Source organism: Ammodytes marinus, assembly GCF_949987685.1.
Source record: "Ammodytes marinus genome assembly, chromosome: 20".
In the NCBI taxonomy this organism is placed as follows: Eukaryota; Metazoa; Chordata; class Actinopteri; order Uranoscopiformes; family Ammodytidae; genus Ammodytes; species Ammodytes marinus.
Window position 1 is genome coordinate 9,573,576 of NC_137224.1, and position 107,078 is coordinate 9,680,653.

General features: G+C 40.0%; 7 protein-coding genes across 9 annotated transcripts; 6 read left to right on the top strand and 1 right to left on the bottom strand.

Moving 5' to 3' along the window:
• Positions 1–13,542: 13,542 nt before the first annotated feature.
• On the top strand, positions 13,543–47,823 carry LOC307267422 (zinc finger protein 385C-like; the record flags this gene model as incomplete). Its single annotated transcript, XM_080049742.1, has 9 exons — positions 13,543–13,555; positions 15,093–15,359; positions 37,473–37,627; positions 39,039–39,146; positions 43,411–43,606; positions 46,108–46,488; positions 46,637–46,839; positions 46,964–47,062; positions 47,593–47,823. The coding sequence occupies 9 exons, from the start codon at positions 13,543–13,545 to the stop codon at positions 47,821–47,823; spliced, it is 1,653 nt and encodes a 550-aa protein (XP_079905868.1).
• A 2,422-nt stretch (positions 47,824–50,245) lies between these two features.
• LOC307266701 (dnaJ homolog subfamily C member 7-like) lies at positions 50,246–60,508 on the top strand. Its single transcript, XM_080048789.1, has 13 exons — positions 50,246–50,324; positions 52,481–52,569; positions 54,942–55,066; positions 55,162–55,350; positions 55,505–55,623; positions 55,794–55,947; positions 57,056–57,220; positions 57,394–57,485; positions 57,649–57,722; positions 57,824–57,970; positions 58,075–58,236; positions 58,826–58,927; positions 59,054–60,508. Exons 1-13 carry the CDS (start codon positions 50,254–50,256, stop codon positions 59,089–59,091), a joined length of 1,527 nt encoding a protein of 508 aa, XP_079904915.1. The 5' UTR covers positions 50,246–50,253; the 3' UTR covers positions 59,092–60,508.
• Positions 60,509–61,539: 1,031 nt separating this feature from the next.
• LOC307266649 (ATP-citrate synthase-like) lies at positions 61,540–82,418 on the top strand. 3 transcript variants are annotated; one of them, XM_080048718.1, is made up of 30 exons: positions 61,540–61,677; positions 64,154–64,335; positions 64,965–65,087; positions 65,752–65,814; positions 67,172–67,362; positions 67,763–67,842; positions 68,103–68,233; positions 68,479–68,597; positions 68,966–69,102; positions 69,464–69,525; positions 71,485–71,602; positions 71,833–71,990; positions 72,353–72,446; positions 72,701–72,757; positions 73,444–73,473; positions 75,023–75,164; positions 75,744–75,912; positions 76,025–76,129; positions 76,338–76,534; positions 76,657–76,738; positions 76,884–76,994; positions 77,090–77,217; positions 77,311–77,404; positions 77,729–77,883; positions 77,994–78,144; positions 78,242–78,385; positions 78,546–78,659; positions 80,104–80,186; positions 80,608–80,684; positions 80,788–82,418. In XM_080048718.1, exons 2-30 carry the CDS (start codon positions 64,177–64,179, stop codon positions 80,880–80,882), a joined length of 3,369 nt encoding a protein of 1,122 aa, XP_079904844.1. In that variant the 5' UTR covers positions 61,540–61,677; positions 64,154–64,176; the 3' UTR covers positions 80,883–82,418. The 3 variants fall into 3 exon arrangements, with proteins under 3 accessions (XP_079904844.1, XP_079904845.1, XP_079904846.1); XM_080048719.1 differs by lacking the exon at positions 72,701–72,757; XM_080048720.1 differs by lacking the exons at positions 72,701–72,757; positions 73,444–73,473 and having other exon boundaries at positions 80,788–82,417.
• Positions 82,419–82,998: 580 nt separating this feature from the next.
• Positions 82,999–89,219, top strand: klhl11 (kelch-like family member 11). The gene is made up of 2 exons (XM_080049486.1): positions 82,999–83,775; positions 85,623–89,219. The coding sequence occupies exons 1-2, from the start codon at positions 83,207–83,209 to the stop codon at positions 87,205–87,207; spliced, it is 2,154 nt and encodes a 717-aa protein (XP_079905612.1). The 5' UTR covers positions 82,999–83,206; the 3' UTR covers positions 87,208–89,219.
• A 648-nt stretch (positions 89,220–89,867) lies between these two features.
• LOC307266698 (7-methylguanosine phosphate-specific 5'-nucleotidase-like) lies at positions 89,868–95,678 on the top strand. The gene is made up of 10 exons (XM_080048785.1): positions 89,868–90,006; positions 90,523–90,597; positions 90,818–90,916; positions 91,229–91,298; positions 91,475–91,521; positions 91,846–91,931; positions 92,806–92,895; positions 93,249–93,411; positions 94,098–94,298; positions 94,388–95,678. The coding sequence occupies exons 1-10, from the start codon at positions 90,004–90,006 to the stop codon at positions 94,505–94,507; spliced, it is 954 nt and encodes a 317-aa protein (XP_079904911.1). The 5' UTR covers positions 89,868–90,003; the 3' UTR covers positions 94,508–95,678.
• Positions 95,679–95,850: 172 nt separating this feature from the next.
• On the bottom strand, positions 95,851–102,293 carry fkbp10b (FKBP prolyl isomerase 10b). Its single transcript, XM_080048784.1, has 10 exons — positions 101,912–102,293; positions 101,492–101,637; positions 99,745–99,934; positions 99,326–99,471; positions 98,575–98,764; positions 98,297–98,442; positions 97,467–97,656; positions 97,223–97,365; positions 96,856–97,019; positions 95,851–96,310 (listed from the first exon to the last, which is right to left on the bottom strand). Exons 1-10 carry the CDS (start codon positions 102,106–102,108, stop codon positions 96,116–96,118), a joined length of 1,707 nt encoding a protein of 568 aa, XP_079904910.1. The 5' UTR covers positions 102,109–102,293; the 3' UTR covers positions 95,851–96,115.
• A 1,258-nt stretch (positions 102,294–103,551) lies between these two features.
• On the top strand, positions 103,552–106,862 carry LOC307267423 (endoplasmic reticulum protein SC65-like; the record flags this gene model as incomplete). Its single annotated transcript, XM_080049743.1, has 7 exons — positions 103,552–104,013; positions 104,746–104,895; positions 105,312–105,489; positions 105,689–105,817; positions 105,919–106,064; positions 106,382–106,465; positions 106,716–106,862. The coding sequence occupies 7 exons, from the start codon at positions 103,552–103,554 to the stop codon at positions 106,860–106,862; spliced, it is 1,296 nt and encodes a 431-aa protein (XP_079905869.1).
• Between the last annotated feature and the right edge of the window lie 216 nt (positions 106,863–107,078).

A 107,078-nucleotide genomic window follows, 5' to 3' on the forward strand; every position in this document is an offset into this window, starting at 1 on the left:
GATATAATTTTTTGAAAAGGAACACCACATTTTTAGGCAAGCAAAAGTATTGGAACAGATAGACTTTAAATAAATTAATGTAAATAAACCATAATATTTTGTCGCAAATACTTTGCTTGCAATAACTGCATCAAGCCTGTGATCCATTGACATCACAAAACGTTTGCATTCTTCTTTTGTGATGCTTTTCCAGGCTTTCACCGCAGCCTCATTCAGTTGCTGCTTGTTTTGGGGGGTTACTCCCTTCGGTCTGCTCTTTAGCAGGTAAAATGCATGCTCTATAGCAGGGGTGTCAAACTCTGGCCCGCGGGCCAAATCTGGCCCGTTTCAATATTTAATCTGGCCCGCGAACAAATTCGGCAATTCCATTAAATTTGGCCCGCAAAAAAAAAAAAAAAAAATCATGATTTTTTATTTATTTTTTTTCTCATGTGGAGCCTGTGCCATATTGGCACGTCGCACACGCTCCCAACCGTTAGGACACTCGCATAGCTTACCACTAGGAATGTCTGCTGAAAGTTCCACAGCTCAGGATTTTAAGCCATGAATTGATGAATTTGCATTGAAGAAAAGATGTCAGTTTTCTAATGGCTGTAAATAGGCCAATCTATGGGGCTAAATAGCATGCTAATATGATGATTGATTGTGTCAACTGTCTAAGGATGAATGCTAACATTATCTGGTTTCTAACTTTTGCCTGAAGTTACAATATAGCTCACTAACTAACGTTAGATACCCGCTGATAGCCCACCCCTTTTGTTTCCAATGGTGGCTTTGCATTTCATTACCAATGTAAAGTGTCATAAATAGTTAACACTGGTGCTGGGTCATGATTCCTATAAAAAAATAAAATTTAAAAACGTGATATGTTTTGAATGTGCAGAAAGTTTTGAAAAATCCAAGAGAAAACATATTGTGGCTCAATCCAGGATGCCTGAGAGCCTTACTGCATTATAGTCCTTTATATTTGTTTCACCAGGAACCTGAATGTTGTCTTTTCCTTTACAAAAATAAAGACATTTCCACAATAAATTGACGCAGAAAAGTCACAGAAAACCAACACAGAAAAATCCACCAGAATACAGGAAATTAAGTGTTTGACGCACAAACATTTCTGTGGGAGCACTCCCATACCCCCCACATATAATTTGTCCCCCAAAATATGTAAACAAAATCTAGCCTATGCCTCGTATGTACGCAGGTTATATACCTAGATATGTTGTTTGAGTTTTGGATTAAAAAGAAGGCATGTCAGTAAGCGACATGTCTGGCCCTTCGTGTGATTATCATGTCGTAATTCGGCCCTTTGTGAAAATGAGTTTGACACCCCTGCTCTATAGCGTTTAAGTCTGGAGATTGACTTGGCTAGTCTAAAACCTTCCATTCCTTACCCCTGATTAACTCCTTTGTTGTTTTTGCAGTTTTTTTGGATCATTATCTTGCTGCATGATGGAGCATCTTCCAATCAGTTTGGTTGCATCTTTCTTTAAATTGGCAGACCGAATGTTTCTGTAGACTTCTAAGTTCATTTTGCTGTTGCCATCATGTGTTACTGTGTTGTTGTCAAGATGAACCTTTACCAAAGTGATGGAAAGGCTAAAGTTTGGAGAAAGAAAGGATCTACTCATGATACCAAGCATACAAGCTCATCTGTGAGAAACGGTGGAGGCAATGTCATGGCTTGGGCTTGCATGGCATCTTCTCGGATGGGCTCATTATTCTTCATTGATGATGTAATGGCAACAGCAAAATGAACTCAGAAGTTTACAGAAACATTTTGTCTGACAATTTAAGGAAAGATGCAACCAAACTGATTGGAAGATCCTCCATCATGCAGCAAGATAATGACCCAAAACACGACAAAGGAGTTAATCAGGGGCAAGAAGTGAAAGGTTTTAGACTGGCTAAGTCAATCTCCAGACTTAAATGCTATAGAGCACGCATTTTACCTGCTAAAGAGGAGACTTAAGAGAGTAACCCCCTAACACAAACAGCAACTGAATGAGGCTGCGGTGAAAGCCTGGAAAAGCATCACAAAAGAAGAATGCAAAAGTTTGGTGGTGTCAATGGGTCACAGGCTTGATGCGGTTATTGCAAGCAAAGGATTTGCGACAAAATAGTATGTTTTATTCACTTTAATTTATTTAAAGTCTATCTGTTCCAATACTTCTGCTCGCCTAAAAATGTGGTGTTCCTTTACAAATAATGCTATCTTCTCAGTTGTGTATCGGATCCAGATGTGAATACCTGGAAATGAAAGCTGAAATGTTGATCTATTGTCTCATATTCATCGTTTGGTGTCAAACCCAAATGTTTCCAGTCTACAGCAAAAATAAAGGAATTGGCCTCACTGTTCCGATACTTATGGAGGGGACTGTATATATATACAACGCAAATATTAAAGGGCTTGATCGGGACATCCCTCGTTATCAAATAAGTTGTCTATCAAATATGCATTGAATGCAAAAAGTTGAGTTGGTTTCAAGAAATAACATCTGCAAGGCACATTCAAAGCAATATAATCAATTGACTAATACAATGTCAATATTTTATAATTGCTTAGTCTGCAATTAGCTGGCAACCATTTTGATATTTTTTTTTTGTTTGATTAATCTCTGAATTTATAAAATTAGTTTTTTTCCTTTTTCCTATAAGATAGATGACTAAATATTATTTTGCCATTGGTGTTCAGTTATTGTTAATAACTGAGCTTTAGAGGTGCTGATTTCAAAACATTTGGAAAAAGCCAAAAGTTTTGCCTCGTTTCCGGTCTTTATTCTAAGCTAAAACAATCATCTGAGAGTGGTACTAAGCCTCATGTTTGAGCATCTTACATTGAACAAAGAAGATAATGAATTGTTTTACTCAGCTAGAATATGTATATATTCTATAAATAAACTTTCCTCTTTTCCTGTTTGTCACTGCTTGCATGTGGCTATAAGCGCTATTAGTGGTCCAGTACACTACTGTCATTCCTGCACAGGTCACATTTGCTTTGGTCCCCACAGCAGCCTTAGGGCTAACCCAGATGGCCGATGACAGATGCCCACAATTGTTGTTGCCCTTGGTTGGAGTGCATTCCCTCCCTCCAGAAAATAAATGTCTTTCCCAAGTTCTCCCCAACTTTCTACTTGTAAACACTTGTCCTAGCCTGCTTGTTTTATATCAAAAATTATTTTTCATCATCCACTGTCTCTCTTGTGTCTCTTGTCTCCCTTGCTTTTGTCTGTATACCAACTGTAATGCCTTAATAGTATACACAGTATATGCAGTATATATAAAAAGATCTCACTTTGTTTGAGCTCCTCTCTTTCACTTTAGTTTTCCAAACATCCTCTCCTCTCCTACTGCACCATTCTCCATCCTTGGCTTGACCTTCTGCACTTTTGTTTTCATCATGGAATTGGATGCTTTTGAAGGGTTTAAGCCACAATGTTAGTATCCCGCTCCTACATTCTTTATAAGCATACGATGTTAAATCATCTGTGTTATATTTGCAGTGAAAAAATAAGTTTTGTGAAAGGCAGACACCAAATTAGCACTTCAGTCAAGGTTCATAATCAGGGTTTTCATATAGTCAATTTTCTCTAAACTACATGACATAACTATTTCTATATATTTTGATTGGCGTACTGAGGCAGGGTTAAGCAGTGCAAAATGTACACATTAAACCTACAATACAACTAAATTACCAGACAATAATACGATTCTCTTTGGCAAAAAATGTTGTTCATCATAGTGAAACTGTCTCTGCAACATTATTTTCAAAGTATAATGTTTTCAAATAAATCAGGTACATTTACATTGACATGGTGTAGTCCTTAAAAAAAGTTAATACATCTCCATTATAAAATGAGGTAGTTTTCTGGTAAAACTAAATTTGTCCAGTGCTAATTGTGCTTCTCCTCTGTGGGGTTTATTTTTTCTGTCTGTATGACAGGAAATCGAGCAGCACACTGACACTTTTGGTTTAAGAGACTCCACCTGGGGGAAGGAGATTACATTTTGTCATTCTTGGCTGTGGCCTGCCTAAGCGGTGTTTATGTGGACCGCAGGAATACCTTTAAAAGACTGTGTCAAGGTTTGTACTGCAAGAAGATTAAATGCAAGAACAGGGATTTATTTATATAAAAAATAAAAGATATGGCCGCTGGGCTTCTTCTATTATGAAACTGTCTCTGCTAAAATGTGGCCTATATCTAGAATAAGTATGTGTTCCCTCCACTAAAGTAATGACATTTAAAAAGTGACAATAAGGACAACTGAAAATGTGCAATTTTTGTCATGCAGTAGATTTTCCTTGCAACTACTGATGCAATGGACTTTTATGCCCGTCTAAAATGTGGAAAAATATGACGGTGCTCAATTATTTTCCTCTTAAGCTTCCACCACTGACCCCTAGTTGCATCAGAATCAGCGCTTCCCACCCACCAGTGTGCGGATCAGTGCCAGGGGGGCATGGAACATTTCCCACTGGGTTAACAATGCACATGTTCCGACTGTCTCTCCTGGAGGGAGTTCAGTGTGTCACTGAAAAAAAAACAGGTTGTGAATGTTGGATTATCATTATCTAATGTATTCTTATATTGAGTAATGTTGCTGGATTGGTTGCGTTGCCTATTTTGGTGGATACTGTACAATACAAAGAGGTGGCATGCAGACAGGCCCTATGGAGTCTCCAAACACAATCATTGAGGGTGACTGCTGATTGTCTGCTCCACCTCCTACTCTGGCTGTCACATCAATTTACTGTGACAAACATCCTTTAGGTTAATGAGTATTATGAGTTTAGTTGCTTATTGTTCTTGAGATTTTCTTTAGCCATTTTAAATGTACAGTACGTGTGTATGTGTCCTCAGATACCACTGGTCTAATTGCAGAGGTGTCATGTCAGAAACCTGTTCTCTCCCTCTTTGTTTGACATTGGACCTAATCTCCTGCTACAGAGTGGTGCATGAGTGTCTGCCTGTGTTATCTGGTGATTGCTGTGAGGTGTATACAAGATGGATGCCAAACCAGTACAGACATTTGTTGGGAACTGGGCCAAGCTACCCCAGAGGTGTGTGTGTGTGTGTGTGTGTGTGTGTGTGTGTGTGTGCGTGCGTGCGTGTGTGCGTGCGTGCGTGTGTGTGTGTGTGCGTGCGTGCGTGCGTGTTTCTTGTGTTGTCATTACGTTCATTGATATTTATATATTTTTTTAATTAATCTGGCTTTAAAGCAGAGGGAGCATCACATATTGTGCACTACAAAATAGGAAAATATTAATGATAACCTCTTTTACTCTATTGAGGAAGAAGCGTGTTGGGTGCTAAAGCAATAATTGAATATGCTGCTGCTTAAGTTCAGATGAGGAAGACAGTCGGATACTTTTGAATGTTATTCAAAAATGCTAATAAATTGATTTGTCAATAACCTACATGGTATATTAATTCATGTTATGTGCATAAACAGCGTTGTTTCCCCATGTTCCTACTAGTACCAGTTGAGTCCGACGGAAATGTAGCAACTAAAAATATGCACCCTCTTAACAGCTCCCACTCACTTACCTAACCGAGTGAATCACTGCATTATGCATTATGAGTGGAACATTTGCAAATGACCTTGTCAAAAAGATCTGACATACACAAAATGCCACTCGTGTTGTGGGATTATACTATATATGCCAACACAGTTGTGCCTGGATGATATACATACAGTATATCCTACAGAGTGTATATAATGTGCCTTTGCGTGTGTGTTGTTCTGAGGGTTGTGTTGTGTGTGTGTGTACACCTGTGTGTCTTTGCGTGTGTGTCAGTTGTGCAGGTGAGTCACATTTCTCCTTGGGCTTGGGCTTTCTTAATAAAGAGCTATTTGTACCCCTTGTTTTAAATTCACCACAGACAGAAAGATCTTGACAGAATCACATGAATATTTTACTTTGCCACTTGCTTATTAGGCTTAGTTTAAAAGGGTTTATTAGCTGGCTATTAAAATTAGTTTACTCACCAATTTACAAATGTTTACACATGCAGTACCGCCCTCATTAAATGTATATACTGAAACTTCAGATTATTTAGATCATTATTATTACTTATTATTATAGGGGAGAACGGGGTAATCTGAGCCACTTTTTACATTTGCTCCCCTCTAAGCGAGCTAAAATGATTTATCACTCAAATTTACACATTTCCCATTAATTCAGGATGTTTCCTAGAAATGGGCATTAGCAGAATTTGTTCAAGACAAAGGGCAGTGAAAATATGATTGTTTTAAAAAAAGTTGTCATGTGGCTCACTTTACCCCAGCTGTGGGGTAAACTGATCCACTTATTTTTTCCACTCTGAAACTACCATAACAACACATATTGTAACAGTAAGAATCCTGAAAGCTAGCCACACATTCCGGAACTAATGTCGGACTAGTAAAATAATTATGGGGTTTGGTCAATTAAGCAAAGCAAATTTTCTAAACACTTGAAAGTAACTCTAAACAAAATCAAATACAACATATTATAATTCAAAAGGTTTTAATAAGATTCAAATGAAAGATAGAACCCGTTAGATTAGAACACAGTCTGGGGGTCAGAACACAGGACCCTTAGAGCCAGCTTGTGTCTGAGGGTCAAAGCATAGGAAAATCAGAACCAGCGAGAACAGCCTGGGACTCAGAACACAGGAGAAGACCCAACTGGATTATAACATCAGCCTGTCATACTCTACAACTAGGCCTACTCTACATTCCAGCCCTGAAGGTTACAGGGAAAGATGAGAATGTGCTCTTTCCGTGTGGTTGCCCCAGGTCGTCTTCCTGGTGTATTTCCTTGGCATGATGGCTTTTCTACAATGTGTATGACATTAAAATAAAACATATGTTATGTAATATTACATTAAAATATGTTTAAGACTAAACTTAACTTGTGCCACCACCACAATTTGAGAAAAAAACTACCTCTCTTAGCATTAAGGCTAATCTTTAGCTAATATCATCACATGGTTTTTATATGTTGGTAGTTCATCAACACGTATGATGGAAGTTTTTCTACGTGAATACATTTGCTTTGGCACAACAGTTGATTAAGTTGACAGCAAGAAAATTTACTTTTACATGCAAAATACCTATTTTGGTGAAAAAAAAACATGCTTACCACAGCACCATGAGGTCCTCTCTTTCAGGGCCATGGGGAAATGAGAGGGGCTTGAAAACATATATCTCACATGACCACAAATGTTTTCCGTTGCCTAGATACAGGGGGTGGCTCACATTACCCGATGCCTCAGATTCCCCCGTTCTCCCCTATATATTATATATTATCGCTCAATAATTGATTTTTGTTTTGTCCTACCAGCACTCAAGGGTTCTCAGCTTACTGTTATTGTTTGCAAAATGATAAAAAAAAAAACACTTTTAGCCCTGTTTGGATTATTATTATTTTGTCTCTAATGACTGGCCCTCACAGCAATTGGTGAAGGTCAAAAAAATATTGTGATATATTTGTTCAAATAAAAAAAAGTATGCAGTGGTAGACAAACAAACCCTAACCTTAAGCTTCAAACTGCTTTTTGATCTCAATGGGACATCCTGGTAAGATAAAGGAAAAATATACACAGTATATATCGGTGTTACAGTTGAAAGATGAAAGAAGAAAACTGGCTGAAAACGCTACCGCCATTTTGTCCATTTCTTTGCCTTCTCTGCACAAAATTACAGCATAATTGAGCTGCAGTTTGTGTGGAAAGAGGTTCAAATTCATGTTTTCATCCGGTTGCTTAGCAACACAACTGTAATTGCGGTCCACCTGTCGTTCAGTTGTTCAATATGCATTTTGGCTGTCAAGACTAAAAGAACAGTAGGTGCTGCTGGCGTTTGGTGTAGGGTTTCTTGTATTTGTCTTCATGAATTGAATGTGCTTACACACACTCATCACTCCGTAAATATATCCTATGTTATCATTACTTATATTCCTCCTTCGCCCAGTTCTACCGTGACATGCCGAGTGCTTTATCTGCTGCCGTCTGTTGTCGACGTAATGGAACTGTGATGACAGGTGCACTGGCCAGCGACTCATCTTGACCTTAATGTCAATGTCATTTTAAAAAGGCATATGCTGAATCATCCCATTAACAGCTGCTGTGAGTATAAATGCTATAAAGGCCTTTGTCCACCCCTTAACACATCTGCTTTCCAGGAAGTTCCCTCGATTGTAGACAAGCAAGAGTCGCAAAAGTTCACAGGTTTAGGTGGATTAAAGGTGGGAGGGGTGTTGGATCGGTTCTGTCTAGCTAAAAGGCCAGTCTAAACAGATGGCTTGGTTCTCTGAAATATATTCTTAGGCCACCTTCCTTGTAGTTGTGTGTGATTAATATGGATCCAACAGTCTGTATGGAGTGGACTAACAAGCGTACAGTTAAGGAACAAAAAACATTACGCTGCCAAGTAGCCTTTATAGTGTATCAGATATACAGTTGCAGGGAATTAAGTGAAGCTAGCCTATATATAGGGAAGTGCCAGGGTTTACGCTGTCCCCTTGAGATAATATAAGACAATGATTCACATGCTGACAAGTCATTTTATCATATCATGTATTTGATTTATAAAGAGGACAACGTTTTTACTAAATGTAAGTCAAAAACAAATCTGATTATGAATATTTATACAGCCCTTTTGATTTTGCAACAACTTTTTATGATCATGGAGGAAACTCTGATTATGTTCCAAAACTCTTACTGTATTATTTCAACTCTTTTAGTCTTCACAGTGCCATAGCCTTTCTTGCAGCAGACCCTCATTTGTCAAAGCTCAGTCACTTACAAGTTCCCCCCTAGTGTGAAGCCAGAGCAAGTCAAGGCAGGACACACATCATTCTTGGGAGAGCAGGATGCTGAAAACAGGCTGGACGGGTTGCCAGGTTCTTAGCTGCCTGTCAGCCCAGTGCCCACCTGGTTAGCCTCTATCCATCATCCCAAGTCTCCAACTTCATGGAATCACTGATAAAGACGCAATGGAATAGCTGATGAAAGCATTTTAATAGAGTTACACCTATCTTTAGGAAGTGGCTATTCTTGTTTTCTTTTCATTGCAGTTTTGCACCTATTGTAAAACACAGCATAAGACTAAAAGTTGATACTACAAGTGTAAATACATTCTCCATAAAAACAAGACAAAAGTGTTAACAGCCATGCTAGTCGCTCTGTGAAGCCCATGGAAATATAAAGAAATGGACACCGTATTGAAAAATGGCGCCCATTCATTCCTATGAAAGCTGCTCAGGCGCAGAGAAGCAACAAGGAAGCTGCCATATTGCTTTCATGTAAGCCCTGGCACCAGTAGCGGCCTTAGCTATGTTTCAACCCATTCAATTGAATGGGGCCCCGCCCTCTGGGGGGCCCCCAAGCCCCCCCTAAAAAAATTATAATAATTTTTTTTTTTTTTTTTTTTTGATAAATAATACTTGAGCAGACTACCGGGCCCTAGGCCTCATAGTAACTTTTCATGTTGCATTGTCAAAGAGCTCAGTCACTCAGGTCAATAACAGGGTCCAAAAAGGAATAAGCCTAAATATAAGGAAATAAATCATCATGGGCCCCTCAACTAGTAGGGGGAGAAATACAAAAGCATAAGAAAACAGCATTAGTAGCTCTGTCTAAGGGGCTTCATGATGAGCCTTTAGGGCCCCCACATACAGGAATACGATTTCTATGTGTAAATTCTATGCTGTTCATAAAAAGTAGCTATCCACCCTGTATCTGTTGAAATGAGTCTCTCCATCATAGAACATGAGTCTGCAGACCAATCTACTGTACTGTTTTTACAGTAGCAGAGTAAAGAGTGCTGCCTGATTAAGAAAAATCTGAAAAATAATGTTCCTGCTGCATCTCAGGATTTGATATAGCCTCTAAAGTTTCCCCTCAAAGTGCACCAGATTGATGCATTTTAATTCAAAAGGCACAAATGTTCTTCCGGGGGGGATGCCCCCGGACCCCCCAACAAGGACCAGGGTCCCTCCCACAGTATCCCTAAATCCTGTGAGAAAAACTGACTTCATTATTATGTTTTTACCATTAATTGTATATGTGCTGAAAAGTCAGTGTACCTGACTGGATAAGTAGGAGTGGGGGGGCCCTTTAAGAGTCTGCACCCAGTGGCCCATCATCTCATAAAACTCTACAATCTGTTTTCTTTTTGCGGGAAGCATGCACAAGCATGCATGCACAAGAAATATGTATTAAAAAAAATAAAATAAAAAAAAATTACGATTTTTTTTTCAAGAAAATACAAAAAAAGTGGGGGGCCCCACACTAGGTCTTGAATGGGGCCCCCAGATCGTTAAGGCCGCCTCTGCCTGGCACGCCCAAGTGTATGATGTGCCGCTCCCTCCTCCTCCCTCGAAAACAAACTGAAAGCCGTTAAAAGCCGTTGGGCTAATAAAACGCTTTATGTGGCGTTTTGAAATGAAAAAACTTCAGTTTTAATAGTATATGGTCTCAAGATAAGTTTGAGCCTATGATTGATATCCAGAAAAAATTTGCGGCGACACAATCTTGTTCGCCGCTTGTATTGGTGTGGACGGGGAAATCTGCCTTAGGGCTACCATGAAAATAAGCTCCCATTCACAGCATGCAGTACCAATGGGTTGGCCACTAGTCCATGCTGGCTGCTCGGAGAAGGCAGCATCCTGGGGGCCTGGTGAAGCCCAACTGAATGAAAATTACAGTATGCTAACATGCTCGCAATGATAATGCTAACATGCTGATGTTAAGCGAATGTAATGTCCTCAATGTTCACCATGTGGTTAAGCATGTTAGCTTGCTAACATTTTGTATATAGCACTTAACCCACAGTAAATCAGAGGCTGGTGTGAATGCCATTAGTTTCACAGGTATTATTTTATTAAAAGTATTTTGATAATAACTATTGGCAAGTTATTACATTAGGTATAGGCTATTATTACATTCAAAACTGAAAAATTATTAAGTTAAGTCAGGGACTGATCGAGGGCCAGACATTGAAGAGCAAAATGAATAATTTCTTATTTATGTAGGCACCCATGTGGAGAAGATTACATTGTAGTAGGAACTGTGTCCCTTGATAGAGCAGTTTATGAGGTTGTCATTTCCACGCAGCTGTCTATGACCATAAAGCAAAGATGTTGAGCACGCTGTTGGCAGGCAAAGTTCAGTAGTAGTAGAGTGTCACATATAGAGATGAGACTTATAGGCAGGTGAATTGTATTTTATATCTAGGCTACTATCTTGTTTGACTGGTGACACGAATCATTAGCTGGTATTTTTTTAACAAGATGCAGATGCAGGGTGTCAAAGTAGCCTACTGAATACTTTGGACAGCTTCTAATCGACAAATTGTGATAGTAGCACTAAATAACAATAGTGTGACAAGTGTGACGCTGATGTTTTCTGGTCGCTCAGGTGGGAGATGTAGGACCTGGTTATTGCTTGTAAATTACAAAGCACCATTTAAACTTTTATTGTGCCAATATCATAACTTACTTATCAATCTTAACCAAGGAGAGCAGAACGGTAGCTTCAAAGTTAAGGGATAAAAATGTATGCTTTGCAACAACCTGAAAAACTTGAATTTTCCCTACAGTCAGTGTTTAAAAAAAATGTCCAATCCTCTTTTATATTTGTGAACAAAAAGTGTTTTTATTTTGCCACACGCTAGTTTGGAGTCAATTCAAATAATTGTGCTTCATTCAATTAATGACAGCAGGATTTTTCAATACATTATAAACAAGAAGCTAAATAAACTTGTTTTTATCGTATCTGGCTAATCAGACACCCTGCTATTACCTTTTATCGTGCCGATTTAGTTTATGATGTCATCTTTATGAGGGGCATCAGGTCAGAGAGTGCATAAAGCAGCAATGATGACCTATGCTTTTGTTCTCGGCTTTGATCTTGTCTTTCCTCCTCCTGGACCAACAGTCAGACAGGCTGATGAGTGTTGGTATTTAAAGAGCTGCGGGGGCCAGATAGCTTTAGTGCTAAACGGACAGCGCGATAGATACTGCGTTTATGGAGAAATGTACTGAGTTTCTGATGCTAGCGTTCTCTCAGACTGCTTTTGTATCACGAATGTGTCCTGCGTGGATAATACGACCGGTAAGTAACTCATGCTGCTTGACTGTATGGCAAACATATCTGAACATGATGTTCCACAAACTGCAGACCATTATGGTTAACAAGTGCGACTGCAGTTGTGGAGTAGGAAACAAATTCACTGTTTGAGTGACATGTACACTGATATGCACATGTATTTTGTGTATCAAGTCATGCTGTTGGATTATTCGTTTCTTCGTTGTCTTTGAAAAAATGAAATGGTTTAATCCTTTTGAACTGACTGAACAGCTGTCCTTGGACACTTAGAAAAGATTTTTCACAGCCTGTTTCCAGTCATTAAGTCTAGTTTCAGCCTAATTTTATCGTATATCAACATTGACAGAAGTCAACAATTAAAAACTCACACATGCCTCGAACTATATGAGTTTGGTCCTCTGTTTTTTAATCATTAGGTTGACATATTATCAAACTGATCAATAGAGGACTCTTTATCTTTTTTACAGCGTCATCATGGAAATGCTGGTTCTATTATGCTCATAATTAAATTAACAGTATTTCTACAATGGGAATTCAGTAACATAACATAATAAATGTTATCTTTTTCAGTGTAATTAGAGTTGATGTGATGCACTATTCTGTTAGATTTATTTAATCGAACTCTGTACTCTTGTAGTGTGCAAGTAAGAAAAGAACAAAACTGCTCATGCTTATTAATGTTAAATAAGAATTATGAAATGGGTTGTTTTTTAAATAATTTCTATCACTTTAACAAGTGGATGTTATGGATTATAATTTTATTTCGATTGAAATTTAAATGATTGTGATCAGCGTCATTTTGGTTAGTTTTTCACATTAGTTGTTCTTTATGTGATGATTGGTTCAAATACAAGTTCAGAATACAACAAAAATGTAGTACTTGCACATCCCATTAAAATGCCTAGAATGCCGGTTATAATGATTGAAAGAACTAAAAAAGTAAACACTGTCAATTTCCTCAGTCATAAAAGGAGTATTAAGAACTCAAGAGTGCAAGAACTTTGTTGTAATTACACGCAAAAATACATACATTCCTGTGTGATACTCCAGTATACCATTCAGTACATCACAGATGTAAATACGCCATTTTCAAGTTTTGTAACGAAGGTGCCTAAGCATTATAGCCTTTAGGGATCACTAACGGCATCACTGATAAAAAAACAAAAACATTTAACTTAAAATATTCCAATAAAAAACAGCTGCAATAACTTTTTTGAGATCAGTTTTCACTCTAACTCACACCCACTAAATGCACCTTCAGCTGCAGGTGCCTAAGCTTGCACTATGGAGCAACAGTAGCTTTAGTTATTTGGTACGTAACGTAGTCGAGGACTGGGCTGTCCCCATGGGTGCCAGACAGAAAGAGAAGCCCTTGGCCGCGTTACAGAGCACCAGCAGAAAGCAGCAGCTGCTGGCCGGCTGGCAACCTGTTTAAAGTTGTTTTGTAATGGGGCTGCCAGGTACGCCAACACTAGTCCACATAAAGATGAGTGAGTGCAGAAGCTCAAATGACTCCAGAGTGATGGAGGGTTTACACCAAGACTAGTGTGTGCATGAGTGTACAGTTTTGGACATTGGCTAACACCAACATACATTGCCTGTACTTTAAAGCAGCAGCATGCAGACACAGCATGCCTCGTTAATAGTAGGGCCTTGTTAATCTTTCATTGAAACTAAATATTCTACTGTAGGAATAAATGAGGCTATCATAGCACCACAGCCGCGGCGTCTTCATGGTATTTGTGCTGTATGTGTTGGGCTGCTCTGCTTTAATGTGCCAGTCCGACCCTGGTTTATGTAAAAGGTGAGGGCATTTTATAATATTTTCTGACACTTTGTATGTTTTCAGCATGTGTTTGTTGAGGTTAAGGTTACGCTTATCACCTGGCTGTCCTTTTTTCCCCCCATCATCATCTTAACCAGCAGTCCCTATCCAGTGCCTGACTGTAGTAAAACATCATTCAAATAATCAAGGTGATGGGCTGTGGCTTTGAAGTCCATGTTGCCCGCCGGAAGGCTGATAAATTCCAGTGAACACATTTCCATTTAACTTTCATCTTCACAATAGTCAAATTGAATTTTTTAAAACAGCAAAGATTTTTTTTTATATATATACAAATGATGGTTTCTGTGTGACGTAGAGACGGTGCACTGCATGCAGCAAGGCGGAGGATAAAATGGTCAACACCACGAGCACTTAATTGATGCCATTATCATAGAAATGGCACAAAGAATTTGGTTACAGTTTGGGTGACATTTTCCACATTCACCGCAGAGTGAGGGGTTTAGCTGCCGCTTGATTTATGCTGTCAGTCTGCCACAATCGCTCAGCCATTACAGGTATTAACGCTCTCTCACAAAGAAACATGTCGCTGTGTGTACCCCGGGAATCATCTTTTATTATCTGATAAATAGAGAGAAGCTGGAACACGATGCTTATCTATGGTCTGTACACGTCTCTGCAGTAATGCTGTGATGATGTAGGCCTGAGATAGGCCATTCTTTTCAACTAATGGATGTGTAAAGGCCGGGTTATACTAGAAAAAAATACGTTTTGTCAGAAATCAAAAAAGTAATTATACCTCCATCTTCATACTACTGGCTCCTTTAATTCAACATTTTAATGATAAAGAATTTTTTAACCCGTGGTTTTTCACATCATTTAATTTGTATGTTTATACTATAGTGAACACTGGTCAAAGAATGTAGATAAATACAAGAGATGCACGCATATATTTTTCTCTACCTATGGATTCTTACATATATAGCACTTTAATAGCGGTGCGCAATGCGTTTAGAATTGCATTTTGAATCACATTAAAGAAAACACTGCTCTGCATTGAGTCATGCCGCTCTGTTGCCCCCCTGTGGAAGCTTTAACAACATGCATACCACACATTCTCATGTGTCTTTTATGGAAACGTTTTAATTTCACATTAACTTTCAACACTTTTGATAAATAACCTCCACAACTCTTTTTTTTCTCCCTTTCTCCAGATATGAAGCGCCCGAAAAGCCCTGAATGGCTGGACAAGAGTCAGGAGGGACAGGGGGAGGAAGAAGAGGACGAAGATGAAGAGGAGGAGAGGAGGGTGGCGGTAGGGCACAGGGCCAAACGAGAGCGACGTAGTCCAGGCAACGGCAGTGTAACTATATGCCAGGTGTGCAACTTACAGTTGAACTCCAGCGCACAGGCCCAGATCCACTACAAAGGCAAGACACACCAGAGGAGACTGCGCAGACTGGCTAAGGCTGTCAGCTCAGGTAAGGATATGCACTCATCTGATTTTCTTGTTTATGTTACGCGTGCAAAAGAGCATTAACCTGCTGATTTACTGTGGATTGTTAGAATTATTTTTAGGCTGGCCCTCACTAGGAACAAGAGAAGAGTTTCAAAGTATAATTTTTGTTTGTGTGTGTGTGTGTGTGTGTGTGTGTGTGTGTGTGTGTATCCTACAAAGTGTGCCACAGTTTATCACATATCTTCTTACGTTTCAATCTGCTGTTGTTCATCAAACCATATCCTGCCAGGACTGACAGTAAATACTGAACTTAGAAAGACTGATTTCCAAAACGTTACACCATATAAATGTAATTAAATGACACAAGGACTCTCATAAAAGTGTCATCCCAATGAATGAACATACACCTTTTAGTTTTAGACCTTTTAGACATTAATAATGGCTCTATTACATTACTATAGTATCTAGTACATTACTCATGTACAATACCAGGGCCCTAGAACTGGAGCAACCTGAAATGGAACAGAGTCAATACTTATGTTATTAGTCACACCTGTGCCATAAGGTCGATGGCAAGCTTAAATTAAATATTTAGTTTCATTGCAACATGATGTAAAAAAGCAGCTGAAAATTGTGACCCACACCAGTGTTGAGTAAAAATACTCATAACTTTATATAGTATACACTAAAAACTGCCTAAAAAAAAACAGAGCATTATTCAAATTGATATTTGCAGCAGCCCCCCCCCCACTCCCCCCCACACACTACATAAACAAAAGATTTTACAACTAAATACTATGTAAAAAATAATTGTAAAATGTAATGTTTCTTTGGAGCCACAACAGTGGAAGTTATTCTGAAGAAAAAGGGTGAGGCGTAAGCATTACCTATCACATCTTGTTAAGTCAGGTGTTTATTTATATTGAAATGTAGTACACTCACTCTGTCACGATCTTGCAAATGTTCACATCTGAAAAACATTAGGTGTAATGCATTTGTTATACAGTATATCCACTATTCCAGAGGAGCCCCTCGGCATTCCCGTGCATTTTCTGCCCACCTGTTTTGATGAGGAACCATTAATCACCTTCACTCACCACCACCTGTGTCACTCTGCCACGCTGACCAGCTTGATCAATCCGCACAGAGAAAAAAATAAAGCCCCCAATGAACAACTGGCCAATAAGATGGCACTTTTAAATGTTGATTAATGAGGCTGTCTCTCTCTGTGTTGGCTTACCACACACATTTAGTTGTTCCAATCAAACACGGTGCATGCAATCAAATTAATGCCATATCCATTGTTTAATTTCTCTGTCACTTCAACCTCATTCTGTTATCATCAGAAGGTTATTGACTTTTTCTGTGTGTCAGATAATAGCTTTTGCCGATCATCATTCATACTTAAAAGTGTTCGACTGATCCAGAGTGTGTTTGTCTGTGTGTGTGTGTGTGTGTGCGTGCGTGCGTGCGTGCGTGCGTGCGTGCATGCGTGCGTGTGTATGGTCTAACTATTGTCATTTGTAATTTGGACTTTCTTGCATCCAGCAACAAACTTCTGGTTCCTGACTCATTGATTAGAAGCTGTGGCGTTTGCTGCAGTGCCTTAAAGGATATCTGGGTCAGTGGCCAACTTTTGTCCAGCATTTTTTGGTGCGAAAACAGACACTTCTGTAAAAAACAACTGATGAGGAGAGAGGAGACTAAAGATGTGTCGGAAAAACCTTGTCCACTCATTCAGTGTTCCCTTAAAAATACTGTAGACGTTATGGTGATCAGGTAGTTAGTAACACTTCGTAAGTTAATGCTATCTGGTAGCCAACAGCAGTAAAAAATAAAAATAAACTGTTTACTCTCATTACACCTCTGCAACCGACTGCTATGGCGGTTTGTTTATTGTACACTTGATAAGCGATCTCAAGGGTGCTAATTGTTAGCATGCTAAACTATAATTACCCACAACATTAGTGGGTCTTGTGTCACAGAGAAGCGCACTTAGGCCGTACTCCAGTCCACAAGAATCTGGAACACTGGAATATACAAATGACATCACCATGCAGACTATGTGCAGTGTTCTGCAGGGGTCTCTGTGATGTAATGAGTGCCTGTTCATTACTTATGACTTGGTGATGATAAGGTTACTGTGTAGAGAGTCACTGTTTAAACGGATTGACAAACAGGACTCTTTGAATTTTTCTGTTGCAAACTTGCACTACTCTACTTTGACCCGACATATTAACCCTAACACACTAACTGTCACGTCTCTTTTTGAGAGATGGGGTGTTTTTGTTCCTCGGGTGTGTTTGTCCTTGTCGGAACATGTTTTAAACCTGCACGTATATAAATGCTTACCTAAAGAATAAAATATATGTTAAATTTTTTACTTAATTTAAGATATTTTTCACTGCTGATTTGCTGACTAATACATAGGTGAAGGGCAGCGTATCAGACTACAAATCAGCAGTGGAAATATCCTGCATTTACCGTACAATTGAATGTATATATAGCTGGAGTCCATCTTTAAGACATTGCTGGCATGTTTATTTGAATGGGATTCATTATTATTATATTCATATTGTCTCCCATTGTCACAAAAAAACTAAAAGTGTGTTTGGTCTATTGAATGTGACCTCCATTCTGCTCCATTTTGCTGGTGAGAAAGCAGGGAGCGATTTTTTTCTCTCAGAAGTGCTTCCCTTACTGACACATTTCTCTAAGACAAGGCGGGGAGTTATGTAGGAAATACTTTGGTCTACATCGACATATAGATAAATATATGACTTTGTTGTTCTACAAACAAAGGGATGTTATTGATATTTTTGACAATTCATTTTTCACCATGGCAACTGTTTTACAATGTTAAATGTATTTAAAATGGGCATGTTGAAACTAGAAGTGCACATCAACAGCATCCGGATTAACAGAGTTTAAAAACCTGACCTGCTGCGGGCCACAAGCCATTTGATCCACTAATTGATAGTTAAAGAGGAGACTAACTCGTTGGAAGGTTGGGCCAGTCCCTCAGGATGAAGGGCCTCTCGTTTCCCCCAGACAGGGCACAGAGTTATTTTATGCCTGCTGAGTTTGAAGCAGTTAAATTAACCCTACAGCGCCCATTTGTTTGGGTTGTTGTAAAATTGACAATACCTTTGACCATACCTTTTGACAAAAGCATGCAGTGCACCAAATAACTACATTAACTAGATCTGTGAAATGGTTTATTTGGAGAAAAATTTTAAATAAACCACAGACAGGAAAATAGCCTGTTCATTTTTTGTTTAAAGATGCAGACCTGTTCTCATTTGTAATATTTAGACCTTCAACTAATGTACGGTATTATCTATTATTGATTAATCCAACAATTTCTTTCTGGCCTTATTGATATTGTTTGGTCAATAGAATGTAAGAAAATAATGAAAACTGCGTCTTTAAATGTTTTGTTATGTCTGACCAAGATTCCAAAAATAAAGAGTTTCTGTTTTAAAATAAAATTAAATGGAAAAAAGCAACCAACAAAGCAAAACAATTTGAGAAGCTTTTGACTCTCTGTCATTTTCACTTCCAAAGTATTTTAAAATGAATGATCAATTATCAAAATAAATTTGTGAAAATTCTCTGTTGATCAAGTAATTGATTAATTCACTAATAATTTCAGCTTTTGTTATATCCAGAATTATTGCATTTTGCTTTTGTTTCATATAAAAGTATAATGCTTAATTAAAAGGTCATATTGTATAGAATACCGGAAATAAAGATTTAGAACAGTTGTGCAGATATAGTATACATTGTAAAATGTGGGTTTACTCACACATGTACACATTTTTGCATGTTGTTTATCTATGGCCAACAAACCAATAAAACCCCTACATGTCCCTAATGTGGTAGCTGATATGAACATACTGAACGTGACTCATTATGACAGGGTTCAACAACAGATAATGGCAGCCAAGCAGATCTTATGTTAAACTGTGTAAACAAACAGGAAGGGAAGATTCACACACACATTCACACATATGCCAAGTTTTTTTCTATTTTTTAAATGTCGTAATCATGTTGCCTGTTTGCCAATGGAGAGGAGCAAAGGAGGACGAGCCAAGTCAATTAAGGTGACTGTTAATATGATTCAGTCTGTGCTGCGATGGAAACTAGCCTAATAATATCCATTCCCTTCCCACAGCTGAACTAACTTTCTCTTTTAGGGTGTATTCACACATGCCGTGTTTAGTTCAGTTGAAACGAACTCAGATGCACTTCCGCCTTCGGTGCGCACCTTTCAGACAGGTGTGAATACAGCAATCGCACTAGGGGGCGGACCAAACAAACGCTCCGAGACCCAGTTGAAGAGGTGGTCTCGATGTGCTTCAAAACGTACTCTGCTGCAGTTCGTTTGTGGTGTGAATTTGGCCGGACTCGATCCGACCCAATTGCAGGAAGCACTGTGCCTTTTCTTTTTTAATAAATCGCTGTCAGCTTCACATTATAGGAAAGTGTTGTTGTCGCCATTGTTAGGAAGATTAGTTGTGGTTTGACCGGGAGCCCCGAGCGAATATATTACATTTGATAGACAGGACGCGTAAACATGCTGATGTGTTCAGCGATCAGATGAAGGAGAGGGGAGCGTCTCCCGCACAGTGACAACAGGTTCACGCTGCGCTTTGTATGAAGTGCGTGTTTTTACTTTGCATCCCATGTTACGGTACCGTCAATACTACCCCTGTGTCAGTTTGGAGCTGAGCCGCGCCGAACTCACACCCAGCTGACACACGGCTAATTCAGCTGTGTCAGCTTGAGCCTATTCCTCGCGAGCCGCGCGTCCAGCAGCAAAAATACAGTAAATATTATGTTTCACATCGTATAGGCTACAAGCCACACATTGACACAGGCCTACATATTATAACCATATGAAACAACACTAATTTGATGTTTTTTTAAATTTTATTTATAGGCTAGATGTTGGCCTATTTATTTATTTATTTATTATTTTTAACCCCATATCGTATCAGTTATATATTTCGCAGTTTTTACTTCGTTTTACCTGCTTCTCTCCACCCCAGAATGTCTGTCCAATGAATGAATGACCTCAGATCACGTGTGGTTTTGCTTCGTGATGCTGGTTCACTTGCAAAAGGGGCAATATGAAAGTGGACCACACCAAACAAAAAAAATCTAAACTCTATTTGGTCTGGACCAAAGCAAGTGAACTAGCGGACTTTCCCAGTGTGAATACACCCTTAGTCTCATGAAGCGACTGCTGTAATGAAAAGAGATTTCAATTGGGTGCTTCTCAATGGACTCCTTTTGTACTCCTGTACTCCGCACTGAGCTCCTGGACCACTGTGGAGCCGTTTCAGTTATGTGTCACAATGTGTATTATGTTTATATTAGATTTTAAGGTATGTTTGCACAATTCAGATTCAATTTAAGACAGATTCAGACATCCACCACTTTATGTTAAGCTGACTGCAACATGTCCGTCTCATGTCTGAACAGCCGCCTTGTTCACTTTTACTCAAAATATGTCAAATTCATTAGAATATTCTAAAAGATGAATATAAAAGTTTATAGCCAAACTTTGTTTTCTTCTTCTTTCCTCTTTTTTCCTCTTGACTCCTCAGATTTGAGTGAGTTACCCTTGGGAGGGACCACTGTGACTTAAGTATACCCACTCCAGGGGCTTCCAGATTGACTCCATCCAACACAAAAGACATTAGAGTTGAGAAGACAGTGTGGTTGCGTTCCGAATCGCATACTCTTTCTTTTTTCTATTCTACATACTACATCCGACGATAAAAAGAATCTAGGATGCAGTAGGCATACTATTGGGACATACTTTACTCTCTTATTTCATCATAACATTGCGCCTTGATCTTGCCTCTTGCTTTTATATCCGTCGCATCCCCGTTTGCTTTCATATGGAGGCTTTGTCGATGTGACGTCACTTAAAAAGATGCTAGCTTGCTGGGGCTCCACACTGGTTGTAGATTGAAGATTTGACCCAGAACCAATGTCAAGCTAGATCCAACATATGTTTCAATCTAACCTTCTGGAGATACTTCTCCCTCTAAGCTCGTCTCCAAAGTGTTGACAGTGTCATCGCTGCCAGACACTTTTCATATTTGTAGTGATGTGTGCCCGATATAGAGTGGCAGCATGTGAAAGGACATTTGTTGCCCGAGTTGGTCTTTAAGACACTGCTTATCTCTAGGCTTGGTGCTGTTGTATGGGGGTATTTATGTTAAGGAGGTGTTGCCTTAAAGGACGATGCTAGAGGAAAGTCTCTTGTGAGCATTTAACACCACACATTACATGAAAGACTGTAACAACATTGCCTGCAGGCTTGCTCTACAAGACGTGCACTGATTCGTATCTTTGGCTATTTTTAGGTTTGTAAAGCTGTGTGTACTAACCATTCTGGCTAAAAATCCAACTTTACAAAATGGCCTAAATCCTGAAATTGGATTCTTTGAATTGATTTAAGTCCTACATCACATGGTAAAAAATAATGTCAGTTGGAAGGTGACCTACAACATTTCCTGCGCCATTTATAACAATTTTCCCACTGAAAGGGGAAATTAAGTCTTTCTACTTTCTGGAATACAGCTCCTACTCACTACTCACAGCTCCACTGCAAATTGACTTGGCTTAAAGGTTGAATAGGTCCTCCTCTTGTACAAAAACAGCCATAAAATCGGTATGTATCAAGGCACATAGGCACACACTGAGACACACACGCATGCAGAAACATACTGTGTGAACTGTGAAATAGGACATTTATCAGCTTGAGTTTTGATCTGCTTGGCCTCATTTCGTACAGCCAAGGTTGCTTAGCAAAAGCAGCCTATGATGTCACTTGTACTGTTATGAACACACCTGCCGGAGATGTTAAGATTTTATTTTAATTTTTTTACCCCTGAGTGGCTAGAAGATATTCAGTACCAAAACCCTCTGGGACTGATGCCGCTAAAGCAGACACCGGTTTTACATTATTGCCTCTGTCTGCGTCATCTACAATCCATGTCTAATTTCTGAGATGTGCCTGAAATGTACCTGGATGTAAGATTCAATTCAACACGTAAACAGAGGTATGTGGAGCCGATGTTTAGTAGGTCCATCATGGCTAGATTAATGTGTTAATGTGTGTGGTGCGATGCTAACACACACACAACAGTTCTGCTCGAGGCCTTCTCATTTGAATGCAGCAGCCTGAAATCAAGTGTAAAACTGTCAGGATTTGTCAGTGTTGTGCTTCCCTAAAGCACTGATTCAAATGGACAAGGAGCACACAGGGGCAGACACCAAGCAGTGTGTGTGTGTGTGTGTGTGTGTGTGTGTGTGTGTGTGTGTGTGTGTGTGTGTGTGTGTGTGTGTGTGTGTGTGTGTGTGTGCTGACAACCTTGTAGTATATGACATTTGACTCTAGGGCTCCAGGGTAGAGAGACTGTGAGAATAATTGTGTTTATTTGATGTGATCATAATGGAATGAATAACAATGCATGGAAGACCTGCCCTCCCCAGCGGTGCATACAATAGTCTGTGTTGCCTCCAAAAAAACATGCTTTTTGGATGGAATATTCTCATCACATAATTTCCTTAAAAACAAAAGACAAAAACATTGCTGTGGTAAATACATTGCAACTCAGAGGCCAATCTAAGATAAATATCTAGCTGTAAAATGCTTTATCTAGCTGTAAAATGGCATAATCTTGTTGCAGCATGACGGGGCAACACAGGACCTAAAATCCAACTCTGCTCTGACTGCAGTGTGTCAATAGAGTAATCATCGAAAAGATTAGTCAGGAAAATGAGCTTGCTATTAGGTAAACAATAATCTCTCCCACCTGCTCATTAAAATAAGCACTCCGTTCGCGCTACATGCTGTAGGCAGGCTGCTTAATCTCAAATAGTTTAAATTAGCAGAGAGGGGGGAAAGTGTTGCTCTGTCGATCCACTAAGCTTCCACGATTAAGAATATTTAAACCCTCTACTGCATGAATGCTTTTTTCATTATTTAGAAGATTGTGGTCTTATGATATGACATCAAAAAATAGATACTGAAAATGTACATTGGAGCATTCTTGGTTAAAGGAATATCTAAATCTTTAAGAGCTATGAATGTGAGATTTCAGCGTGTTGGCTTTAGATTGGGCACAACCTACCTAACATGATTGTGGGATCTATCCTCTCTCACTGTCACTCAAAGTCACTGTCCTCACTATTTGCCCCTTCAGACCAAAAAATCTTCCTAACAAGTAAGAAGTGTATAATAACTGTTTAGGAATATGAAAATAAAATACAGCTTTAAACTATTAATAATGCTTATTTAGAGATGATTGCACACGCTTGCAGGAGAGGGTTAAGCTTCCGAACACAAACCGAGGATTCATGTTGGAAAACTGTAGAACAAACAGCTAATTTAAATACTGCTCAGGCGTACTCTGTCTGCACGCCAAACGACTGCTGTTTAATTATGATAGCGATTATATCAGTCACATCGAAAGGGTGCTAAGGAAAATAATGACTTTGCGCCGCATGAGTGACTCAGATATTTTGATGGAGAGCTCGGCACACTCAACCTATTGGAAATGTAAACAGAGGTGTCGAAATAATGGATTCTAATCAAACAGGACCTCGCAATCAATCATCACAAACACTGGACTACAGTTTGAATCACAACAATGAATATCTGACGCCGACATATAAGGTGTATCATTTGAAGGTGTGGATTGAAAGCTTTTTCAAAATAGTTTTAACCCTGTTCCCACAACGTTGGTAACTCAGGAGAACAATGTAGCACAGCTGTATTTCAGGCAAGACATGTACGCAGAATAGAAACGATGATTCGAAATGATGACTATTGTTGTTCAAGTAATGCCAGGAAGGGAATTGCATTTGGGTGTCCTTAAGGGAGCATGCAGGTGTCAACCATAAATAGAAAATGGTGCTGGGGAAAGAGAAGAAGAAGAAATGGGGAGGTGGGATGTTCATGTTGTTAATAGCCAGTTCTCTGCCAGCTCCCTCTCCCCCTCTTTATCACTCACTTGCTCTCTCTCTCTCTGTCTCTCGCTCTCTCTCTCTTACACACTCACACAGAGAAGAATACACACTTGCTCTTCAGACACTCACCATCAGCCTCTCTTGCTTCTCTGCTGCTTTCCGATCCGCCTCCTTCGCCTCTCGTAAAGGGCAGCGTGATCAGCAGAGCACAAAGCTTTTAATTGAAAGCGCACATTTATCGTTGTTTAGCTGCATGCGGCGGTTTGGATCACAACCGAGATGTGTCACTGACCGAGAGAGGGACTGACTATTTCACCTCACTGAAGAGAATCAAAGTGGAGGAAAGAGAGTCCATGAGAAGGCACTTCTTCTTCTTCTGTTGATTTTTGTTTTAACTTCTCTGATGGAAGATAAACTTGCAAGAGAAGACTAAGTCAAACACACAGAAGAGAGAGAGAGCAGGCAAGCAGAGGACGCACACAACACGTGGAGATGCTATTTGGTGAGGCTGTTTGTTTACTTACTTACTTTACACGTACAGTATGTGTCAGTGCCACTTGTATTAGGAAATGCAACAATAGCTTCACATGTAACTACAGTATTATCAAGTTTCGTTGAGATTTTTTGGATCTATTTGCCCTAAAAAAATGTGAGTTCTCCGCTGTTATGTTTTTTTTTAACAACAATGACTTTACATCATTGCTCAAGGGCAGGCGGCTCAGTCTCCTGCCTACCATCTGCCCTCTTTCAGTTCCTCTGTATCCAGACTGAGTCCCCGGCCTGTTTGTCTTTCTAATTGACCCCTTTTCATGGAGCCAAGTGTGGCGTATAGAACAATTCAACACACATCATTCCCAGATGTGTCAAGTCATTTTAATGCCACACAAGAACAGCGCTGATATCATTGGGCAGATTGCTGGCAATTATGTCTTTGCCTCCCCAGGGAAATATGCCCAGATTAGCTCCGTATAATTGGAGCCTGTTAAAGATAAAAGCAGTGTGGGGATTTTTCAATCATATGTGTTTTGTGTTTTGTTTGTTTTTTGTTCAACTGGGAACAAAATGCTGATTACATTTAGATGTTTTAAAGAAAAGGTCTACTCAGTAGTTTTGCCATCTTAACAGCACACGTTTGCAATACATGTAGACAATTTACTAGTCTCAAGTTCGTAGTTTAACCTCTAGATAAATGAAGGCTAAGTAAAGAGTTAACAATAGTTTAGTATGGTTATATGTAAGCTGAATCTATTAATAGGTCAACAGAAAATGTTTTTTTGCATCTATTTTGGTTATCTTTTGGTTGTCACTCCGACCTTTGGGAATTTGTGATGAGCTGATTTTTACTATTTCTTAGTCGTTTTGTTGAAGAAAACAATTGAATGATATACCCTGATTTTACAAGAAATCAGGATCATAATCTGATTGAAAAAGAGTATCTTTAGTTACAACCCTAGATAAATGTTTGTGTATGATGATATATTTAACCTTAAGCGTAGGTTTAAATGTGGTGTATACATAAACATATTGTTATATATATATATATTTAAGTAGCTTATACACACTGTGCTGTATGTGTATGTGCCCTGATAGAAATACTAAGAAGTGTCTACGTGGCAGCTCTGGATGCTTTCTTCTCTAAATGGCAGATTAGAGAGATCAAAGGGAAACAGTTTGAGAGGAGATAGCTGTAGAGTTTTGCCTGGTGGCCATGCTGCAGCTGTCCCCACCCCTCTTCAAGAGCTCCGTTTTGAGGCTGCAGTGAAGCCTATGTAATGTAATGTAATTCTCATTCTCTGTTCAGTATGACATGCGAGAGATGCAGTGATGTCTGAAAAAAACCTAGAATAAAGAACACATTCCTCAGCTTTGAGATTTATATTTCTCTCTGCGTCTTTTGCTTAAGTGTAGCAAACATAGAATTATATGTAGCACTGTGGAAATTGGAGGAGCATGTTGTAATTGTTAGCATTCTATTGCCAGTGTTTTGCCCGAATGCATTGAATAAAACCCTTATATTACAGCACACCAGGAGCACAATAGCATGTTTAAAAATGTTTTAGGATGGGACTTCCTGTTCCGGGCTCAAATTCACTATCCAGTAGCGTCAATGACTCATTAATCTAATTTTAGGGTAATGAGCATAACACAGTATGGTTTAAATTGCAATACTGATAATGCAGATTATCTTTGAGAACAAATTTAATTAGGCTTCTGAAGTTTGAATCAGTGCCTTGTGCTAGTGAAAGCATTTTAATTGATCAGTGTCTCAGCGGTATCTGAAACCACCATCATTAGCTTGGCGTTAAAGGCATACTGAGCGATTTTAATAAAAGTGTACACATATGCGAAATTCACCTTGGTATGTTGGTGCATAAAATAAACATAGAGAAGATAAGTAAAATAAACTCAAAAATATCGATAGAACGTTGAAAATCTGATAGATAACATGTGCATAGCCTATGTCTGTTATTTAAAATGAAGAGCTGTACAATTGTGCAGGAGTGAGCAGAGGTTCTTTCAAATGAGGCAGTTCAAACTGAGTTGTTGCTGTTTTGGTGGAAAATGTGTTTTAGACACGGAAAATGGACGTCTCAAAATGATGTCTGTTACTGGTACAATTTCACTCAGCTCGCAATTTAGTGATTGTTTCACTAAACTACATACCTGGAGCAAACACACATAAAACAGTATCTGTTTACATGAAACATATTAGAATTATGACTAGTACTTGTTCCGATCAGTACGATCAAATTAACCAAAGTGTTTTTGACTTTAGTAACGCATCCTCATTTAAAGGCCTACTTCACCGGTTTGAATATGAAGGTGTATTGAATTCGGAGATCCTATGTAGTATAAATGTGCAAAAAAAATGAAATTGGTTCATCCTAGCCTGAGAAAAGGCAGAAAGAGTGTTTTTTTAACCCTATATTAATCTTACTGTGACATCACAGTAAGATGAATATAGGGTTAAAAAAAAAACCTTACTTTGTAAATATTACTGTGATTTCTCCTACTGTGACATCACAGTAATATTTACAAAGTAATTTTTTTTTAACCCTATATTTATCTTACTGTGATGTCACAGTAAGATTAATATAGGGTTACAAAAAAACACTCTTTCTGCCTTTTCTCAGGCTAGGATGAACCGATTATTTTTTTTTTTGCACATTTATACTACATAGGATCTCAGAATTCAATACACCTTCATATTCAAACCGGTGAAGTAGGCCTTTAATTGCACAAAAAAATCCCGTTGTTTTTGCCTCTAGCTGCAGATATATAGTGTTGTGTGTTCACATTGTTTTGCTCTGCACCATCCAGACAACAATAGGATTTACTGGAGGAGCCAATTTCCAATTCTTCATTTGTTGAGCTGCTGTCGTCATGCTTCACTATGATTAGCTGAGCTGTTTCAGAGCTATGACACCTGTAATGCGACTGGCTGAGGGCATTTTTATTAATCACCACACCCTCCATTCTATGCACCTTCAACCAGACCTTTGCACACTTTTGCACTGCTGTACATGAACCAAAATAGAAGGTTCACTTGAACATCTTAGCATGAATTGGGGATTGAACCTTGATGGCAAATGTGTATTCCCAACAATAATATTTACATCCTCCATCATCCTTCTATTAAGCTAGATTCCTTAGCTATGTCTCTTTTGCAGCATCCTTTCAGGGTAATAAACATTTCTTGTACTTGTACTGTATATACAGTAGTACTCTGTATTTGCATTTGAACGTATATCAATACAGTATGCAAACAATCTGAATGGATAAATATAGCACCCTTTCTAATTTTGTATATGTTGTTCCACATTTTAGGCTGTTGCTGAAGACGTTTAAGTCAAAACCTGAACAGACGTGCTAACAGAGACTGACAGCACCAATCAGTCATTGTAAAGTGTTGACAGTGTTCATTCGATTAGTCTGATAGGTAATGACACAATTTCTGTCACTTAAGAGGACATTACATTACATTTCAGATGGTTCCTCTTCACAATTATATTAAACTTCTTGTTGTACATGTAACATTTAGAGTGACTCAGACCCGGCATCAAAATGAGGGCACATGTTTTTTTTCAAATGTGTCCTGCATGGGAATGGAGCTGCATGCCAAGGCAAACTACATTCAGTAGTTTTAATGGTTTAGACACATGACATTATGGATTTGCCAAGAGCCCATGCAGCTTCAAGATATCTGGTAACCAGATATCTGCTGCTGAATTTGAAAGCACATTGGATTTGTACCTTTAAGGACTAGGGGGACTTTGACAACACAGAGCACAGTATGATGTAGATGCAGAGTAGATACATAGAGACAGTTTTCTGTCGACTGGGCAAAACTAGGACAGGGTTTTAACTATGAGCTCCCAGGCCTTCTGCCCCTTTCACCCTGACCCCTCATATCCGACAGTCCATCACTACAGTCAGATGGCCGACACTGCCCTATAATGGATATCCATGAAACCATTAACGTGTCACCCTAAAGTGTAAATACAGGTAAAAAATAGTGTAGCCTTACACGTTGCTGCAGATGCAAATCAGAACTGATAAGTCTGCCAGTGATGAAGTAATGTAGAAGACATATGATTGTACTGTTCTTGAATAATCTAAGGGACCATTTTCACTGTACAACACTAGCTGATGTTACACAAATGACTGGTTAATACTTTATTCGCTCTCAATAGAGTCTAGACACATCAATGTGTTTATTTATTTATTATTTATTATTATTCTTCCGGACAATTACACACAATACATAATTTTCTCTTTGCATATTCACACATATTACTTGGCAGGAGAAGCCAAAGGCTTATCAGGTCCCGCCCCCACTGCCATAAGATTCAGATACACAGCTACTGATACAGCTAAAACATTTATTTTTATTTTTATTACACAGACTATTTTAGGTATTATGTCAGCCTGATTCAAGCTGTTCACATTTTTTTTTGCTGTTATTTCAGAATTACCAACATCCACCAAGTTCATGGCTATTTGGATAAGCTGTGCTAGCTATAGCAACGGACGCACCAACCTTGTGCTTGGTAGTGGTTGCGTTCCGAATCGCATACTCTTTCTTTTTTCTATTCTACATACTACATCCGACGATAAAAAGAATCTAGTTAGGATGCAGTAGGCATACTATTGGGACATACTTTACTCTCTTATTTCATCATAACATTGCGCCTTGATCTTGCCTCTTGCTTTTATATCCGTCGCATCCCCGTTTGTTTTCATATGGAGGCTTCGTCGATGTGACGTCACTTCACGTGCGCACTGGCTTGTGGGTCAGAATCGCCCAAATAGGATGCACTTTTCAATACTAACAATCTTGGCCGCATGAAGTAGGACATCCGGGTACTTCTAACCATCCTAAATCTGGCCACAAGAATCGGGACATCCTAAATTTTCTACATACTATATAGTAGAAAGTATGCGATTCGAAACGCAACCTGTGTGTCTTTTTGTGTGTTTGAGTTCTGCTTAGCCTCTGTCTGATCTCAGAGCTTGCCAGAGACTATTATTAGTTATTTCCCTCCAGTCTCTAACCTTTTTCCTCTATGTTCCTCTATTTGTTATGACGCAGATTCATAAAGCCCCAGGAATATTCTTCCATGTCTTGTCCAAGACATGTCTAACTGTGCCATCCAAAGGGAATTTATGTCAACTTGTGTCTTTCCATTTTCTTTGTCTTTCTCTAATTCTGCTCAGACAAACTAGAAGAGTAGAGAGCAGTGCTACCGGCACTATGAACACATTGACCGTGTATCACTTTAAGTCTAATTGTGTTATTTATTTACTTTGTTTTTTACCTTCATATGTTCGTTTGAGGATTTTTTTGGTGACCATTTTTGCCAGTGCCACAATCAGGCCCCCAAGTCTGTACATAATCACAATCAAAGGGCAATGATCCACCTTCCCTGTCCTTCAAACAGGAGTCGTTAGCTTGTGGCTCTGTGTGACCCCCGCTGTCTACTTAAACTGTGAGGAAAAGTACAATGGTTCCTTCAGAAACTGCTCCTTCCATGTGGAACAGCCAGGAGCCTTTCTAACTTTTGACATGCATGAAGCTGGCACTGCAGTATTTCCACCTCCTGCTAGAGACTGTGCATGATCTGCTGCTGTTTTCTTGAGAGTGAATCTCTCTTTGGAGTGGTGACAAACGATTGAGGTCAATTGTGACAGAAATTCTTAAATGGCTCAAATATTGCACATGCTTCAGTTTAAGATGCGCCCTTGACCACACACACACACACACACACACACACACACACACACACACAGTACACTTCCTGTCAGCAAAAAGCTTTTACATTTAAGTATTTGCTGAAATGCTGACTGACTTAAATGAAAATATTGTGCTCTCCAAATCCGGGGACGTGCCTCGAAATTCAAGCAGAAAATGCAAATCTGCCAAAGTATGCAGCGGCCAGGAGAAAACATGACATTGCCCAAAAATATTGACTGCAAATACAAGATGTATTCATGATTAAGGTTAGATTACACAACCTTTACACTTTAAGATGGGTTTTTCAAACCAATATGATTCAGGCTTACTATTGCCGCACAGATACATGTGTTTTTGGGGGAGAACACTTGATTAAATTGCTGAATTGTACTCTTAAACCGTCCCCATGCATACCACTTTACAATGCCGTGCCTAGCTGCTCTCAAAACAGTTGGTCACTTAACTTTCCGAATTTCAAATTTGGCAAACATTGTCTTTCAAAAAAACAGGCCAAAGCAGAGAGAACCTTCAGAACATATGAGTGAAATGAGTTTGCTGATACCAGATTGTTTTCTTTAATGTATCCCTGATAAACATCTCTTACGGTGCACCAGTAAGCAGATTTACTGTGATTCTCATCTCTGAAGTAATGTAGGATCCTTCAAACTCACTCCAACACATAGGCAGACAGCCAGAGAAGAGCGTTGAGACAGAAAAGCTGCTAATTACTAAGTTCACGGGGCGGTTAAAGCTGCGACAGACTTTAAATATCAATAAGTATGTGCTACACATCTGCTGACTGCTATTCAGAGGGTTTGATTGGACTCGGGCTTATCTCAACTCAAGCAGATGGTGGCAGTTTATTTTAAGTGTGCCTGATCCAGACGTGCGGAACGCTGTGGAAGGGCAGAGAGTCGGTAAAGGAAACAAAACACACCACAACACAGCAAACACTTCTCTATCTGAGCCGGGCTGATAGTACATTCATGCTTATTTCCCAGCAGATCACCGTTATCTCCCTGTGTTTGTTTATCCTTTATGGCCACGGTGCAAAAACTTATCAGAATCAAAAACGTTGACCGCCGAGTACATCATGTGCATTGAATTAGATTTTTATGTTTACCAGTTTTCAAAAGACAAAGTCTTCTCCATATAAACAAAATATGGAAATTGAAGATCATTGCGGGAATAACTCAAATAGTGCTTCCCCCAGAACATACCAAGAATATTACGTTCCTGAAATATCAGACAGGGCAGTCATTGAACTAAGTGCCAGCCAGTATTAACACTAAATATATAATCTCTTTGAAATACTGTAAATAAAAGGTCTCAGCAAGCACCCCCGTAGAGTTCTGGTTAAAGAAATGCATTATATTTTCTAGCTAAATTGCTATTGTGGATGAATGTGTCACTGTGTTGATTTGTTTTGTTGGAATTTTCATGTGTGGACATTAAAAAGCTGCTGTAGAAAGTGTTCTATCTTTGCAATGTAATCCCGTTGTCCCTTGACTTTGAACCAGAGGACACCCGTCCTGTATTTCACCTTGAGAAAATTCAATAGGAGTTTACGGACCCTGGGGTGAAAATGGGCGCACAGCACTCCAGTTGAAAGTAGGACGGATTACCACTGGGAGCCTGATCTGGCCTTGATGGTGCCCTGCAGGTAGAAATTCTCATGTACGCCGCTGGCTCTCCCAGCTGCGGCTGTGTGCATTGAAATAGACAGTGACAGTCAGCGGGAGAATCTGCCTGTTGGCCTCCAGTCGTGGCCTAAATGTACTTTGTCACAATAAAGATGATTTATTTAAAGACCACACAGTGCAATGCGGGGGTAGCATTTTAAGCCATCGTGAAAATTAAGCCTTCACTCTCCACCGTTGTGTTTCCAGTGGAGGGAGTTAAGCGGAGCTGTCAATGGTAGTTTTAATGGATGCTAATTCATCCTCCCGAGCTCATCATGAATGCCTAGTTTTCGGCCTGTTGTGTAAGCAATGAATGGCATCATCATTACTGCGAAAAGCGCAGTGCCACTAATCACTTCTGTTTTATGACTCAGAAAGCTGTGTGCCTCATGCTATTATGGAGTGGAAAACATACCATTCAATTTTCATTATTTGACTATGTGTTTTGCAGGCAGCAACAAAAAAAACAGCACTTTTTAGCATTACCCAGTGCTAAATCCTGCCTATTTTGTTAAAACATTTGTTATGACTGAGTGCTGTTCTGCAAATATAAATAAATCTGTTAGTGAAAGATTTTTATAGAATTAAGTGGGGCCTTCTGGTCTGCATCTACAGAATACACCTTGACTTGATGTTTGACAGCTCAATTATGCGAATGAGAAGTGTTGTATAGATGGCAGCCTTCATAAGAGTTTATTCAAGTAATTCTTACATGGCTGGGAGTTCTGTTAGTTTATTAGGTTTTCTAATGCTTTGATTTTAATACTCAATTTTGAAATATCAGCGGTAGTAGCACAATATTCCGAGTACCCAAAATACTCATTATACAGTGTTTTCTAATAATGGTAGTTTTGAATATTAAGCATTAACAAGAGTGAGTTATAAAATATAGTGTCTGGAAAGTATGAGCAGTAGTCAGTGCTAATATCTAGCAGATTAACACAAGTTAAAATGCAAAAATAACTCAGATTTATGGTGTGTAGATGCCCTGATGTCGACACCCAGATATTATATAAACACATTACCAGATTTGTGGTTTCAAAAAGAAGGACATACAGTAATTCCTAAAACACAGATTGTGTTTGACATGATGTGAATCCGGTTGGAACTCAGCACGGCCCTAAAGGAATGGAGCTGGAAACCTTACAAAATTCCACTATGACTGTGGCGTTTTATTGAAATCACAGTTAGTTCTGTTGAACTCTTTTCACTGATATTACAATCATCTGTTGACAGTAGCTTCCATATTAGCTTACAAGAAGAAGAAAAAATCTCCTAAAAAACCAAATACATTTTACATTCAGTGCTTTTTTTTTCATTGAAGACAATCTAAAGCCCAAACATGTTGGTCAAGCCAAATCGATTTTGAACTGAGAATATATGTCTAATGTATGTATATCACCTTCAACAGTTTGATTAATACACCATCACAAGCAAAATAATGTGAATTATCCTCCAGTTTTCCATCTGCATTACAGTATGTATTGCTATAGATACACCACAATGTCTGTTTGTCACACGGACTGAAAATTCTTAAACCAGTCTACAGTAATGCATCATTCATTTAACATATTTAGATTTTTGATTTGAATTGAAGCAATTCTCTTTTTTTGCTTTTTCACATTAACTTCAGTGAAATGTAGAAATGGCCTTAATTCTGTCGCTAATGTCTCAAAGTGTTAATAATACCAAAAGAAGGAAGCCCATGAGGATGTTGGAAGGTGTCAGAAACGACAGCGTGCCTCCAAACCGCCGCCATGTTGGTTTAGTCTGAAGACGGAATGAGAGCCTGAGAGATAGATGATCCCGGGAAATGCATTCACCATGAAAGGAGCAAACGCTGCCTTTTCCTCTGATGCTTTCGCTCTGATTCGCCGCTTTGAAAGCCGCTCATCCCCCTGTTTTCTTTTCATCCTCCATGAAAAGATGCCATTTTCTTCCCTCTGAGATTGCTATGATGTTGAGTCACCCCGAGACTAATCTGGGAAATAATAGAGATTAAGCTTTCCTCCCCAGTTTTCTTCAAGGTGCTTTAATTTCTGCAGCTCATAATCTTTTATCCCTTTCTCAGTAGGGGAAGGTTTGCTGCTGTGTGACCTACACTCCCAGCCTCCATGAAGAAGAAGCTATCTTCCTGAGCAGAAATAGAAAATGAAAACAGATTATCGAGCAGGAACAGTTTTTTTTTGTAGTTTCTCTGCTGTCTGCATCACAATGTAATATATTTGTTGTTTCACATCGCCAGCGCTGTCTGTTCCTCAAAGAGGCCAGCATCAACAAACTAAATACTGTACAAATACATTTTCAGATGTACTGTAAGTATCCAACCGTCTCTGCTTCAAACTGGAAAATCTGTTAAAAACCAAAACAAAGGTTAGGAGTCACTTCAGGGGGGTTCCACACATTCAACACTGCACGAACAGCAAAATAGATCAACTGTGTGGTTGTTTTCCTGTCAGTGCCCCCCCCTCCCCCCATCCACCCGGTTAAAGTATTTGAGTTCATTAGTTAGCTTATGAAGTTGTGATGAGTGACTGTTTATAAAAACGAATCAAGGCCTAGTGCTGGTTAACACATTCCCAGCATGATTGCTTTAAAAAGAATATAACCCCAACTCCAGAGCCCTTCTTCTGCGACTCTCTCTCTCTCTCTCTCTCTCTCTCTCTCTCTCTCTCTCTCTCTCTCTCTCTCTCTCTCTCTCTCTCTCTCTCTCTCTCTCTCTCTCTCTCTCTCTCGATGTAAACGAGACAGGCAAACTTGAAAGGGAAAGTCCCCTCACATGTTGTACAAACTCGCAGATGATGGCAGCATCTGGTTTGTTCGGCGCAAAACTCAGTTAATTAAACGTCTTGCCCCACTGTGTTCAGTGAATACATGCATAGTAGGAGATTAATAGGCTTAATTTCTCATTTGTGTAGGAGAGGGAATCAACGTCCCCAAAAGTCACATTGACAGGCAGATTAGGCACATTGGCCTAGAGCAGTCTCTCATCAGCCCATGGTTGTCTATCTGTGTCTGTCTTTCGTAATCGCTGATTTCTCGCTGCTCTTGTCATTCACTCTTGATTGGGTGTAATGTATTTAAACGCGCATTATAGGCATCAGTGGTAGCATTTAAATGAAATTGGAATTCCTCAAAAACAAAATCGAACTGCTAAACACATGTTACCACTGTGTGTTTTTTCCTGGGAGATGTGTTGAGCGCATTACACATGCAGGATCAAATAAACAGTAATAATCTGCTTTAATCCCTCCCTTTAATACGACATAGTATCCCTGAGTGCCCATCAAATCACAAAAACAGATTAAACATGTGTGAACATATATAAGACAATGATTAATATATGCACTGTATATTCAATAAAGATTAAATTGTAACACAGCTTGACATCATTGGGTTGATCAATAGTTACATTGAGCATTGTCTATGCCACTTTTGGATGTTTTTCAGTAATATTATTCCTTTATTTTATTCCAAAATTACAGCGTACTGAATTTTAGTTTCTTTCACATATCAATAATAAGACAGGACTGGTTTGCCCTCTCTCTATATTTTGCCTGTGATGATATTCGTGGCTGTAGAAAAGATACAACTGCCAATTTTCTATTCAAGCCATGCCTTTGAATCGGATGAAAAATTTACTTTTCTTTGTGTTTGCTATTATTCAGTGTTCCAGACAGACAGTTTAGTCTCTTTCTGGTTTGAGAATGCGATCCAGTGCTGGTCTGAGGTTAATCCCTCACTGTTGTTCTGGATTTGTCTGTTGATAAGCGGAGGGGAGGTAGTCTTTTGTTGGTTTCGTGTATTTGTGGATAGTTTTGTGGTGTGTTACTTCTCCTGCTGCTGCTCTATCAGTCGTTGCCTATAGTAAATGCCGGGGTCACCTGCATGGAACATTTTCAAAACTTAAAAAAAAAAAAAAAGTGTGGCTCCTAACATCATGGCGGTCTTAAGTATTCCCTCTACTTTACTCTTCAAAAGATTCCTTAGTGTGAGCATGTGTTGAATCTGCAAAGGTTGTACCCCCTCCCCCCCACCCCCACCATTTGTCTGCTACATCTGTCCATGTTTCGAATAAGGCTTCTTCTTTCTTTTATATGAAGTAACAACTTTAGGACTGACTTAACTCTCCGCAGCATTTAGAGAAAATGTCCAGGTGTTCATGAACAGTGCACTTGATGATACATTTTGTAATTCATGTAATACAAGTTTCTTGATTTTAATGGTTCTTATTTTTTTCTTATTCTTATAACCTTTACATTATGGGTTTCTAATTTATCTTTCCAAAATTGTTCAGTAATCTGCTCACCCTAATCTGGTATTTTAATACCACTGGCTTCAACAGTTCATTTAGGCTTTGAATGCAGAAGTTTCCTCCTAACAGCCAATGCTCTACCCTCATTAACCACACATTTAACAAACATACCATGTTGAGCTCTGGCTTTCAAATGGAGAACAAGACAGCTGTTTGCAACATGATTGGTTTTTTTTTGGAATCCATAAATGTATGTACAAGGCTGGAGTATATAGTATAGTATGTCTGTTATTTACAGATGACCTTTTAACTTCATAGACCTCAGAACTGTGAGCATACAAACTTCCTGTAATCAACATGCCAAGACACTGTGCATTTTAATGTGAGCGCACTAATGTTTTCTCTGGGTGTAGACAAAGGTCAGTGCCTGGGGTTGCTGTTTAAAGCAAGAGCCGTCTGAAAGCATATACTGTAGGGCCCGTCCAAAATCTAGCGTGTTGAGATGACAGGTCATGTGGAAGGAGATCTCGGAGCAAATTGTGATAGTGAAATTCCTGTGGGCTTCTTCAAAACAAACACTACAGAGCTAAAGTTATGTATGCAAGAAGACCGAAAAATAGCAAACAAAAAGACTACAGCGCACTAAAAAAGATTTTTTTTAAACCATCCAGTTACTCAAACTAGTGCTGTGTTTAAAGGCCAGGGACATTTGTCAAGATAAACCATGGACTTGTAAAGCAGGGAAAAGGCCACGTAACCCCTCTCATCATTTATCCCCTGCTATTACCCAAGTCATTAAAGCTTTACCGAGTGCATCTTTCACTTTGGTAATGGGTCTTGAGGTTTTGATCTACTGTGCCATTTTGCTGAACTCTGTCTTTATCCATGTGTGTGTGTCTGAGGATGTTGGCCCTCAAATGAAAGAGGGTGAAATTGCATACTCAAATGTAATCCTTTCTGGCTGTATAGGTGCCCTCTCCCAGAGCCATGGCCACCCTCTCCTGGGCTCCCTACCCCTGCCTGGTCGACCCCTCCAGCTGCAGACTCATGCCCAGCTGGAGCACTTCCTTCCGTTAAGGGTCAACAGCTCCTCTCCCCTCAGCCTCTTCCCCAACTTCAGCGCAGTAAGATGATGTCATTTCACATCTCATCTGAGATACACTCACACGAGAGGCTACAGTGTGCAATTGTGAACTGATTACAGCCGCAACATTTTAACATGCTTTTCTCCACATCTAAGGAAATGCTATTTTGTGATGGTGTTCCTGTTTTCTATCATCTGTTTACTGTCCAAAGCACTTCTTTAAAATGCAGACATGCCCACAAGATATACATTATACTATACACAAACGCACACACACAAACGCACACACACACACACACACACACACACACACACACACACACACACACACTTACATTTTTTGTCTGGCTCTAAATGAAGCAGCAGACTTTATTTAGTCTACATTTAGCTTTAACCCTTAATGAGACAAGTCAGAGGAATGTGTTACAGTAAATGTCTCTGGCATGTGGTACGCTGGGAAACAATTTCTGTCTGAGACCTAATGCTAAAAATATGACTAAAACAGCTGCACTGTACAAATGTTACAGTAACAGAGGAAGTCAACAAAAAGGGTTATTTAAAAAATGTAAATTCAGGACTGTTTTTCTTTTACACTTGCATTCTGTCCTTAAACTTTAAAGAGTACATGTCTATTTCAAGACAATCCTTTGACTTCAAAAGAATCTCCCTTCACTAATGAAATCTTTGTTTGAACATCAGAGAGGGAGTTACAGGAAGCATTCTGTATTTCTCTCAGCACAACAGGATTTTCTACATTAGTCCTTTTATTGACAGTAAAGGAAATATTTCAGTGAAGTTTTTTGGATCAGCAGTTCTATAGAAAAACTGCGAAAACTCAATAAATTGCTCCACTACTGTTACAGGGTGATTAGACGCGTATCACAATCACAGCGGTGAAGTGTGTGTGTGTGTGTGTGTGTGTGTGTGTGTGTGTGTGTGTGTGTGTGTGTGTGTGTGTGTGTGTGTGTGTGTGTGTGTGTGTGTACATACAGTATGTCTGTCTATCCTTTTAATATTTTGCCAAACGTTCATCCAATCACCTTCACACTTGGTGGGTGTATTGCTGAGGACCCAAGGGAAGTGCAGTGCAAGTGTGGAATTGTTTGGCTCAGCGGTTCTGTAGAAAGCTGCTGTAGAAAACCCTTACAGGCCAGCCAGACTTTGTTGCCACAGTGCGCTGCTACTGTAACAACGCTAATAGACGTGCATCAAAGTTCAAACGGTGGCACTGGCACACGAGCTGGCTCTGCACTAGTAATCATATAATAATGCAAAATATAATCAACATATTAAATGGGATGTATTTTTTTGTTATTGTTTTTGTACTTTAGGTATCAAAAAAATTTGAGTGAAAGTATTTGTTCACTGTGGTAGTTCATATAAGTGCTTCTCTCTGAGTATTATTAGATGGGACAACATGTTTGTGTTTGTGTGTGTTTTTCACCCGGTAGATGGATCCAGTGCAGAAAGCAGTGATCAACCACACCTTTGGCGTGGCTCCGCCCAGGAAGAAACCCATCATCTCCTGTAACATCTGTCATCTGCGCTTCAATTCCACTGTAAGTCAGAAGATGAAAAAAATGCAGGGCTTTCTTTGTGCTTTGTATTTGGTTAAATTGGATTTATATTATGAAGAAAAGATACACTCAAAAGAAGATTGTAGGATGGTGGAAAAATATCTGTTGACCTGGGTTGGATTAACATTTTCTTCCCGTTGAGATCTTCTGATTCTCTTCATGTTTTTCATAACAACATTTATTCTATAAAACACAAAGCAATTACTCATTCTTTCTTAATATGTCTTAATAAGCTCTGTATTTGCAAAACATTTCACATTTGGCATAAAAACAACCTTGGAGCAGGCTATTCTTCTTATCAGTCCAATCGGTTTATTCCTACAGCTTCCAGTGTTTGAATCTACCACTGGCTTCAGTTAGGTCTGGTCCTTATCACACCTCCACTATTCGTATCCATTTGCTTCCCGCTCCCCCTTGACTTTATTTATACATATTTGCATTTATATTGTTAGGAGGAACTTGGACGGACTGTCAATGTCTCTTCTCTGTGTGAATTGTGAATCTTGAAGGAAGCTGCTGGACATTTGGCGCAAGCTATAACTACACTACCCATACTTCCTCATCTGTCTCTTTCATGATCTATCTGTCTATTTCTCTCTCTCTCTCTCTCTCTCTCTCTCACTCTCTCTGCACTATTCTTTTGGACATACACTGATATTGTGAGGAGTCTGTTTTCTAGCTAACAGGCTTTCTCCTCCTCCCCTCTGTGTCACCTGCAGCTGAGCTGAGAGAGTGCTGGTTGACCCAGGAGTTGGATGCCAGGTTACAGGCAGGTACCAGGTCCTTAACAAGGGGCTTGACGTGAGCGTCGGGAATTTGAATAAAGGAATAGTTTCTAATATTGCAAGTCTTTTCATATTTTATAATCACCTCTGTACAATAGGTTCCATTTTTACAGTCCTTCCTAATTCTTTCTTTCGTACTCCAGCTTGCTATGCCAAGTTAAATTAATGGTTATCATGAATCTACAGCCATATTGTTTGATACAAAAAGGGATTTTCAAAGTACTCTGTTATTCAGAATTTTTTAATTAAAGCATCCTCCATGTTTTCATTGATATGATCAGATGAAGATATTTTATCACTTAGTTTGACCAATAGAGAAATTTCAAAAAATTGATATTGTAAAGAGGGGAATGCTATCCACATACAGTGTAAGTATATCCACATTGTTCAATGCTATGAATTCAGTAGTTTGGTATTTACTTGCTCATAGGAACAAAATCATTACAGCCATTCTTTTCTTCTACAGTAGCGCGTGTTGTTATTGCCCTGACTATAAAAAATAAAAAACTGGAGCTGTTTGTTAGGCAGGAAGACAAAGATGAATGACTGTGAAAATGAAATCTATATATTATGTGACATGGGTGTGCATAGAAGAGGAAAATACTTCTCATATTATTCCTTTAAAGGGCCTCGAAACTCACTGTAAAAAAAGCATGAGCGATTCAAGCCTGAAGGATCACACATGATACTTGTTTGTTGTTGCCCTTATTGTGCAGGATAGTTGTTGTTGCTCAGTGACAGTTTATGAAGAGTTTGGGGCATCAGTGGTGTGAGAGTGTGTAAAGCTGCTTGAATCAGGGTGAGCAGAGGCCAAGCAGTCATGACCGTCTCCTCCTTCATGCGTCTTTAACAGAGGCTCTTTGTTGTGCAGTCCTGGGACACTTATTCTACCTGTTATTCTCTCTTAGGGTGTATTCACACTGGGAAAGTCCGCTAGTGCACTTGCTTTGGTCCAGACCAAATAGAGTTTTGATTTTTTTTGTTTGGTGTGGTCCACTTTCATATTGCCCCTTTTGCAAGTGAACCAGCATTACGAAGCAAAACCACACGTGATCTGAGGTCATTCATTCATTGGACAGACATTCTGGGGTGGAGAGAAACAGGAAGCACGAAGTTTAAACTGCGAAATATATATCATTGATATAATATGGGGCTAAAAATAATAAAAGGGCCTACATCTAACCTATAAATAAAGAGGAAAAACATCAAATTATTGTTGTTTCATATGGTCATAATGTGTAGCCTTATGTCAATGCCACGTTATGTGGCTTGTAGCCTACGATGTGAAACATCATTTTTACTGTATTTTTGGTGCTGGATGCGCGTCACGCGAGAAGAATAGGCTCAAGCTGACACTCAGTTGATTAAGCTGTGTATCAGCTGGGTCGGCGCAGTTCAGCTCCAAACTGACACGGGGATAGTATTGACGGTCCCGTACATGGGAAGCAAAATAAAAACACACACTTCTTGCGCAGCGTGAACCTGTTGGCACTGTGCGAGAGACGCTCCCCTCTCCTTCATCTGATCGCTGAACACATTCAGCATTTATATTGTTCTGGGCTCCCGGTCAAACCACAACTAATCTTCCTAATAATGGTGACAACAACACTTTCCCATAATGTGAAGCTGACGGCTATTTATTAAAAAAGAAAAGAAAGAAAAGGCACAGTGCCTCCTGCATTTGGGTCGGATCGAGTCCGAACAAATTCACACCACAAACGAACTGCAGCAGAGTGCGTTTGGAAACGCATCGAGACTACCTCTTCAGCTGGGTCTCGGAGCGTTTGTTTGGTCCGCACCCGAGTGCGATTGCTGTATTCACACCTGCCTGAAAGATGCGCACCGAAGGCAGAAGTGCATCTGAGTTCGTTTCAACCGAACTAAACACGGCATGTGTGAATACACCCTTAAAGTTACTATGGTGAAACATAGTGAACTCATGCTATACACTCTGTAGTATGCAGATTGGAGCAAGTCCATCCCTGTGACTCGGTTGGAGAAATCACGCTGAATGCTAAAGTGTGCGCTGACATTCAACGTAGCCAAAGGGGTCGTACACCCTTTGCTCTGCCCTGTATTCCCTATACCACACACTTTGACCCATGGTAACCTTACTGTTTGAGTATTTCTAATCGTTTTTGGACAAATGACATATTATTATTAGACAATACTTCTTAATAAGATCAGATAATATATATTGTTTGTCTTTTCATAGGATTTGTTGACAATAAGAACTATCCAAAAATATCACAATACTTACCCTTTATGACTTCTGCTAGACTTGGCAGACATGAAGTCATTGATGGTTTACTGAGGCTGTTTGAGCTTCTCAGTAGGTTATAAGCCTTTATTTCGCAGAGGAAACTTCTGACATGACACAGTAGGAAAAGCTGACTTCTAAATGATACAATTAATAAGGCTGTGTTCCATCAAACTGGGACACTTGAATGGCGCCAGCCAGTGTCAATGTTGTCAGTAACACATGTGCTTTTCATACTAAGAAGATTCAAAATGTCTGCGGTTAATGAGTTTTATTTTACTTTATTTATCTGCATGAGTTAACATTTCAATTCAGTATCAAACAACAACTATTACACATGTATATTAGCATACGTTTCACTTTGACTTTATCTAACAACATTTTACTGAATATTAAACACAATAGCGTTTGTTGTGTAGATAAACCGCATTTTGGTGTTGAAAATAAATGCAAAACAAAGTAATCAGCAAAGTGGTGCATATGATTTGTATAAACGTGATGTATGTGTTGTATGGATTACCAGATCAAGGTGTTTTTGCTTCAGCTGTTTTGTGTTTCACTGTTGATTCTGCTCGCTGGAAGCTGATATCTTCATCTGTGTGGGGCACGTCGTCTTGCCTTATCTACAGCCATCCAGAGCCACTTTGGGATCCCAAATCTGGATGCATCTGTTGTGTCGCATGGCCGCAAATGTGTTTTTTCTCCTTCGCAGAGGAAAGGCACAGAGAACCTTTTAGTGCAGCAGAATAACAGACACTGGGCAATTTGGTGTCAGAACGAATCAGGGCAAAGATGAGCAATGGGAGGATGCTCATGAGATGCCGCGAGTCCATGCAATGCTAATTTTCTTTTGCACAACCATGATGACGATCATGATTAAAATGGTGATGTGGCTCTTCCTCCGAGTCAAATGCTCAATCACGGAATAACTCCATGGAAGCATGTGAACTCAAAGAGATAGGACAGATGGAGAGATTACATTGCACCGATTTCACGCTGTCCTTCACTAATTTAATCATGTCAGTGATTCGGTTCATGTACTGTACACTGACTTTGTTCTCTTGTTTGTTTTGCTCGTTTGCCTGTATTTGTGTGTGTGTGTGTGTGTGTGTGTGTGTGTGTGTGTGTGTGTGTGTGTGTGTGTGTGTGTGTGTGTGTGTGTGTGTGTGTGTGTGTGTGTGTGTGTCTGTGTCATGATCAGACCCAGGCAGAGGCCCACTACAAGGGTCACAAACACGCTCGCAAGCTGAAAGCCCTGGAGACGCACAGGAACCGGCAGAAGAACGGACACAGTCCATCCGCCGCGGCGAGAAAAGACAGAGAGCGAGAGAGGGGGATGATGGGAGGAGGAGCAGCAGCAATGTCCTCCACAGACTCACATTTGAAAGACATAACGGGTATAAATCTTTCTTTTTTAAAAGGCACCCCTCTCTTTCCAAACTCTTGAGTAATTAGTGGTAATAATTGGTGGAGACTGCCACTCAGAATGGCTAATGACCTGCTATTACCTGTCCTGCTAACATTAGCTCAGTCAAGATAGCTAATTACGCCCATCAGGAAGAGACATGCTACAAGATGAGAAGCCTCAAAGCACTTAAAGAACATATCTGAAGAGGGATGTAGTGGCATTACTTTCTTTGATCTTGATTTTAGTTGTAAACCAGTTAGTGGCTTAACATACCTCCCACTCGCAGTTTCTTGCTCAACTAAAGTAACATTGCTAAAGGGCATGTCAGGATGAGGAGCACCCACTTATTTTTTATTCTCAAAAGCAGATTAATCAGTGGTCGATTAAAAGAGTGGAGAGGTTGAGGTAGGGAAAACCACCCCATACATACTGTTTCATATAGCCTTCACATGTTTGTAGCCATCAGCAGTATTGCCAGTCAATACACAAAAGTGTAAGCAAATATCTTTCTTATTGCGGTGTTTTTTAAGATTCACATTGTAGATATGTATGTAGGTGTAGGTATAGATATATTTATTATATTTTTAATTTTCTCTTGGATTCATACAAATCAAAACAAATTCAATAAATTGTTTAGTCTATGAAATATAACAACAAACTGAAAAATGTACAATTACCAGTTGTGATGTCTCCATTTGTCTTCTTTTGTCCGACCAGCAGTCAAACAGCAGTAAATATATATTTGTCATTTTTGTCAAGTTAAGATAAGTTGTTTTATACAGCCCAATATCGAAAATAACAATTTGCCTCAAGAGGCTTAACAACGTGCAGAGTATTCGAAACTCTCTGTCCGTATACCCTTTGCTTAATTAAAACACCCAACTGATAAGTCCAATGGAAAACCGCTGCCAATTAAGTCTGCTTTTCTTTTCTTCAATCAATTGACTAACAGTTTCCCCTCTAAAGATAAGCCAGGTTTGAAAAATAGTTTTGCAAGATGTTTTGTACTTTAGTGCCTATGCAGGAGATTATACAAGACAGAAGAGGGTGTGCGTTCTAAAGCAATGTGAAAATTCGGTCTTTAAAGTTATGCTGAGAATGAACGTCTGAAGACTAGGTCCATTAGGTTCTGAGGTATAAACTTAATTTGCAATTTATATCGCACTCTATCCAACCCTTTTCTTTAAAGTTCAATGACATTATTATATCCACGAAAATGAAGATGTGCTCTTACTGTCCGTCATCACATGATCTTGCTTGTCACTTTATATTGTAATTGTGTCTGAAAAGAACGGGTATTGGCACACCATGTACAACTTTGTTATATGTGTAAACTGCATTTTAGTTCCATAAAATCTCCAAATTCCCACAAGAAAATACACAAGTGTCCCTATTGGTAGCTTCAGCCCAGGACCCTTTCCTTATTCTTAATGTGATTGCTTTTAAGAACTTCAGCAACATTGCCTACAAGATCGAATGCTGTAAAAGGAACAACTCTGCTGTCTTCTACTCCCTTTCAGTCATTTGTCACCGTCTCTCTTTTCTATACTCTGTCTTGCTTTCCTTTTCAATATTGATCTCCCCCCTCCCATTTTCTCCCAGCCCCTATCAATTTGCCTCTAACCACACAATGATAAGCTTGTTACATTCAGCGGTTGCCATGGTTGTTGATTGATGGTGACAGAGCAGCGAAAGAGAACAAATGACAGAGACAGAGGGAAAGATGGATTGAAATTGCGAGAGAAAGAGAGAACATTTTTAAAAATGAAAGAGCAATGACAGAGCAGAAAAGAGTCGGATGAAAAAGATAAGTAAAAGTGTAATAAGATAATATGAAAGACAGTACATTAATGTCTTGTTTTGTGTAGAATTCACGTTGGCAATTGTATGCTGCAGTTCGGTGCCCAAGTCAATAACAGCTGTTAGAGCAGAAATAAATAAAATTCAATGTTAATCATTAACCTAGAAAATATTAAAATGCTTTGAGCTTAAAAACTATTCATGCGTTCCAATTCCCTGCTATTTAGTATGGTCGAACAAGATTTAGGATGTCCCAATACATGTGGTCAAATACAACATGCAGAAAAATACCAGTATGCCCTACTTACATCCAGTGGTAACTTTTAGTGTGGAAATCAGAATGCTTTTTTGTCGATTCTGACCAGCAACAATCCACAGCGGAAAGTTACATCGACTGAGCCTCCCTGTGAAAATCACCTGTGATGAAATGGATATATAAACAATTTCAAGGCGCGATGTTATGATGAAATAAATTAGTAAACGTAGGAACCAGTTGTGTGCCTTCTGCATGCAAAATTTACTTTTTATAGTCACCTGTAGTATGAAGAATAGTTCAAAGATAGATGATTCGGACGTATGTTATATATAGAAATTATAATAAATGCATTTATTGGTATGTTTTATTCAAAATTATGAAATGTTATGAATGGGCTAATAGTGCAACTTCCTTGTTCATCCATATGTGCACAGGCCCAAGTACATCCTCCCAATCTGCACAGCAGCAGCAACCAGAAAATGGCCAGGGGCGCTCGCTGCTGGTCCCCACTTCTTCACTGCCTCCATCCACAGACTCCTCGCTGCGCTCTCCTCAGCTGTCCCCACAAACCTCCCCTGGCCCTCAGCTTCCTGACGTACCTTCAGACAGTCCACTTGTGGAAGGGTGCTGTTCTGCCACCGATTCTGCACCACCCTACGACACTCATGGGTGCTGTGCGAAAGGTGACGAGGAGGAGGAGATGATGAAGGTGGAAGAGACTAAGGAGGCTAAGAGCAACAGAAAAGAACTTTTCCACTGTCCTACGTGCAAAGTGACGGTCAATTCCAGCTCCCAGTTGGATGCACACTGTGCTGGTATGTCCTACTACATATATGTCTCATATTCAACATGTGTAAGCAATTTGCCATTTGATCCTTGTTTGGCAAATTACATGATAATGTTACAAAAAAAAAATTATTTATAAATGATCATTGTGTTGTTTCCCTATGATTCTGAAAACAGGCTCAAAGCACAAACAGATGATTGATGGTCACAGCAGTAGCCAGTCCCAACGCAGGGTCAAGATGACATCATTGCCCAGGCCCACCTGCCGAATTAAGCAGCGAATAGGCAGCCAGACCAGAGCGGTTGTGAGTGTGTCGAGTCAGTCCTTTCACTGTGAAATGTGCCAGGTGTCCGTCAACTCAGACACGCAGCTCAAGCAGGTATTTACTTATATAACAGATGTGACTACCTACCTTATAAACAATTGACAACTATATCAAAACTAAAACCTTTGTGATCCACAAGAAATTAATCACTGCTCTGTTTCTCACTGTTCCCCTTTAGCACATGAACAGCAGGAGGCACAAAGAGCGTTTGGCTGGGAAGCATGTCCAGGTGAAATTCACCCCCTATAACAAGCTACACACAAATGCAGTGTTAGCGGTAAGAACACACACTTTTTTTGTTTTTGTCTTCATCTCACATAAACATTAAAGAACATACACAATACACATACTCAGATGCAAATCGTAAGCTCTGCCTGGTTGTTGATACAAAATATAACTAGCATGAGCTGCTAGCGTGGCTTAAAGGTGGAGTCTGCGATTCTGGAGAAAGCTTTTTGTCAAAATCACCTTTTGTCAAAATCAGCGAATATTTCCCCATGATACCTGTACGTACTGTGTGTGTGCTGAAAATAATCTGCTGTTAATACACAGCCAAGACTCTGTTAACTGGTATGTAAACAAGGGTATAAACAAAGGGGCCCATTGTAGCTATAACATGCCTGTTTACAGAACCTAGAATTTGTATTCACATATTTTTCAGCACTCACACAGTACAGGTATCGGATCCTGAGGAGATATTAACTGATTCTGACAAATTGTTATTTTGACAACACACATTCTCCAGAATCGTTGACTATAAGACTCTAGCCTTGTTCTGACTGAACATGTCTCTGTCTTTGGTTCCAGACTAAACTGGCTCTGCAGAAGCAGCTATCCAAGGCCCTGCCGGCAGGGTTCCTGACCAGCCATCTCAATCCAGCTGCCTTGTGCGCCATGGCGTCCGGCCCCTTGGCACTGCGGCTACAGCCAGGTCCTGCAGCCTTCCTCCAGTGCCCCCTGATCAGCCCCACACTCTTCAGACCTGCCCCAGGTCCTCTGAGGGCCACACACACACCTATTATCTTTTCCCCTTATTAGCAATGAGCCAAGCTAGGCTGGATGACCTACAATACAGTGGACCTAACCCAGCCAAAGCTGGACTAGCATAGGTATCTTGGCCCAGTGAGGACAAAGCACCCTGAGGGGCACCAGGACAGTATGCAGCAACCGCGAGTACGGCATATCAGCACGTCAAATTTGTAAAGCTCAAGTCGTAAGAACATCATCCACAATGCCTTGGCATGGCTTAAGGTTTCAGCACAGTCCCGGCCCTCTTAAAAATGGGAGGACCATCAGCTGTTTACCTTCAACTTACTGTTGGGTGCATGTTCCCTAGGTCCCCCCTCTGGAAGCCATAATGACAAGCATCTTGTAGAGTTATTTATAAGACATTTATAGACTTATACACTAGGGTGTGTAAATGTTGCAAAGTGTTTGTTGCCAAAATGATTTCAGTTTGATAGCTTTCTTGTTGTACTCGGGAAGAAAAAGTACAATTAAATACTTCATTTTTGCTTTAATTTTCATAAACAAATCTAAATCTAGAAAATCCAGATTGTGTTAATGTCCTATTAAACTGTCTCTATTTCCATAAAACGGCCTCCACTTATTAAAAGACAAATGACATCCATGATTTTGAAATGCAAAGGATATGGCTAGTCAACAACATTGTCTGATGTGGATGATTTGAATTAATTTAAGATAAATATATGTTTTTTTTCTTGTCTGTGTCTGTGTCTTTCTCTCTGTGTAATGAGGTGACAATCAACCACCCCCCTGATGTGATGCCAGGCATATGTGTTGTAAGGCGACAGACCAGATCTAATGCACACAAGGAGATAGTTTAATTTAAATGTAAAATTTGAACCTTGTATTTCTTTAACATGAGCCATTATAACCAGCTCTTTAGGTGATAACTGTTAGAATAAATAAGATTTTGCAACAGCTTGATGCTGTTTGTGCAATATGAAGAGACGGACTCATGTGTGCTGTTCCCCCAAATATAAATGATTTAACCAAACGTTTTTTTAAATGGTCTTTGATGTTATTAAAGATGTTCTTTTTTTATAGAGTTGTATTAAAAATATTTCACTCTAGAAATCAATTTCCCATCTGATTGTCCTGAATCATCCTAAGCAATATGTGTTTTTGAAGTCTCACCTGGTAAAATTAATGGCTATTGTAATCAATTGCAATAATGTAAATTATTATGTGCTAAAAATGTCCATTCTGTATTCTATGAAATTATAAATAGAACTGATTTTTACAATGTTGTAGTAGTTTATTTTTTCTTTCTGGAAAACTAGTCTTTTTAACCATTAATCATAGATTCATAGGGAATATAGTCAAACACACTCACTGCTGATGTGGCCCCAAAAGTATTTACCATAGATAGTATTTAACATTTATTTACTCCAAACCTTATAATACTCTAGTGCCCTCTTGTGGTATTTTGCAAACAAAGGCAAGATGGGATCACTTGTGTAGGTTAGAGAGGTGGGAAGAGGACAGTGATATTTCCTGCCATCTAGGCTATGTTAATTTATCAAACATTAAATTAAGTAATATGATTAGAAAACATGGTTGTCATAATAATGATATTATGAAAAATTGAAATTCCATCTAAATATGGATGCACTATTGTAGTTAACTTAAAAACGTAAGACTTAATCAGGTCTATTTGTTGTGATAGAAACTCTGGAACAGATAGTTTTACAAAGGCACTGTGCCATAAGGTTATGGAAAAGTTAGCCGTTTCAAGAAAGGCCCAGTCACATTAGCATATTTTTAGATTAACAGTAGGCCTATATATATTTTAAAAAAATATATTAATATCGTTGTTCATAAATGCTAAAATCTTTTGGCTTTTTCAGCTTTTAACATTGGCGGACATTATTACTATATGTAAAATAAGCCCCGCACGTCAAGCTGTTCTCATTTATGAATGATTTTATCTGGAAAATCCTGTTAGCAGCAGCACGACCTCTAAGACACGCGAGCAGCTGTTGCTGAAGGTTCTCAGCTGAGCTCGGATGTCCTGGTATAATTTGATTGAGAAATGAATGCAAGTAGAAGTCTATGGGATGACTAAAATTATCATCATGCTTAATTAAAGGCAGAGGAATTTCAGGTGAGGTATAAATAAAGCTGGTTTAAGCTGTGGTACAATACTATTTTAATTTAAAAAATCTAATAGCTATAGCCAAAGTACGTTTTTATATAACTTTATTTTATTTTAGTTTTATGAAGTTTAGTCTTGTAATTAACAAATGTATATGTTAGGTCATGCTTTGATAACGTTATATGTAATATATTCAAATATATTACATATAACTAAATATCATAGACTGTAGGCCTATATAAAATATCAATCTGTTATGGTTATGGCCTACTTATTCATGACCTAAAAACAAAAAGCTATTAGTTACCGGAAATTACGTCGCTTCGTGTTCGTCCTTTCCAGAAAAAATGGCCGCTGTTGACATCGACCTGCCGGTGGACATGGAGACACAAATCGGCAATCCGGACGAACTAGAAAGGTAAACATATTATTGTCCGCGGGTTAACATTGTGAAGTGTGTGTAGTTTGATAATAATCGAGGAGCCCTCGACTGAATTTACCCGCCGATAGATGAAAAGGCTCGGGGACAACAGCGCGAGCAGCCCGGGGACGAGCTAACCAGGGCTAGCTCGTAACAACGGGGACGTGAACCTCCTTTTACTGATTAAACTTACATTTGCCTCGTTTTACAGTAATGGCATGCGTTTGTTATCTTCCGTTTCAATGGTTTAGATTACGCCAAACTGTGGACTTTACTACATTTACTTCACGTACTCGTCAAGAAAAACCAAGCGGCGTGAGTTAGCTTGTCTTGACACATGCTCAGAGCTACATATTCTTAAAAAAAAACGATTTTCTTTAGGAGACTTGTTGGTGGTTAAACGTATTCAAAGGGACACATTGTATTACCCGAACACGGTAAATCAAAAGTCAGTCAACAATTCTCTCGCCGGACAGTTTGAAGTTCAGGGGTCAAATCTTTCATCTTTCTAGAATGTTCCATAAGAGGCAGCCGGATAGCTTTAGCTTTGACTGTGTACTCCAGCCATCAGTTAAAGTTTATAGTGATTATCTAACTTTCCAAACTCTACGTTATACCTTAAACAGTGTGACTTATGTAAACCCTGGCGAAACAGGCGATGTCGTCACGGCGAAGTTTTTACTAATCATTTAAGTACATTTACGATAAAGGTTTCCGGTGGTTTCAGGTGAGGTCGTATTAATTCACCTCTCCGGATGATTCATCATCCTTACCGGTAAAGGGTGGGTATGGGTCTATTCAAAGTTTTTTTCAAATGTTAAGTAACATGTTTGATTCCAATGGGGGGAAAAAAGAAAAATTACAAACGTCTATCAACAGCGCCTTTTTAATACCAGATACAAGGTGCTTCATAAAGACAATAGGCTACTGTATAAAACGTGTCTAAGAAGGATAGAAAAAAAGGAAAATAAATTAAATATATTGTGATATACATGTATAATTACAGTATTTACAAACAATACTTATGCATATAAAACCTACCAGAAACATGCCCTGCTGAATGTGAAAGATAATATAGGAAAGGGCAATTCTTGCTTTATTCTCGCATTGCATGTTTTATTCAGGAATAAAACATATCAGGACTGCAATGAGGCAGATAAGTAGCCTACAGAATTAAAAATCCCAATAATATAAAAAAATAAAAAAATAATAATAAATCAAACAGATATCCAAAGTTGGATATAAACATTGTGTATAACATTAAATTACTTATTATGAAAAGTAATTTAAAATATATCACTTATTCTAATGAGTGTGTATATGAATTGATGAAGGGGCTTATCCTTATTTTACTGGCTATGTGGCATAACTACCGGAACACAGCAATTCATCCGATATCGGCCTTTTTATTGGCCTATCACACGGTTAGAGTGAAAGTTTATCATCATTTGCATGTTCTTTAATCTTGGGCAGAGAGCAGCACCATGTTGGAGTCGTTGCCATGTTTTAAGCAGTGACTCATATATCTGGGCAAGCATTTACGTGTGCCTTACAATTAAGTCCTGAATGAAAACTAAATAGAAACATTCAGAAAATCATTGTTGCACTGTGGCCTTAAGCTCTTCTTGCTCATCCAACTTCATGTAGTGATGTCAAAGCCAGTTTTTTCCCTCATTGAAAAAAAAAACTGTTCCATGATGTGGACAGATTGGGGTGCGGCCTGAAGTAGGTTTTAATGTGTGTACCCACTCAGAGCAGCTTCTTTCTTTTCTAATGTGAATCAGCATTGATTCACCCTTTAACACTTGGTGCAAGTTTTGACAGAACCGCAGCAGGTGAATTTCACTATGCTATGTTTAGTACGGGGAATTTTGGACTGGGTGTACCATGCTTTCCTGTCCCGGTTCCAGGTGTAACACCACCGTCAAGTCCTTCCAGACACAAGCACTCTGATGGACACAAATGTTTACTAGCAAAACCATCTGGTCAGGCAATATTCATCAGATATTTTGATGAATGTATCTTCTGTTCCGTACATCTTGACATTATGTGCAAGGAGGAAGGTGTTTATGTTTTCATATTGTATCATCATATTTCTGCTATCTTCATATTGTACATGTTCCACTTTGACATTGTTTTTTCCCTCTCTCCAGACAAGCCGAAGGCTTCAAAGAGCAAGGAAATGATTTCTACAGCAAGAAAGATTACTCTGAGGCTTTCAACTTCTACACTAGGGCTATTGGTGAGATTACCACACACTACTGTTTATCCCTGGAATAAAGTTCTTGCAACAATTGGGCGATTGTACGCAGCATCCATTGGCCAGCCATTGTTTTTACTCTTGTCACAAATATACTGATACTACTGACCATTTTTTTTAGACAATCGGAGTCATTTTACAACTATGGGCACGTTTTTCATATTATTATATCATGATGTTGTAAAACGAGGAGTGAGCGAGTCCGCTAGTTAAAGGTGCTGTAAGCGGAATGGTTCTTTTAGCTAACTTCCTGTCAGTTACTGCAGTTAGCAGTCCCCTCGCTCGTCCCTACGTCACCACATTAATGCAAGCAGCAAGTTATCTAGCATCATCTCAGATCCATAAGTGTGATAAAACATGATAAAAAACATCAAAACAGACTTTGGGAAGGATTTTTACCTGCTCCGCCATTGTAGGCGCATAAACATTCACCCATGTGTCGCTCTGGCGTGCACCGGCAGTGAGACCATGAGTGAGACTGGTGTGGACGGGAGTGGGTTTCAGCGTTCTCTCTTGTGATGGGATAAAATTTCGGGATACTACATACAGTTTAATTGCTTATTACATGCAGAACAACTGACTAAGAGATTGGCTTTATGAAACGCGCACATCATGTAAGTGATTACTGTATGAATAAAGAGCGATTTAACACTTATATTAATATAAATAAACCGCTTACTTCACCTTTAATGTGTATGAGAGACACAGAGGCTCCGGGATTTATAGGTGATATGATCAACTTTGCGGATAACTTCATCTATTTTCATTGCTGTGTATCGCTGTTGTTTCGTCTTTAACATATTGCGAACTTGGCGACTTTGCTGCTTTATTTGGTTACTTTACAGACCCCTTTAGCAACTTAGTCAAAGTCGACAAGCGTCAAATCTAGCGACTTTTCTTTGAGCATTTGGGGAATGTTTGTGTTGCCAAAGCTCTGCAAAAGCATCTAACATTACCCGTTCAGCGTTTCCTCCTCTTCAACACTCACACAGCACTCACACTGCCAGTCTGACTAGATAGCAGCCCCCAGACAGCTGCAGCAGACAGACAGACCGCTCTGAGCAAGAGCTGCCAAAAAAGCTTACGTTATAGTTATATCATATGACAACAAAAACTTTGAAAATACATATTTACTTTCTAAACAAGGCTATCTGGTCAACCTTTTCTATCAGAATTGCATATTATGCAAATTATTTGATTATGTCATCTAGCTACTTGTAGTTACTTTTGGGAGAGCCCGCAGCTACTTTCTTTACAGAGGAGTTTACTTGCCAAGTTAGAGGAAGAAAAATCAGAGGATTCAGATGTAGAAAAAGGCTAAGAAAAAACAAAAAGTCTGAGGGGAATTGCTGAAGGAGTTTACATGGCTTAGGTATTGCAAAATCAAAAACATAATGAACTGTATCATCTGCTGTCAGTATGGTCCAAAACATGCTGGAAAAATAAAGTTTACCTAAGCTATCTATTAAGTACGCCTTAAGGCCAGGACACACCGGTCCGACTACCGACCGTCGCCGGAAAATGGAGTCTGTCGATTCAGGCAGCTCCAGTCTGCCCGTCGCGGCCAAAAAAGTGCCAAGAACACACCGAGCCGACTACTGACTTTCCGTACGCTCTGCGCTTGCGCGGGACGTAATGTCTCCATAACAGCGGCGCTAATCTGTATTGTGGCCCAAAAAAATACGGAAGCCGGAAATGATGGGACAGCTCTCTAGACCATAAAGAGCACCATTTTTAGCAGAGAGTGTCGAGCATGGTGTCAAGCAGTCAAGAAGGGTTGATGCATGTGAGTACTCGCTGAACGAAACAAACAAACAAACTAAAAAAATGGCTAGCGATGCGATACTGCTGTTTGTGCTACCCGCCTCACTTCCGGGCTTCACTGATTCGCTAGCCCTCCACCAATCAAATTGCTCCGACTGAAAAACTGAAAGACTGCCCGACGCCGATTGAACATGTTGAATCGGCTGAAAAGAAGCCCGATGACATCTACGACGGCCGACGTCACCGAACACACCAAACAGATATGCGTTTCCCCGCTTCTTCCAGACTATCCGACCATGTCCGATGGCCGGTTATCGCGCCGGTGTGTCCTGGCCTTTATATAGTTAGAATGGGGGAAAATGTGAATAATTGCGTTGCAGGTTGATTGTGTTGTGGCCCTACTTTTTCAGAAAGGAGCACCAGCGCTCCTAGTAAAAAAAGTTAGTCTGGACACCTGAAATCTCTATTCTCTTTATATCGCAAGGATATTTCTACTGCCCACATATTGTTCTCTGATGTTTATGTAATTTCAACCCACGTCTCAGTTTGCTTGTGTGTGACCAGGATTATATTTTCCCTTTCATTTAAAGATGCATGCCCCAAAAATCCCAGCTACTATGGCAACAGGGCAGCCACCCTGATGATGCTCAGTCGCTTTCGAGAGGCCCTGGAAGATTCCCAGCAGGCTGTGCGGCTCGATGACTGTTTCATGAAGGTTTGTTTTAACAGCATCATTGTCTCACACCTGCAGTTGAATCCGCGGAGTTGGAGAGCAATATGAACTAAACATTTGTTTCTCTTGTCGCACAGGGTCATCTGCGTGAGGGAAAGTGCCACCTGTTGCTGGGCAACGCCATGGCAGCCAGTCGCTGCTTTCAGAAGGTTTTGGAGATGGAGCCGAGCAACAGAGAGGCCCAGCAGGAGAATAAGAATTCAGTGACTATACTGGAGTTCGAACGAATGGCGGAATTTGGCTTCGAAAAGCGGGATTTCAGAAAGGTACACTAAATATACATTCTCATTTTTCTTTTTTCACCAAAATGTTTGTGAAAAACATAAGCTACATCTGTGGTATTTTCTTTTTCTTTTAATAAGCATCACATTTAAATAGAAATTGACAGACCTTCCTAACTTTTCTCTTGTCCTGATCTAGGTGGTGTTCTGCATGGACCGGGTCCTAGCTGTGGCCTCTGCCTGCCACCGCTTCAAAATCCTCAAGGCTGAGTGTCTGGCTCTGCTGGGACGCTATCCAGAAGCTCAGTCTGTAGCAAGGTAGGAACATCTGGGTCACTGTGTATGTATTTTTAATCTCCTGTCATTATTTTTTAGTACAAGCTTCTTGGGAGTGGATTCTTGGAAGTGTTGTCTCTTTCCAAAAGGAAGGATGGACTAAATTGACATATTCCTCACACCAGAGCTTTAAACCTAGCTTTCTTTTACAGCGACATCCTGCGAATGGATTCCACAAATGCAGATGCCTTGTACGTCCGAGGCCTGTGTCTCTACTATGAGGACTGCATTGATAAAGCTGTGCAGTTTTTTGTCCAAGCTTTGCGCATGGCGCCTGACCACGAAAAGGCCCGGTTAGCCTGCAGGGTAAGTTTTTATTTTTGTCTTGAATAAACGGACATGGGGTTACACCAAGTGCACTCACAATGAACAATTTGCTTCAAGTTCGAACAGCCATGGTTAAAAGATTCAAGTGGAGTTGGAGAAATACATGTATGCAGGTGACAACAAAGCTTTGGCAATGTGCTTTCAAAGGCAGTGAAGACAAGCAAGCAAATATCGATCAAAGGAAAAAAGGCTTTGCAAATGTTATGTTTTTTGACCTACTGTATGCAAATAATTCATTTGCTTAACCCATTGATGACTATGGCAATCTAGGATGCATGTCCTTAATGCCTGAGGGTTTTCTGAAAAAATAGTACGAATTGTCAAGTCTACCAAAACCTTAATATCTAAGCCTGTGTAGCACATAGAAACATGAAATAAAATACATTTAAAAGTTAAGGTTCACAGGTTTTATTTAAACATGCTCCCTTAGCGCTTACAAACCAACAAATATTTCTAAAAATCGTCAAAATTAGATGAATTAGAAAATTATTAAATATTGTTAATAAATAGATGCAATGTGTTGTGTGATTTTCGTCAGTAGTCTATAGTAGACCTTGATTCTGCGCACCAAACGCCACTAACTGTTCTGTCGCCGACATAGCTGGCGTATTTTTTTTATTATTTTGTTTTATTTTTTAATTTTTAATTTTTTTGATTGACATGATTTTCGGCAAACCACACAACTTTTGGGTGGTCACGTGGTCTTAAAAAAATCAACAAAACCCACCTCATGTGTATTTGAACCCAGTGCATTCTATGCTGGGAATGCCATGAAAATTAGATAAAGTAATAATGCTGCGCGACGCAGCATCAGGCAGGAGAGCCAATGTGGCATCGCGCAGCAGCCGTCATCAATGGGTTAAGAAGAATACAAATGTAAGCAGAACTTATTTGTTTACAAGAAAACTCCACTAGGTACCTTTTTAAGACTTCAAAAGAACAATATGACTCAAAAAATTAATTGGCAGCTTAGCTTTGAATCCATGGTACAAAACAAGAGAAAAATATTATAGTATCTCTAATTTCACTGAATGTCTAAATTCATTCTTTAAAAGTAACATGAGGACTTTTCTCTTCCTAAATCAAGAACGCCAAAGCTCTGAAAGCCAAGAAAGATGAGGGCAACCTGGCGTTTAAGAGCTGCAGCTATGAAGCTGCCTACCAGCTGTACACAGAGGCTCTGCTGATAGACCCCAACAACATCAAGACCAACGCTAAACTCTACTGCAACAGAGCCACGGCAGGAAACAAGGTAAAAACTAAATAATTATTATAATAAAAGCAACACATTAACTCATGTTTGGGTGTTAGGTACTGTTTTTGTACCACAGCCTTGCAGCGACTACTTCTCATTTCAGAGATGATGCTGTTTCATTATTTGTCTCCAAGTCACTTCACTTTCATTTACTTCTGCCTCATCACCAGCTGAAGAAACTTAATCAAGCCATTGACGACTGCACCAGTGCAATCAAACTAGATGACAGTTACATCAAGGCCTACTTAAGAAGAGCTCAGTGGTATGTTATACAAGTCGACATGAGGACATTTGTTTTTTTAATTTTTTTATTTAACCTTTATTTTTCCAGATAAAACATTTGTCTTCCTTTTGTCTTCCTTTTGTGTGTTTTTGTCAGCCTTGTGCATTGTTTTGAGTGACTTTGTGATGTTTTGGTTCCACAGTTACATGAACACGGAACAGTATGAGGAGGCCGTACGCGACTATGAAAAAGTTTACCAGACAGAAAAAACATCAGGTACTGCACTGTCTTGATTATTTATTTATTTAGTTAGTTAGTTAGTATTTTTACCCTAATGTACTAGCAGCTCAGGATGATTTCCCATTTCTTCCCCGTAGAACACAAACAGCTGCTGAAGACGGCACAGCTGGAGCTGAAGAAGAGCAAGAGGAAAGATTACTACAAGGTGCTGGGTATCGGCAAGACCGCCTCAGAGGACGAGATTAAAAAAGCCTATCGCAAACGGGCCCTAATGCACCACCCAGGTAGGGCAGCCATCTGGTTCCTCACACAGAACAACGCAGGACTACCTATTCTTGATAATGTTCGATAGTTATTTATATCTCTTCTCTTGTATTTTGCCTTCAAGATCGCCACAGCGCAGCGACACCAGAGGTGCAAAAGGAGGAGGAGAAGAAATTCAAGGAGGTGGGCGAGGCCTTCACTGTGCTCTCCGACCCCAAGAAGAAGGTCCGCTACGACAGCGGACACGACCTGGATGAGGACAACAGCGGCGGCTTTGACGGCAGAGGTAAGGGCCTTTTGAGGTTTTTTCTCTTTTATTCAACTTGCTGGTTATTATTGTGTGTTTCACTGATACCTCTCGAATCGTTTAGAAACATTATCAAACCATCAGTCTATCCTAAAGAAATTCCGCCTTATGGCATCTACTTTGTTCAGATGCTGCCAAAACTAATTCAGATTATTTACAAACTGGTGTATAAAATTATGTACCAAAGGGGCCAAAATACTCAAACTCATAGAATCCCACAAAGATTTAGAACTCAGCCCTGGAAAACAGTGGAAACCCAGTTCACCTATTTTAATATATTCATGCCACTCACCAACAACACTTAAACAGTAGGCCTGTGCCTTGGACGTACTCAACATGATGAGCACAAATGTCTATATTTGGCATTTCTGCTGACAGAATCCTTGCGTATGTAATTTTTATCCTCTCCCTGTTCGGCCTTGACCATTGCTATAATTTAGATTTTTCTTTTTCTCCAGTGCTTTAAAAAATAAATAATAATTCATGGTGGCCTAGAAGTTCCTCTGTCTCTCTGTTGTGTTTATTACCAGCTCACCTCATTGCATTTGCCTTTGCTTCCTCTCCCTAGATTTCGACGCAAACAACATCTTCAGGGCTTTCTTCGGTGGCGGCCATGGCGGTGGTGGAGGTGGAGGTGGAGGTGGAGGATACAATTTCGATTCCAGTCCAGGTATTATTATTTTTATAAACCAGTTTAGACATCCCTTAAGCTTGTTAAAGCATGAAAGAATTGATCGGATAAAGGGCATCCTGTTCACTCACTTTTTTCCTTGTCGTTTTTTTCCCCCCTACCAAGACAATGGACCTGGAAATTTCTTTTTCCAGTTTGGTTAAGGAGAAGGAAGAAGCATGCGGGGGCAAGTGCAGCCCCTTAGAGGACAAAATCGAGTTGGACCCACAGTCACCTCTTGATGCTCATACTCCCCGAGTGTCTCGCAAAAATCTCCTCCAATTTTTTCTCATTAAGAGGTTTTTGATTATTGCATTCACTCCTAAATTTTACTCTGTACATTGATGCTAATACACATTTGGAAGGGTAATAATTCAGAGGCTTTAGTTAAGGATTAACATTGTAAATAAAGAAGTGCTTAAAATCTCTTTTTTTTTTTTTTAAAGTCTGGATTAGCTGATCAGAGCATGCCCCCTGTTGCCAAAATCAAAATAATATTAAATAAATACCTTGTTGAACTGCCTCAACCTTCATACTTGTGAGACATGTAAGCATCATCGGTTGATTAGTTTTCGAAGACATAATGTGGTATATACGTCTTTTAAAGGTTCACCTCGGACAGCGTGTCTCTTCAGAGCGAGAGTCAATGTACTGTGGAAGTTCAATGTCAAAAAACTGACCTCAGGACAGCATGTTAAGGACAACGCCTAGTCTCTCGCAATTGTTTGTGTGTGTTTATGTGTGTGTCCAGGTTTTTAATTGACCTGAATTGACCTGCAGGGTTTTGTTTCTTTTCTTCTCCATGCTGCATTGTATATTTGACTCGAATGTAAATCTTTTCTGTGTCCATAAAGTTTTTTTTCTTTTTCAGTCTTCCCTCGGCCTATTTATATTTATTGTACTGTATATTCTAAGCTGCATACAGCAGAATGCCAGTGTTCATTGTCTTCCCCGAGTTTAATTTTTTTTATTTGTAAGAGACTAGTCTGTAAAATGCTTTCCCACCATCAGATTGTGAAAGTAATGAGCCAAAATCTGCGTACGTACACTTGTGAATTTCCCTCTGTTGAAAACACAGACCGACCGCACTTCTGTCCCGCTGTCCCATTCAAAATGGTGCCTTACCGGAATGAGCAGATCGATTTTACCATCGTAGAGGAGACCCAACATCAATGGCTTCAGAGCTAGCCACATCTTATTTGAAAAGGCAACACTTACACTTGTATAGCATGTTGGGTTTGTTTTTTGGGCCCTTACAACAAAAACAAAAAAAGGGCACTTTCCTATCAAACCAGAAAATGTATTCTTTATCCTGTCAAACATGAAGGACTGAACTCTCCTTTCATGTCACTATCAGCCACACCTAGCTGTCATCCACCTATACTTGACATGCACGTTCTGTCAGTACAGCCCTTCCCCTACTTGTTCCACCTGTTTTTTTAAGGGGCACCGATAGTAGGTTGGGAGATTCTGTTAATTGTTCTATCACTGATCTATGTATCATTTTTAAAAACTTGTCACAGTATTAGCCTAGACATGTTTTTTCTTATTGCGAAAAATAAAGGCTTGTCTTTTACTGTATTGCTGGTCTTCTCTCTCAAATTATGTCTTTGTAATCTTTTTCAAGATTTTGTTACTAACTTTTTTTGAGTATTTTTAATTATGCTTTATACCTTTACTTCAGTTCATTTCAGAGGAAGAGTACTTTTACTCCACAACTAAGAACTTGTTTGAAAGCCATATTTACTTCTCAGATTAGGTATTATGCACTTTAAAATTAAAATTCAAGATTGTTAAACTGTCATTGGCAATCCTTGACTCTCAGGCAGGCACAAGCGAAGAGAGAAATATGAGTAATAGCATGGCTTAAATTTTTCAGGAACAATGCCAGTTTTCAGGTAGAAAGCCGTTTTGAATTAATATAATGCTTAATTTAATATATTGTACATATTTCCTCCTCACAGGCTCACATATCCTTTCTTGCTTTAAACCCTGGTAATAGTGCAAATACAATTTTAAATGTATAAAGTTATGTAGATAAAGCATATAATTCAAAGTCAATAAAATAGAATACTCTAAAATGAAAATATGTATATGCAACATGTACAGATGTTAATTAAATGGAGATTTGAGGGTTTATTTAAATGGAGTAAAGCAGATTGCCTAATAAAAATGTTATTTGTCCTTTTTGACCAATGGTTATTTTAAGATGTAGGCTACATCATAAATGGATGTATTGTAACACTATAAACAAAGTACTTACAACTCAGTATTTTTAGACTTTTTTTCAGTTAAATATTTAAGTAGGACTACAGGTTCCACCACTTTCATACTATGAGACCAAATTTACATTTAAACCCATGTAAACAAGAGTAACACATTCATCACAATTGTATGGATTTGAGTGTTTTTATAACGAAAAAAAAGTATTTATTATAATCAAATGTTCTCCCGTCATTTTTTTAACCAGTGGTTTGATGGTGATTTATTGATTGTAGGTCGCTTCTCATTATAAATCTGTGGGTGTAGCTGTCATCATCACCTGACATCGTCTGACCAATCAGGCGCGCGCGCCGACGTGTAATCGGTGGGCAGATTATGGTGCGACGGGACGGAGAGTGAGGTGGCAACTGGCAGGAGGACACTCATGTCCTAGTAGTACAAGAAGAAGAAGAATTGACTCTTTAGCTTTATCATTTATTTATCCTACCAGGACACGCTCCCTCTACCACGCTACTTCTTTTGACAAGGTAACAGTTCCCTCCATGGTTCCCTCTCATTTCCTTGTCTTTTTTGTTTGTTAAACAACGTTAGTTAGCTTAGCTAGCTCGCGGCTGACTACAGCAGCTGTTAGCTTTTCTGTCAGTCTGTCAGGACTTCAGGTTAGCACAGTGAGATGCTCTCATAGGTTTTACGCTTAAACAAAACAAAAAGGCATCCCCTGCAACTGTTAGCTGTATTATTTGCATTGCACTTAGTCTTTGAAATGCAGTTTCTGCGCAAGACTGGAATATTAGTCTGCGCATAAATCTCAAACGCACGCTAACTTCACTTTAAATCATCCACGGAGTCATTGCAAACTTGTTATCTCTCCTTATGCCACACTCAGTAAGTTTCGCTGTACCTTCTACATCCATCCGTCCATTGTGACACCCTTCCCTCCAGGAAGTTGTTCAGTATTTACCCACTGCGAGTCCAAGATAGAGTAATTGAATTTGCTTGGCTATATAGCTAGTCCAGGCTGCAGCCCTGTGTGGAGTGGGTGTGGTGGCTGGTACACAGGACTCTCATTCACTTGCGTTGGCCTGACGCAAACTGTTAGCACTACGGGTGAGGAGATGTTCCAGCACTGTGCCTGGCTCACCAAACAGCAGCTGCCTCTGTTCTGAAGCAGTAACCCCTCTGGTGGGCCCCCCACAGTGCTGCTGCCTCCAAATCTAATATCCTTCATGTCAGCCTTTGCAGCAGAGACACATATTTCACGGCTTGGTGACTTCAAACAATAGACTGGACCCGTGGATTACAACTGGCTAAATACTGGGACATCTGCTTCCTCCTGAAAGCATGACAGGAGCCTGCTAAGCTAAATCCTAGCCAGGCTCCCCAGAGTTGGATCTCAAAGATATCTTGCAGCATGACATCTATATTCACTCCTTGCTTGCTCACAGCGGCATTGCTGAAGTGAAAACCACCATAAAATGTTATCAGCTACACAGAGGCAGAGCAGACGGGATGTATTTATCAAGGCTAACTGCTTATCACTGTTTGGTTTGTGGTGGTAAATGTATTTTATGGACTGTGTTTGTGACTTTCACACACCCTCCTCTCTCTGGCCTGCCGAGGAAAAGGCTGTTAATATTGGGCACTAGGTCAACGGAAGCCTGACCTGTATAAATGTATAGGTCTATGTTCAGGTGAGTTGAGGTTGCGCTGGCAGCAATAAGATGGTTGAGCAGGTCCAACAACATACAATGAGGTTGGAAACATAAATGTCAACACCATCAGTGCAAACTGCCGTCTTTGTTTTTAGGCTCATGTCATGCCTCGAGTATTTTCTCGGAAACATGTATTGTTGTGAAATACCCCAAACATGGCAGATTGCAAGTCTTGAAAGTTTTATGTGATATGTATTTGGATGGAGATATGGTCTTACTTTGTGAAACATGTCTTGATTTTGTGACAGTTTGTCATATACTCATTGAGATAACAACATCAATCCTATAGATCGATTAGTAAACATGAGTGTAACCAAAAAACTGAGGTGGTACAAAATAATTTTTTCCTCTTCTGTGTTTGAAACAAAGCCCAATTGAGCTGTTAATCACATACACAAACCTTTCAAAATCAACTTAAATTTGTATTCTTTCCCAATGCCTATAGCTTTGTGAGCCTAAACAGAGAAATTATTATTTTTAGATGAATGAAGGCCATTATGCACACTACTAATAAAATAAGCAGCGGGTAACAAGTTGGTAAATTTAAATTTAGGATGGTTTATGATGCCCAAAGGATACTGGTTTATTCGTGTTTCAAGCAGTTTCAGCTTCAGCAGTGATGGTGCACAGAATCATCCGTAAACCAGCGTTGGACCATAATTGTTTTGGATTTTGAAAGTAGCTTTCATTGTGAGTTTAGTGTATTGGTAAAAGTATGTGGTCTTGCAGCAGATAAGGAATATGTTTTACAGTTTCTCTCAGTTAGACTAGAGCACAGATTCTATCAAAGGATTTGCCACTGGGGACATTTCAAACAAAGATAAATTTTACAGCTTTAGAAGGCCCTTTATTTTGTATGTATTAAAACATCAGATAAAATCAAGTCAGTCGGCCTTTGTAAAATATTACAGTTTGCCTTTTTACCTGTTAAATTGTAGGACATTCATTCACTCACCTGTACTCCGTGTCCCACATAGTTTGTTCATAAAACATTGATTTATTTACCAGAATTTCAGATATTTTGACAGGCACACTAATCCAGTGCATGTTCTGATAATAACATCCATGAATTATTATAACAAAGTACATTAAATTACATCATACTGGACATGTACATTTTCATCAGGGCTTTATACTAGCTCCCATTTTAGTTGAAACTTCCAGTTTACATGGCCTGTAGTTTGTAGTCGCTCAGAAAGCCAGAATGCATTTTGGTCTAGTTATTTCTTTCTCTTGTCCATTAAAATGTACATGATGATAAATAAGCTGTTGGCCTTTCTATCTCTAACAGGTCCTGTGCTACCCAGCGCTGCCATGTCGGCGAAAGCCATCTCAGAGCAGACGGGAAAAGAGTTCTTGTACAAGTACATCTGCACCTCAGCCGCTGTGCAGAACCGCTTCCGCTATGCGACCGTTACCGCGGAGACAGACTGGGACCACCTCACACAGGAGCATCCATGGCTGCTAACGGAGGTAAGGCTTCTTTGATCGTTGAAGTTAGCGAGGGAATGTTAAAATCACATGGATAATTACACACTGCATGACACTGACAGCCTGTGTATTAAACGATTTGCGTTTTGTGTGTTATGACTTCATGGGCCAGTTTCGCAGACATGGGTTAAGCCTAGTCCTGGACTAAACTGCTCTTTCAATGGACAATTTCATTAAGTCAAGGACTAGGCTTAATCCATGTCTACGAAACTGGTTTACTTTTATTAACAATTAAAAGTCATTTCTGGGGGGCGCCTTTAGCTCAGTCGGTAAGGCGTCCCCCTCCCGGGCCGGGCCCAGCAGCAGACCCGGGTTCGATTCCCGCCCGCGGTCGTTCTCTGCATGTCACTCCCCTCTCTGCCCCATTTCACCTCTGTCTCTCTGCACTATCAATAAAGCATAAAAATGCCAAAAAATATCTTTAAAAAGAAAAGAAAAATGTCATTTCTGCACATGGAAAGCTTGTCATATTTTTTTATTTTTGTGAAATTCTGTGAAACCAGTATCATATTTTAGTCTGGCCTCTCATTTCTTTGCCACACCAGTATGGGTCGTTGGGTGCATATGTGGCTTTTGTTAAATATTCCGTCTTCTATTTGCTTCCCCTGCAGCGGCTGGTGGTCAAGCCAGATCAACTTATCAAACGGCGTGGGAAGCTAGGGCTGGTGGGCATCAACCTGGACCTGCAGGGTGTCAAAGAATGGCTCAAAGCCCACTTCATGAGGGAGACCACTGTGAGTTGACTCTCTCTTTCTTGGTTATCTAGTTATCTATATATCCAGTTGTTATTGGACTAATTAAATCGTAAAGGAAGATAAAGTGCACTCAGTGTGACCCAGGCAGTTATCACATGATGACGGCCACATTGTGTTTTGTACAGCATCTGAAGAGAATGTTAACTACAGTTACTTCACCATTAGTCCCAGCATAAGGGCCTTTTCTGTGTAGAAGGTTGCTGTGTCCACTGAGAGGCCTTATGTTTAGACCTGCCGGGTCAGAGGTTATGTAATGCAGACAGTGGAGGAAGGCTATCTATTATGGTCACACCATACATACATGCATGCATGAAAACATACATGCTTTGCTGCACTTTTAACGGGGTGTTGTGACACTTCCATTACATAACCTAGGGCATGGGTATTTACGTGTCAGCCTTGCCATTAGTTATAAAATGACAGGATATTAAAAATTAAACCTGGGAGTGGCATTTAATGTGCAGCCTCACTCCACTCCTACTTACTCTGTCCTTTTTGCCAACATTTTCTCCGAATGACTGCTGCTGTAATTGCTGTGCATATGGCAAATAAACCTCTTGAATCTATTAGGAAGTCAAGTCCTCAACCAGGCCAGACTTACATATTTGTGTGGTTTGTGACATCAATTGTTTGTCTTGAATAGGTGGGAAAGGCAAAGGGTGTGCTGAAGACCTTCCTTGTTGAGCAGTTTGTTCAACACACACAGGTAATGTTTGCCAGTTTTCTGTGTTGTCATTCCACATCCTGTTTGAGTTTATAAGCGAGTTAAAGTTAATTTGTGTAGCCCTGAATGACGGATACAGCCTTCAAGAGCCTCAGAAGGCAAAGCTAACCACAGAATAATGTGTTGATTTCAGCCTATATGGCAAAAGACTTAACCACTGGGGAATGCTATTCATCATTTAAAAACATCAGACAAAAGATGTGTTTGTCCTTTGGTAGGCAGAGGGGTATTGTCACATACTGTTTGCATTGTGAATTTCATGGCTCTGTCTTGTTAACAATTTTTGCAATTTGAGATGTTACAATTGCTACTTCTACTTGGGGCGGCAGTGGCGAAGTGGGCAGGGAGGTCGCCTCTGGAGTGCAGGGTCCATGTCGAAGTGTCCTTGGGCAAGACATTGAACCCCAAATTGCTCCCGGTAGTAAGCTTGCACCCTGCGTGGTAGCTGCTGCTATCAGTGTATGAATGTGAGTGTGATTGGGTGAATGTGTACAAAACAAAGTAAAGCGCTTTGAGTCTGTGAAAAACCAGGGAAAAGCGCTATATAAGTGGAGTCCATTTACTGCTTGCCTCTGCTACTGTAAGTTATAGGTGCGCTATTTTCAGGATTTTCCTGCTCCCCCTCCCTCATGCTTCATGTGTTTGAAGACCTAAGGTCAACCTGCCCCATCCCCCCTCCCAATCTCATACTTCTGAGTGGAAGACCTTCCTAGGCAGTACTCGGTAGTGTCTATCTGACAAACTAGAATCAGGCCCCCTCCATTAAGGTAAATTGACCCAGACAGTGACATGACATCAGTGGCTTCACGTGCAAACGTGGGATAGAAAACCAATTGAGTGAATGTAATCATTCCGAATATCTTTGTACAAATGCCAGTTGCGCCCCCTGCAAAATGCTGCCGTACGTAAATCCAATGGTTCTGAATACAATACAGTGGCATGATGCAGAAAATGAAGCTAACAATGACAGAAATCTACCAAGTTTGTTAGAAGAAGGTGTTGTTCATGAAGACACCAGTCAGTTTTGTCGAGAGCTCGAAGCGGCATGGAATTTGAAGGAGGCAGTCACCTTGTAGTTCTTTTGTCCAGGAAAACCCTGAACATAGTGTTGCAGGATTTGTGTGACACAGTCAACCATGAATGTGTGAGGAAAAATGCCTGCATGAATGCAGGCTCTGTTAAAAAGAAGCAACTTCACATTCCTCAGGACTGTTATTGAAACAACTTGTTAGCCTTTTTGTAAATGAGTGACAGTGCTCACTCTGTTGTTTTCAAACTAAATCGTTGAAAGTATGTTTTGTGTATCCTTGCGTTTTTAACTCTCTGCTGGTCCACACAGGAGGAGGAGTTTTATGTTTGCATTTATGCCACCCGAGAGGGCGACCATGTGCTTTTCCACCACGAGGGAGGAGTGGACGTGGGCGACGTAGACGACAAGGCCCAGAGGCTGATGGTTCCCGTGGGGGACAAGCTGAGTGAGGACCAAGTCACAGAGAAGCTCCTCACACAAGTTTCTGACAATAGGAAAGAGTACGGACACATTCTTCTTTCTTCTTTTTAACTTTTATCCACACGGAAATATCTACAACAGGGCAGATGTGCTTGAAATAATACGTTAACATGTGTTGAAATAGAAATGAATACCAATAAATTGAAAACATCTGTCTTCAGTGTTGTTTGTGTGACCTTGAGCAGTGTCTTTTAGTTTATTTTCCGTTCCCATTCTCCAAGTTCTATCCTCAGTGTTTAGAGAACATGCAGATCCCTCTTTTGCACAGCATGACCTTTCCGACACACTCTGTTTTTATAATCGACAGGATTTGGTCTACACTCATTTTAATTAATGCTGTGTTCTCGGTAATACTTGTGATTGTTGCCTTCTCTTGTACAGTTCATTTAACCAACTGTTTGTTTTTATTCCTTCTTCAAGGGTCCTGGCCAGTTTTATAGTGGGCCTCTTCAACCTATATGAGGACCTCTACTTCACCTACCTTGAGATCAACCCTCTAGGTATTTTTTTTCTTTTCTTCAAAGACCCAATCATCCCAAATTTTCTTGGACTCTCAAAAGCAAGATCTTGTGTTTATTATAACAGCTCAATTTGTGCATTATCAATTCAAGAGAATTATTAAGTTCTTAAAAGGGATTTGTGATTTAGTTTATGAAAACAAGTGACTCCTCTGAATGATGCAGGGTATTCTGTAACATCTTTTATTTGAGGAATACATGAACACATAATTAGATAACACTGCCTGTTCTCTCTTTACAAGTTGTCACAGAGGATGGCGTATACGTCCTCGACATGGCAGCCAAGATTGATGCCACAGCAGATTACATCTGCAAGGCTAAATGGGGTGATGTGCAGTTTCCACCACCCTTTGGCAGAGAAGCGTATCCAGAGGTGAGATCAGGAAAGCATTTTTTTGCTACGTGTGTTTTAAGATCTACTGGTTATAACACTAGAGTGTTTAGGTCTTTTCAAATAAATCTTTGTAAATGTATTCTCTTTTTTTCTGCAAACCTCATAATCCTATAAAGTCACATTCATGCTCACTTGTTTAGAAAAAAACCATGTAAGAAAGCAAACATTCTACCATTTATAGTCCCAGCTCAAGTTTTTAAATGATGTGTTAATGTTTATCGTAGGAGGCATATATAGCTGATCTGGATGCAAAGAGTGGTGCCAGTCTGAAGCTGACTCTGCTGAACCCTCTTGGCAGGATCTGGACCATGGTGGCTGGAGGAGGGGCTTCAGTCGTCTACAGGTTCTACATTTATTTGGGTTTATATCCACCTTCTTTTGCTAAAAGAGGCTCTAACCACTACACCATGTGCGCCCCCATACAGTTCTATTTTTTTAAATAGCTGTGCTACTTGCTTTGCTCTATGACTCAAAATGTAATAGCTTTTTTCACTTGAAGTCACTGATGCAGAGCAGGTTGTCAGAAAACTTCAACTTTTTAAGCCCTGGTAGTGCGATTTAGCAGCTTTTTTTTAAGGTATGGTTCAGCACAAGCATGTGTGTGCATTTGACAGACTATACACATTCCTGCCATGGTTTCCACTTATCCAAAAACACCCCAACTAGAATCAGGACATGGAACTTGACTGTCCCATCTTCCGTCTTCTTTAGCGACACCATCTGTGACCTGGGTGGAGTGGATGAACTGGCTAACTATGGCGAGTACTCTGGCGCACCCAGTGAACAGCAGACCTACGATTACGCTAAGACCATCCTGTCTCTCATGACACGAGAGAAACATACTCAAGGTGGGTCCAGTCAACTTCTCATTAGGGACAGTTTTTCCCCAAAAAAGAGAGAAAAATAAAGTAGGCCAAAGGTGAAAGGGAGAGGTGGGAATCACAGGACATGCTTGGGGAAAACATTCTTGACAGATTCATTTAAATGAGAAAAAATGTCTTGGCCAAGTTTGCTTCCAGCACAGAAATCATTGTAGGATCTCCAATTCTGATGTGCTTTTTCTCCTTTGAGTTTGTCACAAGGCCACTCTTCACTGTGTGTATGCTGCCAGCACTAAACGTCCTGGCTGTCAGCAAACTTTATTACTTGGGTATCAAATTTCTGTCAACAACTTATTCTTAACATATCTCCTCTCTGTGCGTCCTACAGGGAAAGTGCTGATCATCGGAGGAAGTATTGCCAACTTCACCAATGTAGCAGCCACATTTAAGGTGAAACACATGAATGTATTTACACCGTTTTCCAAATTATTATGCAAATTGGATTGAAGTGTCAGAAAAATTAAATTTTTTGTTTTTCAATTAAACTCATGTATGATATTGTGTCTCAGGACGCCTTGGATCATTGAAATTAATCTCATACACCTGTGATAATTAGTTTGCCATGTGAGCCCAAGGAAAGGAAAGCTACTTAAGAAGGACGTTCCACATTATTAAAAAGGCCACATGTTTAAAACAATATAGGAAAGAAAAAGGATCTCTCTGCTGCCGAAAAGTGTCAAATAAAAACATTAGATATTTCACGGAAACTTAAGCGTGATCATCGTACTGTGAAGAGATTTGTGGCTGATACAGAGCACAGACAGGTTTGTGCAAATAAAGGCATAATGAGGAAGGTTTCTGCCAGACAAATTCATCGGATAAGGAGAGCAGCTGCTAAAATGCCATTACAGAGCAGCAGACAGGTATTTGAAGCCACTGGTGCCTCTGGAGTCCCGCAAACCTCAAGGTGTAGGATCCTCCAGAGGTTTGCAGTTGTGCATAAACCTATTATTCGGCCACCCCTAAACAATGCTCACACGCAGAAACGGTTGCACTGGGCTCAGAAATACATGAAGACTAATTTTCAAACAGTCTTGTTTACTGATGAGTGCCGTGCAACCCTGGATGGTCCAAATGGATGGACTAGTGGATGGTTGGTGAATGGCCACAATGTCCCAACAAGGCTGCGACGTCAGCAAGGAGGTGGCGGAGTCATGGGGAGAGAGCTGGTTGGCACCTTCAGGGTCCCTGACGGTGTGAAAATGACCTCGGCAAAGTGTGTAGAGTTTCTGACTGACCACTTTCTTCCCTGGTACAAAAAGAAGAACCGTGCCTTCCGTAGTTAAATCATCTTCATGCATGACAATGCACCATCTCATGCTGCAAAGAATACCTCTGTGTCATTGGCTGCTATGGGCATAAAAGGAGAGAACCTCATGGTGTGGCCCCCATCTACCCCTGACCTTAACCCTATTGAGAACCTTTGGAGCATCCTAAAGCAAAAGACCTATGAGGTTGGGAGGCAGTTCACATCAAAGCAGCAGCTATGGGAGGCTATTCTGGCATCCTGCTAAGATATTCAAGCAGAAACTCTCCAAAAACTCACAAGTTCAATGGATGCAAGAATTGTGAAGGTGATATCAAAGAAGGGGTCCTATGTTAACATGTAACTTGGCCTGTTAAGATGTTTTTGATTTAAATAGCTTTTGATTTCAGTAAATATGACCTCCACATCCAGCAAATTCAACAAATGACCATTTCTAGTTCTTTACAACCTATAAAATGTTTTGAAACTCTGTTGTGCATAATAATTTGGAACGGTGCATTTTGAGTTTTTTATTGTTGAAAAAAAATACTGTTATCATTGGGAGGTTTGTTCAATAACATTTGAATCATACTCTAACGGTTGATGACTTGAAAATTATACTGACTGTCATTTGCATCGACTATTTAGGAAAATCTGAGAAATATCATTTGCATAATAATTTGAAACGCACTGTATTGATTGTGTATTTATTGTAGAAAAATCCCAACACACTTGTTCTGAAGCTATTAAAGGAATAAGTCTTGGGTGATCTGTTTTGGAATAGCACTGCTTCTACAGATTCAGTCCTTTCAAAGACATAAGTGTTTCAAAACGTATCACTTCCAGGCAATGATAACATTTTAAGACTATGTCAACTGCATTTGTTTTGCTTTCAAGCTGTTTCTGTCCAGTCTAAAATGGACGTCAGAAGTTGTCCTTATAAAGAAAAGGAGAAATTTGAGATTTTGCTTTCTCGATATGGACTGATGGTTATTTAACCAACACTGGCGTTCCCCTCAGCTGCTCTCACTGCCTGACACACCTGTGCATATGTTTTTGAAGTCTGCGATCCACTTAGCTGACTCTTCTGTCTCCCTCCTCAGGGCATTGTCAGGGCCATCAAAGACTACCAAGGTCCTCTGAAGGAGCACGAGGTCACCATCTTCGTTCGACGTGGCGGGCCCAACTACCAGGAGGGCCTCAGGGTGATGGGGGAAGTAGGTGAGTGAGATGAAGCAGGGGCCTCACATAGAAGAGCCCTGTCAAAACAAATGAATTCCATCATGATGACTGTGGTATGCGATTTGCTTAGGAAATGCTTAGTGTCGGCTCATTTTCACATTATTTATTGGTCTATACATGATCAGAAAGAGCGATTATGTTTCTGAGTGCATGCACTGGTGACATTAGAGCAATATTGAAGTTATTTAACTGTGTTTTTCTTTCTGCAGGGAAGACCACAGGCATTCCCATTCATGTGTTTGGTACGGAGACCCATATGACGGCCATTGTTGGAATGGCTCTAGGCCACCGGCCAATCCCTAACCAGCCCCCAACAGACGCACACACTGCCAACTTTCTCCTCAATGCGAGCAGCAACAGTGCAAAGGTATTTACAGTACACGGGTCTTCTGCTTCTCATTACTTTACAGATGTTTTATTGCTTGAGACAGGCACCACATTGTCATGTGCTAATTGTTAAATAGACTATTTAAATTGTAACCTGTCATTTTAAATCCTTTTGACTTTACTGTTTGTGAAAGAAAATAACATTGGAGAGTGCACAAATATATGGAGCTTTTGTTATGTATCAGACAATGTTTCATATTTTAAGGGCATTATCTTACTTACAATTCAATCAAACACTTTTTAGGCTTTTTTGTATTTTTGGAAAAAAACTGTAATTTGCTACAGCACAATTTGGGACACTTCTGTAAGGCTTTGATTAACATGTTTATTTTCTTTTACCAGACCCCATCTGCAACAAGAACAGCTTCATTCTCTGAACCCAGGACGTCTAATGACGTCACTCCGCCCAAAAAGTGTAAAGCAGGCCTGCCAGCAGGTAACTATCACGGTAGCACTCACCGCTTCACTGCTTCTTCTCAGCAAAACACCATATGTACTCCATACTGTACACTTTTGCTTCTTCATTTCCCCTATCCTTGTGTCCTGATTTTTTTCCCCCTCCCACCCCGCAAATGCCATCACTGCTGTCTTCTATTTTAATATCAGTTTCTATTTCTCCCTCCTCCTCTTCTTGTTTTGTTGCACAAACTGTCCACTCACCCTCGTCTTTTTCATGCTTGTTTCTCTAAGACACTCTTCATTCTATACTGTGGCCTCTGAAGAATGTGGTCACAGGCGATTGGAAAGGTAAGCGATGGGTGTGCCAATGCCCGCACTGAGTTCAGCAGCCTAAACACTCTACACTGGTTTGGCTCCTTTTTCTTCTTGCCCTTCACCCTCCTAATCTTGTTAAAAATGTTGTGTCCCCGTGTGACACCTACATGTTTGCATCACTTTGGTGCCGAAGTGGTCCGGTGGGAACATTATATTGAACAATAATATTTGTTTATTTTCTCAGTAAGGATACATCTTTAATGGAATACAGAATATAAAGTGAAACTTAGCTGGTAGAAGAACAGTATATAATCCTAAAATTAAGTATATCAGCAGTTTTCAATGCTTATAAATTCAAGAGATTATTGTTGTCAGACTGGGATGTATGTTGTTGTGGTGGGTTATTTCTAATTGTAGTATTAGAAGGCAAATGTTTAGAACAGGCTTTCATTGAAATGAGATGCGCGTGTGGCTGGACTGTTCCTTTTCAGACTGCCTTTCACAGCAGCATATTAAAGGCATGTTCTGTAGCTGCTGAGCTTTGCATGGTCTGTCCTCTGATGTGCCTTTTATGGGATGTTTATGTAGGAGACGACGGTTGAACGAATGCACTGTGTTCAATGAATAAGATAAAGATGCACTTTTGATTATTCTTTTCTCTCCCTTTTTTTTTGCAATTTTTTTTCGTATTTTGTGTTCCTGTCCCCGTGGGGTCACAGAAGCGCAGGCCTCTTCAGGCTGCAGCGGAGGTATGGAAGGGTGTGAAAAACCTGTCTTCCTGCCCTCTCCGCCCTCTGTCCACTTCCCCCTGCCTCCCCATTTTAGTCTGTTCGCTAGGGATTCTCCAAGTCTGTCCTACTTTTGTTGCATTCTGATTTTGGCTTACTCGCCTTTTTTAGGGTGCTGTTTATTGTCTATGAACATGACGTTGTTTTCCTCCAAGACCAAAAGCATCTCCATCCTAAAAGCAGGGTCTCAAATGCAGGTCCAAATTATGAAGAAATCCCTCCTACCTTTTTTTCATCATACTTTCATAAATTGTCCAGTGAGAGTCACACAGTATTAAATTGCATTGTCAGTCAAACTTCTTCTATTTAACTTGAGGACACAAACCCTGTGAAACACAATCTGTCAAAAAGACAGTGTGATAGTACTGGTCAATTTCATAGTTCTTTGCCAAACTTCCTTTGGATCAGATTAGAGAACAACAGAAGGCAATGAGCCTGGAAAAGATAGGAGAGACTTGGGAGGACTGGGACAAATGTGTGGCAAGATGGTGATTAACTAAAGACAACAACACATGCTTTCCACAACAACATTGTACGCTAACATTACATTCTGCATCCCAAAAGAGAAACCTCAACACATTTCACATTTGTTTTGGATAAAAATCCCTTTTATTGTCTCTTTTCTCAGTCTGGACATTACATTTTTTCCATATTTCTTTCTTCTCCTTGCATTATTGCTGTGTTATGTTGACCTTGGCTTGTATTAATCAAATTAGATTAGATATAAACCACTGTGTCTTCAACACTCAAGTGTCATTTCTTTTAGAAAAGTGTACATGGAATTCCCTCTTGGTTATGGGAACGTGAGATAATTACTAAGCTATTTTAACAAATAACAAAATCCTATGAGAAACACATTTCAATTGGATTTTTTTTTAAATTAGTAGTTTTGTTTATTTAAGTGAAAAAAACACTCAGGATATATTGGTTGTCTGAGACAATGCAATGTCCCATATCGAAAATTTCCTACCAAAATCCCCTGGTGCTGTTTTGATTTTAACATTTTTGGACCCCATATTAAAAATTTTAATAGTATGAGCTGGAGGTGGACAAAATAATGGACAGTTATTTTTTTTCATTCATGAATTTGGGTTATTTATCATTTGAATGCAACAGCAGTGTTCGGCTAAAAACAGATGTGTGATGCATCTGTGAAAAAATCCTACAACACTTGTTTATCACAATACTATTTCAAGGGTGTGTGCAAAAAAAAAGATGACGTGCTCAATGCAGACAAAATGCACCAACAAAGGGAAAAACACGACCTTCCATTTGACGCAGAGTTTTGAGATTGTTTTAATCATGAGTTATTTTCTCTACCTCCTGTATCGCTGTCCTCAGAGTGAGGCCTCGCTGTACTCTGCTTGTTACCATCCCCCATTCATTCCCGTTGTATTCCTAAGCCTCACACTGCCCCACCACCCATCTCGCCTGTGATTATTATTATTTCTTTATCCAGCGCTGACTTGACACATTCTCTCTTTCTGCCTCTCTGCTTTTCGTCCTTCAGCCAAAGCTACCACACTCTTCAGAAAACAAACCAAGGCCATAGTCTGGGGCATGCAGACACGCGCTGTGCAAGGCATGATGGACTTTGATTACGTTTGTTCTCGGGACGAACCTTCTGTGGCAGCCATGGTTTACCCCTTCACGTAGGTTCACCCATGATGTAATAAAACCTCCAGTGATTAAGGACATCTCTACAGCGCTACAACAGATCGTACTGCTTACATTTCACTACAGATTTCATGTGTGTTTGTTGCAATCCGGATCCATGATACTTATATTAATTCAAAAACCACGTAGACCATTTTCTTAAGATGTAAATACTCCCAGTACTTTACTGGGTAAAGGACTATTACTTATACAAACAATGGAGATTGATGTAACAAACGCGCATCCACTATTGCCAATTTTCCTGACAAGTCTTCTTTATTTTATAATTTTTTTTTATTCATTTAAGTTAAATATGTCTACGTTTTCTGAGTTTTACAACTTGGTAACTTGCACTCAACTTTCTTTCCTAATTTTAGTTTGGAACCAAACGCAAATGGTCAGAAAACAAGGTTTTTAATTGACAAAATTCTATCATCGTACCCACTTTTTTTTTTTTTTGTGAAGTATCATTGGTGATCGCAGATCTCCAAATTTGAAAAGTTAACTGCTCCAGTGAAGTATAAAAATAAAATGTTGCTGTATTATTCTCTTTCTTACATTTCTGCATTTCCCAGTGGTGATCACAAGCAGAAATTCTACTGGGGCCACAAGGAGATCCTGCTGCCCGTCTATAAAAACATGGCCGACGCCATGAAGAAGCACCCTGAGGTAGATGTCCTGATCAGCTTTGCTTCACTACGCTCAGCCTTCGACAGCACAATGGAGGTCATGCAGTACCCACAGGTAGAAAGACTTTCTATATTAAAAAAATTATCACATGTAAGCACAAACATCTCTGCATAAATGTGAGATTCAGCCAGTTGTAAAGTCTCTTGTATCTAATCCATTGTTTTAGATCCACACTATCACCATCATAGCTGAGGGCATCCCTGAAGCTCAGACCAGGAAGATGATCAAGATGGCTGATGAGAAAGGTGTGACTATCATCGGCCCCGCTACGGTACGCAGCCATATCAAACCAACATTTAAAAAGCTTTAAAAAGTGTACCTTGTACTGCAGTAGACTGTGAATGTAGATGTCATTCTCTCTTCCTGAGGGTGTATAGATGTGTTTAAAATCAGTGAAAACAGTGAATTTAGTCAGAAAATGTTGCCTCTCACTTGGCACACACAAGTTAATTTAGTGCCCATTACTCTCTTTCCGTCAGGTCGGTGGCATCAAGCCGGGCTGCTTTAAGATCGGCAACACGGGTGGCATGCTGGACAACATCCTAGCTTCCAAACTGTACCGTCCTGGCAGCGTGGCATATGTGTCGCGCTCTGGAGGCATGTCCAACGAGCTGAACAACATCATCTCCCGTTTCACAGATGGCGTCTATGAAGGCGTGGCCATCGGAGGAGACAGGTACAAGAGCATTTGCAAGTGATTTGCTTGGGTCGGAGGAAGAGACAGTTAGCCTGTTGGGAAACTGTTAGCTTTTGCATTTTTAGATAACCACCATCACTGCTGCACATTTTTTTTTCCAGATATCCAGGCACCACCTTCATGGACCATGTCCTTCGGTACCAGGACACTCCAGACGTCCATATGATAGTGATGCTGGGAGAGGTGGGAGTAGCTCTGCAAATGTTTATATTTTCAAACTGAAATTAATGTAGTGTTTTTGTAACTTAAAATGTGGTTAATTTGGCCAAAACAGTTTCCGTTTTCAGTATCTCTTATTTATTTCATGTATTTCACTCTTACAATCCAGATTGGAGGCACAGAGGAGTACAAGATCTGCCAAGGCATCGGAGAAGGCAGGATAACCAAGCCTGTTGTGTGCTGGTGTATTGGAACCTGCGCCACCATGTTCACTTCAGAGGTTTGGTGGCTATGTTAAAAAAAAAAAGCTTTCTTTTGGATTTTGTTCTGACTTGGGAATTGAAAAAGCTTGATGTATTATACTGTCATCTTCAGGTCCAGTTTGGCCATGCAGGCGCCTGTGCCAACCAGGCTTCAGAAGCAGCAGTAGCAAAGAACCAGGCTCTGAGGGACGCTGGGGCCTATGTACCAAAGAGCTTTGATGAGCTGGGTGATTTAATCAAGTGAGAAATTCATCACAAAGTAATACCAGAGTTATTGTCATTCAATAATTTTTTATGGTTTTTCACTGATATTGTCTATACATTGTGAAACAGGACTGTGTATGATGAACTGGTGGCCAGTGGTACCATCATTCCTGCCCAGGAGGTGCCTCCTCCAACAGTACCCATGGATTACTCTTGGGCCAGGGTAAAAACCTTTAACATTACTTTTATTATTGTTCTAAGCCAATGAAGAATTTCAATGTTTCATTTTGCACATCAATAATTTAGATCTCCTTATTTCAGGCTTACAGATATTGTGTTTTTAAGTCTTTACTTTTAGACACATAGCATAAACAAATGAATGATGAGTAAGCTAATTTAGTTTAAGTATTGTGACCTTGGTAATAGCTGACACATACGCCGATATGGATCTCTGCTTTGTGCTGTTCAAACATGTTCATTCTCTGTTAACTACCTGTGTGTTAGAGCCTGTCTCGTTTGTTTTACTCATCACTGGATCTTCTTCCAGGAGCTGGGCCTGATCCGTAAACCAGCCTCATTCATGACCAGCATCTGTGACGAGCGAGGCCAGGAACTCATCTACGCCGGCATGCCCATCACAGAGGTCTTTAAAGAGGAGATGGGTTTAGGAGGAGTGCTGGGCTTGCTCTGGTTCCAACGAAGGTTGGTTTGAAGACTTCTGTTAAATCAGTTTAAAGAAGTTTTTTTTAGCTGATTTTACTTCTTAACAAATATACTTTCAGTGGAATGAGCTGTGCTGTGTTTCTGTCTAGGTTGCCACGCTATGCCTGCCAGTTCATTGAGATGTGCCTGATGGTGACTGCTGATCACGGGCCCGCCGTCTCTGGTGCACACAACACAATCGTCTGTGCCCGTGCTGGCAAGGACCTCATCTCAAGCCTCACCTCTGGCCTGCTCACCATCGTCAGTACTGCTCATATTATGCTCACATCTCCACCTCTTCTTGGGCCACACGGTTAACATTTTTGTTTCTGAAACATGATTTGTTAATACATTCCAGGGTGACCGTTTCGGAGGGGCTCTAGATGCAGCGGCGAAGCAGTTCAGCAAAGCATTTGACAGTGGCATGCTGCCCATGGAGTTTGTCAATAAGATGAAGAAGGATGGCAAGCTGATAATGGGCATTGGACATAGGGTCAAATCAGTATGGAAGCTTTTCACCCTGCTTCAAATTACAATGTGGATCTGTAGATTATATTTTTTTTAGTTTAGAATTAAAGTAAATGAATATCTTACTGTGAAGAGGTTTTTATTAAATCCACCGAAACAGACACAATGCTGAAACATTTTTTTGTGTCTTTCAGATCAACAACCCTGACATGCGGGTGCAGATTCTAATGGACTTTGTTAAGCAGAATTTCCCCTCCACGCCGCTACTCGACTACGCCCTAGACGTAGAGAAGATTACCACCTCCAAGGTACCTGTCAGCTGAATTAGCAAAATACAATGGTCAATCATTTAGAACAGGGGTTCTCAACCTTCTGCAAGCTGGGCCCCCCCAAAGCTGGGTCATTGCAGTTGGGCCCCCCCACCGACCCTGACAACCCCCCCCCCCCCACACACACACACACACACCACCCTACACAGATAGATAGATAGATAGATAGATAGATAGATAGATAGATAGATAGATAGATAGATAGATAGATAGATAGATAGATAGATAGATAGATAGATAGATAGAGCGTCACAAAACAAAGTCTATGATCAATGGGAAACACTGCTGTCTAACAACCCAGTTCAGAGAATGTTTCAACTATTGAGTCTTGGATTTGGAAAGTGGCCAGATTTAGCTCAAAATGCTACCTGCGATTAATGTGCTGTGCAGCCTGAACGCGGAGTTGTGTGTGTCTCAGTGGCGATTCCAGGAAATTTTGACTGGGGGTGGCCAAGGTGGGCCACAGAGCTAGAGTGGGGTGGCCATCGCACCCCTGAATTAATAGCATGTGATATGCTGTACAACCAATTCAAAGATGATTTATAATCCCAAATGCCCAAATCATGTTAGTATCCATTGTAATGTTTGTCAGAAAACTAAACCCCTGAAGGGGGGTCTGGGGGCATCCCCCCCAGAAGATTTTTTTGTGTTTTTAACATGTAATCTAAGCATTCTGGTGCATTCTGGCGAAGATAATAAAGGAAAAAGTCAATATTTATTTCAGTTCAGATGAATAGTAAAATTAGCAAGACAACATAACTTGCTAGCAGCCAGATGCCTAACAACTGGACAAAGGGACGGATGACAACTAGCTTTTGACCAAATATCTTGCTAAAAAAATAAACCTTTATTTATGAAATTCTGCCCTAAGAACATGTTACACTTGCTAACTACAAACTTACATTTTTTTATTCAGATTTCAAAAATCTGCTGGGACACGTGCCCATACACATGCATGGGTGGCACGCATGTCACAAGCACACTTATGCTGTTTTCAAGACCTTTGCTGACCAGAGACCAATTCTAGTGGCCACAGTCCTACCATTAATTCAGTACTTGAAAATTGCAAACTGATCTCATATCAGTGGATTGGAGTGTTTGTGTGATGAACTTGGCAACTACCTATCAAAAAAAGTTAAGAAAGAAAAAAAAATACATATCATCTCTGAACTAGGCTACATATCAGGAAAAAATTGAAATAAAAAAAAAAAAAAAAAAAAAGATTTTTTTTATTTTTTTCCATCCCCCTCGCGCCCCCCCGGTAGAGTGTCCGCGCCCCACCGGTTGAGAACCACTGATTTAGAACATTTAGATGTGACATTTCCTACTTTTGTATGTTCAAATGACAGAGGCAGGCCCGTTGGCATGTTTACTGATATCCTTCTGACATTCAGATACATTGATTTCTGTTTCTAATTGTCAGAAACCCAACCTGATCCTCAACGTAGACGGTTTTATTGGTGTTGCCTTTGTGGACCTGTTTAGGACGTGCGGAGGCTTCACACGGTAAGAAAACTGCATGTGTGGGGGTCGCTCGTGGTGTAGTGGTTAGAGCGCCCTCCCATATAGGCTCAGTCCTCAGAAGCAGCAGACCACGGGTTTGAGTCCGTCTCGTGGTCGTTCTCTGCATGTCATTCCCCTCTGTGCCCCATTTAATCTCTCTCGAAACTCTCTAATCAAAGCATAAAAATGCCAAAAAACTGCATGTGCTAAGTATAAAATATATATATATATATATATACAATTTTGAACACTTTTCTATATCCCTGATTACATTCTTATTTATTCTAAACCATTTAGAAATATATAAACAAAATGGATAGGTTCGTAGATGTTTCCAAAAACAACATTGTCTATATTGTTGCTTTCTGTGTTGATGGCACACTGTCCAGTATTGTTTCTCACATTAATGTTGAACTTGTTCCAGAGATGAAGCTGACGAGTTTGTGGAGATCGGTGCACTAAATGGGATCTTTGTCCTCGGCCGTAGCATGGGCTTCATTGGTGAGTCCCATTCCAAAAAAAATAAAATAAAAAAGGCTATGACACTAACTTTTGTATTAAGTACTTGCAACAAGATACACAACTTGTTTCTGTCTGACATTAGGACATTACCTGGACCAGAAGAGGCTGAAACAGGGTTTGTACCGCCACCCCTGGGATGACATCTCGTACGTTCTCCCTGAACACATGTCCATGTAAGCCCCACATCACAGAATGGGACGCACTTCCAGAGGTGACTGCCCAAATGGGTCAGGCACCATTGCACATGTCGCTTAACGTATATGTACTCTCCAGTTATGAGAACAGCTGCCCAGGGAAAACTGGCCAGGATGATCCTGGAAAGTGTAGGTACTGAGGGATGTGGGTAGAAGCTTTCAATCTAGTTTTTACAGAGAACAGAGGAAAATGTATATTTTCAACTTTTGTGTTTGACAAATTATTTAAAGTCTGAGGTGTAACTTATTTCGTTTTGAACAAAGAGCCAAAGCAATGCAAACTACGGCAGTTGCAGAAGCACAAAAGGAATTGATACTTTAAAAAAAACACTGCAAAGAAACCTGTGCTGCACAATAGGTACAAGGATTAGTAAGTCTACAGTAACAGCTGCTAATGTAAATTGTTGTAGCTCAGCAATACAGTAACATGTCTTTTTATACTAGTTAAAACAATTAACAAAAATCACGTAACGTTACTTTAATCTGCATTTGCCTGTTTCAGGCCTCAAGAAAGTTTGCCTAAGTATGCTTTCTGGATTTCAGAGTACTGCACCTTAGTTTGAAGACTAGCTTATTTATGTCATTATCAGTTTTGGATTCCTTGTTCCAAGTTTCACTCTCATAGATAAAGGTTCTTTCCCATCAAAAGATAAACCAAAGTTATTTTTAGGGATTTGTTGTATTTTTTAAACTAAAGAAAACAGTGCATTGGTATAACAGAGCTTAAAAGTATCTTGTGTTTTGAAAATAAGGCAGTGTAATGTGAAGAAGGAATTAAACACACACATGATGGTTTAACTGTCACTCCACCATTGCCTTTTCTAAAACAACCCAGGTCATAAACTAGTGCTTGAAAATATTCATCAGCTACTGTCAATAAACTGCAAGTTTTGAGGTGTTTCAAGTCTTTCACACCAGGTATGAATTAAAGTATGTGTTGCTATTCTGAATAACTGTCATAAAACAGGAAAATGTAGAAGCATCATAATGAATGAGCCCAGTGAATCTTTTGAAACGAAACATTTGGCGAGGGACCATGAGAGCGGTTTTCTTTACTTGGTGAAATGATTGAACGTAATACAGATGTCAGCTCTGTAAAACAGCTGCCCAACTTTCACTAAAGGCTTGACACCATGACTCTAAATGCTTTGTTACTGCCCACTGTACGCCCTGCTGTGTTTGATCCTTGTTTTACTGTTTTTATTTAACTGTGAAAAAAAATGCTTTCTTTTGTTTTATGCTGTCATATAGTAGTATGACAATAAAAAACTTATTGTTTAACTTTTACAATGAGCCTGATACTAATTATATGACGTGAGGTTTCTGTTTCCCCCACTTTCCATCAGTAAAAATGTCTTAATTTCAAAGATACATACTGCACATTGGAGCTGGCTTGATTTCATAATGATGGTAAATATTGTATTTAACAAATGGCTTACACTGCCAGTATGAGACAAAAATATTTATCGTTTTCATCCGTTTTTATGCATTACCAACATTTGTATATACATCAATGACAATTTAATAACTTGTGTGCTCAGACAGCTGACATCTAAAGGATGGAGAACCCAGATAATGTAGACACTACAAGATAAGTCAAATATAGTCTACACATCATGAGCTGAGTTTACATGCACACCTATTTTACGATTTAAAAACTGATAGACAAACCAAATTAAATTACTTTCAGTTTGAATAAATATTGTCCATGTTAACGCAGCTAATGCTTGATTTGTTTAATTCTTGAAAGGTTATTTTTTTGGTTGCAACCAAATGCAACACAAGATCAATAGGCTACTTGCAGACGTACATGATTTAAAAAATAAATATATATTTTTTTTTTAAATGTAGGCTATTAAATTATGCGATGTTCACGTAAAGCCAAATACGATATGATTATAAAACGGGTTTTTGCTACCACGAGAAATACATTTCTTCCACAAAATATGATTGATAACTCGCGGTCTGAATGCATGAGTTTAGATATTTTCCAAATCATGCCACAAGTTGATGATTTTGCAACACGCATGCGCGAGAACGGTGCATCCCTAAACAAAGTTAAATTCCTCAAAATAAAAAGTGATGCGTCATTACAACATCATAAAAAAAATCCATAGCGTCTGGTCTTTCATGTATTGGCATCAGGAGCGTTTGTATATTTTTTTAACAGATACTTTGGCTGAAATCTGAATCCATTGACACGCCAGCAACAAAAAAAAAACCCGAGTTGCCTACATTTGGAATATTCTTGAAGACGGAAGTGAGCACTCCTGTTTTCCGATCAAGGCTGTGAAACGCTGCGCATGCATGTCAGTTTTTAACAGTTTATTTGCGTGTCTTTTATATGCCTATGAGCTCTTTCCAAAGATAGTTCACAGCCTTCATTTGCCTCTGAGTCTATCCCCCTGCCCCTGCGGTATGGCAGCGGCGGCAGCAGAAAGCCCGGAGGACTGGAGCTGGAGCCCCGTCGCCCCGGCAGCGCGAACAGGTGACGGAGAACCGGAGGAGGCCGAGGAGTTCACCTGCTCGGCCTACTGCTCGGAGCTCTCCCGTCGGCAGAACGAGCAGCGGACGGCGGGTCTGTTCTGCGACGTTACGCTGGCCTTCAGCTCCGGCGGTGGCGGGGAGGCTGGGGAAATAAGGGTTCAGACTTTGACCGCACACCGCTCCGTGCTGTCTGCGGCGTCGCAGTACTTCACGCTGCTACTCGGCGGACACTTCTCAGAGTCAGAGTCCAGGCGAGTGGAGCTCAAGGAATGGAGCTCCACAACGGGACCGGACCCCGAAACAGTGGAGGCTGTCATACAGTTCATGTACACAGGAGAAATCAGGGTCACCACAGCCAATGTGCATGAAGTGTTGGAGCTTGCTGACAGGTAGGTTATTATCATTTTTTTTATTGTTTTATCATTTCAATCTGAGCAATAATAAGAACATTAAATGATGACTAACTAATGATGGGCAATTGTCCTGCAGGGTTTTGCCTTTAACCACACCTTGTCTTGACTCAATTTCAGGTGTGACGTGTTTGAATTTCACACACCTGTGGAACTTGGCTCTACATGTTTGGCCATTTGGCCATCTGTATGCTTTCTGTAGTTAGCATCAGCAAGGTGACTTTGGCAGGAATATGATTCAAATTAACTGTCAAAGGCCATTATTTGGGATAAATGTTTTAACTAATAGTCTAAATGATTAGTGTGTATGCAACTAATGATGTATTATCATTAGAACCATTACTATAATATAATATTATGTATTATTATTCCATAAAATGGCAACAACAAAAATAGGTTGTTTTATTCAGAAAAATAAGAAAGCCAAACAATGTTGATTCGCTAGTGAATTTCTGGCATTTTTGCTTAACGCCTGACCGACTGAACATTTAAAGAGTTGATACGAAACTATTACGGGTGAGCCTGCTCTGAATAGCTGTGGCTCATTCTGCAAGATAAGCATTTCGCTTGTTTATTGTTAAAGGCCTCACACGCCCATGGTTCACATAGGTGTTTTCACTGATAAGATCTACTGTATTTACAGGCCTGTTTAGGGTTTACTGGATGTGATACTTTAAATGACAGCTCCCGTCATGTCTCCTGTATTTTTGCACCTAATCAGACACAAAACACACAAACATTCTTCAAATACATTGTTTATTAGAATAAAATAAAATACTTTTGACTTTTCAGAGCAGGAAAAGCATGGCTGCATTAAAGCTCCCATATTATACACTTTTCGGTACTAATATACACCATATTATATGGTCTTAGTGGTCCCTAATACGTTTTTCTTTAATTGTTTGCTGAAAAAAACTTTCAGATAATTTATTGTACTATGCTGATGTTCAGCTAATCTCACAATGGCCTATTTTTTTAAAAGAGCTGCAGCTACCCTCGTAAATATACAATCTTTGAGCTGCCCCCGCCCCCTGTCCGGAAGCGAAGCCAGATACGCCTCGCCCTCTGTCTGTCAGGGCCGTGGGCCAATAAGAAATAGAGGTGTGGGCTGCACAGTGGAAGCTTCTGGCTTTCCAGTTTGTGAGGTCAGAAAAGGGGAAAATTCTGACTGGAGTATATTGGGGGGGAGGGGTGGGGGTTTCAGAAAGGGGGAGAGTGAGAACAGGAGAGATTGTTATTTTTTTAAATATTTTGGCAGTCTCTAGGCACACCGTGGACCCATGGATATGTTAGAACACATTTAAAAAGTGCATTTAGCATATGTGACCTTTAAGCTGTTTCAGATTCAGGGTCCTGCTATTGTGCACGCTGTGACACTGTCATATCTGACAGGGACGACCAAACAGAAAAGAGTCATCGTTATCATCAACACCTCGGCTGCTAGGCCAAAATGTCTGCTGTGAAAGAAGCCTATTATAAACGAGCATTATACAAAACCTTAGCCAGTAAGCTGCCTTACAGACCTGCATGCAAGGATATGTCTCGTTAGTGCAAAAAAAAAACACTACATAAAAGGTTTTCTAGCAGAGTTGGTTGGTTTATCACAGAACATTTTTTACTTTAGAAAGCAAGAGATCTCTCTAATGTTTCAGCGTGCTGCATGTAGCATTCTACTGCTTAGATCAACATGTCTTAATGTCACTGAAATCACTTTCTGGAGTTTACGGTTGTAGCCCATGACACATCATTACTGCACTTACTCAGGAATCACTCCACACTTCACTTTTACACTTTTTTTCGTTGACCTGGCTGATATGCTCCCACAGGTTCCTATTGGTGCAGCTGAAGAACTTCTGCGGAGAGTTTCTGATGAAGAAGTTGAGCTTGTCCAACTGCGTGGCCGTGCACAGCCTGGCCCACATGTACACCCTGGAGCAGCTGGCCAAGGGAGCCGCCAAGACCATCAGGAGAAACTTCCACCGAGTCATCTGCAACGAGGAATTCTACACACTGCCCTTCCACCTGGTGCGAGACTGGCTGTCGGACTCTGAAATCACTGTGGAGTCTGAACAGGAGGTGTTCGAGGCCATCGTCAAATGGGTGAACCAGAGCGCTGAGGAGCGAGAGAAGTATTTTGAGGAGCTGTTCGCGCTTCTAAGACTGCCCCAGATCCCTCCTACCTACCTGACACGGGTGGTGAGGAAGGAGCCCTTAGTGGCAAACAGTGAAGCTTGTCGGCAGCTTGTGTCCGACACCCTCGAGCTCCTCGCCATTCGCTTTGAGAGCCACAAGTCAGCTGAGTTGGAGCCGTGTGCCTCCTACACATCAGCACTCCAGCCACGTTTTGGCCAGAACATGGACGTTATCATGGTGGTGGGCGGTGTGTCCCAAGGCGGGGACTATTTGAGCGAGTGTGTGGGCTACTTTGTCGCAGAGGACCGCTGGGTCAACCTGCCGCACATTCACAACCACCTGGACGGACATGCCATCGCGGTCGCCGACGGCCACGTGTATGTGGCGGGCTCCATGGAGCCGGGCTTTGCCAAGACGGTGGAGCGCTACAACCCCAGCCTCAATGCCTGGGAGCAGTTCGGCAGCCTGACCACGCGCAAACACTCGTTTGGCCTCACGTGCGTCAAAGACGTTCTCTACAGCATCGGAGGTCACGGCAACTTCAGCCCGGGCTTTAAGGACGTCGCCGTGTACGACCCCGAGCAGGACGAGTGGCACAATCTGGAGCCGGCGCCGAAAATACTACGAGACGTCAAAGTGGTGAGCGTGGAGGAGCGCTATGTGTACGTGAGGGCCAGGACCCCCGTAGACGTGGACAACGAGGACGGACTGAGCACCGTCACCACCTGCTACGACACAGAGAGTCACAAGTGGCAGGAGGTGGACTCCTTCCCGCTCATCGACAACTATTGTAGCTTTCAGATGGCCGTCGCGTCCACAAACTTCTACCACACCGCGTCCTGTTGCGCCAGGAGCTACAAGGTAACACTGGAGGCCGCGCAGCAGAAGATAAGCAGCAACATCCCTGACGACATCCTGGACAGCCTCCCCCCCGAGGTGCTCAGCATAGAAGGCGCTGCTATTTGTTACCTGGGCGATGACATATTCGTGGTGGGCGGGTGGAGGAACAGCAACAACATGGACAAGCAGTACCGCAAGGAGGCGTACAGGTACTGTGCCGAGAGAAAGCGCTGGATGCTGCTGCCTCCGCTGCCCCAGCCCCGATGCCGGGCCGCAGCCTGCCACGTTCGCATCCCGTACCGCTATCTGTACGGCTGCCAGCAATACCCCATGCCCCAGAACCTGGCACGCCAGAGAGACCGCATGCAACAGATGCAGCAGCTCCATCGCCGCACGCTCACTCTGCGCAGACAGCTGCAGTCTCAAATAGAATGTTAAATCACACAAGCTGTGTGCACAAAAGGTAATATTCTGCCTTGTCTAGTTGCAATCTGCTGATAGCTTTGTTATTTCCACAACTTAAAGGAGAAGTAAGTGATTCTTTTTGTTAATATAGGCGTTAAATCACTCCATATTCATACAACAATAACTTAAACAGTATGCGCAATTCATAAAACAGCTTTGCAGTAATTGCCTGATAGAATTGAGTATCCCACTCGTTTTTATGCAATCAGGAGACAGAGAGCTATAAAGAGGCGGGTCTCTGACCCGTGAACGATGACTCGGTGCGCTCCATTGCGGCACTATCTGATGTACGCTACGCGTTCATGTGGTGGTGACGTAGGGACGAGGGAGGGGACTGCTAATTGACCATATCACTTACTTCTCCTTTAATCCTATTTCTTTGACTTTATTGAGGTAAAGTGTCTTCATGGGTTTACCTGTGGCTGGTTTGCAGGAACTCAAGATTGAAGGTTATAATGTTTTTGAAAAATTGTGTGTTGGAAGAATTCAGAATTTGCCTGACAAGTTACTAAACAATCAGTCTTACATAAACATTTTGGCCTTACATTATAGCTTTAATGCCTTCCTTTTATTCTGCTGGTAAATTATACTGTGATTGCTGTGACATTTTCTTAAACATTGTAGATTCCATTGCTAGACAACTTTGCTTAGCTTTGTAATTGGGTTCCTGGGGGTAAATGATGTCAACATATATTGTGGTAAAAATAAAAAGTGTTTATGGTCAGTGTTGAGATGTAAACTAAGAAGAAAAATAAACCATTTCAATGTGGGAAAGTTAACCATATCATACCAACCACCCGAGGAAACAAGTATCAACTTCAACTTTGTGTTCCTCTCGCTTCTTGCATGTCATTTCTCTTCTACCTCCAATTTCCACCATGGTTTTACCTTTTCTGCTTGTAGGGATGGAATTATCTAAATGTTATATGTTGTGTTAGCCCCACTTGTGCGTGCCCTATTTGAACAGACAATCAAGTGTCATATTTTTTGTAGCAAGAATGAAGTACTAAGCTTAACAGGTTGTCTGTGCCTCCTCATTCAAATGCAAGCCTGTTCAATATGTGTTGCACTAAAACAATTGTGCACTTACACTTTTTTCCATTCCTATAGATGTATATTACTTTATTTTATTTTATACTTTAGCTAGTCAAAAATGGCTAAGATAGCCAGGTTGTTACGTAGCTCCAAGATAATATCATCATAATAATGATGGGAGATCATTTTAAAGTTAAATAAGCGTTATTTCTGCTTTAAATTTGGTGTGCTGGTTTTAGAGGACTTATTTTGTCTTTTGAATAAGAGGCTGTGAAATGCGTGAAATACATAAAATCAGGAGGCTGTTATTGTGCATGGTATCCAGCTGTGCCATAACATCCCAAACTACAGCACTTAATAATAGAGTCGAATGAATTGTATTGTTTTCCTGCACTTAAAGACCTTGAATGTAAATTTTAACACTGGACAGTGTTGCTTTTTGTGTATCTATCTCAAAACACAGAGTGTTGTTGTGTTGCCCAGCTGCTGAACTAATTGTATTTCTCCCCAACTGTTGGAATTGGTAAAGCCTTTCGTATCCTCAACAAAGCTTATAATATGATTCAATTAGGCTGTGTGGGCCAAACACATTTCCACTGGCATACTGTACACATAATGTGTGAACAGTATGTGTTGATGAATTAAATCATTGCATCAGTTCTGTGAGGAATCTCGAAGAAAAAAAAATTCAAGTCAATTTTCAAATATAAAGTGGACACAATCACAGCATTACTGCAGAATACAACGGAGCACACATAGGCAGATTTTAGTCACTGGTAGGAGAATATCACATTCCAAAGTCAAATATTCCGATTTTCTGCAGCTACACTGTTACATGAAGTGTCATTCCATTTGTATGTGCAAAAACTCTAATGTGCAGACAATAAATTGTATAATGAAATCAGTTTTTTGTTATCTCTCTTGATGCTTTTTAATTGTCTTTAATGTACTGTGGCTTATATCTATAAGTGATAACCGTCATTAAAAATCAATGAAATGGACATTTGCCGGATATATGATCAAAAGCCAAAAGATTAATAGGTGCAATTTAATTCCAATTTTTATTTATCATTATCTCAATAAAGTAATCGTTTGCATAAATATTTGTAATCACATTCCTTTTTTAACTCTTAATATCCTACTTGAAGGGGGGGGAGACAATTAAGTGTACTGTGAATTCAATTCTATTAAAATGTATTTTAATTTAGTTTCTATTGCATTACTTTTGTAATTAGATTACTTGTTATTTTGATTTTATTTTTAACATTACTTTGGTATCAGTTCATCAGATTACATAAGGCTGCTTGTAATAATCAGATAACTTTTGTAATGTGCTGAGTGTGTGCTTGTGTACTGTAACTTAATTCAATTGAATTAAAATGCGATGAGATATGGTGCCACCACCATAGACTGTAAAAGAGGGTGCCAACCATAGATAGTATAATAAAGGTGCCAACACGGCGAACGAAAACGCCCTCTCTAATGTAGGAACTAAAGTACCGTAGGTCGGAACCTTTATGTTAAGTACGTAGAAGTTCGGGAGTGCTGAGGGTGCGACACGGAGAGAATGTAAACACACAATTCAAAACATCAGTCGACTGTAAATAGGACTGTAAATAATATAATTTAACTTTCGTACATTTATATATCAATATAAAGCGTGCCTATTAACATCATGTGCTTTTAACGTGGTTTCGCATCCCTTACCAGCCCGCGGACGTCAGCCCTCCGACAATGGTGAGTTTATTATTGTAACGGACAGCTGTGAATGAATAAATAGGGAAGAATAATATGTGTCCTTGTTAGTAGCCTGCTATAACTATAGACTGTTATAACGGCTGTATCAACAATGTTGTTTAAATCCAATAAGGCGTTATTTAGGATACGTCCATTAAAACGTATTTCCATGTCCAGCTCACCTGATTTAATAATAATAATAATAATTGCTTGGATTTATATAGCGCCTTTCATGATACTCAAAGCGCTTTACAGGGTTCCAGACAATTCGTTCACACACAGTCATACCGGTGGTGGTAAACTACCATAGTAGCCACAGCTGCCCTGGGGCAGACTGACAGCCTCTGGACTGGGCTACATTATGCATGAACTCAGTGGAACTGTACAAATATACTAGCCTAAAATATTTTTACTTTCCTTAAAACAACAAAATAAACAATTACCAGGAATGTCCAGGAAAAGTGTAAAATAAAGCATTACCCAGATCTGAGTTTCCTGCTTGGCTTTGACATTCAGATACACCAAGTTCCCTGGATCTACACACCAGTGCGGACGGTCCTGGCAATCTGGCACCAGCTCACCAAGACCGAGGTGAGGACGCTCTCATAAAGAAAGACCATTTACATAGCCAAGTTAACATGATTTTGGTTCGAAAGTGGTTTTAAGTGTATTTACAAAATGAATGATTTAATGATATTCCGGTAAAAAAAAAACTCTGGAGTCTGCTTCTCCCTCCTCTCTCCCTCCTCTCTTCCTTTCTCATGGACTGTTTGTCTGGATTGTGAGATCAACTGTATTTTTCTTTTTTCAGATCCCAGAGTTGGCAAAATGCTCAGTGCTGATGAGGGAGCGCAGCAAGGTGGAGGAGACGATCCACTCCATGCAGCGAGGGGGTCCAGGTAGCCTGCAGGTAAGTGGACTGAGGTGCAAAGATGATACAACAGTCCAGTCAAGCAAATTCCTTATTATTGATAATCGTTTATTATTTGTCCTGTTAGTAGTTCACTTGTTTGTCCATCTTAATTTTGTTCATAATAAAAACAGATTCAGTAATAATAAGTTAGAATTGTGAGCCTTCGTGAATTAATGCAAATATATTAAAATAAACTTTGCTCGCTCAGAACTAAAACAAGCTGTGCTTTGTGTGTGCTTACATCATCTATGTGTGTTTGCTGTGTGCTGAGTTTTTATTATTCAGTTCTAAATTGCCATATTTTCTCAGGTAATATCAGACTTCGATATGACACTGACCAGATTTGCCCACAACGGCAGGAGAGTGCCCACCACGCACAGTAAGTACAGGCCGTAGATAAGTGACTCTTAAAATACAGTATGATCTGCATCTTGGTCAAACTTTAACTTTACTTAATTTATTATCTGTTACTTACTCTTTCACTTTTCTTGTCTTTTTTTGTCAGAATGTCTTTCTGCAAGCTGTTACAAAGCTGTTATCTTCCTCTTTTTCCAGACATCCTGAATAACCAGCTGTTGATCAATGAAGACTGCATGAAAAAGGTAAATGTGTCATATACAGTCATATTTTCAAAAAGTAGTGTCCATTTGAAAAAAAGATAATGGGACCATTTTACACTTGTCTATAATGTGTTTAATGTAGCGGTTTGTTATCATGCAGTGACATACATGTGGATATTTATAATCTTTCATTTAGTCTGACTCTGAGACCATGAACTGCCAGATAAATCTGTGCTAGTCTGTCATTCTGCACCGTATCTATCATTGCATTGCCATACAAACCAGCAAGCTAAGTACACATACTGATACATGCCTTGCACGTGGTCTGTAAATATATGTTCACTATGTGTTGTCGGTCCATTGCAGATGAAGGAGCTGTTGAACACCTACTATCCCATAGAGATTGACCCAGGGAGGACGGATGAAGAAAAGCTGCCTCTCATGGTGGAGTGGTAAGAAATTAAACTGAATAATAAGTCCCGTCTATTGTGATCTCGTAATGTCTTTTAGCACGTACAGTTTAGTTTAGTTTAGTTTAGTTTAGTTTAGTTTAGTTTAGTTTAGTTTATTTGTCAGGGACCATGTACAAAATAACATTAATCTCACAGAGAAAAGATGCATTGTACCAGATTATAGCAGTTTGCTCAGGTCAACACAGAATACAATAACAATATACAGTATATATACATATCACATCACTATATGGCACACATGAAATCACCATTTCAAAATTACACTGAGATAAAACTATCATTAAAACGAGGACTTTAAAGACTAAACTAATGCGTGCAGGGTTGGTTATTGACAATCCATTTCTTAAGTTGGCCTGAAAACAAGTGAAAGTCTGCCAACACTTTCAGCTCATTTGGAATGATATTCCATTCTTTTATTGCTCTGTAGGAGAAAGAGGACTGACCAAATGTTGTTGTTTTTTTTAGGGACTCTACACTCCCCCTTAGTGGTGGACCTTGTAGTTCTACAGGTAGTTTCAGAGCAGAGCTGGAGGCACTATTGTTTAATATCTTTTGAACCATACGGATATTCGAGTACCTGACGAAATTCTCAAAGTTTAGTATGTTGTAATGGGAGAGTATTTGATAGTGGTGATATTGTTGGGATTTTCTGTCAAATAGTATAAGAGCTTGTTACAGTAAACTAAATTGGTCATTTGACAACGAAAAATCACAAACTTAGAAATTTTTGTTGTTTGGACCAGTTGATCTCAGACGAAAATATATTTTCTGTATTTTTAACTGTGAGCATTGAAAGTGAATGTAACCCGATCCTGATGGAGATATTACATTGTTCTTGTGCTGCTCTCTTCAGGTGGACTAAAGTCCATGAGCTGCTGATCCATCAGAGGATCAGGAAGGACATGCTGGCCCAAGCTGTGAAGGAATCCAGCGCTATGCTCAGGTAGTGTGCCCTGCTTCTACAGAGAAAACTTCAGAAAATCAAGTGTATACCCCTGTCATGCACACATAAAACAAAACAAATTTAGAGGTTCTCTGCAATATAAATATTTTATTTATAAAAAAAAAATACAAATCTATAAAAAATGGTTAAAACTGATACATTAAAGAAGTGCAGCAATTAATACAACCAATTTTCTGACTTCTGATGTTTTCCAATTGGATCATGTTAAACACCAGTATAACTTCTTTTTTTTAAATGACTATTTGGCAACACAAACACATGCAGTCATCTAAACAGCTGTGTTGTTTTCTCACACAGTTGTCGGTTCTTGTGTGCGCGTGTGATTTCTTTAGGGACGGCTACACAGTGTTTTTTGAGCGTCTGGCGGAGCAGCAGGTCCCTCTGCTCATCTTCTCGGCTGGTGTTGGAGACGTTCTGGAGGAGGTGATTCGGCAGCACCACGTCTTCCATGCCAACGTCCGCATCATCTCCAACTACATGGACTTTGACCAAACTGTGAGTCCTTTACCGGGATTTCATACCACATGGCACATGCATGACTGTGCTTCTACTTACTTACTACGTCTGGCCACAGATGTACAAACATTAATAAAAATACCTTTTAAGATTTTTCCTAAGCAATATCAGTTTAAATGTTGTTGATAAATACTTAAGATGAATACAATTACAGTTACAGCTAATCTAGAAACAGCAGATACAATAGTAAAACACTGACAAGAACAATTCTTGGTAACAAGGACATTTTGCTCGGAAATACTTGCATACTTTTATGTAAGTAAGGCTTTGAATGCAGGACTTGCGGAGTATTGTCACAGTGTTGTATTGCTACTTTTACTTAAAGTTGGAGTCAGCGCTTCTGGAGAATGCTTGTTGACAATATCACGATCCGCTACCTGTGTGTGTGTGTGTGTGTGTGTGTGTGTGTGTGTGTGTGTGTGTGTGTGTGTGTGTGTGTGTGCGTGCGTGCGTGCGTGCGTGCGTGCGTGCGTGCGTGCGTGCGTGCGTGCGTGCGTGCGTGCGTGCGTGCGTGCGTGCGTGCGTGCGTGCGTGCGTGCGTGCGTGCGTGCGTGCGTGCGTGCGTGCGTGCGTGCGTGCGTGCGTGCGTGCGTGCGTGCGTGCGTGCGTGCGAGTGAAAGATCTTTACTGTAAATAAAGTAACCTTAACCAATCTTGTTAATAAGGGGGCCCTGCGAGCCTTCAAAGGCCAACTGATCCACATCTTGAACAAGAGGGAAGGTGCTCTGTCTCAGGCAGCTGGCCTCAGAGAGCTGCAGGGTCGACCCAACGTGCTGTTGCTAGGAGACTCTCTAGGAGACCTGACCATGGCCGACGGGGTGACGGAGCACGAGAACCTCCTCACCATCGGTTTCCTCAACGACCAGGTCAGACTAATGCACTGTGTCATTACAACAACACAATGAATCTCAGCAAATTGGGCTCTGTCTCACTGTCTGTGTGCTGTGTCTCTCAGGTGGAAGAGAGAAAAGAGTCCTACGTTAACTCCTTTGACATCGTGCTGGTGAAAGACGAGACCATGGACGTCCCCAATGCCATCCTCAGGCACGTTACCTCATCCACAGACAAGGAGTAAAGAGCCGGAGACTTTATATGATGACAAACCACAAAGATGGACTTGTTCACTCCATTCACCAAGTTGTCACGCTGGACAATCACACATCGTCACTTACCTCAAACAAACCACACTTTGAACTTTTCCTCCGCTGAGTGGTAAATGGTGCACATCACACTTTTTACTCTACTTGTTTTTTTACACTCGGCGGATTGACTTGTATTTGCTGTACATCAAAGCCATCTCACCAACATCCAAAGGTTTTAAAAATAACTAAATGAAGTCACGCAGTTGCAACAGTGTGGCAGAAACTGTGATTTATGCTTCAACAACTTCACAGAGTCCGACTATTTAAGGGATTGAAGTTTGAGAAATGATATATAGTATATACCAGCAGCACTCCCTCTGAAATCAAATCAGACACCTCCTCTAAATGTGATTATTAACAGTTTCACTGTTTTTCTAGTATTGAATTTATGTAAAACACATTTTGTAAACATCTCTGCGCCATATCTTCCACCTCATACTAACACTGTTCTGGTATATTGTCTTACAACTTGAGTCTTACTTAGTACTCGATGCTCATGGCTGCTCAAATTGTAAACATGCAGGGTGCAGCTAACATAACAGTAATGCAATTATCTTTAAGCTACTCTAGTCATTTTTAGGTGATTTATACTTACCTTTAAAAAAATATATTTTTAACTGTGACGGTGAAGGCAAACACAACACTGAAGTACAATATACATTCTGGGATGAGCATTTTGTCCTTCAGCTGGATCACTGTGGCTGCTATACACTGGGACTAAACATTGAGCTAGTTGCACTTTACTACAGGTATAGTGACACTTGCCTAGAAGAAAAGATGAATACTAATTACTAGAATTATATTATATATTATATTATTCACTTTTTTAAAAAACTTAATTTTAATAATAATACGTTTGGATTTTCAAAGCAAAATGTGGGACTTTAAAGAAAAATATATAATATTATGATGAGTTCCTGAGTATTGCTAAGAACCCATGTCTCAAATAGAAATCCCCAAAGATTATTTTGCTGTTTAAAAAAAATTTGAACTATCCTTTTTAATCAACATTTTAACATTTTCTCTGTATGATGCTAAAAATGTCTTGCGATGCTGTAGATAGTAAAGTGGTCGTTACATCGATAGATGGCCGAGAATCATGTTGTACTTTATGGATTATTTCTTTTAGAGATGCACAATTTTTTAAAGTGATGCCAATCCTTTCAATATCAGCCGAAAACAATGGATTTTTTCAGGTTCTGTTATTTCAGATGGATTGGACCTGGATACAAGTCCTACAAAATAAAAGTGTTTCACTTTTGTTTTTCTTACAAACATTTTAATTAAGGCAACTTTCAGGGAACAAATAAAAGGTGCTTGTTTTGTTTGGTTTTCTGAAATACAACAGTTCAAAAGCAAACGTACAACACAAGAACTCCACAAAAAAGACACTTTGAAATATTTTCTTGTCAATAAACGCTGACATGACACTGTATTGGAAAAGTCTCTCGTTGCTTGTTTTTTAAAATGGTGTCGGGGTTCATCCCTGAGAGAGAGTGAAAGCTTCTTTTTGAAAGAAAAAAATAATAATTCTGTCATCATCACAGCTCCTCGTGCTTGGCCTCTTCCCTTTCTCTGTCCTCCTCCACCTTCAGTTTCAGCTCCTCCGGCGTGATCACTCCATCTTTATTTCTGTCCTGGTTATGGAACATGTCGTCGATAACCTGTTCGATGGTCAGTCCGGGCTTTGTGCGACCTTTGCCCTCCGTCACTTGCAGCCTGATGAACTCCCCAAACTAGAATGTGTCACACGATGATTCAAAAGAAAAAGAGAGTATCAGTAACTTTTAATAATAATTTCTTCTTCTTTTTTTCCAGAGCATGTTAAAGGATACCTTGTGAATGTTGGCTCAGAAAAAAGGAATTTGAACATCTGCAATGCATTAAAGTCAACTTGGCAAATATCTATGAAGATCAACTGATGTGAATGGAAAGCATTAGAACAACTACTAAATAGACCTTAAGATTATATATTTTGCACTTCAAAATCTTTAAAATTATCTTAATAGCATAAGATTTAGCAGGAAATTAAATGACTGTCATTCTTGATATTAACACCAGATGGTGCCAGAGTTTATTATGTATTTTACTTGAGTACAATTTTGAGGTATTTGGGTTTGACTTAAATGTTGTGCAACTTCATCCTTTTTTTAACATGTCACAGGAAAATATTTAACTGTTTTCAACTTGTAAAATATGTGTTGTAAACTTCTTAAAATTAGCCAAACCTCAACCAACAACAACAACAGTAAAATGCTAATAACTGTCAGCAGTAACATACCTCCTCCTGGGGAACCTCTTTATTCTTGTTCATGTCAAGTGCTTCAAACAGGTCTTCAGGAGTGTCCTTGGTCCACACAAACAGGTAACCAGGTGGAACTCCTTTCTCAAAGCTCAACAGTTCGATGTCAAAGACCAACACAGCACTGCTTGGAACACCAGCGGCTGATGGAGAGAAAGCAGGAAAAACACTATAAATTCAGCTTTACATCTTGTGAAATCGATGTGTTTGCATTACTACCCTTTTTTTGATTGTGTGTAGGTTGTTGCTGGTACATTTTGTATTGTGCTTGGCAAATTGGTGGGATATTGACAAAGACATACTGTATACAGTGTATAGTATATGTTTCCTGGTTCTCTTGTCTCACCTCCTTTTTCTCCGTGTCCGAGGTGAGGGGGCACAGTTACTACCCTCTTCTCCCCAATGCACATGCCCCTCAGGCCCTCGTCAAGCCCGTCAATCACCTTGTCTGACCCAAGCACCGCATCCTGGAGGTGTGTATAGTCATGTCTGAGGGACAAGGTTGAACAAATCGAATTCATATTGATGAAAAATAGCAAGAAAAAAAATATATATTTGTGTTTAAAATATGGGAATTCTGGGTAACTCACGAAGAGAAGAGTGGAGTGCCGTCCACCAGCGTGCAGTTGTAGTGGTAGCGCACAAGGTCGTTGGTCGTGGTGGTGTCGTTACACACCTCGGGTTTGAACGTGGTCTGGATGTCCACTGTGTCGTTGGGGTTGTGGAAGTCGATGACGTGAATGTCAAACACCAGCACACAGGAAGGGGGGATGACTTCACCTGCAAGGAGAAAATGGAATTACCAATGGTTTTGGTTATGTGTTTATGTTTTTTCCACGGTCATAACATATCTTTTATTCGCTTTTTAGTCCATAAAATGTCCAACATTTTGTGAATGAGTCCAAAGTGACTTTCCTAATTGTTAGTTCAGAATCCAAACATGTTTGATTTGTTTTATATGAAAAACAATAAAGTAGCAAATCCTCACATGTGAGAGCCAGTGAAGCTTTGGCATTTGATCAATTCATGATTTAATTAATCAATTAATATTCTGTCGATAAACTTATTGTCTCAGCTGTCACTAATGACAGCTAAAAATAAATGTAATTCCTATATATATTTTCTGTATTAATATTAAAATCTCATTACTTTTTCCTTCTTGTTATTAGGGTCTCATTAATTTGTTCAAATAGGAATAGAAGTAAGTTCTAAACACTAAAAGATCTTTGCAGTAGACCCATTTTTCTATATTTTCTGGTCTGTATGAGATAAATACTGTAGTGTTAACATTTCTGAATGATAGTATTCTTACGTTATATCCCATCCTGTTTGATCCCCAAAAATAATAATCTAAAAACTCTAATTCACAAGGATTCCAATTGGGTTACTTTTCCCAAAAAACTTGCTAACAGTGACTTACCTACTCCTGACTCTCCATAGCCGAGGTGTGGTGGGATGATGACCCTCCTCCTCTCCCCCATGCAGACTCCCTGCAGGGCCTGGTCCATACCTGCGATCACATACCCCATCCCAATGTAGGTGTTGTATGTAGTGTTCCTCTGGTAGCTGTTGGCAGGATTCAATTTAATAAAGGGTAGCTTTTATTAGAATTATCGTTATAAATCAACATCTGCAGGCCAAAAAATACTCATCACGTCATTTTTCGTGTTAAAACCTCAAATTGTGACAGTATTGTACCTGGTGTCAAAGGTGAGTCCGTTCAAGAAGGTTCCGTTGTAGTGGTAGCGGATATAGTCTCCAGCCACAGACTTGCGTGTGCAGGATTCAGGCAGAACCTGATCCACAATGGTGACGTTATCCTTTGTGTTGTGAACGTCCTCCAACAGGACATTAAACAACAGGGTCGCCTGAGGGGGGATCTCTTTGCCTATGGTGAGCAGAGGGTGGAGGATTTCAAACCAACATGTTTATTTTGGTATTTCTTTGTGTTGTTTTTACCCTACTTTAATCCTTTCTGATCTATTTATTTATTCAACGGAATATAACGAAATAACTACTCATATCACTGGAAAATGTTGTCTGGAAAGGATACTTGGCAAAACTAAAATGACTGTCTTGGCATTTTATCTGGAAGCTAAACTCTATGCATAAATACCAAATCAGAATCTGAACTCATTTTGTAATGATGACGATTGGAACTATTTTTTACACAAAACAAGATGCTGAAAAGGTAATTTAACTAGTTAATTATGGAATACCTGATAATTTTAATGAAATATATAAGAGTAATCAATGACGGATTTGTTGCTTATTGGTTATATGTGGTTTGTTGTCCTTGTAACAATAGCCCACTTCATTCCTTTAATCCCCTGGTGTTTGGCAGGGTTTAATTCAAGTTCAAAGCAGGAACACCATTAGCAACTTATTTTGAGCTATTTTAGTTGAACCATCATTTACTATCTTCTGCCGTCATCTGTACTGTACTCACCTGATCCTTTTTCTCCATAAGCTTTGAAGGGCGGGATGACAATATTTCTGATCTCTCCCACACACATGCCAATCAGACCTTCATCCAGGCCTTTGACCAGCCAACCCTCGCCCACATAGGTGTCGTGGGTCTGCTTCCTGCTGTAGCTACGTAGGGCTCACACAAGGGCAAAGTCAAACACACAACACACCTGGATGACACAATGAATAAACACACAACAAGATCTGTCAATTACAATTTGTTTCAGAGCCTTAAAGAGCTACAGTTATGAATGAGATTTAGCATCAAACAATGAACTCATCATTGACTAAAACCACTGGTATTTACTGCCTACAATCGGTTCTCATATATTGTTTCATAAAAAGGTGGACAGGAAACCTCCCAGCCAAAAGCCAACAGTCATGCAAGTAAGAATTCACCTGGAGGTGAAGGCGGTGCCGTCGAGCAGAGTGCCGTTGTAGTGGTAGCGCACAAAGTCGGTGCGCATCACAGAGCGTCTGCAGTCTTTAGGAGTGCTGATGGTTTTGGTGACAACCAGGTCGGCTTTGTTCCACACATCCAAAAGATGGATGTCAAACACCAGGGTGGCGTCTGCGGGAACCACGTCGCCTGTCAACGTGGAAAGACAAAAGAGTTTAGGAAAATATGCACTGTAATCCACTCCCATGCTAACTGGAGCTTCCTGGGAAATGACACCTTAAATCAACTATGTTTTTTTAAGTGAGCACACGATTCGAAACAGCCGTTAGGACTGCTGATATGAGGGTAGAGATCAGTCAATCATCTGGGATGGTGACGTGGCAATATTTTTGTATTCTATCTGCATAGCAATGCCGCAAGGAAGTTAAATGGCAGAGTTTTGATGTTTCAAACACAAACTCTAGTTTTTTTTAGCAATGGCCCAATGAATGGTATGTTGGTCTGACTATTGATTACTATGACCTTTGGTGCAAACACCCATAGTGCCAAGAGGATGAATCCTAACAAATTTGGTGATCTCCTGACTTTTTCTTGCGGCACCGCCAGAAGGTCAAATTCTTCACTAATCCTGCAAAGTATTTGAAATTCTACTGGGATGGATCTTAAGTCTTCTTGTTGGTATATTTGGCATTTTATTCGGTTATTTTTCATTTCACATGGACTTCAAAACTTGGACAGACACTATGAAAAGTGGGCATTACAGCAATATAAACCCAGGGTGTCCCTGGGGTTAAAGATGAGCTTTGGGCCCCTATTGAACCCTAGACGGCTAGTGTGAAATTCAAGACTTGATTCATATCAGTTTGTTTGTGACAATTCTATTAGAAGCAAATTTGTTTATGGATGAGAATCGTGTCAGTATGATAGCAACAGAAAAAACAACGGTAATAAAACTACATTTTGAGATAGGGCTCTTCTGTAAGACAAGGGACCATACTTACTATACAGAAATACCATATTACAAACCTATTATTAAACAAATAACCATGTAATTGCTACTTGTTGACATGTTTTGAAGGCAAACTGAAAACCTACTTCTTTAATAAGGCTTTTAATTTAACAACTTATTATCGACCTATGGCCTATTTGTTTATGTGTAGTTATTATTTATTTTTATTTATTTTTTACAATTGATTTTGTAGTTTTTATTTTACTTTTACATACAAAATTATTTAATTGTATTTTAGAGATTTTTTTTTTGACAAAGTACTTATTTGTTATACTAAGTGTATTGCCTCTAGTGTTTCCTCAGTTCAGTCCAGTTCCTGTTTTAAATGAGTTTCTTCATTTTGACACAAAGTCATTGCTTTGGGTGGGGGGTTGGGGAAGGGCAACCGTGTATCTGTGTGTGTGTGTGTGTGTGTGTGTGTGTGTGTGTGTGTGTGTGTGTGTGTGTGTGTGTGTGTGTGTGTGTGTGTGTGTGTGTGTGTGTGTGTGTGTGTGTGTTTAGAGGGTCGGGGGGTTATTTGCTTGCATTAAAAAGTGCTATACAAATAAAGTCTGTTTGTTTGACTGATTGATAGTGGCCAACCTGAAAACTTAACATATAATATAAACATATAAAAACCTACAACACTGGATATCATGGGTCTTTTAAATCTCCTGCACAACTCAAACCTTCCACGTATGCAAAAAAAAAAAAAAAAAAAAAAAAGGAAAAAAAGTCTAAATGTAGTTTTCCTTTACCTGCACCGTCGCTGCCATAGGCCAGGTGAGGCGGAATGGTAACTTTCCTGCGCTCATTCACGCACATACCCTGCAGACCTTTATCAATGCCAGGGATGAGCTTGCCCTCCCCGATCAGGCCCACCTTGGCGTCTCCTTTCGTGTGGCTGTGAAATAAGCATAAGGGTTGACTAAAAGACAACGGAAATGTGAAAGTGCGTCAAGAGGATGAGTACTTTGGAGAAAGACGGACTACATCTTTAAGAGAAAAGTTCTGCATCAGAGTCCATCTCTGTAGTTTGGTCTGGCTTTGCGAGACTAGAGTCCATCCAAACTCAGTATTTGCCTTTGCAGAAAACTTTGCAAAGAAAACAGGAAAAAGACACAAAAAAAATCAAAGCAACGCAATCAGAATATCAGATATAACGGAGACGCACTTACCTCGAATCAAATATTTTACCGTCGACAAGTGTGGCGTTATAGTGATAGCGAACAAAATCTCCAGTTTTGGATTCTCTAACACAGACTTTGGGGATGGAGTATCGATCCACGACTACATCTCCTAGTACAGGACTGGGATTGCTCTCCGCAGAAGACCACGCAGTTAGGACGAAAAACGCAACGCAGCAGAGAAACATCTTCGCAGGATTAATTTAGGGTGTTTCTTAACAATAAAAAAATAACACTAATAATCGACAAATGAATAAATTTGAGGCCTACAGTCGTATGTGCGTTTGTGCAGAAGGGCCCAGGCAGCAGATGTGTTGCAGGCAGCGGTTTCAGAATGGTGTAAACGTGTCCAATCTTCTAGGTTGCAGTGAGGACTTTTTGCCAGAGGGTAGGAATGTCTGAGTTGGGAGTGGGAATTAAGCGCCTCTGTCAAGCTCACCACAATAAGAAAAAAAGGCTCTTCTTCCTTTAAGAAGCCACAAGTGGTGGAGCATGTTGCAGAGATGTTCTAGCTGGAAACAGAGAGTAAGGACATTCAAGTACACATATTCTTCTTCTTTTAAAATAAAAAGGGAGCGATGTCGGCCTGTGCTGGAGTTTTTTTTTCGTAAAAATTAAATATTGTTAAAAATATGTTTATCTTTTAATTTTCTAAATTGTCAGTTTCCGCTTTTATTTTGAAGGAAAATCGCCTGTAGTTCTGTTCGGCTTGATTCTCCAGCACCGCTGCATAAAGCTGCCAGCAGAGCGATCCGCCTCTCTCTGGATCAGCCGTAAAGTGGTCTGGGAGCCCCAAAAGTTTCAGGCTTTTCATTAATGCTGTGAAGATTTGTAACAGCGGTGAAACTTCGAAAGTGGATAAAAAGAAGTGTTTAGTCTGGGAAGGAGATTACGCCCTTTTAAACATCCTTTAAAACGTCTCAATAAAATGGTGTGTTAATTTATCAAACGAGACACATCTTTCATGACTACTGTATGAGACAAGATAAGATACTTTATTGTCCATGACATTCCATGAAATAGAAAATTGCATTTGGCATTCTGGCAATCAGAACAAAACCACATTGAGAAAAGACTAAAATACATGAATGCACAAAACACAAATGTATTTCAGGCATCATGTTCTCACGGCCTTCTGTGATAATGAGAAGTACAAGAAAGAGAAAAACGTCTCAATATAAGGGAACATTTCGATCTAACATCCCCAAACTATGGTGGATAGAACAAAGTCTGCTTTTGATACACCTCCAAGTTTTTCCCCCTACAACTCTGAAATCCGTTACATTTCCATTTAGGGCTACATGACCTACATTTATCCATCTCATCTCATCTAATGAAGATTTTATTCATCTCTTTTATTGTGAAAGTAAATTAGCATTGGTAAGCAATGACCAGCACCTGAACAAACAGCACTACAAAGCGCACTACGGGTCACTTTTACGCACGCCTATTCTTGTGCCAAATAAAGAAGCATGTGTGACAGCTGTAGGCCTGCACTGAGAAACCCGAGACCTGAGTTACCCCCGGAATTCCCACAGACCCCTAAGCACTTCAGCAGACCCCCACACAGAAAACAGGAAAAGCTTCAAGCAGGAGAAGACGCAGACTAATATGTTGGATATTATCTTATCATGGTTGGATTTGGCTCAAACGGAGACGCGTTGGTGACGTTGCTTTGTTTGACCTTTGTCTTTATGACAGCCGCACAATATGAAAACTACAGTTTCACTTATTTCCCCAAGGAGGAGCTTAAGCCAATCACGACAGTGTATGGATTGGCGTTGGACAATTACGCAGCAGAGAATTGGACGGAGTCGATCAAGTATTTGGAATTGAGTTTGCGTCTGCATCGGCTTCTTAAAGACAGTGCGAGGTACTGCGTGCTGCACTGTAAAAGCAGCACACATGAAGCATTGTCCTTTACAGGAAACCGGGATCTCAGCGCCCGTTGGGACGTTATGATGAGAGCGTCCTGTCAAAAGAAGTGCAGGGCGCATTTCCCCGCGCTGCGAATCCCTCCGCCAGACCGACAGATTCTGGAGGATTTCAGCAGAAGATCTCCTTATAGATACCTGCACTTTGCGCATTCCAGGGTGAGAGACAGAGTTTAATGACACCTGAACACATCACACCAATATTTATATCATTACCTTTCTACATAAATCGTAGCAGTATTTTGGAGGTTATGACAGAAGGATTTGTTTATATGTTGTTAAGTGTCTGATTTATGATACATTTTGTTTTGCCAACAATGCATTTTTCAGACCTTCACGTAGTATTTGTTGATTTTTTAAATGAAAGAAGGGTGCATTGAAAATCTGTTCTGTAAAAACTATGAACACTATTATGTTGTCTCAAAACTAAATAAAGATTTTAACTCTTTATGCAACATCTAGATTTTTGTTTTTTAAAGAGATGCAAATATAATTGTAATATACTATCTATATCTATGGAATATAGCCATAATTAATCAACAATAACCCCATTTACCAACATTCGGCTTAAATGACTTAAACATTTTAAAATTATACCATCATGATTTAATGAACATAGTGTATGCAGCTGACTCAAATTGTAGGAAAATTCTTGAACATGTGTTAACAGAGATCACAGCTGTGTTCCACTGAGCCAGTGGATTAGTTCAGTTCAAGGCTCAGAAGTTAGGATCTTTAGTCTTGCTCTATTCTTCAAACTAACACAAGAAAAACATTTAGTCAAATTGTTAAACGTGGCAATCTTGTCTCCTGTATAATTTGACAGTTAAGCTATGGCATCCTACAGTGTATGTGTCTCTAGTCTGAGGTCATTCAGTGTTTCTCTTTCAGCTGAATGACCTGCAGAGGGCGGTCCCATGTGCCTACACTTACCTCCAGAGGAACCCTGAGGACCATGAGATGAAGCGACTGATGGAGGAGTACCACAGCCAGTATGACCTGAGTGGTTACCTCACAGACCACGAGGAACTACCACATGAGGCGAGGGACAAGCTAGACTCTAACTTCAATACATTTTTTTTTTTTTTGCAGAATTACACAGTTGATTACGACATGAGCAGCAAAAGCAATCTTCCCAAATCTGTCTGCGAAGTTACGAAATTAGACTGAATGCAAATAACAAGGGTGATAAGGTTGCAACATAAATATCCAATTAAATAGTCACATTACAATAGTAATGTACAATACAATATACATCCCAATCCTTCACAAGATCTCAGCTTTTTTCAACCATGTATGCACAGTAAATATTAAAACACATTTGATGTCAGCCAGAATCAAAAGCTGCACAAGAAAACATTTTGAGTTTTCCAAGGTTAAAATGTCAGAACTATTCTCTTTCCAGCTGTATTATCCATCATGTCCACTGGCCCTTATCAGTTGTTTCCTTTTTCTAGGCCTCCTTTCTGCGGGGAGTGAAGCTCATCAATTCAGGTAACTACAGTGGCACAGTTGAACACATGGAGGAAGCTCTGAGGCTCTACCTGCACCAGTACGACCTCTGTCAGGCAGACTGTGAAGGGATCACTCAACTCTCACCAGACAGCGACTTCTATTCAGCCGTAACAGGCGAGTGTGCACCATTTACAAACGGCCGAGGATATCACAACAAACTAACCAATACCAATTTGTTGAGACATTTCACCTCTAAACTTTTCCAGTGATTTTGGTTAAATACATTGTTATGGTCCAAATGTGTGAAGCAGAGGAGATCTGAATACTTCTTTCATTTCGTCAGCCATCGATTAAAAATCTCTGCTCTGCTTGTCCCTAGATGTCTACATTAACATATTACAGTGTCAGCTGAGGTGTGAGGAAAACCTGACGCCTAATGTCGGCGGTTACTTTGTGGAGAAATTTGTGGCCAACATGTACCACTACCTCCAGTACGCCTATTATAAGTGTAAGTTTACCGTCAAGCCAATCAGCAACTGAGCTTCTCATCACTGAATGATTTCCCTCATCTGTAATACTCTGTAATGCTAATGTTTTTACTCTGAGCAGTGAACGAGGGCCGCAGTGCAGTGCCCTGTGCATACAGCTACTTCCTGTTTGAACCAGAGGACCAGGTCATGAAGCAGAACCTGCTGTATTATAAAGCCTACAGCGAACAGTGGGGCCTTCAGCAAGACCACTTCATACCCAGAATGGTGAGGGGGGGGGGGGGGTGTATGTGTCTGGATATCACACAGAACAAATCCGTCATTTGTCTCAAGTATCATCTACACAGTGTATTTCTAGACAGGTAAGGGAAACAGAAATACAAGATCAGATCCTGGAACACGTCATTCTGAGCATAATCACTTACAAAGACAAGCTAAGCAAGGAGCTTCGATTACAAATTTATAGTCTACTGTGCAGTTAAAGGCAAAATGGGATGAGCTCAGGTGATTAGTTTGTCTTCTTTATGCTTGTCATGTCTTGAATATCTCTCTCCCTCTCTCTTTCTCTCTTTCTGTTTAAACAGGAGGCTCTCAAACTCTACAACCAGACCATCACTCAAAAGCAGATGCTGCACTTTGCAAAAGAGTTCTTGGAGCTGGGTGATGAGGTAAGCTAAAACACACTTTCAATTGTAGTTAAAACATTTTAACATCAACAAGAAAAATATCTAAGGCTACTTAACACAGAATTACTCTTATGTAGCACTGCTATTCTTCAGCCACATGAAAACAGAAGCTTGTTTGTAAAATATTGGAATAAAGAGAAATCCTTTGAAAACGTATTGATTTTTATTTTGTTTGGGTTGTTGGCAATATGTGCAAAGCCTCCTGAATGATTTTAGACTGCGTGTTCTTCAGGCCTTTCTTGGACCAGAGGAAGCGGCACGTTTGGCCCCTGAGTCTCCTGATGTTGAGTTTGAAGGAATAGGAGACTACGAGGAGGCGATCTACTCTGACTGGAGGCAGCCCAAAGGCAAAGGAGATGCTGGGGAGACGGATATCTGAAGAGAGCTTCAATCATTTTAGAGTCAGTAATGCAGGTCTTTCACATTCGTTTTATCCAACAGTGTGGTTGAGTTATTCTAATTTGTATCCATTGTTTCTGTATTTTTAAGTAATAAAATAAAATAGTCAAAAACAAGACATTTTTGAATATTTCTTCTACCTAAAGCTTTCTATACATAAAGTGAACATTCAATACCATGAATACCATTATGACTG

Excerpts from the sequence above, each read along its gene's own strand:
- LOC307266701 (XM_080048789.1), top strand. The coding sequence starts at position 50,254 with ATGGCCGCTGTTGACATCGACCTGCCGGTGGACATGGAGACACAAATC. Across the intron at positions 57,486-57,648 it reads TACTTAAGAAGAGCTCAGTG|TTACATGAACACGGAACAGT; the intron begins GTATGTTATACA and ends TTGGTTCCACAG. Across the intron at positions 57,723-57,823 it reads CCAGACAGAAAAAACATCAG|AACACAAACAGCTGCTGAAG; the intron begins GTACTGCACTGT and ends TCTTCCCCGTAG.
- LOC307266649 (XM_080048718.1), top strand. The coding sequence starts at position 64,177 with ATGTCGGCGAAAGCCATCTCAGAGCAGACGGGAAAAGAGTTCTTGTAC. Across the intron at positions 76,130-76,337 it reads CTATCATCGGCCCCGCTACG|GTCGGTGGCATCAAGCCGGG; the intron begins GTACGCAGCCAT and ends TCTTTCCGTCAG. Across the intron at positions 77,884-77,993 it reads TTGCTCTGGTTCCAACGAAG|GTTGCCACGCTATGCCTGCC; the intron begins GTTGGTTTGAAG and ends GTTTCTGTCTAG.
- klhl11 (XM_080049486.1), top strand. The coding sequence starts at position 83,207 with ATGTCAGTTTTTAACAGTTTATTTGCGTGTCTTTTATATGCCTATGAG. Across the intron at positions 83,776-85,622 it reads GTGTTGGAGCTTGCTGACAG|GTTCCTATTGGTGCAGCTGA; the intron begins GTAGGTTATTAT and ends ATGCTCCCACAG.
- LOC307266698 (XM_080048785.1), top strand. Across the intron at positions 92,896-93,248 it reads GAATCCAGCGCTATGCTCAG|GGACGGCTACACAGTGTTTT; the intron begins GTAGTGTGCCCT and ends TGATTTCTTTAG. Across the intron at positions 93,412-94,097 it reads ACATGGACTTTGACCAAACT|GGGGCCCTGCGAGCCTTCAA; the intron begins GTGAGTCCTTTA and ends CTTGTTAATAAG.
- fkbp10b (XM_080048784.1), bottom strand. The coding sequence starts at position 102,108 with ATGTTTCTCTGCTGCGTTGCGTTTTTCGTCCTAACTGCGTGGTCTTCT. Across the intron at positions 98,765-99,325 it reads TTATGGAGAAAAAGGATCAG|GCAAAGAGATCCCCCCTCAG; the intron begins GTGAGTACAGTA and ends TGCTCACCATAG. Across the intron at positions 97,020-97,222 it reads CGGACACGGAGAAAAAGGAG|CCGCTGGTGTTCCAAGCAGT; the intron begins GTGAGACAAGAG and ends TCTCTCCATCAG.